At 41.2% G+C, this 144,179-nt stretch overlaps 1 protein-coding gene across 3 annotated transcripts; it reads left to right on the top strand.

Annotated features, from left to right (window-relative positions):
- Window positions 1-31,789: 31,789 nt before the first annotated feature.
- LOC126174936 (CD2-associated protein-like) lies at window positions 31,790-119,532 on the top strand. 3 transcript variants are annotated; one of them, XM_049921404.1, is made up of 12 exons: window positions 31,790-31,931; window positions 32,070-32,144; window positions 32,792-32,846; window positions 32,922-33,058; window positions 35,802-35,985; window positions 52,364-52,480; window positions 79,488-79,675; window positions 88,626-88,785; window positions 102,762-103,066; window positions 106,640-106,949; window positions 118,609-119,003; window positions 119,091-119,532. In XM_049921404.1, the coding sequence occupies exons 3-12, from the start codon at window positions 32,819-32,821 to the stop codon at window positions 119,241-119,243; spliced, it is 1,977 nt and encodes a 658-aa protein (XP_049777361.1). In that variant the 5' UTR covers window positions 31,790-31,931; window positions 32,070-32,144; window positions 32,792-32,818; the 3' UTR covers window positions 119,244-119,532. The 3 variants fall into 3 exon arrangements, with proteins under 3 accessions (XP_049777361.1, XP_049777353.1, XP_049777369.1); XM_049921396.1 differs by having other exon boundaries at window positions 32,070-32,239; XM_049921412.1 differs by lacking the exons at window positions 31,790-31,931; window positions 32,070-32,144 and adding an exon at window positions 32,325-32,588.
- Window positions 119,533-144,179: the final 24,647 nt, after the last annotated feature.

Below are 144,179 nucleotides of genomic sequence, written 5' to 3'. Positions count from 1 at the left end.
TCACAATACAAGTAAAGAAAAAAATCCTAAAATTATTAATTTGTAATTATATTATACAAATAATATTTATTTTGTCATTTGTTATCTGATTTTAAACTTAAAATTAAAACATTCTCGACTGTCTTGGAGGCCCCGGACCCAATATCTTGCCAGTATCATTGCCGATAATACGCAAAAATCGTCGAGATTCTCAATGCCTGGTATGGATTAATCGTCTATATACGTAATTAGGTTTCCATCAAAAATACGATAGCACTTGAGTCGAGCTTTTTCTTTCCTTCGCTATCGGTAATCTTTCCATAGCAGAAAGATAACTTTTAACTGTGGACAATAATAGGGACTCACCACAATCAAGCCCCTATGGTACCCTATGGTACCACACAAACAGCTTATTTGACAGAAATGTCAATGACTCGCCATATTATGTGTACTGTACACTCACATTTACAACACTCAAGTAACATTTGAACATTAACATCAAAAGCTAGAAAGCGAATGTTTACATTTACACAGTAAATGAAATGCAGAATCAAATGCGTCGGTTCTTAATTGGAAAATCTGGCACACTTGGTATTTGTCGATTATACCGCCATCTACCACGAATAGGGAAGAATGGTTTGGCAAAACCATATGAATATTTTGAAGTAAAATCCGAATATGCACTAAAATGGAGGAAGGAGGGGGGCGGCAGTTTGAAAATACAAAGTTGGCCCCTCCCACGCAGGAGGGGTGGTCGGAAGGTGGCCAGTTGTCACACAGACAGATGTCCCCTTTACTAATATTAACTTCTTACCTAGAACATTTTTTTCGTACGATGCGTCATGTTCGAGATATTTATTTGTCTCAAGTTAAAAGAGGCACCCTGTATAGTGTGCCCTTTTAGCCATTTCACTGCTTTTCTCTTCATTCTGGGAAAAGGGACTTTGTCTGGAGTGAAGAAGTGTGTTGTTGTGGAATGAGATGCAGTCTTTTTGACACTTTCCAGCATAATTCTGGTAGTGGTCCATTTTGCTCACGTGATTATATATGTCAGTCTGTGTTCTGCGCTGTAGATAAGAGTGCATGTGGAGCATAAGGATACGTCAGTGGGATGTACTGTGTATAGTTTGGAATTCTTTAGAATTTTCCAACTGACCGCGGTTCACCACCTAGACTCAAACATGCGCAGATAAATGACGGTTATGAATGTTGTTACATATCACTTGCCATTTTGTGCTCTTGCATTTCTCTTCTGTAATGATCCCAGCTTTGTGTCGACCACCTGGACCCTGGTAAAAGTCGGTTACGAATGTTGTTCCATATCGCTTGCCAGTTTGTACTCTTGTATTTCTCTACTGTAATGTTCGCAGCTTTGCGTTCCATTAATTTATAATATAATTCCTTTGGGTTTATCAGTTTGTTATCAGGTGTTGTCACTAACATGTAAGTGTATTCGACGAGAAAGTGCTTTAAGCGGTAGAGTCCGTATGAAATGTTGTTGATGTTATGTCTATTTCATTTAATAAATGTACCATGAGGCAGGGCAGACCTGTTTCTTCGTAGCTGGAGCGTATTGCCGACGTACAAGGCAAGGAGACGCTGGTGAGTTTGAAACAACTAGACCACGAGCTGTGGAGTGCAGAGACGCACAGTGAAAACTTATGTACAAGATAATTTCTTGACTTCTAGTCTATCAGGGCTAACAGAACTTCCAATGGACACATATAGAAGGTTGTTGTTGTTGTTGTGGTCTTCAGTCCTGAGACTGGTTTGATGCAGCTCTCCATGCTACTCTATCCTGTGCAAGCTTCTTCATCTCCCAGTACCTACTGCAACCTACATCCTTCTGAATCTGCTTAGTGTATTCATCTCTTGGTCTCTCCCTATGATTTTTACCCTCCACACTGCCCTCCAATACTAAATTGGTGATCCCTTGATGCCTCAGAACATGTCCTACCAACCGATCCCTTCTTCTGGTCAAGTTGTGCCACAAACTTCTCTTCTCCCCAATCCTATTCAATACTTCACCATTAGTTATGTGATCTACCCATCTAATCTTCAGCATTCTTCTGTAGCACCACATTTCAAAAGCTTCTATTCTCTTCTTGTCCAAACTATTTACCGTCCACGTTTCACTTCCATACATGGCTACACTCCATACAAATACTTTCAGAAATGACTTCCTGACACTTAAATCTATACTCGATGTTAACAAATTTCTCTTCTTCAGAAACGCTTTCCTTGCCATTGCCAGTCTACATTTTATATCCTCTCTACTTCGTCCATCATCAGTTATTTTGCTCCCCAAATAACAAAACTCCTTTACTACTTTAAGTGTCTCATTTCCTAATCTAATACCCTCAGCATCACCCGACTTAATTCGACTACATTCCATTATCCTCGTTTTGCTTTTGTTGATGTTCATCTTATATCCTCCCTTCAAGACACTATCCATTCCGTTCAACTGCTCTTCCAAGTCCTTTGCTGTCTCTGACAGAATTACAATGTCATCGGCGAACCTCAAAGTTTTTATTTCTTCTCCATGGATTTTAATACCTACTCCAAATTTTTCTTTTGTTTCCTTTACTGCTTGCTCAATATAGAGATTGAATAACATCGGGGAGAGGCTACAACCCTGTCTTACTCCCTTCCCAACCACTGCTTCCCTTTCATGTCCCTCAACTCTTATAACTGCCATCTGGTTTCTGTACAAGTTGTAAATAGCCTTTCGCTCCCTGTATTTTATCCCTGCCACCTTCAGAATTTGAAAGAGAGTATTCCAGTCAACATTATCAAAAGCTTTCTCTAAGTCTACAAATGCTAGAAACGTAGGTTTGCCTTTCCTTAATCTTTCTTCTAAGATAAGTCGTAAGGTCAGTATTACCTCACGTGTTCCAGTATTTCTACGGAATCCAAACTGATCTTCCCCGAGGTCAGCTTCTACTAGTTTTTCCATTCGTCTGTAAAGAATTCGTGTTAGTACTTTGCAGCTGTGGCTTATTAAACTGATTGTTCGGTAATTTTCACATCTGTCAACACCTGCTTTCTTTGGGATTGGAATTATTATATTCTTCTTGAAGTCTGAGGGTATTTCGCCTGTTTCATACATCTTGCTCACCAGGTGGTAGAGTTTTGTCAGGACTGGCTCTCCCAAGGCCGTCAGTAGTTCCAATGGAATGTTGTCTACTCCGGGGGCCTTGTTTCGACTCAGGTCTTTCAGTGCTCTGTCAAACTCTTCACGCAGTATCTTATCTCCCATTTCATCTTCATCTACATCCTCTTCCATTTCCATAACATTGTCCTCCAGTGCATCGCTCTTGTATAGACCCTCTATATACTCCTTCCACCTTTCTGCTTTCCCTTCTTTGCTTAGAACTGGGTTTCCATCTGAGCTCTTGATGTTCATACATGTGGTTCTCTTATCTCCAAATGTCTCTTTAATTTTCCTGTAGGCAGTATCTATCTTACCCCTAGTGAGATAAGCCTCTACATCCTTACATTTGTCCTCTAGCCATGTCTGCTTAGCCATTTTGCACTTCCTGTCGATCTCATTTTTGAGACGTTTGTATTCCTTTCTGCCTGCTTCATTTACTGCATTTTTATATTTTCTCCTTTCATCAATTAAATTCAATATTTCTTCTGTTACCCAAGGATTTCTACTAACCCTCTTCTTTTTACCTACTCGATCCTCTGCTGCCTTTACTACTTCATCCCTCAGAGCTACCCATTCTTCTTCTACTTTATTTCTTTCCCCCATTCCTTTCAATTGTTCCCTTATGCTCTCCCTGAAACTCTGTACAACCTCTGGTTCTTTCAGTTTATCCAGGTCCCATCTCCTTAAATTCCCACCTTTTTGCAGTTTCTTCAGTTTTAATCTACAGGTCATAACCAATAGATTATGGTCAGAGTCCACATCTGCCCCTGGAAATGTCTTACAATTTAAAACCTGGTTCCTAAATCTCTGTCTTACCATTATATAATCTATCTGATACCTTTTAGTATCTCCAGGGTTCTTCCATGTATACAACCTTCTATCATGATTCTTAAACCAAGTGTTAGCTATGATTAAGTTATGCTCTGTGCATAATTCTATCAGGTGGCTTCCTCTTTCATTTCTTAGCCCCAATCCATATTCACCTACTACGTTTCCTTCTCTCCCTTTTCCTACACTCGAATTCCAGTCACCCATGACTATTAAATTTTCGTCTCCCTTCACTATCTGAATAATTTCTTTTATTTCATCATACATTTCTTCAATCTCTTCGTCATCTGCAGAGCTAGTTGGCATATAAACTTGTACTACTGTAGTAGGTGTGGGCTTCGTATCTATCCTGGCCACAATAATGCGTTCACTATGCTGTTTGTAGTAGCTTACCCGCATTCCTATTTTCCTATTCATTATTAAACCTACTCCTGCATTACCCCTATATGACTTTGTGTTTATAACCCTGTAGTCACCTGACCAGAAGTCTTGTTCCTCCTGCCACCGAACTTCACTAATTCCCACTATATCTAACTTTAACCTATCCATTTCCCTTTTTAAATTTTCTAACCTACCTGCCCGATTAAGGGATCTGACATTCCACGCTCCGATCCGTAGAACGCCAGTTTTCTTTCTCCTGATAACGACACCCTCTTGAGTAGTCCCCGCCCGGAGATCCGAATGGGGGACTATTTTACCTCCGGAATATTTTAACCAAGAGGGCGCCATCATCATTTAATCATACAGTAAAGCTGCATGCCCTCGGGAAAAATTACGGCCGTAGTTTCCCCTTGCTTTCAGCCGTTCGCAGTACCAGCACAGCAAGGCCGTTTTGGTTAATGTTACAAGGCCAGATCAGTCAATCATCCAGACTGTTGCCTTTGCAACTACTGAAAAGGCTGCTGCCCCTCTTCAGGAACCACACGTTTGTCTGGCCTCTCAACAGATACCCCTCCGTTGTGGTTGTACCTACGGTACGGCTATCTGTATCGCTGAGGCACGCAAGCAAGCAAGCAAGAAGGTAGGAAAGGTAAACGTAATGCTCATTCACTACACTTCACTTATAACGCACGTAAATAATAACATTTAAGTGCTGTCATTGAGCACTATCATTACTACTACTACAAGACCTACCTACTACTACTATTACTATTACATATCTAAACTAAAAGACTTAAAATATATTACTTGAAATGACATAATTTTCACTGTTTGACAGAAACTGTGTCTATTATGTCCACCACGGCAATTTGTATTCTCGTTACTTTCAAGTGCATCTGAAAAGCGTCAAAAGTATAAATAGTAAAAGTATAAATAGTAAAAAGTATGGCATAACAGGATCATATGTACAAAACACAGATTGCATACAGTGTTATTTACCCGTTATCAAACATAATCCATGTGATATATGTCAGTCACATCCTCTAGTAACGTTAACACACCGAAGTGCCGTAGTCCGCATGAACATACCCAGACAAGAAACGACAGCCTGACTGGCCTAGAACAGATGAGAGCAAAAATATACATAATTACAGGCAAGTGGCGAAAAAGTTGACATTTAGAAACTTTTGGATGGCTGTGGTCCCCAATACATAAAAGATAATCGAACTGTTTCTCGTAAAGAAATAATTATAATATTAATTTTTGTTGTAAATCGCTAAAGACGTGTAATGTAATCAGACGAAACATGCTGTTTAAAAAACGACGTCAAATTCAGTCGTGAAACATTAATATTGGTGATCCCTTGACCAACTACCTCTCAGCTCAGCAACGCACCTATACATGGAGCAAACAGTAAAGGAAACTAAGGAGAGATTTGGTAGAGAATTCAAGTTCAGAGAGAAGAAATAAAAATCTAAAGCTTGCCGATGAGAGTGTAAATCCGTCAGATACGTTATAGGACATGGAAATTCACCTGAAGAAAATGGACAGTGTCTTGATAGGAGGTTATAAGATAACGATCAACAAAAGTAAAACAAATCAAATAGGATAAAATCGAATTAAATCAGAGTATGTTAATGTAGTTAGAATAGAAAATGAGGCACTAAGTTGTCGATAAGTTGTGCTGTTTAGCTAGCAAAATAACGGACAATGGGTGAAGAAGAGGTGATATAATATATAAATTGTCAGCATGAAGAAAATCGTTTCTGAAAAAAGAAGTGTGTTAACATCAGCTGTAGCCTTAAGTCTTGGCAGCTTCTTCTGAAGGTATTTGTACGTCGCGTAGCTTTGTACAAAAGCGAAATGTGAACGATAAACAGTTCAGAAAAGAAGAGTAGAAGCTTTTGTAATGTGGTGCTACTGAAGACTGCAGTAAATAAAGTGGGTAGATCGAATACCTAACGAGGAGGTAATGATCTAAATAGGAATAAAAGAAGTTTGTGGCACCACTAGACTAAAAGTAGGGATCGGTTTACAGGAGACATCCTGAGGCTCAAGGAGTTGTCAGTATTGTAACAGGAAAAAGTGTGGGGGTAAAAATTATAGAGGGAGAGCAAGGATTCACTACAGTGAGTAGGCTGAGACAGATGGATAAGGTTTACACAGGATAGACTAGCATGGAGAGCTGCATCAAACCAGTCTCTGGACTGGAGACCACAACATCACAACCAACAACAACAACAACAACCCATTTGCGACGAAAAATGCCGTATAACAAATGTCGCTATTCGTGAGCAATATGCTCATGTGTAAAACCAAACGTAACTCTGGAACGCCTGGTACAATAACAACCAAACTTGGTACTCATATGATCTACCATCCAGAAAAAATAGTTCACTTATGAAACAGCCATGGCACCAATAGGAGTGAAGATGGGGACGAGAATATGCCATATTTAAGAATAACCGTAATTCTGGAATCCTTGGAGCAACTCATTGGGCGCCGGCCTCATATGAGTTACCATAAAGAAAAAAATAGTTCACTTATGAAACAGCCATGGCACCAATAGGAGTGAAGATGGGGACAGGAATACGCCATATTTAAGAATAAGCCTAATTCTGGAATCCTTGGAGCAACTCATTGGGCGGCGGCCGTTGTGGCCGAGCGGTTCTAGGCGCTTCAGTCCGGAACCGTGCTGCTGCTACGGTCGCAGGTTCGAATCCTGCATCGGGCATGGATGTGTGTGATGTCCTTAGGTTAGTTAGGTTTAAGTAGTTCTAAGTCTAGGAGACTGATGACCTCAGATGTTAAGTCCCATAGTGCTCAGAGCCACCTCAACCATTTGAGCAACTCAGTGCGTGCTGTGCAAGGACTTCGCTCTACCCACTGAATAATGTCTTGCACATCATCCGCACTCTGTCCAGTTGCACGTCCAGGTGTGATATGACCGCTGGACCTGCACCAGGCAGTGTAGTGAAAATATGAGTAAATTCCGCATTCTGAGGTCAGAAAATAGTCTATCTTATTCTCTTCATACAGCAGCAGCGTTTCCATTTAAAAACCCATACCCAGCGGATGTAAATATATTGGAAGTTCGTAGCGTTTTAAGTTTAATAAACACAACACATACACATAACAGAAACTTTAGTCGTCAATCGAATATTCTCCTTCACTATTTACAACAGTCTGATACTGGGGTGCCTTTTCGATTTTGCAACTGTAGAGACGACCTAATTTTGAAGTGAAGAACTCGTCGAGCCATGTTCGGAGGGCATTTTCATCAGCAAAGAAAGTTCCTTGAAGGTTTTGCGATAGAGAGCGGAAAAGGTTTAATCTGATTACGCAACGTTAGGTGGGTAGAGTGGGTGCGGAGTGACTTCCCAACCCAACTCCTACATAGTGTTTTTTGTCAGTCTAGCAGAATGCGGGCGAGCGTTAACGTGGGATAGCATCACTTCACACAATCTTCCTGTTCGTTGTTCTTGGGTACCGTCTGCAAGAAATGTCAGCAGTGATGGTTACACCTCGAGGAAGCAATTCACAGTACACCACACTGTCGCTGTTCCATCGGATGCATAACATTATCTTTCGTGGATGTGTGTAGGTCTTTATACGGGGAAACGCTGTTTTTTTTTTTTTTTTGGCTCAACAAATCCTTTACTTTTCTTTTGTCAGCATAAAGACACCATCTTCTGACTGATGACCTCATAAGTTAAGTCCCATAGTGCTCAGAACCAGAACACCATCTTCTCGTCACCAGTAACGATACAGGATGAGAATGTTCGGCGTTGTTCACGAGCCAACTGACGATGAACAAGCAGAGATGCACATCCGGCCACCCGCTGATTTTTGTGATTTTTGCTTAGAGCATGCGGTACATACACACGCGACAGTTCTTCACAAAAATGGTTCAAATGGCTCTAAGCACAAGGTGACTTAACATCTGATGTCATCAGTCCCCTATACTTAGAACTACTTAAACCTAACTAACCTAAGGACATCACACACATACATGCCCGAGGCAGGATTCGAACCTGCGACCGTAGCAGCAACGCGGTTCCGGACTGAAGCGCCTAGAACCGCTCGGTCACAGCGGCCCGCTGTTCATCACATTTGCCAGTTCTCGAGTACACTGACGTGCGTCATTGTGCATTAATTTGTATAAACCATCAAACCACGAAGGTCTTCCTGAATGTGGAGAGTCACTGACGTCAAATCATTCCTCCTAGAAAACCATTTTCTTGCTGCGCTCTGTCCAATGGTGTTATGGCAATGTTCGGCACAAATTTTTCTACCTGCTTCCGTTGCTGCCACCCCTCTACTGAACTCAAACAGAAGGACATGTTGGAAATGGTTCAAATGGCTCTGAGCACTATGGGACTCAACTGCTGTGGTCATAAGTCCCCTAGAACTTAGAACTACTTAAACCTAACTAACCTAAGGACATCACACACATCCATGCCCGAGGCAGGATTCGAACCTGCGACCGTAGTGGTCGTGCGGTTCCAGAGTGTAGCGCCTTTAACCGCTCGGCCACTCCGGCCGGCGGACATGTTGGAAATGTTCCAATTTCTCCACTTGGCACACTATTTTCTAGCGTCCCCAGCCCAGCACCGCCCACTATCTCCAAATGACAAAATGACAATATGTAACTCAAACAGCAGCAGTGAACTACAAATAAAAATTAACAATCGATAAATAAACCCATAGCAAGCGGAATACCAACATGTATCTTATCTATATAAACGATTTTGGAGACAATCTGAGCAGCCGCCTTAGGTTGTTTGCAGATGACGCTGTCGTTTGTAGACTAATAAAGTCATCAGAAGATCAAAACAAACTACAAAACAATTTAGAAGAAATATCGGAATGGTGAGAAAAGTGGCAGTTGGCCCTCAATAACGAAAAGTGTGAGGTCATCCACATGAGTGCTAAAAGGAACTCGTTAAACTTCGGTTACACGATAGATCAGTCTAATCTAAAAGCCGTAAATTTAACTAAATACCTAGGTATTACAATTACGAACAACTTAAATTGGAAGGAACACATAGAAAATATTGTGGGGAAGGCTGACCAAAGACTGCGTTTTATTGGCGGGACACTTAGAAAATGTAACAGACCTACTAAGGAGGCTGCTTACACTATGCTTGTCCGTCCTCTTTTACAATACTGCTGCGCGGTGTGGGATCCTTACCAGATAGGACTGACGGAGTACATCGAAAAAGTTCAAAGAAATGCAGCACATTTTGTATTATCGTGAAATATGGGAGAGAGTCTCATAGAAATGATACAGGATTTGGGCTGGAAAATCATTAAAAGAAAAGCGTTTTTCGTTGTGGCAGAATCTTCTCATGAAATTCCAATCACTAACTTTCTTCTTCGAATGCGAAAATATTTGGTTGACACCGACCTACATAGGGGGGAACGATCACCACGATAAAATAAGGGAAATCAGAGCTTGTACGGAAATATTTAGGTGTTCATTCTTTCCGCGCGCTATACGAGATTGGAATAATAGAGAATTGTGAAGGTGGTTCGATAAATCCCTGTGCCAGGCACTTAAATGTGATTTTCACAGTATCCATGTAGATGTAGATGTAAAACAAAAATGCTACAAAAGGAGGCGGGGAGTATTGTATTGTCGCTAGCGAAACACAAACAGCAGAACGTATCGGTCACTAGAACCTAGTGACTTCGAATGTGGACTAGCCATTCGATATTAACTGAGTAACAAATTCACCAGCGTATTTCAATCCTACTAATGCTACCCAGTTCGGCTGTTGGTGATGTGACTCTGAAGTGGAAACGCGAAGGAACAACCACAGCTAAACCGAAACCACTCTGACCTAATGTACTGACGAACAGAGATCGTCGAGGACCGTGCAGGGTGGTTCTAAAAAATTGAATGAAACCAGTGCCAGGAATCACTTGTGAGTTCCAAACTGCTTACCAGTCCAGCTATCACAAATATTGCGCGTGTGAAGTTAAAAAGAGTGGGGTACGATGACCTAGCAGCTCCTCATAAACCACGCATTTCTGCAGTCAGTGCTAAGCGACGCTTGAGATGGTGTAAAGAGCAACACCACTGAACGGTGGATGGTTGGAAATAAATGATTTGGAATGATGAATCATGCTATACCCTGTGCCGATCTGTTGGAAGCACTTGACTCTGGCATATACCGGAGAACTTTACTTATCATAATGACCAGTTGCTGAGAATTCTTCCAGGTTGTATGGCCGTGGTCCACGGAACTCTTCTGTCCCTGACGTTTCGTCCAAAGCTACGTTGGACATCTTCGGAGGTGCTCCTGGTCGTGCTGACTCTTGCCGACTGACGAGTCGGACGTCGAAGAGCGGCCTAAGTACCGTGGAAAGTGGGCATGGTCTGGATTTCACATGATAGCAGAGATAAACTTTGTCAAAGATAAAATATAACTATCGATCATAGTACCTCAAAGATAAAAACTTTTCATCGATTCTGTAGCGCCACTGTCCATATATCGCTGAGTTCCATGGCTTCTTCTTTTCTGTTAAAATTATCCCCATGTTTATGTATTTCGATGGCTTCTCTATGTATCCGTGGATAATAGTTCGTCATAGTACATAAAACTTCAGTTTCCGAAAATTTCGCTACGTGATCACCTGACTGAAGAGCATGATCCGCCACAACTGACGTGTCTGTTTTCCCTAATCGGCGAAAACTTTTGTGTTCCTTCAACCATGTATTCACACTTCTCTTTATAGTCCCAATGTAGACCTTATCACACTTACACGGAATCTTTTATACACCACTTGCAGACAGAGGGGGACGTTTATACTTAACGGAACGAAGTGCTTGGCGTATTTTCTTAGTTGGTCTGAAAATCGGTCGAGCTTTATGTTTCCTTAAAATGTTGCCGATTTGATCCGTTACTTTTTTGATGAAGGGTAGAGAAACAGTGTTCTTCCACCGCTGTGTCCTATCGTTGTCCTTAGGCCTCCTGTTATTCGGTCGCAAAACTCTATTTATTTCCTTACTAGAGTACCTATTCTTCTCAAAAGACTGCTTTAGATGTTTTAACTCGGCGTCCAGGTGTTCAGACCACGCCCACTTTCCACGGTATTTAGGCCGCTCTACGACGTCCGACTCGTCAGTCGACAAGACTCAGCACAACCAGGAGCACCTCCGAAGATATCCAACGTACACTTGGACGAAACGTCAGGGATAGAAAAGTTCCATGGACCACGTCCATACAACCCGGAAGAATTCTCAGCAGCTGAAACATCTGGTCATGATAGCCTTCATTGTATGATCATGACTAGTGCCAGCAACAAAGTATAGAGTAGTTTGTGTTTTTGTATGGGGGTGTTTTTCATGAGTTGGCTGTGTTCCCCTTATTGCACTTACGAAAATGGAAAATGTGGGAGGATACGAACACATTTTACAGTATTGTGTGCTGTGTAAAATGGAGGAACAGTTCGGAAACGATGACTGAGTCATCATGATAATGCACCTTGTCATAAAACAACACTTGTAAGGTTTGTGGTCAGCAACATTCCTGAAATGAATTGGTGGGCCCAGAGTCCCGACCTGAAACAAATGGTACTCCTCTGGGACGAGTTAGAACGTCTTCGCTCCAGACCCCAGTGAACAACATCACTACTTTCCCTGGTTTCGGCTATTTAGCAGAATGGTGTGCCATTCCTCCACAGACATTCCTGACATCTCATTGAAAGTGTTCCCAGTAGAGTCAAGGCGCAGTAAAGTCGAAGGGTGAACACGCCAGATATTAATGTCCACTAATAGGTGCCGTCTGATCAGATAACGTATGTGCGCCATACTTGAACGATGCAGCATAACTGGTTAACAAATCACAAGCACAGTCATGGTTGAAAACTTCAACAACGTAAATTCAAGCACAGCTTCGGAACATAAACTTAAAAACAAAACTGACAATCAATAAATAAACCCGTACCAACTGAAATACCAACATGAGAAATGAAAACTTGCCTCTGAAACCAATACAATTTGGTTTCAATGATATATGGCACGTATTATGCGAATTAGTCTGTCCTACAACCTTCTGAAATATTTTGTATTCTTCGTAAAACATTCTGAATACTAGTAGGTACTTCAAGATATAACAATAAAAGTGTATATGTTTCTGTTCAACTTCTTTCAAAATATAGTGTGAAGAAACTGTTCATTTAACTAGCGAGTTGGTGAATCATCAGTAAAGATAAATTAATGCAATAAAGTTAAGCGTGCCACATCATGCTATACCCTGTGGCAATCTGTTGGAAGCACTTGGTTTTGGCATATACCGTTTCTCACAGTTCGTAGTGATAGACGGTAAAACATCGAGTAGAACAGAAGTGATAATTGGCGTTCCGCAAGGTAGTGTCATAGGCCCCCTGCTGTTCGTTATTTACATGAATTATCTAGGTGATAATATGAGCAGCCCCCTCAGATTGTTTTCAGATGACGCTGTAATTTACCGTCTAGTAAAATCGTCAGACGATCAATTCCAATTAAAAAATGATCTAGAGAGAATTTCTGTATGGTGCGAAAAGTGGCAATTGGCACTAAACAAAGAAAAGTGCGAGGTCATCCACATGGGTACTAAAAGAAATCCGATAAATTTTGGGTATGCAATAAATCGCACAAATCTAAGGGTTGTCAATTCGACTAAATACCTAGGAATTACAATTACGAGCAACTTAAATTGGAAAGACTACATAGATAATATTGTGGGGAAGACGAAACAAAAGCTGCGCCTTGTTGGCAGAACACTTAAAAGATACGACAAACCCACTAAAGAGACAGCCTACATTACACTTGTCCGTCCTCTGCTGGAATATTGCTGCGCGGTATGGGCTCCTTACCAGGTAGAATTGACGGAGGACATCCAAAAAGTGCAAAGAAGGGCAGCTCGTTTCGTGTTATCGTGCAATAGGGGTGAGAGTGTTAACTGATATGATACGCGAGTTGGGGTGGCAGCCACTGAAACAAAGGCGATTTTCTTTGCGGCGAGATTTACGAAATTTCAAACACCAACTTTCTCTTCCGAATGCGAAAATATTTTGTTGACACTCGCCTACGTAGGGAGAAATGATCATCATAATAAAATAAGAGAAATCAGAGCTCGAACGGAAAGATTTAGGTGTTGCTTTTTCTCACGCGCCATTCGAGAGTGGAATGGTAGAGAAGTAGTAAGAAAATGGTTCGATGAACCCTCTGGCAGGCACTTAAGTGTGAACAGCACAGTAACCATGTAGATGTAGATGTAGATGTAGATCACTGACTGTAGAACTTTCATAAATCATTTAACTCGACGTAGCACTGTTTAGTTCTATCCTGGTGACGGGCCGTTCCCGAAGTCCCTTTTGCACTGGTATTCCAGCACGCTCGCTTTTGACTCTGTGAGAAGACAGGAGCCTAATTTCACCTTATTACGCACTGCCTCGTAGACGAGAATGTTCTGAAACTGCTCTCTGCCTTCTGCCATCAAACTGTCTAATTACCTGAGATTTGAAATAGGACGCTAACTTTGTTGTACGCGGATGGGGAAGGATTCATTCCAGTATTCGCCGGAGATGACTGAATAAAGCCCTCGAAACATAACTTTAGAATTTCTGGTCTGAGATTAGGAGCAGGCTTACCCTGAATACGAGTACACTATCACTTCGACACATCACTCAGTTAACAAGGGTGGCGTTCCCTCTGCTTGTGTAAACTTTGACAGATGCAGTTTTGACGGCGAGTGGATTTATCTGGCACTCTTCTCTGGTAGTACAGTTGGCTGCGACCTCCATGTTTTAGTGGAGGGGAGACGTCAGCTGGTACACGAGTAACGCCCAAGAGAGCTTCTCAGCAGACCGGTTCTCTTTCTACTTTGGACAATGGCGTTTCGGAGCGCCTTTCAGAATGAACCCAGTCACATCCTCTTCTTTGCGGTATGTTCTCACGTTAGCGTAGGTAGTGCGAACACGTGTCCCTGCGTACTCAGATACCGAGCTCTACAATGTGTGCGTTATGCAGGTTCGTTATAATGCTTGAAAATCAGCCGTAAATCGCTCTTATCCTGCATACGATGTACGAAACAGTCTTTCTTACCAAAGTGTCCGACATTTCGCTGTGTCTGCAAACGGAATTTTGGAACGTTACGTCCGCTTCGGCACTATAGCGCTCTTGATCGCGATTGAAGACAACAAGATTAGACTTTAATGAACTGTCGACGTCCAGGTCATTAGAGACGGAGGCCAAGCACATGTTGCCATCCACAGGGGATGTAAATGACTATGACTTGCCTAAGAAAGCCATCCCAGCATTCAGATGAAGAGGTCTAGGAAATAATGGAAAGCGTTAATCATGGCAGCGGTGCAGGGACGTATACCTCGCGCCGCAACAACACGATTCCGGTATCCCAACCAGATCCTACCAAAACAACTCTGACGGGAAAAAAATCGCAACATCAAAAAATAATTAATCCAGAGTAAAGAAATTTCTGGACTATATATTTCTAGCTAACATACGCGGGTTGGAACTTAAATAGTGGCAACTATTTATTCACAACCGATACAAAAGAGTTACATGTTTGCACCTGTTACTGTGCTTCAAAGAAGTCACCAGCGATGTGTAGAACCCGTTGCCAGCGATGTGGAAGGCGTAGTATACTCTTAGCACAGCCTGTTTTGTTGATGGTGCGAATGGGGCGGTCTACTACCTGTCGAACCTCTGGAACAGTTCTGAAGCGAATGCCACGAAGTGGTTCCTTCATCTTCGGAATCAAATCAAAGTCACAAGGACTTAAGTCCGGGGAGTATGGTGGATGGTACAGTGCTTCCCAGTCCCATCGGCCGAACAGAGCGGCCACAAAAATGGTTCAAATGGCTCTGAGCACTATGGGACTCAACATCTTAGGTCATAAGTCCCCTAGAACTTAGAACTACTTAAACCTAAGGACATCACACACACCCATGCCCGAGGCAGGATTCGAACCTGCGACCGTAGCAGTCCCGCGGTTCCGCTAGACCACCGCGCAGAGCGGCCACAGCTTGCGCTGTATGTGCCCACGCATTGTCGTGCAAAACGATGGTCGGGTTGCACAGAAAGTGTCGCCGCATCTTTCGCAAAGCCGGCCGCAGGTGACTTAAGTCCTTGTGACTTTTATTTGATTCCGAAGATGAAGGAAGCACTTCGTGGCATTCGCTTCAGAACTGTCCCAGAGATTCGACAGGCAGTAGACCGCTCCATTCGCACCATCAACAGAACAGGCTCTGCTAGCGGTATACTACGCCTTCCAAATCGCTGGCAACGGGTTGTACACAACGCTGGTGACTACTTTGAAGCACAAAAAAAATATGGCTCTAAACACTATGGAACTTAACATCTGAGGTCATCAGTCCCCTAGACTTAGAACTACCTAAGCCTAACTAACCTAAGGACATCACACTCATCCATGCCCTAGGCAGGATTCGAACCTGCGACCCTTAGCAGCAGCGCGGTTCCGTACTGAAGCTCCTAGAACTGCTCGGCCACACCGACCGGCTTTGAAGCACAATAACAGGTACAAACACGTAACTCTTTTGTATCTGTTGTGAATAAATAGTTGCCACTGTTTAAGTTCAAAAATGGTTCAAATGGCTCTGAGCACTATGGGACTCAACTGCTGAGGTCATTAGTCCCCTAGAACTTAGAACTACTTAAACCTAACTAACCTAAGGACATCACAAACATCCATGCCCGAGGCAGGATTCGAACCTGCGACCGTAGCGGTCTTGCGGTTCCAGACTGCAGCGCCTTTAACCGCACGGCCACTTCGGCCGGCCACTGTTTAAGTTCCAACCCTCGTATTTAAATGATTAACAGTGCAATATCACAGGTTAATGTAAGCGCGAGATAAGCCATTGCAAATGTCAATCGCTGGTACATTATCAACAGGTGTAACTGCCAGAATGTTGAATACAAGCATGCAAACGTGCACGCCTTTTGCTGTACAAGTGCAGGATGTTAGTTTGAGGGACGGGGTTCCATGCCCATTGCTCTTGGTCAGTCAGTACAGGGACAGTTTATGGTGTTTGTGGAGTTGTCGTCCAAAGATGTCCCATGCTCGATTCGAGACAGATCTGCTGATTGAGCAGGCCGAGGGACATGTCGTCACCATGCAGAGCATGATGGGTTACAACAGCGACATATGGGCGAGCGGTATCCTGTTGGAAAACACCCCCTCGAATGGTGTTCATGAATGGCTGTACAACAGGTCGAATCACGAGACTGAAGCACAGATTTGCAGACAGGGTAGATGAGATCCACAAGAGTGCCCTTGATATCGTACGAAATCGCATCCCAGGCCGTAAGTCCGTTCGGGGTAGCCGTGCGGTCAGGGCGGCTTGTCACGGTTTGCGCGGCTTCCCCCGTCGGAGGTTCGAGTCCTCCGTTGGGCATGGGTGTGTGTTGTCCTTAGGGTAAGTTAGTTTAAGATAGATTAAATAGCACGTAAGCCTAGGGGCCGATGACCTCAGCAGTTTGGTCCCATAGTCCTTACCACAAATTTCCAGTTTTCCAGGCCATAGCTCCAGGTGTAGGTCCAGTGTTTCTAGCACGAGGACAGGTTGTTCGCGGGCCCTCAGCTCGCCTTAGGGTAAGTTAGTTTAAGATAGATTAAGTAGCACGTAAGCCTAGGGGCCGATGACCTCAGCAGTTTGGTCCCATAGTCCTTACCACAAATTTCCAGTTTTCCAGGCCATAGCTCCAGGTGTAGGTCCAGTGTTTCTAGCACGAGGACAGGTTGTTTGCGGGCCCTCAGTTCGCCTCCTTCTAACCAACTAACGGCCGTCACCGGCACCGAGGCAGAACCAGCTTTCCTAAGAAATCAGAACAGATCTTCACTCTGCCCTCCAATGAGCTCTCGCTTGACACCACTGAAGTCGCAAATGGCGGTGGTTTGGGGACAGTGGAATGCACGCTACAGGGCGTCTAGCTCAGAGCTGTCCTTGAAGTAACTGATCTGTAACAGTTCGCCGTGTCTCTGTGGTGCCAACTGCTGCGCAAATTGCTGCTGCAGATGCAGTATGACGCGCCAGAGCCGAACACGATGGCCCTCCCTGTTGGTAGTGCCACGTAGCCGTCCGGAGCCCGGTCTTCTTGTGACCGTACATTCCTCATGACCACCGCTGGCAGCAATAGCGTACAGTGGCTACATTTCCGTCAAGTCTATCTGCAATATCGCTAGTACCGCAGAAGGAACATCCAGCTTGTCGTAGCCCCATTGCATGACCTCGTTGAAACTCAGTGAGGAGTTGACAATGGCGACTTTGTCGTCTTAAAGGCGTTCTTGACTCACATCAACTCTCCACGTCCAGTCTCAAAGGTAACAAACGTTCACAGCCGTTAAAGCGTGTATTTTAAAACAAACCTGATTTGCATCGTCACAGTAGCGCTAGTAGTGCCACTCTTACGCGACTGGTGTGAAATTTGAGTAGTCATCATCTTTCAGAGTAGAAACGCGTCTACAAACTTTCGTTATGTCGCACAAGTCTTTTTGGTGTTGCAATTTTTTCCCGTCAGTCTATTATTCAGGTTAGCGTGTAGAATGTATGAGACGTGCCATAGGATTTTGGGAAGAATGTCATCCATACAATCTTGCACATAACAAAGGCAGGTGAATACTAAAGTTCCTGATAACAGCGATGCATTGAAGAACGGAAAAGAAAACTGAAGTTCTGTGAGACGATGATCAGTATAGTGTTAGGGAAGGTAAATGTGAGAAAGGGGCAATTCTGATGCACTTGATAATGGATGCAAGACTTACGAAAAATCGAAATACCTTCATGGGATCTGTGGATCTAGAAAAAGCATTTGACGACATAAAATGCTGAAAGATGTATAAAATTATCAAAAGGTAGGGATAAATTATGAGGAAGGTCGGGTTAGATACAGTACGCACAAGAGGACGATAAGAATGGAGGATTAAGAATGGGGACTGCTACGGTCGCAGGTTCGAATCCTGCCTCGGGCATGGGTGTGTGTGATGTCCTTAGGTTAATTAGGTTTAAGTAGTTCTAAGTTCTAGGGGACTTATGACCTAAGATGTTGAGTCCCATAGTGCTCAGAGCCACTTGAACCATTTTTTTTTTATTAAGAATGCTTTCTCTCGCTGTTCTACTATTACACTTGTACATGGAAGGAACAGTGTCGGGAGATAAAATAAAGATTCGCCGATTACATTACAATCTTCGCTGAAACTGAGGAAGAACAACAGGGCAAGAATATGGATGATAGAAAACCAAGGAAGACTAATTAAAGTACTGAGGAGTAACAAAAGTGCGGTTCTAGGCGCTACAGTCTGCCTCTGGCATGGATGTGTGTGATGTCCTTAGGTTAGTTAGGTTTAATTAGTTCTAAGTTCTAGGCGACTGATGACCTCAGAAGTTAAGTCGCATAGTGCTCAGAGCCATTTGAACCATTTGAGTAACAAAACTGAGATCAGTGACGACCTCAACATCAAAACGGTCAACCACGTAGTGGACGAGGTGAAGGAGGTCTGCTACCTTGGAAGCAAAATGACGCAAAACGAAGCAAAGAGGACGTAAGAAACAGACTAGCGCGAACAAAGAGTACATCCCGCGCTAAAAGAAGTTCGCTGGTATCAAACATAGGACATCTGCATCTGCATCTACATGGATACTCTGCAAATCACATTTAAGTGCCTGGCAGAGGGTTCATCGAACCACCTTCACAATTCTCTATTATTCCAATCTCGTATAGCGCGCGGAAAGAATGAACACCTATATCTTTCCGTACGAGCTCTTATTTTCCTTATTTTATCGTGGTGATCGTTCCTCCCTATGTAGGTCGGTGTCAACAAAATATTTTAACATTCGGAGGAGAAAGTTGGTGATTGGAATTTCGTGATGAGATTCCGTCGCAACGAAAAACGCCTTTCTTTTAATGATTTCCAGCCCAAGTCTTATATCATTTCTGTGACACTCTCTCCCACGTTTCGCGATAATACAAAACGTGCTGCCCTTCTTTGAACTTTTTCGATGTACTCTGTCAGCCCTGTCTGGTAAGGATCCCACGCTGCGCAGCAGTATTCTAAAAGAGGACGGACAAGCGTAGTGTAGGCAGTCTCCTTAGTAGGACTTTTACATTTTCTAAGTGTCCTGCCAATGAAACGCAGCCTTTGGTTAGCCTTCTCCACAACATTTTCTGTGTGTCCTTTCCAATTTAAGTTGTTCGTAATTGTAATACCTAGGTATTTAGTTGAATTTACGGTTTTTAGATTAGACTGATTTATCGTGAAACTGAACTTTAACGAGTTCCTTTTAGCACTCCTGTAGATGACCTCATACTTTTCGTTATTGAGGGTCAACTGCCAATTTTCGCACCATTCAGATATTTTTCCTAAAACGTTTTGCAGTTTGTTTTGATCTTCTGATGACTTTATTAGTCGATGAACGACAGCTTCATCTGCAAACAACCGAAGACGGCTGCTCAGGTTGTCTTCCAAATCGTTTATATAGACAAGGAACAGCAAAGGGCCTATAACACTACTTTGGGGAACGCCTGAAATCATTTCTGTTTTACTCGATGACTTTCCGTCTATTACTACGAACTGTGATCTCTCTGACAGGAAATCGCAGATCCAGTCACATAACTGAGACGATATTCCATAAGCAAGCAATTTCACCACAAACCACTTGTGTGGTACAGTGTCAAAAGCCTTCCGGAAATCCACGAATACGGAATCGATCTGAATTTCCTTGTCAATAGTACTCAACACTTCGTGTGAACAAAGAGCTAGTTGTGTTTCACAGGAACGATGTTTTCTAAACCCATGGCCGGCCGGAGTGGCCGAGCGGTTCTAGGCACAACAGTCTGGAACCGCGCGACCGCTACGGTCGGAGGTTCGAATCCTGACTCGGGCATGGATGTGTGTGATGTCCTTAGGTTATTTAGGTTTAAGTAGTTCTAAGTTCTAGGGGACTGATGACCTCAGAAGTTAAGTCCCATAGTGCTCAGACCCAAACCCATGTTGACTGTGTGTCCTTCGTAGTAATTCATAATGTTCGAACACAATATATGTTCTAAAATCCTGCTGTATATCGACGTTAACGATATGGGCCTGTAATTTCATGGATTACTCCTACTACCCTCCTTGAATATTGGTGTGACCTGTGCAACTTTCCAGTCTTTGGGTACGGATCTTTCGTCGAGCGAACGGTTGTGTATGATTGTTAAGTATGGAGCTAATGCATCAGCATACTCTGAAAGTAACCTAATTGGTATACAGTCTGGATCACAAGACGCTTTTACTAAGTGATTTGAGTTGCTTCATTACTCCGAGGATATTTACTTCTACGTTACTCATGTTGGCAGCTGTTCTCGATTCGAATTCTGGAATATTTACTTCGTCTTCTTTTGTGAAGGCATTTCGGAAGGCTCTGTTCAGTAACTCTGCTTTGGCAGCACTGTCTTCGATAGTATCTCCACTGTTTTCGCGCAGAGAATGGATTGATTGTTTCTTGCCGCTAACATACTTCACATACGACCAGAATCTCTTTGGATTTTCTGCCAGGTTTCGAGACAATGTTTCGCTGTGGAAACTGTTATAGGCGTCTCGCATTGAACTCCGCCTTAAATTTCGAGCCTCTGTAGAGGATCACCAATCTTGATTTAAGAAAAAAATTTCTAAGAATATATATCTGGAGTATTACAAACTGTGGGAAAATCGGAAAAGAAGAGAAGCGAAGCGCTTGAGATGAGACGTTACAGATGGATGATCAAAATTAGGCGGTCTGATAAGATAAGAAACAGGACTCTCTGTAAAACAGCCGATGAATGGAATGGTTGGTTGATTTAGGGGAGGGGACCAAACAGTGAGGTCATCGGTCTCGTCGGAGAAGGAAAGGATGGGAAAGGAAATTGGCCGTGCCTTTTCAAAGGAACCATCCAGGAGTTTGCCTGAAGCGATTTACGGAAATCGCGGAAAACTTGAATCAGGATGGCCGAACGCGGGTTTGAGCCGTCGTCCTCCCGAACGCGAGTCCACTGCGCCACCTCGCTCGGTGGAAGGAATATCATTATCGAGAACACTGACTGGAACAAGGGACAGGATGATAGAACATATGTTAAGACGTCAGGGAGTAACCTACGTGATACTAGAGGGAGCAAGAGATAGCCAAAACTGTAGGGGAAGGAACAGATTGGTTTGTATCCAAGAAGTACTCGAGGACATTGGGTTTGAGTGCTACTCTGAAATGAAGAGAAAAGCGGTGGAGGGGAAGTCGTGTTTGGCAGCATCAAACCAGTCGGAAGACGGAAGAACAAATAAAACATATGAACGTCCTATAAATAAGTATACTAATGTCCAGCAGTCAAAAGTAATGGGAAAAAGAGGAAAATGGGTAGATACAAAGTGAATCAGCACTTTAACAGAGCCGACCGGAGGGGCCGAGTGGTTCTAGCCGCTACAGTTTGGAACCGCGCGACCGCTACGGTCGCAGGTTCGAATCCTGCCTCGGGCATGGATGTGTGTGATGTCCTTAGGTTAGTTAGGTTTAAGTAGTTCTAAGTTCTATGGGACTGATGACCTCAGCAGTTAAGTCCCATAGTGCTCATAGCCATTTGAACCGTTTGAACTTTAACAAACCGTCAGAATTTCTCTACAAATCGAAATTATGCTAAATATCGCACGGAATGAATAAGCTGTGGTTCGAACACATTTCCTGATTTAAAGATAACGAGAAGGAGGGTTGGACTGTCGTTGTGAGCAGAGTGTAACCTCTCGCTTAAGATTACGAAAACGTTTGTACCCTGTTTTTTCTGGGAAGGAACCTTGGACGCCTTGAACCAGATCAGACAGATAACGTAGTTTTCAGTAACCATAAATACTTATGTTGAGGGCTGAATTGTTGTTGCAAGACTCTGAAGACGATTCCAAGGCACAGTAAATGTGTAAGGCCAGTGCAAGGTCTTACCAAAACTAGGCATTTCAAAATAGGACTGAAATTTAGCTTCGAGTGCGCGACAAGCCAGAACAGGCTTAACCAGCGCTGTAATACAAACACTGGCAATCATTTCTACAAATGCACGAAATCTGTAATTGAGCCTAATGTTATAAAAAAATTGGCCAGGTGCGAGTAGAATTAGTGCACTGAGTATTCCGCACAAACTTAATTGTGTAGGCCCTTCCGGGAATCGAGAACCTTAACGATTTCGACGATTTTTTTCCCCTTACCGACACTGATACAAGATCCCAGGGATTCCAAACCTTTCGAGAATGCTTTATTCTCAAGTTTGAAATCGGATGACAAGTGACAAAGTAAATATTTTTTCCTGTGATGTAATTACAAATTAATAATTTTCAATTTTTTTCCTTTGGTTACAATGAAAAAGTATTCTATATGTTTTGAAGAGTGAGTTAGCGGGCGTTAAAATACATATATTACATAGCCACAGGAATATAAGCCTTAATACGTGACATAAATATCAACTTGATACATCAATCCGTTCCTGAGAAAAAGGGTTTTTAACAGACAGAAGGACGGACAACAAGTAATCCCAAAAGGTTCCGTTTTTACCGGACTCTAAAAGTAGCCACAAAGTTGTGAACAGTTAAAACGAATAAAACAAAATATGATTCCTTTCGATGATGTTGCTGTAGAACCCACAAATGAAGATGGCGTAGTACAGTCGATCTAATTGGAGAGCCCTAATCTCTCGTTCAAAGAGTGTCTCTTTGCGAAGAGTTTATAAGAATGCGATTAGAGTTTGTGCTTATATCCTGCATATGTAGTGCAAGAAAGACATTTAGTAGCATTTATGTTCAACGATTACAGATTGTTCGTGGTTTACATGAGAGGCTTTAAATGCGAAGAAATTAGATCTGTTCTAAGGCATGCCTTTGGTCAAACAACGAATGGCAATGTATCTAATGATGACCAAAAGTGTTGCATAAATAAATGAAAATCCTCTTAAAGGTTCTATTGTATGGTACTGTATTGTATGTTAACCGGGGACCTAGAAACGACGGAGAGGCTCCGTCCCCGCCGCAGCCGCAGTGGTCCACAACCCCACGACGACTACCGCAGTCCACTTCACCCCTCCGCCGCCCCACACTGAACCCAAGGTTATTGTGCGGTTCGGCCCACGGTGGACCCCCCAGGGAACGTCTCACACCAGACGAGTGTAACCCCTATGTTTGCGTGGTAGAGTAATGGTGATGTACGCGTACGTGGAGAAGTTGTTTGCGCAGTAATCGCCGACATAGTGTAACTGAGGCGAAATAATGGGAACCATCCCGCATTCGCCGAGGCAGATGGAAAACTGCCTAAAAGCCATCCACAGACTGGCCGATTCACCGGACCTCGACACAAATCCGCCGGGCGGATTCGTGCCGGGGACCAGGCACTCCTTCCCACCCGGAAAGCCGTCTTAAAGGTTACAGAAAAGGAATAATATAAGAACACGAATCCGACTCGATGTACGATCAAACAGGAACGAAGAGAATTTTTGGGTAGCGGAGTGGACAGAGTGGCTGACTGCCGTGCAGAGGACCCGGATTCGATTCCCGGTATTTCCAGGGAGTCTCCTTGATGGAAGGACTGATGATGATGTTTGGTCTGTGGCGCGCAACTGTGCGGTTATCAGCGCCCGTAGAAAGACCCAACCTTTTCACAGTCCAATCTCGCCACGTTCACCAATGATGATGAAATGATGAGGACAACACAAACACCCAGTCCTCGCACAGAGAAAATCCCCAACCCAGCCGGGAACAGTGGAAGGACTGGAACGGGTTGCACTCAGCCTAGTGTCTCCGACTGAGGACCTAGTGGAACGAGTAGTGGCGGCTCCATGACACGAAAGCTGATAACGGCAGGTAGAGCGGTGTGCTGACCAGATACCCCTTCCTTACCGCATCTGATGACGCTTTCGGTGGAGGATGACACGGCAGTCGGTCAGTCGCGATGGGCCCACGAGGGCCTGCGGGCGGAGACTACGTTTAAACTGTCATTAGAGTCGAGCCCCTCTGTCGCTAGATCGTTGCTTCTGCGTTCCTATGAAGCTTGTAACTTCAATGTTCCACAAACTTTTGTAGCTCGGTGAAGCATGCTTCTTTCATGACCGTAACCTTGTAAACTACGACTGCTGACCTAAATCAACCAAATACTTATATGAACCAATCTTTAAATATAGACGAGTCGATTGATTCATATGTTTAATATTTTCCGTACTAAACATCATTTCAATATTTTGTAACTAAATCTTTGCTGACAAACTGCCTATTGGCTTCTGTCTCGGGTTCTTCGGCCGACGTTCATCTGATGATTTTACTGACGTTTCGCCAGCACGAGTGGCTGGCATTGTCAAAGCTTCACCCTCCATTGCCGGTTGTGAACTGGAGCAGAGCTCGCGGCCGCAGACTATATGTACGCGCCAACGTCCGAGGGCTTCTCCGCGGACGTTGGCGCGCCAGGTACGTATAGCCTGCGGCCGCGAGCACGGCTCCAGTTCACCACCGGCAATGGAGGGTGAAGCTTTGACAATGTCAGCCACGCGTGCTATCGAAACGTCAGTAAAATCATCAGATGAACGTCGGCCGAAGAACCTGACACCAGAAGCCAGTAGGTACTTTGTCAACAAGTGGCCACGAAAGCCTTAACAATTTTGTAAAATCTTTGCTGCAGATGATAAATGTGAAGTTAAGTCCTATAGTCTGTACTTGGCACAGGTCTATATGGCTAAAACAGTCACCTACTCGTAGCAGCAGGACGCCTTATCTTACGGCTTCCAGGGCTAACAAAAATTTTATTTTCAATATTTTATACAGTTGCTGACCGAATTTAAAACGCTGTCAGAGTCAACTCTTTAAGAGGTATAATCTTACGTTATAGGTTTAAAACAACTACAGCCATGTTCAGAAAAAATAGAACATCTTAAACGACTAGAAATAGAACGTTCATATTCACAGAACATGTACATTAGTGTGTTCTCTACAGGATGAAAAGTATTTAAACCGACAAACTCTAGGAGGTTGTAGGGGACATCAAAACAAATATTTTTCCCTAATGTCATTTTTTCCTGTGAGGAGTATTAAAACCGGCATAGGAAGATTTCTCTGGCAGTAAATTAATTAAACCAACAAACACTCTGCCTCTGCCAATCCACGTTTCTGCCAACCGTCGGTCCAGGAATCGACGCACACGATGACTGAAATGTGCCGGCACCCCGTCCTGTTGGAACCACGTGCGTTGTCTTGTAGGGAGCGGAACGTTTTCCAGCAATTTTGGCAATGCTCTGGCGAGAAAATTCCAATAGCGCCTGCTATTTAATGGCCTATGTAGCAGATACGGCCCAATTAAACAGTCCCCAACAACACCGGCCCACACATTAACGAAGAACCACACTTGATGAGCGCTAGTAACTGTGACATGTGGGTTACCCTCACTCCAAACACGCGAATTGTGCATGTTGAAGACTCCATCACGCCCGAACGTTGCTTCCTCGGTAAACAACACAGAGGGTGGAAATGTAGGATGCATTTCACACTGTTCCAGGTACCACTGCGAAAACTGTGCTCTGGGTGGATAATCAACTGGCTCCATGTTGTGGACACGCTGTAAGTGAAATGGACGTAACAATTGCTCTCGAAGAACTGTTCTTACATTCGTCTGATTCGTCCCCCATGTTACGTGCAATTGAACGAGTGCTTATTGAAGGATCCCGCTCCACACGCTGCAAGACAGCTTTCTCAAATTGCAGCGTTCTTACCGAGCGACGGCGTCCCTGTCCAGGTAATGTGCTAAACGACCCGGTCTCACGCAAACGTTGGTACACAGCAGCAAAGGTCGTATGATGCGGGATACGGTGATTAGGATATTGTTGTTGATAAACCCGCTGTGCAGCTCTTCCGTTGTGATGCGCTACGTAGTATGCACTAACCGTATCAGTGTACTCACTCCAGGTGTATCGCTCCATTAGTAAACAGAGACAATGCACTGCTACATTGGTGGATAGCAGTTTCCTACAACTGAAGAGCGTAATACGGCCTCCACCGGTTTAAATAATCCTCATAGGAAAAAATGACATTAGGGAAAAATATTTGTTTTGATGTCCCCTACAGCCTCCCAAAGTTTGTCGGTTTAAATACTTTTCACCCTGTAGAAATGATTAGTATTTGAACCATGACGGCCCGCGGATTCAAGGACAACATCGATATCGCGGCGTAACACCACCTATCGGCAAAATGTGCCTGCGGCTGTCGTTGTCGCTCTAAACCGAAGGTAAAGGATCAGTGTGACTTGAGCAGACGTGCACGATGCCTCGCAGGCGTATGAGCGAAATGTACCGTCAAATCAGTAAGTCTGAAAGAGGGCGCATTATCAACATGAGAGAATGTGATGCATCCATCAGCGATACTGCTGCTCTGTGAGACGAAATGTTTCGGAAGTACAACGGGCGTGTGCAGAATGATTCGTGGAAGGCCCTAAAACATGACGAGATGCGTCAGGTCGCACCATCCACACCACCCTCCGAGAAAATCGACACCTCAGCCGAATGGCACTGCAGAACAGACCTGCGTCCTCCTCGGCTCTTGCGCAACAGTGTAACACGCTGTAATGGGTAGTGACAGTCCGCCGCCCTTTATTACAGCACGTGCGCGTCGTCCACTTCACCGCCGCTTACCTTTGACGAATGTGCACAAACACGCTAGACGGCAATGATGTATGGAACGACATCGGTGGGACAGGAATGGCAACAGATAGTGTTTTCGGACGAATCCAGGTTCTGTTTGTTTGAAAATGATGGCGGCAATTTGTTTCACCACAGACAGGGGGAGAGGCATCACAGTGACTGCACTCGTACAAGACATACATCGCAAATTCAAGGTCTTATGGTATGGGTTGCTATTGGGTACAAGTACAAATCACAGTTTGTGCGTGTCCACGGCACTCTGACCAGGGAGGTCTCCCTGAATGACACCATGCGACCCGTAGCCATAGCCTTTCTGCACAGCACCTCAGACACCATTTTTCAGCAAGACAATGCACAGCCACATCTGCATGAACACGTGCCTTCTTAGTGTCACAGAATATCGGCCTTTTGCCCTGGCCCGCTAGATCGCCAGATTGTTGCCAAAACATGTCGGATATGGGGAAACGATGCGTCCAGCGCTGTGACACAGTACTAATCGCTACAAATGAACTTTGGAACCAGGTGAAAGCAACATGGACGGCTGCACCACAGGACGCCATTCGCGCCTAATACGCGTCGATGCCATCACGCATGGAACAAGTTATCAGGGTCCATGGCGGACCCTGTGCCTACTAGCCAACAGGGCATATGCTCAACCGAGGTGACTGAAATGCTAATCATTTCTGCAGAACGTAGTAATGAGCTTGCCCCGTGAATATGAACGTCCTATCTTTAGTCGTTCAAGTTGTTCTATTTTTTTCTGTACATGAGTGTATTAAAATTGGAGACTTCTATAATTAGAGGCAATGTAACACATGGCGCGCAAATTACCCAGACTATAGTGCTCCAGTGTTTGAGAATAAGCCCACTTAACGACTTCCAATGAGCTTTACATATTATTTCACATCTTTTAGAAAAATTTTCTCGCTAACACAACCCACAAAACAATGAAAGAAAAAATCATTTACTACGTTTCGCTGTTCATGCAATAGGTCTTCTACATCAGATATGACATTCTAATTTATTGTTTCTTTACTACTGACTCTATTCGCAACAAATTTTGCTGACATTATCTATATACAGCACTTAATCCGACGTCCTACTTGGATCATTCCAGTGACGGGCAAATAAGGTTGAGAAGACCAGCCTTGCGCATAGTGTTTCAACAAAGCTCGAAGTTAGCAGCATTCCCCCCAGAACTGATCGTGGACCTTCGGTTCTAAATCGAGTGAAAGAAGTGAACCAGAGACTTCGAAGGTTCTGTGACAAATTAGGCTGCGACTTCCTGGACTTGCATCATAGGGCTGAGAATAGTAGAGTCCCCCTAACTGGGTCAGGTGTGCACTACACATGAGAGGCTACTCATGTAACTCATTGTGTGTATGGGTGCACACGAAGTTTTTTTTTAGATTAGGCGACTCTCCGCCCAATCGAGATAACGATGGGTGTAGCAAGTATCAGTGTAAGGTCGAAAGAAACGCTTCCCACAGATGAGAATATTAAAATCCTAATGGTAAACTGCCGAAGCATTCGCAACAAAGTACCAGAGTTTGAGCGCTCATGAAACGCAGTGAAGCCCACATAATACTAGGTAGAGAAAGCTGCTTGAAACGTGAAATTGTTAGCAGTGAGATTATTGGGGAAATTTTAAGCTATATCGACAGAATAGACATATGGGAAATGGAGGTGGTGCATTTGTCGCAGTAGACAAGAAACTCAAATCCACCGAGATAGAAATTGAAGCTGCCTGTGCGATTGTTAGGGCAAGATTCAGTATCAGAAGTGGGGCATAAAATGATAACTGGATCCTTCTACCGCCCTCCACAATCATCTCCCGATGTAACTGAAAACTTTAGAGAAAACGTCAGTTCAGTAGTATTTAAGTTCTCTAATCAAAATGTAACATTGGGAGAGACTTTAATCATCCAACAATTAATTGGGAAAATTACAATTTTGTTAGTGGTGAGCGTGATAAGACATCCTGTGAACCCTTACTAAATGCCTTCTCTGAAAACTACCTAGAAAAGATAGTTAGGAAACCCACTCACGATGGAAATATATTGGATCCAACAACAACAGAGCGACCTGACCTCTTTGAGGATGTCCACGTCGAAACTGGTAGCAGTGACCATAATGCGGTTGTGGCAACAATGATTAACAAAGTACAAAGAACAACTAAAACAAGAAGAAAAATACATATGTTCAGTAAACTAGATAAAAAGTCAGTAGTGTCATATCTAAATGAGGAACTTGAAACTTGCAGCACAGGGCAGGAGCATGTAGAGGAACTATAGCTCAAGTTTAAACGAATAGTTGACCATGCACTGGACAGATATGTACTCAGTAGAACAGTTCATAATGGGAAGGAAACTCAGTGGTATGCAGTCGCTGTAAAGAAACTTCTAAAGAAACAGAGATTACTGCATAATAATTGTAAAATAAAGCCTAGGGCTGTAGACCGTGAGACGCTGAAGGAAACGCGTTTGATTTTCAAGAGAGCAGTGCAAGATAACTACCGTAGCAGAATATGGTCAAATGGTCTTTCGCAGAACGTAAAATAATTGTGGTCATATGTAAAAGCTGTTAGTGGCACCAAAGTTAGCGTCCAGTCCTTATCGAATTAGACAGGAACTGTAATTGAAGGTAGCAAAGCAAAAGCTTACATGCTTAACCACGTTCTCAGATATCTCTTTCCAAAGAAAAACCCAGCAAAATTTCGCCAACTAATCATTGTACCACTCAAAAGACGAACAGACATCGATATGTCGTAGAACCTTAGAACATTTTCTGAGCTCAGACATATTGAGGTATTTTGAACAGAATGGCCTCCAGCATGGATTCTGAAAGCGTCGATGATGTAAAACCCAACTCGTACTTTTCTCTCATGACATACTAAAAGCTCTGGATCAAGCAGTCAGATAGAGATGCATTATTTCTTGATTTCCGAGAAGTATTTGGCTCAGTACCGCACCTACGCGTATTGTCAAAAGCACGATCATATGGGGTACGAAGTGAAATTTATGGCAGGGTTGAGAACGTTTTGGTAGGGAGGACACAGCATCTTATCTTGGATGGAGAGTTATCATCAGGTGTAGAAATAACTTCCGGTGTTCCCCAGGGAAGAGTGTTGGAACCCTTGCTTTCCATGTTATATTTTAATGACCTTGCACGCAATATTAAGAGTAAAATCAGGCTTTTTACAGATGATGCAGTTATCTATAATGAACCACTGTCTGAGAGAAGGTGCGAAATATTCAGTCAGATCTTGATAAGATTTCAAAGTGGTGCAAAGACTGGCAACTTGCTTTAAATGTTCAAAAATGTAAAACTGTGTACTTCACAAAATGAAAAAAACGTAATATCCTATGAGCCACTGTGTATCGATGAGCCACTGTGGGAATCGGTCAAGTCATACAATGCCTGGGTGTAGCGCTTTGTGGGGATATGAAATGGAATCATCACATAGGCTGAGTCGTGGGTAAAGCAGGTCTATTGGTAGAATACTGGGGAAATACAATGTCTACAAAGGAGATTGGTTACAAATCACTCGTGCGACCGGTTCTAGATATTGTTCAAATGTGTGGGACCCACATCAGATAGGACTAACAGGGGATATTGAACGTATACCACGGTAGAAATCTCACGAACTGTTTGTCTGTGAGAATGGTATCTTCAACGAGAGTGTAATATAAATACTGAAGGAACTGAACTGGCAGACTCTTGAAGATAGACATAAATTAACCCAAGAAAGTCCATTAACAAAGCTTCAAGAACCGGTTTTAATGATGGTTCTCGGAATATACTAGAGTCTCCTACGTATTGCTCACATAGGGATCGTGAGGATAAGATTAGAATAATTACTGAATGCACAGAGGCATTGAAACAATCATTCTTACCGCGCTCCATACGTGAATGGGACGGGAAAAAAACCCTAATAACTGGTAGAATAATTACTGCAAGGACAGAGGCATTGAAACAATCATTCTTACCGCGCTCCATACGTGAATGGAACGGGAAAACCCTAATAACTGGTACAATGGGACGACCCTCTGCCATGTATCTCATGGTGGTTTGCAGAGTACAGATGCAAACGTAGATGAATGAACCTGCAAAATTCTATCATTGTACGACTCATAGTTCCTGAGAGATGACGACATAAACATTGAGGCTGGTGATAAACTAGCTGTTCTTAAAACGAAGCGCAAATTACCCAGACTTTACTTATCATGTGTTGATAATGAGAGCACTTAAAAGTTTCACGACTTCAAGTCAAATATTTAACTAAAACATTTGTAGCCTAAAGTAATCAAACGTCTGAACCAGTTTTGTACATGGGAGTTCGATTCTTTAAAGTATGATTAATGAAGTAAGTAACTTTCATCAAACTGTATCATTTCTTATCCAACTGGCAATGAGTTGCGATAAATGACTGACGACAATATGTCTTTCGATAGCGTAGCGCTAAAGAATCTCTGATACATTTTTTTTAAATTTTTGTCTTAATTAAATCGAGGTCGTACCCGGAAAAATAATTACGTTTTCAATCTTTTACTGTGCAATGGATCTGCGGTGCAGTGATCTGCACGAGAGAAGCAGTTCCCATGAACCCAATGAGTACCTCTTCCAGTGTCACTGCAATGTAATCGTTACCATGACAACGGGATCCGCGACTCAGCGCAGGAAAGTCAAAACACATCATTTCACAGAGCCTCCAGTGAGGGCAACTACACTCGGTAGTCTTCATGCTATATTCTTTGGTGGACACTGTGTGTTGTGAATATGGCACACTTGTTTACGTATGATATCATTTGGGCAGGGCCGTCGTGTCAGGTGTGATGTAGTCCTGTCGCACCTACATGGAACGTTTAAAGAGGATTTCCCGCCAGTAATTCATATGCGTCAAAATGGGTTAGTACAATCGATAGATAAGTTACACATCACTGATATATATGTTGCTGTTATCTTAAGCGATAAGGATGGCATCAGAGAGTGGATGCTAAAGTAAACGCAATGAAGAGTAGAAGATACTGTTTTAACTTTTTTTAGGAACATCAAGAATAGAAGCAGTCGTCGAATTTGACTACGTGGCTCAGGAGCCCGATGAACTGACGCTGAGGAAAGGTGATGTTATTACCAACATCAAAACACAACCAGGAGGATGGTGGGAGGGCACTTTAGGAAACAAGAGAGGAATGTTTCCTGACAATTTCGTCAAGGTTGGGAAGCATGTGCAAAATAATTTATTTATGACAATCACTGTTCTGTTTTACTGACTGTGCGCTGTCCAGCGACCCAAATCTTTAGATGATGACAGACACTGATTTCATGTCATTAAATTATTATTTTGCGACCATCTGTGTTAATTGCGAAGTTGCAAGTGGAACTTAAAGCAGCAAGTGATAGTCTCCAGCAAAAGTGTGACTTTAAAACGAATTAGCTCAGCTTGTAACTGTGAAATTATGGGAGATGTTTTTCCTGATACTAACATGTAGTGTTTTGTGGACAAAGTATATTTAAATATCTGCTGTGAGAAACAGGTTATGTTGTTGTAAACAAACATACAGTGTACGCATCAACCAACTAACAAGAAGTAGCACACTTCACACTTTTCATAGCATTTGAGACATACTGCACTATACTTAACATGGGTGCCAATGACACATAGTGACAGTTATTATTAGTCTCTTTCTGTTACTGAAATACTATCATAAACTGCAGAATAAGAACTGTATGTGTTTAACAACATTTACATGAAATATTTATTTCAGGTTGTTTCAGAGCCACCTGACAGCAGAATGTCAAATGATGTCGCTTTGAGGCCAGGTAAGATTTAGTGTAAGACAAAAATTCCACTAGATCCTGGATAGGCAAGGTATAATATTTTTCAATTTGTTCCAGTTAGGGGAAGAAAGTGCAAGGTCCTTTTCAGCTATGCTCCTGTCAACGAAGATGAGTTGGAATTACAGGTTGATGATATTATCCATGTCATTACAGAAGTTGAAGAAGGCTGGTGGAAAGGAAGACTTCGAGATAGGGTGAGTAGATTGTGTATACTGATTACAAAGCATGAATCTGTTTTCTTTGTTGCTTCAGACCTTACCAACTTGTTTATAAGAGGAGGCACTGAACTGTAGGTAAATCTAAAAACAAGATGAGCATTATAGCATTATTTTTCTGAGCATATTTTTTAGGTGGGATGAATATTACACTCTGAGCATTATCATATAGGTGTAATAGTTTTCTCAACAGAGACTAATCTGCCTATAACCAGTGCCAAATCCACATTGTCCTAGAGTTGTTGAGAGAGTTAAGAGGGTTGCAAGTAGTGGAATGTTTGGAATTGAAACAGTAGTAGTATCACTTTTTGAAATCACCACAAAGAATGGGAATTATTGTATGTACCAAGAAGGTGAAGACCATTGTTCAAATGTTGACATAACTCTTCCTGGGAACAAACACGAAAGCTCTTAACAAGAAGCAGCTACACTATGAAGCAAGTTCCTGGATTTTAGAATTTTTGGTAAAAATCCTCAAAAATAGATTTTTAAATATGTACAATGGAGAGCTCATATTTTCTGTTTACACTGTCTGTATTTGTAAAATGTATTCTTCAGATGGGAAAAACACACTGAAAACTACTGCAATAATAATCCAAAATTGGAACACACAGTTAACAGAACAAAATAGACCCAACACAAATACTGTAGACTAAATATGAAATAATTACAATAATGCAGAAATTAAATGCATGATTGAATGTGTACCAATCACCCCCCCCCCCCCCCCCTGGGAGTGCAGATTGACATGGGGCTAACAGAGAAGAAATGTTCACATGCAGTTAACTGTGATGGAGTGGATTTGGGAAGAGGGAAGATGACAAAAACCTTCATTCTACAGTTTTATTTTTGAAACATAAATACAGAAACCTACTTCATATTTGTCTCTTCTATTGTTTGGCAGTATGCTTAAGCTATTTGTATTTTATTGTGAGCCCTGTTGCACTCAAAAGTGCTTTCCGGCTTGAGTACAAAAAGCAAAATACTGTAACTGATTTCTATGTAAGAAAGGAACAGGGGTCACAGAAAAGAAGTGTTCTGTTTGTTGAATAGGCCATAAATGTTACTATTGAGACATGTATTGCTGTTGACCTATTAAACAGTTGAATAAGAGGGGCAGACAAGAAGAATGGTAAGCTAATTCAAAGGTACACTAAAAAGGAATGAGGCAGTTAAAACATACAGTTAAGACAGTCTTAAAAATTTGAATTTCCGTACTGGTGCCGGGAAAGGGAGTGTGTCCTACTTTGACACTATATTCAAGTCTGACAGTTATACAGTTGCTTACTTGTTTCCATTATTTTGTTGTTACTGAAACACTGTAGGTGTATTATCAGTGGTTCTGTTCATCTTGCTTATCAAACAAATGCACTTTTGATTAGTATACTTGAATTAAAATGCAGAACTTAAAAGTTCTATACACATTCACTGTTACAACTCTGAACTTGTTCTGGTGGGGTGTGATTTTAATTTTTAACAACATAAGTAAATTTTTAGTCAGGTATGTTCTTCAGACACAATGTAACTTACTTGCTAAACCTCCAGACATTTTACCTGAGTTAAATTTTTTTTGCCAAACTGATTGCAACATGCCTGAAATGTCTTAAACTGCTGTACAGATTCTTGTTCGGGGTCAGAAAGCTTAGTCAGGGTATTTTAAAAGCTTCATATTTATTTGATTCTCAGAAGTAAAAACATAGATATCACACCTGGAAAATGCTGTGACCTTGCAGTGGCCCAACTTTACCTATCCACCAGCTTGAAAGTGTGTACATGAGCAAATTGTAGATTTTTTTAGGGTAATGTGACAGTGTCACATTCTTGACCTTCCTTGTCAGTTTGTGGGATAAAAAATATTTTACATCTTAGGATATACTAATCTGCTGAAAGTGGAAAGATCTTTAAACTTAACTGGTGCCTAAGGCTTTTTTCTCACTGTACCACATATGGCTTAAAAACAGATGAAGTTATTCATTGCTACAGTCCAGTGGTGGTGAAACATAAAAGTGGAAAGTTGACTCATCATTTAGGATAAAATCCTTGTTTCTCCCGAAGGTGTGTTTATAATTTCTTGTGAAATTGTGAATCTGCATGCTGTAAGATGCAAACATTTTCTGAGTACACACTAAAAAGTTGCCTGGAAAATGCCCAGTTCGAGAGATGCGAATTGCCTCACTTTGTGGGATAGTATACGAAGTTCTCTCTCTCTCTCTCTCTCTCTGTCCCCATCTGCTGGGCATGAACCACCTGACAATTTCCTGTGTCATGTGTACCAGTGGCTCCCAAATATACATTTGTGCCACTCATGAATTGTGTGTTTATGAGAAGGGTTTCTACTATATGTTATATGACATTTCAGTTTTATGATAATGATGGTCTTTGCCTTCCAGTGAAGATAGATAACTACTATGTAATTACCTGGGGCAATAACTAGTTGTGAGCTTTGGTTTTTAGTGCATGATAAAGTGTAGAACTCATTGTCAGTTCATTTATGTAACTGTTATTAACTTCTACAAATATTAGTGGATATGCATAAGAAAAAGTCCTGATTTTTATTGGACTACTTTGTTCTTACTTGTTACATTTTAATTGTGGTCTATTGAGTAGTGCACAATGCAGAGTGGGCTTTGTGAGGAAAAAAGAGAGAAAACAATGTATGTATCAAATGACTTTCATTTCAGTAGCAGTTAGTTTTTAATTATATATAACTTTAATATTTCAGGTAGGAGTATTCCCATCAAATTTTGTAGCTGAAATAGAGGAAAAGACTGTTAGCAGCAGCCCATATATTAGTGCCAGCACTGCATCACCACCAACAGCTACAACAGCAAGTGGGTCTACGACGACAGCAACTACTACAGCTTCGTTGCCGCATGAGATGAAACCTGCTCATAGAGAAGAAGCGAGTATGTATTTGCATATTGTTTCAAAAGGTTAGATAATTGTTGTCAAGTTTGGATAGGAAAAAAGCTTCATCACACAAATGTAAACAGAAAACCAGATACAGATTAGCTTTTGAAATTAGAGTGAGGTTTCTTCATCTGAAAAAGACAGTAAGTTTTTGGAGGATGTGATGCTAATTGGGAATTTAGCAATTTTGTCACTCTGCTAAAGGCTAAATCAGACACAACAAGATAGCACCTATCCCGCACCTTCTACCTTAAAAAAAAAAACTGCAATGCAATGTTAGCAACACCCAACTTTTGAAAATCTAAAGAATTAAAAAGGATAGAGGGTAATCCAAACGTACAAAATTCAGAGTGCTACTGAATTAACTCCCACATTTGGTGGATCTCTAATCCAGAGGGCTGGTTTTTTTTAATTCTTTAATTTAAAAATACAGCTATGGTGTTGTGTGTCTGCTAGGTAATTAGCTTCTTTCTACTGATAATGGTTTCAGGTGGACGAGCAGGGTTGAAATGTTGAACAATAACCATCTTTATTGGGTCACACAGAATATTCCGTATATAGACCTACTTGACTTAGTCAGCCTCCTCAGGAAAAGTCATTGCGGAAAACTCAAGAAATCAGAAACATTGAATTACATTCTGCGAATGGAAACCACTGAATTAACATTAAAACAAAAACAGTCTTGCTGACTACAGACCATTTGAACACCAAATAATAGTGAGGAAGTCAAATACACAACATTCAGAATACAGCATTTTCAACTTCTCGTGGCGTAATGAATAGTCCATTAAATTTCGGGAGTACAGCCACGCAAAAAACATTTCCTCCACTGATATTTCGGCTGCTTATCATTTGGCCATCCTCAGAGTAACAAGACTGATGACAAGATGCCAAGCATGGCCTTATATGCTCCACTGCTACTGCACGTGCCGGTCAGCAGCAAAGAAATACGCTTACTCATGTGCTGCCTGTGTCGAAGGCTTACAGACATTAGATTCACTATTGATGTATGATTGGTGGCAGTGACACCATGATGACTTCTCTGCAGTTTAATTACCCCAAGAGCCGGATTCCATACTTTGTCCAAATTAAAACTGTTATGTCTATTTATTAAATTATTAGCTAATCTAATCTGTATAGCTTCCTTGAAGAAGACAGATTCCCAAAACAGAGGTGGATGTTAAAATATTCACATCACTGTCATTCATGGAATGACCTGTATCCACACAATGTTCGGTCACAGCTGACTTGTCTGGCTGTGTTAAGCGTGTGTATCTTCGATGCTCCACACATCTCATGAACGGTGCGTGTTGTTTGGCCTATGTACAACTTCTCAGAATTTCCACAAGGAATCTGATACACACCCGCTTTATGAAGCAGTAAATCATCCTTCACAGAGCAGAGTAAAGCCACAATCTTTGAGGGGGGGGGGGGGGGATAGGGGGTCGGAAGATCACCTCAACACAGTGTTTCTCAAGAATACGGCCTATCTTTGAGGAAAGAGCATCCATATAGGTTCACAAACTTATTTTTCTGCCAAATATTTAGCTTCCTTATTAAAACCACTGATAGGAAAATGTAGTCACCGCATTCATAATTCTATGGATTTTATTCAGAGACTTAGCAATGACAGGCTAAATAGTACGAATGTGCTTGTTAGTTTTGACGTTGTATCGTTATACACCAAGCTACCTTTAAAGCAGCTACAATCACTTAGTAGTGGAAAGGCTTCAGGTCTAGATGAGATACCTATAAGATTCTATAATTATGTGAAAGAACTTGCTCCACTTATAGTAGGAATTTATCGTAGATCGCTTGAGCAACAAAAGGTACCTAAAGACTGGAAAAAAGTGCAGGTCATTCTTGTTTTAAGGAAGGCCGTAAGACAGATCCACACAATTATACACCTATAGTGTTGATGTCGATGTCTTGTAGAATTATGGAACATGTTTTATGCTCAAGAATTATGACGTTCTTGGAAAATGCTGGGTAGATAGAAAAAGTAATGAACAGGTCTTAAGAGAAGTGAATGAGAACAAAACGCTGCTAAATTATATAGGAAGAAGAAAATCAAAAATGATAAGGCACATAACGAGACACAACCAGTTTCTAAAGAATGTATTTGAAGGAAAAGTTTTAGGGGGAAAAAACCAAGAGGCAGACCAAGAGCAATTTATTTTAATAACGTCAAAGAAGGTATGGGGATAAAATCGTAAGAAGAATTGAAGAGGATGACAATGGAGAGAGGGACATGGCTAAATCGACAAGGCATAGCCTTTAGTTTATGATGCTGGTGGAAAATGAACAGCTCCTCTATAAAAATCAACATGGATTCCACAGACCGAGATCTTGCAGAACTCGGCTCGCTCTGTTCCTCCATGAGATACACAGCGCAGTGCAAAATAGCGCTCAGGCTGGTGCCATGTTCCTTGATTTCAGTAAGGCATTTGACATTGTCCCACATTGCCGTTTAATGAAAAAAATATGAGCTTATGGAGTATTGGAGCAGACCTGTGATCCAATTCAAAACTTTCTTGGTCTTAAAGGAACTAAATCAACAGATGTAAAGGTAATATCTGGAGTACCACAGGGAAGTGTGATAGGACTGTTGCTGTCCACAATATATATATAAATGATCTAGTAGAAAGTGTGGGATGCTCTTTAAGGCTATTCACAGATGATGCAGTTGTTTATATCAAGGTAGCAATACCAGAAGATGGGTAGAATTTGCAGAGTGACCTGCAGAGAATTGATGAATGGTGCAGACTATGGCAGCTGACCCTGAACATCAATAAATGTAACATATTGTGCATTCATAGGAAAAGAAATCCACTACTGTACAGCTACACTTTTGATGACAAACAGCTGGAGACAGCATCTGCCGTAAAATATCTAGGCATCCTTAAATGGAATGACCAAATAAAACATGGTTGGAAAAGCAGACAACAGATTCAGATTCATCAGAAGAATCTTGAGGAAATGAACTCATCCACGAAATAAGTGGCTTATTAGGCACTTGTTTTCCCGATTCTTGAGTATTGTTCATCTATCTGGGCTCCCTATCAGGTATAACTGATAGAGAAGATCCAACGAAGAGCGGTGTGTTTCATCACAGGATCATTTTGCTGGCGAGAGAGCATTACAGAGATGCTAAACAAACTCCATTGACAGGCATTAAAAGATACACATTGTGCATCACGGAGAGATTTACTACTGAAATTTTGGGACAGCACTTCTCGGAAGGAGTCAGACAACATATTACCCCCCCCCCCCCCCACATACGTCTCACATATTGACCACTAGGAGAAAATTTGAGAAATTGGAGCCAATACAGAGGCTTACCAACAATAATTCTTCTCATACACTAGTTGCGAGTGGAACAGGTTTGGAGGGATCAGATAGTGGTTCTGAAAGTACCCTCCACCACACACCATTAGGTGGCTTGTGGAGTATGATGTAGATGTAGAGATGTAAAGGACTTTTTCTCTCTTATCAGCCAACATTTTGATAAGAACATTATGGCCTCATTTGAACACGTGCTTTTATCATCTTATTTTCAGTTTAATTGTGAATTTTATCAGCAGGTTGATGGCATTTCTATGGGAAGCCCCCACTCCCCTCTCATAGCTAATTTATTCATGGAAGACTTCGAGGACAAGGCACTGGACTCGGCAAGATTTAAACCAATGGTCTCCTGGAGGTACGTGGATGACACATTTCTGGTATGGCCAAACGGGATGGATGAATTACATCAATTTCTTGAGCATTTGAATTCTATCCATGCTGGCATCAAATTTACTATGGAAATAGAAAAAGGGTGCCTCCCCATTTTGGATGTTGTTGTTGGCTGTAAAGTTGATGACACATTAGGACATGCCTTATGTCGGAAACCAACACACACAAATCTATATCATCATGCCAGTGCCTGCCATCACCCTTCACAGAACATAGGTGTCCTTGAGACCTTAGTGCATAGTGTGCACTGTATATCCAATAAGGATAATTTGCAAGAAGACCTCACATTTCTCAAGAGCATTTTTAAAGCAAATGGATTTTCTCTGCAACAAATTCATAGAGCTTTCAATGCAAAACCTAGAATACAGGTATTTGATGGGGAAGAAGATAGTAACTCCTTCAGATCAACTGTGTTTTTGCCCTATATGGGTGCTCTTTCCTCGAAGATAGGCTGTATTCTTGAGAAACACTGTTAAGATTATCTTTGGCCCCCCACGAAGATTGCAGCTTTACTCAGCTCTGTAAAGGATGACTTACCGCTTCGTAAAGCGGGTGTGTATCAGGTTCCTTGCAGGAAATTGTGAGAAGTTGTACATAGGTCAAACAACGTGCACCATTCATGAGAGATGTGTGGAGCATCGAAGATACACACGGTTATCACAGCTAGACAAGTCAGCTGTGGCTGAACATTGTGTTGATACAAGGCGTTCCATGAACCACAGTGATGTGAAGATTTTAACATCCACCTCTTCGTTTTGGGATTTTGTCTTCAAGGAAGCTACAGAGATTAGATTAGCTAATAATACCTGTGGATGAAATTTTATCTGTGTGGCTGCATACCCAAAAGTTAATGGACTATTCAGAATGCTCTTCATGGAAACATGCAAGATTTTATTGGAATTTCTTGTCAAAGAATGGGAAAATTGGTGCACCAGAAATTTTAGATTCTCCCGTACAAAATAATTGATGATACAGTTCAATAATGATTTTTTGTTGACAATTCTCATGAATTCCACAGTTGTTTGTACCATTGATTACTGAGTATTTGTTGCAGTGCTTCATATACTGGGCACACATTTGATTGAAGCATATTCAGATCAACCATCTGCCTTTATGAAATGAAACAACTATAAGTGAGGAAGAAAATGATTAATGTAAAGAGATAGGAAATTGTAGATGGCATTAAAGGGAGCTCTGGTTCTGGAAATGCTCCAGATGACACACAGTAAATGTTGGTGTTAAGTGCTGGTTTTGTTTAAGGAATCTTAAACTTTCCTACAGTCAGTAGATTACCAGTTGCTTGTAGTGTTCCAGTACACTGGTATTATTTTCATCAATTTGAAGTTAATAGTATATCTGATATACAAGACATGTTAAGAAAGTAAATGTACTAGATTCTCATACCTTTTTAGAAAAAGTGCACTTGAAAAAATTACAAGAATTTGCTGATACAGTTGTTTATTATTTTTCCACATAATTACCATGTAGTTCAGTGCATATGGTGGGCCATGGCACAAGCTTCTGTGTCCTCCTTGAAGAACTCTGCTGACATCTCTCTCCCCTCCCCCCCCCCCCCCTCCACCTACCTTCAGAATTTTTCTGTGCCTGCTTGTTAGTTGAAAATTTAATTCCGCTCATGTGTATCTTCAGGAAGGTGAAAAGATGATAAACTGAACCTACCAAGTCAGGAGAGTACATGGGGTGGGGAGAAACTGGGTTCAAACGTCTCAACCAAATGAGTAACAAGAGTGCCTTGGTGGTCATGGCAGTATAAGGAGGCGTTTTTGTGCAAGAAGCATATGCCTGTCATCATTCCCCTTGGTTTGTTTTGCATGCTCCTGTAGAATTTTTTTTAAGCGTCTCGCAATATTGTTTTGCATTGAGAACACTTGAGACCATGATTTCTTTGCCAGAATTTGTAGTTTTGAATTTTTCGGCAGATTGGAATTGGTGTTACACAATTGTGACAACAGTCTTCTAACTTGGGCGTATAACGAGCCACCAATGTCTCATCTCCAGTGACAATAGGGCTCAGAAACTCCTTGCCTTCAAATTCAAGTCGCTTAAGAAACCTGCAGGTACTATTGACCTGATTTTTCATGTGCTGCACTGTCGGCTATTTTGGGACCCATCTTGTGCATAGTTTTCAGTATCTCAGCTTTTCTATGAGCATCTTCTATAATAGAGTTCTGGATAACTGGAAACATCACAGGAATTTCAAGCACTGTCAATCAACAGTCTTCATGATCCAATTCCTCAATTTCTTGCACCAACTTGTAAGTCATCCATTCATCTGTTAGTCTTAAGATTTGTTCTGCTTTCAGTAAATTCCCTACACCACTTATGCACTCTTTCTGGTGATAACACCTTTACCATAAACTACTTCAATTCACAAAAAAATTTGTTTGGTATTATTCCTTCTGCAAATAAAGAGTGAATCACAGCAAATGGCTCTCACTTTCTGGAATTTCTTACCGACAGCTTTCACACAGCTGGACACCACAAAACAAGTTTACATTCTACTGTGTTCTTGCGATGCTCACTCTGGCCCAGGGATCCCCCTCTACCTACCAGTTTGTTAAACCTCAAAGAAAACCTCAGCCTCTTACGGTTACAGTACACGTGATTTTCTGAACATGTGTTGTATCTAACAATTTTCTAAATCTCATCCCAACTTCACAGGTATTCGCCTACATTCTAATAATAACCAGTACATCTTTCAATATATGTCAGTTATAACAACAGACAGCAGCACTTGATTGTGCCTTCTGCTGCCCTTCCATTTAAAACAGTGGTTCCTAACCTTTCCAGACAGTTACCCCTGGATGCAGTCGCGTATTAGCTAGAGATCAGATATGAGCTCTGTGTGCACGCTTTAAACTCACCAGTGGGTCCTATGACATCATCTCTGAACTCTGTATCTCCATACATTGGAGACTCAACTTCAGTCTCCACTGCTGCCTGTTTAACTGAAAACTTGTCACTTGCGTCTTGTCAGGTGCAAGTGGGTTGTACCATCATAAAAAGGAGAATGGGGTAAACTAAAGTTTGGGGTACTATCCCCATCAGCATGGCCCCATGACACAGCTATGCAATAAACTTAAAGCATGCTGCAGGTGAAAAATAGGTCCACAATGTGTCTTACAATTGAAATACATGGTTGTAGCTCTATCATAAGTTGCATTGGGAAGTATCTTTTTTTATTTCTTGATGATTAGTTTTGGACGCAAGTGCCCATCTTTAAACCATCCTCAAAAGTGACAGATACGGGCAATAGCTGACGTGCAAAAACTGCCGCTGCAGTAATCAAAGCTGCGCTATGGCCAACTCAAGAACAGTAAAACACACCACATGGGATGGACATTGGAGAGCTACAGTTACGTTATGATTATTATATACCATTATAGTGACTGGTCAGTTGGCAGTGAATACTGTTCTGTTTATACAAACATTTAGGTAAGTGTGGTGATAGATAAATAAAACACACTTACTACAGTCTTCAAAAAGTTAGATAAATAAGTGAGAAGCCACACAACTCACTATCAGCCCATAAATGCAAGTTGTCATGGCCAAAAGAAAACATACATAGTGCATTTTTTGGTTGCTAAGACATAGTGACGTTGCTGTGTGTCCAGTTTCATATGACAGAGCACGTTTTCTCATGGTGGTGGTGATGGTGGAATAAACAATAATACAACCAATTTCTTTCTGTTGGATGATACCTATAGATTTTTTGTTTGAAGCAGGGTCTATAGCAGCTGACACTCTCCAGACATCTCTCACTTTAATGAGATATTGAGTATTTGTTAGGTATGTCACACTTCCACTGCCATAGACGCTCAGTACAAAGCATGAAGAACATGTGTAGTGGATGGACTATGTGGGGATCTATAACCTCCAGTACATCGTGTCACACATTTATGATAACTTTTGAAAAAAAAATTACAATGATTTAAAAGTATTTTAGTTTTATGATTGAAACTCAGGAGAACCCTTATTGTTCCTACCCTATCAGAATATTTCATTTTACCTCTGAGGGTAGTTACCCGAAGTTGGGAGCCATTGTTTTGAAATAGCCTCCCACCCTACAACCTGTCACATGTGAGGACCATATCTCTTTTGATACCTAGTGAGATGACACAGTAGGAAGACAGTGGAAATGCATTTGGGAGGTCAGTTGTTCAAATCCTCATCCAGCCATCCAGCTTTGCATATTCTTAGATAACTCGCTTAAAAATTTAAATGAGACAAGGGGATTTAGATAAGTTAGTAGTATAAAATATATTGTATCCTAAAAACTACAGAAATGACAAATGTTGCAGTTAGCAAATCACAGAAATATATTAATTCACCGACAGCTGTAAATTTAAATGAACTGTTGTTGGAATGGGCATTGTTTAAGATGGCATTGAACATCAGACAGAATGGCATGAATTTCAAAGAGCTGGTAGAACCATTAGTGTTTGTGAGATGAATGAAGAAAGTCCTCTTATGGATTTAATCATAGAATACGCCACTGGTATTCTCCTGTACACATTTGATTGCGAGCGAGGGTTTTGTTGCTTGAACGATATAAGAAAAGAAATCAGCTATTGTCTTTCTTTGGAAAGAGCAAACTTCTGATGATTACTATTGAAAGACTATCTCACAATGACTTCGATTTTGAAAAGGCATTCACTGTGTGTAGTTTCCATAAAAACAGATATATTCTGTTGTGATATGATATAATGTAATACAAAATACACAAATCAGTACCAGCAGTATCATTTATAAAATTTTCTGCTGGCAGTATTTTGCACAAATGTAAATTTAGATTTGTGCCTTTTTGTGACGTTATTTCATGTTCTAGCTTAAACCAGGCTTCCAACCTACATCATACCAGGCAATCAGTTTCAAGATAGGTAACTCTTGGCACAAAAAAAAATTCCCAACCTTGTTTGCATCGAGCAACTTCTTCTGCATCAGAGGGATCACAATGTTCACTTTCCTTACTACAAGGCAAGTTACTGTCACCCAACTATCTACACAGATCTTTTGTCCCTTTTCAACTTATTTCAGTGCCTTGTTGTTTGTGTCCTAGTGTACACAGCTACTGATGAACCTCGCACATTCACACATCTCCCATAACTTACTCCACGTGACATAAAAACTAATTTTATAGACATAACAGTTGTCGGGCACCGGGAGTCCGCTTCCGTCAACTGCTCCATTCTCTTTCCTTCCGCTTTCCTAAAACCTTCTTGACAACTTGGGGTACATCACCACCTTGGCTCCGTCCCCGGATCTGCCTGCTCCGTGACCTTTGTCGATTTCCCAAGGATGGTACCCCTTCACTTGTTTATCGTCGGGCATTTGCTGCTCTATGTGCACAAATGACGGAAGCCACATTTATTTACACCGATGGCTCGAAAACATCGTTAGGTGTAGGGAGTGCCTATGTTGTTGGCGACACCCCAAATCACTTTCGGCTTTCCGACCAGTGTTCGGTCTATACTGCGGAGCTTTACGCTGTTCTCCGGGCTGTCCACTACATCCGCCGCCATCAGCGGATACAGTACGTTATCTGCTCCGATTCTCTCAGCTCTCTCCTCAGTCTCCAAGCTCTTTACCCTGTGCACCCTCTGGTCCACCGGATTCAGGACTGTCTGCGCTTGCTCCACCTGGGGGGCGTCTCGGTGGTGTTCCTCTGGCTCCCGGGACACGTTGGTATCTACGGAAATGAGGTGGCCGATATTGCAGCCAAGCCTGCAGTCTCTCTTCTTCGGCCAGCTATTCCATAGATTCCCGTCGCCGATCTACGGAGCGTTTTATGTTGTCGTGTTGTTCATTTATGGCACGAGCACTGGTCGACACTTCCCCAAAATAAATTGCGGGACGTGAAAACTCTTCCTTGTGCTTGGACTTCTTCCTCCCGAACGCGTCGTTGGGAGGAGGTAATTTTAACTAGACTCCGGATAGGGCACTGTCTTTTTAGCCATAGACATCTTTTAAGCGGCGATCCTCCCCCACTCTGTCCCCACTGCTCTCAGTTGTGGACGGTAAGACACCTTTTAATTGAGTGCCCCTATTTTACTCCATTACGCGCCCGTCTACAGCTGTCGCCTGATATATTGTCAATTTTAGCAGATGACACGCGATCGGCCGATCGCGTTCTAGAGTTCATTCGTGCCAGTGAAATGTCGTCAGTCATTTGAAGTTTTTTTTTGGGACAACCAACCTCCTTCTGTAGTGAATTTTTAAACCTTCCTTCTGCTTTTAGCTTCTCCAATTTTATGACTTTCGTTCCCATTGCTGCTAGTTTCCGTTTTCGTTTTTTTACTGTTTCCTAAGTCACAGACCGGGTGCTAATGACCTTAGCAGTTTTGCGCCCTAAAACCATAACAAAAAAAAAAAAAAACAGTTGTTATGCAACAACTGTTCAGCTTTGTGTTACTGTTAGAGGGGGTGAGCATGAGCATGTGACTCGCTCATTAATTGTGACCTTGGCATCTCCTCAGGAGTGGAATGGCAAGTAACTCATGGCGTGAATACAAGAACTTGTGAGCAAGGCAACTCAGGCATGTTCATAGGGAATGGAAAGTAGGTAAGGTGTGATAAGTACACATTTAATGAATACATTTCACTGTCATACATGTTTAATGAATATGTGCCACTGTCGTACATGTTTAATTAATACACTCCACCGTCATAATATTTTGACCTTTGATATGCTAAGTAAAGTTCCAGTAGACAGTAAATAATTCAGGAGTAAATGAGACCACTTGCCGAATAGTAGAAGTGTTGAGACATCGACAGGAACACAGAAAAGACTGGAAACTATCTAGTTCTCAGAGAAATCCTTTAATGAGAGCATACACACGTGCGTGCACGCGAGTGTATGCACACACACACACACACACACACACACACACACACACACACTCTCTCTCTCTCTCTCTCTCTCTCTCTCTCTCTCTCTCTCTCTCTCTCTCTCTCTCTCTCTCTCTCTCTCTCTCTCTCTCTCTCTCTCTCTCTCTTATATGTGCTAGTCGATGACTCAATACTTCTGCTATTTGGTGAATGGTTTCCTGTATGCCTAAGTTCTTTTGATCGTCGCATTTTCTTCCCCTTTTGCTTACAAACAGTACAGTATCAAAAAAAGCCATACTTCTCATGCATGCCTAGAAGCAAAATTTTTGCATGCTACAATCATAGTCAATGTTACTAAGTTACTTCATGAAGGCTTACTGAACATTTTTTAAGTTGTTGCATACAAATAATGCTTGGCATCACTCTCTTTGCCGCATAATGTAGCCCACTGGTTTGCTTTTGTAGTTCATTCCAGTCATTTTGTAATTTGAATTGCAGACCTTCCGTCAACAGCTTTGGTTTTCCACGGAATCATTTATCCATTGCTTTGGTTTCCTGAGGGTTTATAAATTTGGCTTCTGTAACTTTGTAACTTCGGAGCAGCACTTGGCAAAAATTCTTTGCACTTCCATCTAGGTTGATCCAGAGCACAATGAAGGTGCCATGGATTTTCCTTAGATAGGCTACCTTGCTTTATTCTAGGTCTGCTAACTTTCAGAGTGTTCCACACAACTAAAAGCATCACTTTGTCACAATCTGATATTGAATATAGCATTTATAAGTATTAGTTCTGTCAAATACAGTTCACTGTGTTATTCTCTTACTTACCACTTCAGAATAATGCAACAAATTTTTCAAAACTAGAGCGAAAGGAAAAAGCAGTGACGAAAATATTACACTGATTATTCCCCAAGTGGTCCCAGGCTGAAACTTGGTGGTCAATTGCTTTGGTAAATAAGAAATAGTATTCATATTTTTGGATGAAATCAAAGAAAACCTTTTTAAAAATCCAATATCAAAATTTACTTCCAGCTGCTCCCGCCACCCCCTCAAAAAAAAATAAAAAAAAATTGCAACATCTGGTGATATCCGCAAGCCTTCCCAATTTAGTTTTCTCAGTTTGTATTAAACCAGGATATACCTAAAAGACAATAAGTGTAAACTCATCAATTTTAATAATTTTAGCATGCTACTTTTCAGAAACTTCATGAGGTAACTAGATACCTCGACATTCTCATTTCAAATGGCTGTTAAAGTGAACAAGGAAATCTTCAGAAATATCTGACAACATTGACTTGAGCACATAATTCATTTGCCATGTAATGACACAAATTTGTATTACAATTAAACAACTAGTATCTTGAAATCATCCCAATTGGAACTATCCCACCTTATTCTAGACCTGTCCAGTAGAATGTAAGTTTGTTGACTTTAATAGAATATCCTCTTTCATCGTTGTAGCACTGTGATAAACGGCACCAGATTGTCAGTGTGTTTCATGGGCTCAGTGGGACCTATAGGCATCAATGTGCCTGGTGTCTATCACCAGCTGCTTTCTTACTGCAACTTGTGGCTGCATGCATAGGACGCTACAGTGACAAGCTTACAGGCTAGCCTCAGGGATGAGATACCCACTTCGAGCTGCCATATGGGTCACTTAGTTGACAGTGAGAATGAATGAACATTTCCATGTACTGGTAAAGTATAGTAGCTACGACGTTTGTGCCTAGTTTACCTCCAAACATAACTAAGCAAGAAGATTGCAGATAAGAATTTGTTCTGTAACATTTGCTCATTTTATTCCATCCACATGCTGTATATTTGTGATATTTTCCTGTCATCGTCCATTTCTCTTAACTTCTCTCACCGTCTGTCTGTCCATGTTTCGTTGTGCAACACACAACTTTTTATTTTTACTTTTTACTTTTACCTTAAAATGTATAGCTTTCATTGTTGTTTTCCTCCAACATTTGTGTATTAACATGTCTTTTGTTTTCTATTTTTGTTTCCTCTGTCTCTCTATCCTTACCTTTTCTTTATGGTAGAAAATTCTTTGGTGGAATATAAATAATGGAAAGAATAAAGGCAACATCTCACCATATACACTATGTGATCAAAAGTATCCAGACACCTGGCTGAAAATGACTTAAGTTTGTGCCGCCCTCCATCGGTAATGCTACAATTCAGTATGGTGTTGGCCCACTCGTAGCCTTGATGATAGCTCCCACTCTCACAGGCATATGTTCAATCAGGTGCTGGAAGGTTTCTAGGGCAGTGGCAGCCCATTCTTCACGGAGTGCTGCACTGAGGAGAGGTATCAATAACTGTCTGTGAGGCCAGGCATGAAGTTGGCGTTACAAAACATTCCAAAGGTGTTATATAGGATTCAGGTCAGGACTCGGTGCAGGGCAGTCCATTACAGGGATAATATTGTCGTGTAACCACTGTGCCACAGGCCGTGCATCATGAACAGGTGCTCAGTTGTGTTGAAAGATGCAATTTCCATCCCCGAATTGCTCTTAAACAGTGGGAAGCAAGAAGGTGCTTAAAATATCAATGTGGGCCTGCGCTGTGATACTGCCATGCAAAACAACGGGTGCAAGCCCCCTCCATGAAAAATACGACCACACCATAACACCACTACCTCCAACTTTTGCTGTTGGCATTACACACTGGCAGATGACGTTCACTGGGCATTCGCCATACCCACACCCTGCCATTGGATCGCCATATTGTGTACCATGATTCATCACTCCACACAATGTTTTTCCACTTTTCAGTCATCGAATGTTCACGCTTCTTACACCAAGCGAGACTTCATTCGGCATTTACCGGCATGATAGGTTGCTTATGAGCAGCTGCTAGACCATGAAATCCAAGTTTTCTCACCTCCTGCCTAACTGTCATAGTACTTGCAGTGGATTCTGATGAAGTTTGGAATTCGTGTGTGATGATTTGGATAGATGTTTGCCTATTACACATTACAACCCTCTTCAACTGCTGGCAGTCTCCATCACTCAGCAGATGAGGTCGGCCTGTACACTTTTGTGCTGTACATGTCCCTTCATGTTTCCACTTCACTATCACATTGGAAGCAGGGGACCTAAGAATGTTTAGGTGTGTGAAAATCTCGGGTACAGACGTATGACACGAGTGACACCCAGTCACCTGAACACGTTCAAAGTCCATGAGTTCTGCAGAGCAGCCCATTCTGCTCTCTCACGATGTCTAATGACTACTAAGGTCGCTGATATGGAGTACCTGGCAGTAGGTGGCACCACAATGCACCTAATACAAGAAAGGTATGTTTTTGGCAGTGTCTGGATACTATTGATCACATAGTGTAGTTCAGATGTTGGTTTATCCATAGGCTCATAAGAGACTGAAAACATTGCTAAGATTTCAGATGATACCTTTAACTACTGAAATGCGTGCGTGCATGCACGTGTGCTCGCTACTGCAGCTGCAGTTGAACCGTAGTGAAGATGTCTGTCAGGTGGAGTGGGCAGTGGGGGGGAAAAGAAATGGCAGTGTTGGAGGGATGACTGACTTAAGTCTGTTAAGAGCGGCAGCAAGACAGGAATGTGCACTGGTGTACTCAGTCTGCTGTATTGGGAATGAGAAAGGTTGGAGGTTGGTGTGGGACAGGCACTATGGAGAACGAGGCACAGCTTTACAGAAGTTACAGCAGAGCTGTTACATGACATGACTGCTTTCACAGGTGACCCAGCCTGTGATAGGACGGTACAGGATATTCCTATGAAGAGTCTGGAACAGTGTGTAGGTTAGGTCTTGCACCTGGGTTCTCCATTGGTGGATGGTCCTGTGGCAAGGGGTTGGGTGTAGGTGTGGTGTCAGGATGGACCAGGAAATTTCTTAGACTGAGTGTGCGGAAGAATACCACTTTGCAAGATGTGGGTTACCTGTTCCTTATTTCCAGGCAAAGAAGTAAATGGAATTTCTGGTTTAGAACGTATCTAAGTTGTTCCAATTCATCTGATAATGGGTAATGAAGGGGATGCTGCTTTGCCTGTAGTCTACAGACAGCATATGCTCCAAATTCTCTGACCACCCCCATGAACCAGCTGCAGAACAAACCCCTCTTCATTTTCCAACATTCCTCTTAGACTGCAACAACTTCATTGTTGGTATTTGCTGTTTTCTTGTTGATATATTGGCTAAACATTGTTTACTCTTACAGTTTATGGATCTGAAATCTTATTTTTTAGATGTTGAGAATAATTTTGAAAATACAGAATCAATCACAAATGTTCCAGTGTTCTAATAGTACAACATAGAAGTTGATTATATTCTTCAGTATACTAATAGACGTTCGATCAGGTTTTGTTTGTCAGTGGCTGTTAATACAAATTTCATTGAAACAGAGTTGGAAGCCTTCTAAAAATCTACAATGCCAGTAAGAATGGTAATTCATAGTCACAGTTCTGAGTACAATCATTTCTTCTTATTTCTGTAAATTAACTGTGTAATAAATCTTACTCATAAGCAAAGTGTACCTAAGTTTTTCCCCACTGTCACTTGTGCATCATGAGTCACTACTGGGAATCATGTGTGTTCTGACTACATATACATACTCCATGGTAGCATACATTTTATGTTCATAATGGAATTCACTCCAGTAGATAAACAAGCACAATGTATTTACAAAACATACAACAGCTTTTCCTCCAACACTGTTAACAGGTGGTGTCTTAAATACACCATCAGGACACTGTATCTTATAATTATGTACAGTTCTTTTCTTCATGGTTTTTAGATGATGGTTACTTTTTCTATCACCACATGGTAGCTGTAAGTAATCAAATTGTGAAATATCATTGTATTGAGAAATGAGATGTTACATGAAATCAGTTGAAAATTTTACTATACAGGATGGGGCAATTTACACTGATATCACATATATGTAACATCCCTTTATCTAGAGAATTATTAGGACGTACGTTTCTCCTTTTTACTGTGTGAATGACAGTAACAATATGCAATGGAAAACATAAGGAGCATAATGAGGATTTCTGATGTTGTAAATGAATTTTGAATTCCTCTTTACATTTCATCTTCTGTTGATGACACAAACATGAAGACACCTTAAGAGAGAAGTTGAAATTGGAAGTCGGAAATGAACACGATTAATGACAGAACCACCAGATCTGAAAACTTGTTTCAGACTGTGATTTTTGGGAGCTACAATCTACTGTTACGACTGATGCTTTGTATATAAGTGGACTGTGGAATTTAGGAAGAAGGCAAATCAACATCTCTTAAGTGTTAGATAAAATATTTTGTGATTGTAATAATGATGGTTCTATTTTTGTAGCAAGAATATTCAGATGAGTCAAAAACTAACAGCATTCTCATAAACAACATATATTCTCAAAATGTAATTCTTGATAATTCTAATGTTTTTAAGTCAAATTTCTTTATTGAAGTGTACATAAGATATACATTTCTGCGTACAATGTTTCTCTTTGTGAACTAATGTAGTGCCTGTTTCCTGCCTCTTTATTTCTCCATACAACAGAGCTTTACTCTGCTAAAAAAATTCTTTACTTTCTGTGCTTCTTGTTGTCCTCCATTTCATTCTTCACCACAGTACCATCCTCTTGTACTCAACACCACAGTCTACTATAGTTTAACCTTCCTTGCACTTTTATGTCTCCATACTGTTTGTTTATAATGATTTGAAATCTGATCAATCTTGAAGTAAACATAATACAGGTTTGTGGAATGAGATTGTGACTCTACAAAGGAATTTATTTTTGCTAAACATAGGTGAAAGTGAAGGGGAACTATCAACATCTGTATCTAGTCCGGATTCCAGCCAGCTGCTTGATTCTACTGGGAGATCAGATCAGGACACAGACTCACCTCTTCTGCCACCAAAACCAGGTAATTTCTGATTTGTTTATCATTCTTCTTTGTCTTCTTTTAGAGAACAACTTCAGTGATCAAATGAAATACTTCAAAAAGGCAGTTCGCAATACATTTTGCAGTATCTATGAACGAAATTGGTAGAAAAGTGACACGGCAAGTAAGTTTTGATTTTATCCACAATGGATGTGAAATTTCAAAGTGAAAATGTATTCTTAACCATTCATGACAAAAAAAGCACAATTTTTCATGTATTATGAAAATACATTCCTTCAGTGCCAGAATAATTTGTGACACAGAAGTCTGTACTTCAAGAAAAGCTTGCCCATGAGTAGTGAACGTCAATAGAATAAGTCAGTACATATGCTGACAGCGAGTGTTGTTAGTTTTTCAGCAATAGCAGTTCATATGTACTTTCTCCTCTGGAAAATGGCATCCAGACATAACACATCACAACGTAATTAAGCACCTCATGTTTTTAATCAAGGAATCGCACACTTCCACCAAGGATCAAAGATAACGTACATACTCCCACTCCCCCCCCCCCCCCCTGTAGAAATTACCAGGAATTTGAATTAGAGCACATACAGTAGATCCTAAAGGCACCCACATCAAAAATGTGGTTGATATTTAAGGTAGCTGAACAGATGACTTCAAAACTAGAACAATTCCTTAAAATTTTTAAGCATGTTGTTGCAATTCTTGTAACCTGTTCATTAAGTATACATCCATTTTTCACGTATGCTATGTAATCTTTAATTGTTCCAACATAGATCTGATCTAATTTCCTACCCTCATTTTGCATGTGCAAGATAGATTTTCTTCAGTTTGCAACAAAAGATGCCCAGTTCCATAAATTAGTGTAAAAGTCCTCTTTTAGTAAAACTTGATAAATACACCCAACGCATTGTTACGTCTACAGCGAGTTCTTGTGGTTGCCAGTTTTGGTAACTACAGACCTAAGGTTTTCATTTCAAAAGTTGTTTGCAGCTCGTGGTCTAGTGACTAGCGTTGCTGCTCTGGAGCATGGGGTTCTGCGTTAGATTCCCGGCTGGGTTGGGGATTTTCTCTGCCCAGAGACTGGATGTTTGTGCTGTCATCATCATCATCATTCATGACAGTGGCTAGATAGGATTGTGTAAACATTGGGACTTTGTATGGGTGATGATGGCCGTGCAGTTGAGCACCCCACAAACCAAACATCTCATTACAAAAGTAATTCTCTTCCATGTTGCTTGGTTTTCATTTTCAGTATTGGGACCAAAATCTGCAGATCTTCTGTCATGATATCTGGCATTGCTCTCACCAGGTCTACTGCTACTGTCACAGCAGTTCCCTTAGGGGTTAATTGGTGCATATATCCTTGGTATTTTATAGCCCTCTCTTAGTCGCTTGACACAGTTCACAAGTACTTATTCTCATACTCACATAGGATGCCAGACTGTAGAAAGGGTAGTCCCTCTTAAGACAATAAAGACACTTTTGTACTGCAAAATGGCCATTATTTAGTTGCATGAGCTATATTAGTGTCTCCACCTTACTGGTCAGGAATGCATGATGTCCAGTCTTCTTCCTCTATATTAATCCACCTTAAGAGGAAAAAAAACTGTGCACTACTTAGTAAGTTTTCGGCTTCTTTTCACATGCACTTCTGTGCTTACTCTTTATTAACGAGACTTTGGTGTGTGTTTTGTTTATCAGTTTCATACCTTCCATCCGTCTTGTTTTTAACATACATACATGGTATCCTAGATAGAGCATCAGGTACTGTGATTTCAGTTACTGCTATGTACTTAATTTCAAAGTCAAATTCTATGTTTGTTAGCTCCCATCTTGTTAGCCTGCTCTATTACAACTTCATAGTCATTATAAATGATGATGCCCATTTGTCTGTTCCTACTTTTGGTTTTCCACCAGCCAGATAAGAGCCAAACTTTCCGAATCCAAATAATATTGCCGAACCTTTCTTTTCAGTCATGAAATATTTTCTTTACCTCAACATTAAGATTGCAAAAGCAATTTTTTAGACTTTCTTTGTCGTGTGATTTCTTATAACGGTTATGAAAGCAGTCCAAACTGTCACAGCTTAAGTAGTATTATGGGTACACAACAGTGTGATTCAAATATAACACTGATTTATTTCATCCGAAAGGAATGTTAATCATGGAGTATACAGCACATATCAAGTTATAGATATCAATATCGTCAGAGTATCAACCCACAACATGCTCCCCACCCTGGTCAGCTTCTAGATTGATCATCATTTGAAAGATACCAGAGATTATCCCCCCTGCGGGTCCGGGGTAAGAATAGGCCCGAGGTATTCCTGCCTGTCGTACGAGGCGACTAAAAGGAGTTTCAACCGTTTTGGCCTTCCATGTGATGGTCCCCCTTGGGGTTTGACCTCCATTTTTCAAAATTCTACAGAAGTACGAGCCTTTTGGGGCAGGACACCTTACGTGGTGTACCACTGGTCCTCAGTGCACTAAGACACTGGCACTCAGCATTGCACCGGCGTTGTAACCGTACCCACTATTCCTCAAATTGGGCCTAAACGCCTGATGGGTTGTCAAAGTTATGCCCATAGTGCATTTCCATCTGCACCAGCGATCATGATGGACTTTCCATGGCACCAGAAATCCAGCACGGTAGCCAGCCCGTTGTGGTGGGGTCGTCATTTACCCTCTAGGTTGTAGCCCCCTGACAACACAGGGATCGTACTCCCGATACCTGAGCTGCACCCTCCCCACGTCGGCCAAGGAGTAGATGCCCGTCTCCTTGGGGCATCAGGACTCCCGGCAATGGTCATCCTGCCAGTTGGCCCTTGCTGCGGCTGGGTGGCGCCCGTGGGGAGAGCCCCTGGTCGGAGTGGGTGGTATCGGGGCGGGCGTTTCGCAGATGAAACGTCAACACGTCTCAGGTTGCTCTGCGGCAGAGTCTTTCAAACGAAAAGGTACCGTTTCTAGTTCTGGTTCTCCTGCCCTTTCCCCCTTGGCCACTCCATGGGAGGAGGGACAGGCCCGCCGGCTTGGGGCGAAGTACTTCCCCCGCTATTTGGTCTGTTCTCGAACCAATGGGGGGACATTCGCCACCTCCAAGCCCATGTTCTTTGTTCAGCACATTGAAGACATCTTCGGGGAAATCGAGGCTCTCAGCAAGATGCGTTCAGGGTCCGTTCTTATCAAGACCACCTCCGCCACACAGTCGGCGGCGCTCCAGGCGTGCGACCGCCTAGGGGACATCCCAGTATCCATTGTCCCACATCTGGCTCTAAATAGGACGCAGGGGGTTATTTTTCATCGTGACCTCCTGCTACAATCTGATGAAGAACTCAGGGCCAACCTGGACCGCCGAGGCGTGCATTTCGTCCGGCGAGTCCAGCGCGGCCCCAAAGACCGTCGCATCGACACTGGGGCCTTTATCCTCGCCTTCGAGGGGGACGTTCTCCCAGAGAAGGTAAAGGTGATGTGCTACCGGTGTGACGTGCGACCTTACATCCCGCCTCCTATGCGCTGTTTTAGGTGTTTGCGCTTTGGGCACATGTCGTCACGGTGTGAGGCTGAGCCCCTTTGTGGCGATTGTGGACGTCCTCTTCGTGAGGAACATACATGCACCCCACCACCTCGGTGCAGTAATTGTCCTGGCGTCCACTCGCCTAGATCCTCAGACTGCCCCGCATATCAGAAGGAGAAGAAGATACAAGAAATCAAAACTTTGGATCGGCTCTCTTATTCTGAGGCCAGGAAGAAGTATGACCGCCTCCATCCCGTGCCTTTGACCACTTCGTTTGCCTCAGTTGTGTCCACTCCTTCCGCGGTATCCTCACCCCTATCCTGTCCCCCCTTCGCCTCCTCCGCCCATCAGGGGGCTCTGCCTCCGCCTCCCAAATCCCTCCCTTCCAAATCCTCCTCCCCCGTGGCCCCCACCCCCTCTGCCCCAGGGGCCACCCTTCCTCCTCCTCCTCCTCCTCCCCCCACGCCACCTGAGAAGCGATCCTCTTCTCAGGCGTCCATCGGGGAAACGTCCCGGACCCCAGCTTCCGAGGTCCGGCGTTCCAAAACGGACCCCGTGCGTGAGGACCTCCTTCGGGTCCAGCCCACCATCCCTGTGCCTCCTCGGCCTTCCAAGAAGGCCTCCAAGAAGAAGTCTCTATCCCCCTCTCCACCCCGGCGCGTTTCGTCTGACGCTCCATCCGTGAGTCGCTGCTCCCAGCCGTACTCAGTTTCGCCGGGACGCTCTGCTGCCAGGTGCTCAGCTGGCCTTTCGTCGGCAACTGATGCAGCCCCTCCTACACAACCAGGGACAGCGGCCGCAGCTGGCGACGAGTCGATGGAACCGGATCCGCCTCCCGTCGGTTGTAGCGTTGTTCCCTCGCAACCTGGCCCTCCGCGGCCGTCGAGGTGACCAGTTCTTCCCCCGTCTCGTTCCCCCAACTTTTTGACTAGCGATGGCGTTGTTTCATTGGAACATAAGAGGTATTCGATCTAATCGGGAGGAATTACAAGTGCTCCTCCGCCTGCACTGTCCGCTCGTCCTTGGTCTCCAGGAAACCAAGTTGCGCCCGACTGACCTTATTGCCTTTCCCCACTATACCTCGGAGCGGTATGACCTCACCCCTGTGGACGGTATCCCAGCTCATGGTGGGGTCATGTTGCTCGTGCGGGACGATGTCTATTACCATCCCATCCCATTGACCACCCCACTCCAAGCAATAGCTGTCCGCATTACTCTTTCTGCTTTTACTTTTTCAGTTTGTACCATCTACACTCCACCGTCATCTGCTGTTAGTCGGGCTGACATGATGCACCTGATCGTTCAGCTTCCCCCGCCGTTTTTATTGTTTGGCGACTTCAATGCCCATCATCCCCTTTGGGGCTCTCCTGCATCCTGTCAAAGAGGCTCACTCTTGGCAGATGTCTTCAACCATCTCAATCTTGTCTGCCTCAATACCGGCGCCCCGACTTTCCTCTCGGACTCTACTCATACCTACTCCCACTTGGACCTCTCGATCTGTTCTACCACTCTTGCCCGTCACTTCGAGTGGTATGTCCTTTGACACCTATTCGAGCGACCACTTCCCCTGTGTCGTTCGTCTCCTGCACCACACCCCATCCCCACGTCCTTCGAGCTGGAACATACTGAAAGCTGACTGGGGACTTTACTCCTCCCTGGCGACCTTTCCGGACCACGATTTTCCCAGTTGTGACGGTCAGGTCGAATACCTCACGGCTGTTATCATCAATGCTGCCGAACGTTCCATTCCTCGTACTACTTCTTCTTCACGTAGTGTTTCCGTCCCCTGGTGGAACGAGGCTTGTAGGGACGCTATCCATGCTCGACGACGTGCTTTACGCACCTCTCGCCGCCATCCTACGTTGGCGAATTGTATTGAATACAAACGACTCCGAGCGCAATGCCGTAGAGTCATCAAAGACAGCAAAAAAGCTTGTTGGGCCTCTTTCACCAGCTCCTTTAACAGTTTCACTCCCTCTTCCGTCGTTTGGGGTAGCCTGCGCCGGCTGTCGGGCATTAAGGCCCACTCCTCGGTACCTGGCCTGACCTCAGGTAATGAGATCCTTGTTGATCCTGTGGCTGTCTCCAACGCCTTTGGCCGCTTTTTCGCGGAGGTTTCAAGCTCCGCCCATTACCATCCTGCCTTCCTTCCCAGGAAAGAGGCAGAAGAGGCTCGGCGACCTTCCTTCCACTCGCTGAATCTGGAAACTTATAATGCCCCCTTTACTATGCGGGAACTTGAACGTGTGCTTGCACTGTCCCGGTCCTCTGCTCCGGGGCCAGATGCCATTCACGTTCAGATGCTGGTACACCTTTCTCCGGCGGGCAAAAGCTTCCTTCTTCGTACCTACAATCGCGTCTGGACCGAAGGTCAAGTCCCCATGCGTTGGCGTGATGCCGTTGTTCCTATACCCAAACCCGGGAAGGATAGACACCTTCCTTCTAGTTACCACCCCATTTCTCTTACAAGCTGTGTCTGTAAGGTGATGGAGCGCATGGTTAATGCTCGGTTAGTCTGGATTCTTGAATCTCGACGGCTACTTACTAATGTCCAATGCGGCTTTCGTCGCCGCCGCTCCGCTGTTGACCACCTTGTGACCTTGTCGACATTCATCATGAACAACTTTTTGCGAAGGCGCCAAACGGTAGCCGTGTTCTTCGACTTGGAGAAGGCTTATGATACCTGTTGGAGAGGAGGTATCCTCCGCACTATGCACAGGTGGGGCCTACACGGTCGCCTGCCCCTTTTTATTGATTCCTTTTTAACGGTTCGAAAGTTTAGGGTACGTGTGGGTTCCGTATTGTCCGACGTCTTCCTCCAGGTGAACGGAGTGCCTCAGGGCTCCGTCTTGAGCGTAGCCCTTTTTGCCATCGCGATCAATCCAATTATGGATTGCATTCCACCTAATGTCTCAGGCTCTCTCTTTGTCGATGACTTCGCGATCTACTGCAGTGCCCAGGGAACATGCCTCCTGGAGCGCTGCCTTCAGCGTTGTCTCGACAGCCTCTACTCATGGAGCGTGGCAAATGGCTTCCGGTTCTCTGAAGAGAAGACGGTTTGTATCAACTTTTGGCGATATAAAGCGTTCCTTCCGCAATCCTTACATCTCGGTCCCGTTGTTCTCCCATTCGTGGACACAACTAAGTTTCTAGGGCTCACGTTGGACAGGAAACTGTGTTGGTCTCCCCATGTCTCTTATTTGGCGGCCCGTTGTACACGTTCCCTTAATGTCCTCGGAGTTCTTAGCGGTTCATCTTGGGGAGCGGATCGCACTGTCCTGCTTCGCTTGTATCGGTCCATAGTCCGATCGAAGCTGGATTATGGGAGCCTCGTCTACTCGTCCGCTCGGCCATCCCTCTTACGCCAGCTCAACTCCATCCACCATCGGGGGATACGTCTTGCGACCGGAGCCTTCTACACTAGTCCTGTCGAGAGTCTTTATGCTGAAGCTGCCGAGTTACCTTTGCCCTACCGACGCGATGTACTGCTGTGTCGGTATGCCTGCCGGCTGTTGTCTATGCCCGACCACCCCTCTTACAAGTCCTTCTTCGCCGATTCTCTCGACCGTCAGTACAGGTTGTATGTGTCTGCCCTGCTGCCCCCCGGAGTCCGCTTCCGTTGCCTGCTTCGACAATTGGATTTTGCCCTCCCTACCACCATCAGAGAAGGTGAGAGCCCAACACCACCTTGGCTCCAGGCTCCGGTTCATATTGATCTCGACCTCAGCTCCCTCCCGAAGGAGGGTACTCCGGCTGCAGTGTATTGCTCACGGTTTGTCGAACTTCGTGCTCGACTTGCCGGTCACACCTTTATTTACACCGATGGCTCCAAAACTGACGATGGTGTCGGCTGTGCCTTTGTCGTCGGGGCCGCCACCTTTAAATACCGGCTCCTCGACCAATGTTCCAACTTTACGGCCGAGCTTTTTGCTCTCCATCAGGCCGTTCAGTATGCCCGCCGCCACCGCCATTCATCGTATGTACTCTGCTCTGACTCACTCAGTGCTCTTCAGAGCCTTGGAGCTCCCTATCCGGTCCATCCATTGATTCAACGGATACAGCAGTCCCTCCATTCTTTCGCTGATAATGGTGGTTCTGTCAGCTTTCTGTGGGTTCCCGGCCATGTAGGAGTGCCTGGGAATGAGGCTGCGGATGCTGCAGCCGAGGCTGCAGTCCTCCTGCCTCGGCCAGCCTCCCATTGTGTCCCGTCATCTGACGTTCGTGGGGATGTATGTAAGAGGCTTGTGTCGTTGTGGTGGGATGCTTGGTCATCCCTCCAAGGAAACGAGCTCCGGGCAGTAAAACCGCTCCCAACTGCTTGGACAACATCCTCCCGACCATCTCGGCGCGAGGAGGTCCTTCTGACCAGGTTGCGGATAGGGCATTGCCGGTTTAGCCACAGCTACCTGCTCTCCGGTGACCCAGCCCTGCAGTGCCCTTGTGGTCAGGCATTAACAGTGCGCCATGTTTTATTGTCGTGTCCCCGTTTTAGTCAATTTCGTGTTGCCCTGTCCCTGCCATCTACTTTACCGGATGTTTTAGCTGATGACGCTCGAGCAGCTGCTCGTATTCTGCATTTTATAACTTTAACTGGCTTGTCCAAAGACATTTAACCTTTTTACTTATTTTATCTGCATCTTTATCAGGTCCTTCTGGTGTCCCCCCCCCCCCCCCCCCCCATCCCCTTGAGTTTTACCAGATTCCATGTGCTCTAACAACAGTGACTGGGCGCTAATGACCTCAGCAGTTGAGCGCCCTTAAACCCAACCAAAAAAAAATACCAGAGATTATGGACCCTTCATGGTTTGTAAGGCTACAGTTAATACCTTCCCATGTCTTCTCATATGCAGGATATTGTGTCCACACCTTCCTCCACATGTGGCATGGACGAACATCATCCTGGAGAAGGTTTTAATGGTAAGACTCACTCAGCTGGTAACAAAGCCTTTGTATGTTGAGGGAAGTGAGCCTTCAGTGTCTTGCAAGCTAGGCAGTAGTGTAGACATGTATTGTAGTCTGTCAAGCTCTAAGAATCCAGAATTCTGTTCTCAGTTCAGATAATACTGTTTACTAAAAGGTGGTGCAGGCAAATCGGAGTCGGGCGGTAGGCATCCACCAAGACGAATAAGACCCAAGAAAGTGTTGAAGAGAGCTATCTTAAAATTTTGTGATACAGTGAAGTTGTTGCACAGAGGGTGCAACTTGGTTCGTGCAAGTCTGATGCTGTCAGTTCTTCTAATGTCTCACAGCCTTTCATTAATTGCCGTTCGAAGTGATGTATCCATCCTGTGATTTGCAATAGTTTGTAGCGGTTACAGTACCATGTAAATGTTAAAATATGGAGTGTTGTTTTTACACTGAAGACGAGGTCTATTAAATTCTTCTTTTCCAGCAATTAATGGTCTTTTGCCTGTATAAATCATGGCTACTGTGTTCAGTTCTTTGCTAACCAAGCAGGCCCTCGGAACCATGTAGTATTGTGCTGAAGTTTGTCTGCTTCGATACCTCTAGAGAGCAGATCAGCTGCGTTTTCTGCACTAGGGCAGTATCTCGACTGTGGTGGATATTTCTGAAACAAAATTTCACACAAACGTCTTTCATTAATAAGGGTCATGTTACATCCATTCTAAGGCTACAGTTGAGTTAGTCAGCAGAGCTGCACAACCTGTATTGTGGCTCGCAGTGTTTCAGAAATAATGCAGTAGTCTTGTTCCAAGAAATGTTGCTAGAAGTTCTTCTAGCTGTGGAAGAATTATCTTCTTGATGGAAGCTAGTCTGTTTTTGCTGCAAACTAAGTGGACTGATGTAATGTTTCAAAGTTGTGCATCATATATAAATGACTGTGCCTTATATTTTTCCTGGTACGTTGGAAAATACATAATCTTCAGTGTCTTCAGAGGACGCCAACCTGTGTGTGTGTGTGTGTGTGTGTGTGTGTGTGTGTGTGTGTGTGTGTGTGTGTGTGTTTGTGTGTGTGTGTGTGTGTGTGTGTGTTAGCCTCATTTGCCAAAATCGAGAGGTGAGAGCTCATCCCATTCAGTTCCTCTTCACCGAATTTCCTGAAAAATTATTTTTTCAGTGGGGGACAAAGGTAACAAAAGATCCAGTGGGTCTTAGAATCTAGCAGTGCTTTGAAATACTTTGTACTGAGTGGCAGGTTCAGTGAAATTGTTGATGACATTGCAATGAACAACACTGAACGTGTTAGGCAGTGTGTTCCATTAGACTGCTAGTACCTCTGTGTATGTATTGTTTACAACACTTACTGACTACTGTCCTTCAGTTTGTGGCCCACTTCAGCGTCCCTGTAAGCTTGTAATTCAAATGTATCACTGCATTGTCATCTTCAGCACCTGCTGCAAAATCATCCCTACACACTTTCTGTTCGACAGGTAAAACATTTCAAGGAAAATTCATTTTGTGAATTGTAGCAAGGTCTTTGTGTGGTTTCAAGAAGACACAGGCTGCAGGTAAGTTCAGATCCACCAGGAGACTTTCAACTCTTCAGTGAGTACTTCCTTGGCACACACGAGGCCCCTGCCCTTGCAGTACTCTTTCCTTTTCCGTGCTGCATGTCTATCCTTGTACTGTTCTTTCTCTCCTCCCTTTGAGACCATGTCCTGCGTAAAGTTGGGAAACTGAAACTTGAGAAATTATTGGAAGACTTGGGTGGATTTCATTTTTGCCTTCCTCTCTTTTCTTGTTCTGACTTATCCTGTCCTTCACCTGCTTCAACATTTGAGGGCTCTCCATTTGTCTTTCTTCCAGCCTGTGCATACCTGAAGGCTGGCTCATGTATTTCACATGTTAAGGGCAACTGGGTAATGTGTAACTCTCAGTACACTGGTCGACAGGTAGGAGGCACGCATATGCCCCAGTGAAGGCCAGGCCCAGGGAGGGGTGATTGCCTGACCTGTTACCTTCACAACTGCCGATTTATCCCTGTGTTGGAGTATGGGAGGTGTGACCACTCACCTAAGGTGGGTGTTCTCCCCTCTGTGGTGCTCCAGAAGGAAGGAGTGCTCCATTGGAGATGCTGGCAATCGCGGGGAATTAACCCATGATGAGTACTTCAACACTGTTAACGCAACCTTTGCCTAATAAATATAAATGGAATAGGCCAAAGACACGATGGATCTTCTAGTTACACCCACTACCATGTGGCATCGTGCACAGGAGGTCAGAACTTTCCTACAGTGAACCCATTTGTCATTTAGAAAAGAGTGGATACAGTTGCAGACGCACTAAAAGTCCTGCACTTGTTGACGCAGTGGTGCTTCTTCAGAAAGACATTGGTTTTCAAGCCCAAAAGCTGCTTAAAGCTATGATCCTCCACTCCTCCACGGTTACCCAGTTTGTGAAGAGGCTCATCCAACACTGAATTCTTCACATGGTGTCATATGCTCCCAGCTGCTTGATGGTATGACTGAGGTAGATATATATTATTATCTTTCTGATCAGTGCATTCCACCAGGTTATGAAGAGGGTTTATGCAGAATTAGCACCTATCCGCATCCTTTTCTTAACGTTTGATCGAGTAGAACTCCCATCGAAGATAAAGGCCGGCTCTGAAGTTACTATCAGGTCCTGCATGCCAAAGCTAATTCGTTGCTACCAATGCCAGTATTATAACCATACTCACATGTTCTGTAGAAACAAAGCCAAATGTGGCAAGAAAGTTTATGAGGGAGATTGCCCATCTACTTCTCCCCACTGATCAACTGCACTGGCAGCTGTGCCGCTGTATTCCATGATTGCCCTGTGTACCTTGGTGAATGAGCCAATCAGGAGATCCAGGTGAAGGAAAAGGTGCCCTTCAATGATGCTCAAAAAAGTTAGTTAGTAGAAAGCCTTGGATATCACTATCCAACAGTTACAGTATCGTTGTTGCTGTGTCTTGACTCATGGACCAACCGTAGGTTACTGGCATTTCTGAAGAAACAATGGAATAGGATCCTCCAGCCTCACAAACCTGTAGTTGTATACAGCTGAAATCTGGCACTGGCAGCCCCTATCCTCTAATATGGCTGTCTTCCATAGAACATTTGTTGCATCAACCACCCAGGGCAGACTTCGAGCCGCTATTGCAATCACAGTCACCAGTTGTTTTATGCCTCAAAGAATCAAAATTATGCCCTCAAGACTGCTTTGACTTATTGCACTTCACTCCAGTACATTTCAGCCTTCCATCAGGGGAATGAACTCCAGCACATGGGGAGTCGTGGCACTCATTCGGGATGAGATCCGTAGCCAGACCATTTCATTGACAACTCAGCTACAAGCTGTTGCTGTCCATCTTTATATCTCCCCAATTGTACCTTTTCTTTTTGTAATATCTACATACACCATCATCTGATCTCACCAGGGCAGACATACTGCAGCATACCTCTCAGCTCCCTCAACCCTTTTTGCTACTTGGCGACTTCAGTGCCCACTATCCCATTTGGAGCTCTCTGAGAACCTGCCCGAGAGGCTCTCTCCAGGCAGATATTCTCAATCAACTTGATGTCATTTGTGTCAACACTAGTGAACCCACATTTCTTTCAGATTCTACATACACTTTCTCTCACCAGGACCTTTCGTTCTGCAGTGCACAGCTTGCCAACTTAGAGTGGTCCGTCCACTTGGACACATATTCAAGCGACCATTTCCCATGTGTAATTTGTCTGGTAACTCATGTCCCATCTCTTCAAAAGACCATCTGGCAGCTTTTTAAACATAACTGGAGGCTCTACTCTTCACTGGCAACCTTCAACGAGCAATATTTCCACAGCTGTGATGACACGGTAGAGCACCTTACAAATGTTACCCTTACCGCCAGGGAACGTTCCATTCCCTGAACCTCTTTCGTACCGCGACAAGTCCCAGTTTCCTGATGGGCAGAGGAATGCCACAATGTGGTTCACACTTGAAGACGTGTTCCATGTCTTTGAAGGCTATATCATAAAGAAGAACTGTATTCCTTATAAACAGTTTAAAGTAAAGAGTCATCAAATTATCAGAGATAGCAAAAAAGCTAGATGGATCTTTTACTAATTTTTGTAACCCTTTTACTCCCTGTTCTGTTTGGTGTACCCTTCATCAGCTTTCTGGAAACAAGGTACAGCTCCTGATTCATGGCCTGGCTATAGTTAACTATGTCATTGTGGACCCTATTGAGATTCCAGCACCATGGGTCAATACTTTAGAGATCTCAAACTGTGCCTTCCTGCCTCAGAAACAATATCTTTTTCACTATGAGGGAGCACGAACGTGGTCTCTGATGATGATGATGATGATGATGATGATGATGATGATGATGATGATGATGATGATGATGATCATGATGATGATGATGATGATCATCATCATCCTCTCCCTCCTCTCTGGACAATATTCACATTCAGATGTTGCAGCACCTCTCTTGACAGCAATCACTTCCTTCTTTGTACATGTAATCATATCTAGAGGGATGATGAACTTCCCAGACACTGGCACAAAGCCACTGTAATTCTCATACCCAAGCCTGGAAGGACACTTCCAGCCAGCTACTGCATGATTTCCCTCACAAGCGGTGTCTGAAAGGTGATGGAATGCATGAACAGTGGTTAGTTGGTATGGTGGCTTGAATCTCAGAATTTTCTAACAAACGCACAATGTAGAATTCGTAAGCACTGCTCTGCAAGTGATCATCTCATTGCCGTGACAACCCATATTATGAACAATTTTCTGCGGAAATGCCAGACTGTAGCTGTGTTTTTTGATTTGGGGAAGAATTAAAATAGCTGCTGGAGGACGGGCATTCTCTGTACAGTGTACACGTGGGGCTTCTGAGGCTGCCTGCCCCATTTTATTCAGAAGTTTTTAAAGACCAGATTTTAAAGGTACTTGTGGGTTCAGCTTTGTTGAACACTTTTATTCAGGAGAAAACGAGATGCTTCAAAACTCTGTGTTGAGAGTAGCCCTGTTTGCCATAGCAGCTGATCCTATCGTGGACTTGTCTCCTGCCAGGCATCTCAGGCACTCTTTTCATTGAAGACTTAGAGATCTATTGCAGCTCTCAATGGAACTGTTTACTTGAGTAACGACTTCAACAATGTCTCGACTGTCTTTTCTCATGGAGCATCGCCAATGGATTCCACTTTTCCGCTGAGAAAACTCTTTATTTGAACTTGTGGCGGCATAAGGAGTCCCTTCTACCGTCCTTACATCTCAGTCCTGTTGCTTTTTCGGTGTAAAAACCACAAAATTCTTGGGGCTCATGCCTGATAGGAAACTCTATTGGTCATCCTGTACCTGATCTCTAAATATCCTATGCATTTTAAATGGTACTTCATGGGTGATGCCAGTCTCTTGTCTGATCAAAACTGGACTGCATGCCTTGTTTACTCATCTGCATGACCATCTGTTTTACACCATCTCAACAAAATCAACCATAGAGCCATACATTGGGCTGTTGGGTCTTTCTACACTAGCCCAGTTATGAGTCTCTATGCTGATTCTGCTGAACTACTGCTGTCAACTGATGTGATGCTCTTCTCAGCAGATACACATGCTGTCTGTCCTCTATACCCAACCATATATCATATGTGTCCTTTTTTGATGACTTCCTTGACTGCCAATAAGGGATAATTGCAGCTTTTTTGTTGCCTCCTAAAGTTCGCCTTCATATACTGCTTTGGAAGCTTAATCTTAAGTTACCACCCACGTTCCTGATGGGTGAGAGCTCTTCACTGCCTTCGATTCATGCAGAGGTCTATGTTCATCTGGGACTTACTTCAGTTCCTAAGGACAGTACCCTAGATATGACTTATTGTAGTAAGTTTCTCAAACTTTGCACACAACTTGGAGGCAGCACCTTCATCTACACTCGTGGCTGTAAGACTGACCATGTTGTTGGATGTGCCTTTGTCATTAGCAACAATCATTTTAGATACTGACCTCTAGAACAGTGCTCAATTTTTCCTGCAAAGCTTTTGGCCCTCTGTCAAGCCACCCAGTACATCCAATGACACACTTCTCAATTGTGTATTATGTTCAGATCAATTTAGTGCCCTCCAGAGCCTCTGTGGGCTATATTCATACCACCCCTTAATACAAAAAACCCAAGAATGCCTCCACCCACCTGCTGATGATGGAGCCATTATGATGTTCATGTGGACCCCTGGTCATGTCAAGGCATCAGGGAATGAAGCTGCCAATGTTGCTGCTGCTGCTGCTGCTGCTAAGGCTGTAGTCCAATTACCTAGACCTGTTAGCTATTCTGTCCCTTCAGATGATCTCTGTGTTGCCACACATGGAACATCGTGTCACTCTGAGATGAACACTGATCTCTATATATGGGAATGAACTCTGGGAAATTAAATCCTCCCAATGGCTTGGGCAACTTCATCTCACCCCTCTTATCGCGAGGAGATACTTTTAGCTAGGTTGCATTATTGGACACTGTAATTTCAGTCACAGTAATTTGTGAAGTGGGGAACCCGCACCACTCTGTACTTATTGCAACCAACTATTGAAAGTGTGCCATTTTCTGACCCCATGTCAATTTTATAGCAGTTTACATTTTCATGTATGTTTTCCACCTGAATTATCAGATATTTCAGCAGATACAGCATGAGCCTTTGATCACATTTGACTTTTTATTCGTCATAGTAATGTGGCAAAGGAAATTTAATTTTCAACTGTTTGAGCTACCTCCTCAAAGGGGAAGTGATTGTTCCCAGCTATACCCGTTCTCCACTCGATCAGGCTCTGAGTATTATTTACTTCAAATTCATTCAGTAATTGACCATTTTAAGTTAAGACATGGGCACTTAGGACCACAGTAGTTGTGCACCCTAAAGCAGCAACAAACAAACGAACAAACATAAGTCTATAAGGTAATCAGGTGATACGGTATGTAACCCTTTCACCAGTCATAACACAGTTTCCTTGTTGATATATGACTATTTTTTTATTTTTTCTTTTTAAGAAAAGAAGCTGCTTATGAGACCTGTTTTTCTTGTGAGGAAGTAACTAGAGAAATTTTTGCTTCATATTGGTAATTAAGGCTACCCCAGATATAAACAGAATCTCAGTAATACTGAAATTAGGACCCATATCTAAAGAGCTATTCAGTGAATGTGTATTCTTCTCACGTGGAGAAACCATCAAATACATGCTCCGTTTGATAAGCATTAATTTTGTTTTTCTTTTTTTTTCCTTTTCTTTCTTTCTTTATTGCATGATGGGGCAGATAAAATGTCACTCAGTGTCTTGGCTAGTAGATATGACCTCCACAAGTCCTTTTTTGATGTCAAAAATTTGCAGATCATGATTGTGTTTCAGGTTGCTGTCCTTCGTAAATTTTTTCTCCTGTGAAATAAATGTCTTCGCTATTTGCTGAAGAGTATAAGGCATCATAACATTGGGTATTCCTTCTTTTATCTTTGATGCAGTAGGATGTTCAGAAATAGTACAGTGAGGCCAGTCACTTTGGATTCGGAGTTCCTGTTCCGTCCTCTGTGATCATCATAATCATTTCTAAATTCCAGAAACATTATAGAATATCAACTGTTGGCATCACAGTCTCTAAACTGATGAAATTTGCCATCACACGATTTGCTGTGGTGCTTGACTTAGTCAAACTTAGTCGAAGATACCATTACAATGGATGAGTTAGTCAAATAGGAGGAGGATAATCTCCAGTGATTTTCGAGTACCTATCTTCTCCATTAAGGATCTCTGTGCAAAGATCTTCTGCAGCATCCTGCACGTTTGCTAACTGAAATCTCTGGGTGCACACTCATTTTCTTACATAGAGAGGTACAGTTGCATGTGTGGCAAATGTGTGGGTGCTTTCAAATATAGTTACAGATGATGTGGAATTTGTCCAGATATCCTTTAGAGTGAAATCTACATTGAAGTTGTAGATGGCATTTCAAAAGCACTGACAGATAGGTTGCTATGTTCTATAGTTTCTAAACCCATGTTACCAATAAGGAAGTTGGAAATGAAGCTTTAGTGACTGCTGCTATCCACAAAGTGACATGTAAGTCTGTTTAATACTCCAGTTACCTGAAAATAAGTAAAATATGGTGAACTGACGTGTGATAACTTCTTGAAGATGAAAGTAAAGATAGCAGTCTCAGTACAGCTAGCTTTGTGATGATGGTTTTGTACTTGGACTGCAATACCTTGCCCTTCTTACTTGTATTTGTAGCATTGTGACCTTGGTTTAAATATGTAAGACAACAATTAGATTGCTTTAACTTACATCTTGTTGGTTGTCTTGTCACTGTTCCAATGAGTGCAAGCTTCACAAAAAAAACAGTACACTTGTAATTTTCAGAAGTTTTTAGCTTGCTTTGAATTAATATGAAGTGTTGCTGCAGTGAGAGTGAAGTTAAGCAGATGACAGATGTGCAGTAAGAGCACTTCGAACTACTTCTTCAAAAAAGTTCAGGTCTGGTGTATGGAAATCAGCAAGGCACACCTGTATAATGTGGTTGCTATCTCCGTACCAATTCAATAAAATTTTCTTTCTTTCTTTGTATGTGTTATCTGCCAACAACTTCGGTTTGTCTGACAGATACCATTGAACAGAAACATATTTGTTTACTGTAGAAAGTGATGGGTCCTTACCAATGGCCAATTACAATTGTTCTCCAAAGTGGAATCACATTTTAACATATCTACAAATTGACTTGAGCTTATGGCTGGAAGCTTGACACTGGGATAGCATGGGCCGTGTGGACACTGTAGGCGACGCGATATTCATCTGCAGTATTAAGGCTGAAATCTTGTAATCAGTTTCTTCTGTAAATTTTTGTATAGAGCATTTAATTTTGTCTATATATCCTTCACAGTTTGGCACATTTGCACCATATTTGTTGTCACAGAGAAACTTGAGAATAGCATCATCCAACAAAATAAGTTTCTCTGAAGTGTCTTAAAGATGTTCCTGTTAGGTGTTCAAAATCATCAAATGGGCTTTCTATAGTAAATCTACAAAATCGCGTAGCATTAGAACTCTCCTTAATTTGCTTTCTTTTGAAGTTTGCTAGCTGGTTTTGTAAGTAGTCTGGCACTATGTCTTATTAAAGACTGCTATCACAAAATTTTTACAGGTCTGCTTGTGACTGACTAAGACTTCTGACGGAACATAAATGTAAAATGAATTGTACTTTCCTTAACAAAATAAGTGCTAGGGCCAAATATTTCCAAATTTGCAATACAGAGCAAAGGTCTTGAATCATTCTGTAGACATCATCATCTCTTGTTTCCAGCAGCATAAAGTGAGCTATTAATCACTGAAATATTGCAGGAAATAGTAATATCTACGTGAAGTTTTGGCACCAGAAAATTAGACACATGACACTATTATTTCAGTGTCTATATATAATTTCTTCCAAAAGGCATATATATCATGGAGCATACAGTGTAGACCAAGTCATAGGTAATAAGTCTCGTCAGTGTGTCTGTAATTATTACAAATATCAACACGCAACAAATACAGTACTTTTGAGAGATTAGGCCAGTACAATATTACAGCAGTTACATGCTGCCTTTTAATTTAATGTCTATAAAACCCACTCAACATTTGTCTGACAACTACCATCAACTGCTTCTCTTCAGTAAGCACTTCAAAGAATTGCTCCTAAATTTTTGTTCTCCAACAAATCTTCTGTGTAAGTTGCACAATCCTAAGAATGCACACAATTGTTTTTGGCAGCTCAGCCTCAGAAAAGCATTAACTGCTTGTTATTTCTCGGGATCTAGCTTCATTTTTTGAGATGTGATTTCATGTTCAAAAATATTTTGAAGCAAACATTCTAGCAAGTTAAAATCTTTATCCATGCTACATAGCCATCAATGTATCATCTATGTACCTTCTAATCTCACTCCATAGTTCATCACCCAGCACTGCATCAAGCATTTTTATAAAAATGGTGACTCAAATGTTTAACCCAAATGGCTACACTTGGTATTGTCAACAGTTCCCCTCATACAATGAAACCAATACAATAAAAATGGTGACTCAAATGTTTAACCCAAATGGCTACACTTGGTATTGTCAACAGTTCCCCTCATACAAAAATATGTTGTATATTGCCTTGACTCTTCTGCCAACTGAATCTCTAATAATACCCTGCTATTGTGTCCAAGCTACTACAGCTTTTAGTCCCATCGAATTTTTACAATAACTTGTCTAAGGTTTCTGGCTGATCCCTATGTGGCTCAAAGATTTGATTTGATTTGCTTTACAACATCAGTAACTATCCTGGTTCTGCTGATTTTTCTTCTCTGTCAGAAAAAAAGTGATCATTGTACTGACTGGATCATCATTCAGTTATTCCTTCTAATTATATACACTGTAATCCATTCTCCATGATGGACTTCTTAGCCTGTAACATTGGATACTACTTTGTGTAGAATGGCTTATTAGGTTTAATCTTAAGTCTGAATGAGAAACCTTTTTTTCAAAATGGTTTCATTGAAAGGGCATTTGTATGTTTCATGACTGACTCGTGTATCTTACCTGCTGTTCCTGATTCTATTTGTGTTGCTGTTCCAATTTTCTTCGTGCTTTCTTTGCCTTCATATAATGGTAATTCCCTCCACTAATGTTTGTTTCAATCATCTACAGCTTGATAACATTGTTTTATTTGTGGTGTGCTATTTGAAACACTCCCTATTAATATTACAGTGTTTGTTAGCAATCAAAATAGCAGTCTAGCTTTAATTTTGATGTGATGGAGACCTAACAGATAAGTGCTAATCGGATGTAGCTGCTTTAGGAGTTGTTTCTAATCTGAATGTGGCTGCTCAATAGTGTTCACATGATGGTAAAGGGTTCCACAATAATCAAAGCAAATATATTTTCCACTGTTTGACTTGTGACCAGTATATTTGATGCAAAATGTGAATATATGGCACACTGTAAACCTTTACAAAACACTTCGCAGGAATATCATTTGTCATATATTGGTAATGTTTTGCTGAGGTTGAACCCATGGGGGTGGTGACTCATTTAACCGGTATGACACAACACGTAGCTCAAAGCTCCATTGGATTCAATGGACTTCACACTCTCACTCTCTTGAGACTTCCACTCTTATGGCTAGCTGCAACTAGCAATCCATTTGTCTACCATCAATGTGTGCAAGTTCAAAATGTGTTATCATTGAGTAAGGGATTGTGGACTCCTTACATGTTCCCTTCTCATCATGCAATGTCGGCTAATTTCTTCTGGTAATTTGCTTCAGTTGTCAGATTAAATTGTGTGGTACAACATTCCCCATCTACACGTATTTGTGTTGAGCTCAACTTGAATTTCCACAAACCAGTCCACCAACCATTGGAGGTACACCAAGCCCTGGTACCAGAACAAGTACCTCATATTTCTTCTAGCCTTTTTTCAACGTCTATCTGCATGTGACATCTAATAGGTTTACTGATTCCTCCAAAATTGCCACTCACTCCAATAAACACGTGGGTAGACTAGGTAGTTTTCCATTTTTCTTCAAAAGTAGTTAGTGTTGAAGATTTAAGGCTACACACACAGCTTCTTGAGTCTAGAAATGCATGTGCAACATGAATGCAAATTTTAAAATCTTATTATTGGTGGGTCCACCTTCATTTCTTTAGCCAACAACTCCTCTTAAGCATTGCTACGTGTTTTCTTCTTCATTAGATACATTTCATTCTCAGCAATACCACTGAGGTTCCAGAAGAGGGCTCATCTAGAAGACATCTGGTATTCTGGACCATGCATCATTTTGTTACTCTGATCATGGTTCAGTCTTCCTCATATCAGTTGCTGTCATCAAAACTTCTAATTTTTTTTGTGGTGTCCTTATTCATTTCCAGATGTGTTTGGCATATATCTGTTGTCGCTCCTGCATCATTTATGCCAGTGATTTGCAGGCACTATTCCATTGTTATTCAGCCCATAATATTCCCTTCTGTGTACTCTTCTTTGATGGTTTTACTCCTTCCTTCTGGAGCATAAAGAATTACTTCAGTCACAATTTGGTCGAGAACCTTTCTTGTTTTGTTAAAAGTTTTGATAATGACTCTTACCACCATTTATTTTGTGTGTAATACTAATGTATTTATCACCCAGCATATTACAGTATATTCCAAGTGTCAAGATATCTATTTCATTTGCACTTCCTCTCCAGGAATAACATTTTGCAATTGGTTATAAGGCTGGTTACCAATTGAACTTAATGTGATTACTTCTTTCCTATTCAATCAATGTTTGGCTAGAAATGTGGCTTCAAAATTGGTCTACATGAACTAACCCCCACCCCACCCCCCTTCTGCCCCCCTCCAAACCACCCAATATCTCTCTCTCTCTCTCTCTCTCTCTCTCTCTCTCTCTCTCTATTCCCCCCCTCCCCCTCATCAAATCAAAGTTATATATTCCAAGAGCCATATACTTATTTATGTATTATTCTGACCACCTATTTGGCAGCACGCCTTCAAAGCTGCATAGAAACTCTGTTGCATGAAATGACACTTCCTTTATTGAGAAACACAAATGAACATTCTTCCATTTGACTGAATGCTTCAATATTCATTGATTTCCTACACGGGATGTCATCGCCTGGAAGATTTTTAACATTATTCATCAGTCCAACAAGGTGTATGGAGGCAGTTATCTCTCCAGTGATGAACCGTTAATATTAAGAAGTCGTATATGTCGTAAAATCGAGAGTTCTGAACATGTATTTGTATGGTGTAAAAGTGGTGGTTCTTTAGGTAATGATTGTATTGTTCAAGGAGATATTATGTTCTATTATTGTAATGTTTGAATGTGGTGGTGGTGGTGGTGGTGGTGGGGGTGGGGGGGTTATGTATGGGACAGGTCTTGGATCTAGATCTATTACAAGGGTATGAGTCATGAGGTAAGAGATTGGGAGCAGGGGTTGTTTACGAATGGACGAGTATATTGTGTAGGTTGGGTGGACAGTGGAATACCACTGTGGGAGGGGTGGGAGGGATAGTGCGCTGGACATTTCTCATTTCAGGGTACAACGAGACGTAATTGAAATCCTGGCGGAGAATGTAATTCAGTTGCTCCAGTCTTGGGTGGTACCGAGTTAAGAGGGGAATGCTTCTCTGTGGCTGGACGGTGAGATGTTGGGAGGTGGTGGGAGACTGGAAAGATAAGGCACCCTCCCCCCCCCCCCCCCCCCCCCCGCGCGCGCGCGTCTGCAGTCTCAGGCAACTGAAACCACACTGCATCTGTTCGGAAAGACCATATACCGTTACGGCTTACTGACCACTGACCTCCTCCTCCTGTGGGAATGCACACATACTGCCCGAACTCTTACGGGATTCAGTAAGATTGTCTGCCACGAGTAATGAGTTTAATGGGCAGGGGCACTATGAATGTGGTGTGTGGACATTAAGTTTGGAATGTGGATCTCATGGGGAGTGTGCAAGAGTTAAATCCCTGCAGTCGCACTATCCTCTGCACCCTCGATGGCTCAGATGGATAGAGCATCTGCCGTGTACGCAGGAGATACCGGGTTACATTCCCAGTCGGGGCACACATTTTCAACTGTTCCCGTTGATGTATATCAATGCCTATTGACAGCATAGGGTCTTGATTTAATTATCATTTCATTGAAGCATATGTTTGGCAGCGTGTTCAGCAACAGGGTGGTCCACTTGTTTCTTGGCCACAGTTTGTCGGTGACCATTCATGTGGACAGACAGCTTCTCGGTTGTCATGCCTACATAGAATGCAGCACAATGGTTGCAGGTTAGCTTGTAGACCTCATGAGTGGTTTCACAGGTCGCTGCGCCTCTGATGGGATAGTTGATGTTAGTGACCGGACTGGAGTAGGTGGTGGTGGTGGTGGTGGTGGTGGTGGTGGTGGTGGTGGTGGTGGGGGGGGGGGGGGTATGTATGGGACAGGTCTTGGATCTAGATCTATTACAAGGGTATGAGTCATGAGGTAAGAGATTGGGAGCAGGGGTTGTTTATGAATGGACGAGTATATTGTGTAGGTTGGGTGGACAGTGGAATACCACTGTGGGAGGGGTGGGAGGGATAGTGCGCTGGACATTTCTCATTTCAGGGTACAACGAGAGGTAATTGAAATCCTGGCGGAGAATGTAATTCAGTTGCTCCAGTCTTGGGTGCTACTGAGTTAAGAGGGGAATGCTTCTCTGTGGCTGGACGGTGAGATGTTGGGAGGTGGTGGGAGACTGGAAAGATAAGGCACCCTCCCCACTGCAGCCTCCTCCTTATCCCCAGCCAGTCGCCACTCCCATCATGCACTAGTGCTGCTGCTCGCAGTGTGGTTTCAGTTGGCCAAGACTGCAGTCATGTTCCAGCATCTCCTCTATACAGGGTGTTACAAAAAGGTACGGCCAAACTTTCAGGAAAGGTTCCTCACACACAAATAAAGAAAAGATGTTATGTGTACATGTGTCCGGAAACGCTTAATTTCCATGTTAGAGCTCATTTTAGTTTCGTCAGTATGTACTGTACTTCCTCGATTCACCGCCAGTTGGCCCAATTGAAGGAAGGTAATGTTGACTTCGGTGCTTGTGTTGACATGCGACTCATTGCTCTACAGTACTAGCATCAAGCACATCAGTACGTAGCATCATCAGGTTAGTGTTCGTCACGAACGTGGTTTTCCAATCAGTGCAATGTTTACAAATGCGGAGTTGGCAGATGCCCATTTGATGTATGGATTAGCATGGGGCAATAGCCGTGGCGAGGTACGTTTGTATCGAGACAGATTTCCAGAACGAAGGTGTCCCGACAGGAAGATGTTCCAAGCAATTGATCGGTGTCTTAGGGAGCATGGAACATTCCAGCCTATGACTCACGACTGGGGAAGAAGTAGAACGACGAGGACACCTGCAATGGATGAGGTAGTTCTTCGTGTAGTTGACCATAACCCTAATGTCAGCATCAGAGAAGTTGCTGCTGTACAAGGTAACGTTGACCACGTCACTGTATGGAGAGTGCTACGGGAGAACCAGTTGTTTCCGTACCATGTACAGCGTGTGCAGGCACTATCATCAGCTGATTGGCCTCCGCGGGTACACTCTGCGAATGGTTCATCTAACAATGTGTCATCCTCATTTCAGTGCAAATTTTCTCTTTACGGATGAGGCTTCATTCCAAAGTGATCAAATTGTAAATTTTCACAATCAACATGTGTGGGCTGACGAGAATCCGCACGCAATTGTGCAATCACGTCATCAACACAGATTTTCTGTGAACGTTTGAGCAGGCATTGTTGGTAATGTCTTGATCGGGCCCCATGTTCTTTCACCTACGCTCAATGGAGCACGTTATCATGATGTCATACGGGATACTCTACCTGTGCTGCTAGAACACGTGCCTTTACAAGTACGACACAACATGTGGTTCATGCATGATGGAGCTCCTGCACATTTCAATCAAAGTGTTTGTATGCTTCTCAACAACAGAGTCGGTGACCGATGGATTGGTAGAGGCGGACCAATTTGAAGAGAAGTAATAAAATGAGCTCTAACATGGAAAGTAAGCATTTCCGGACACTTGTCCACATAACATATTCTCTTTCTTTGTGTGTGAGGAATGTTTCCTGAAAGTTTTGCCGTACCTTTTTGTAACACCCTGTATAGTGAGTAGCAGTTTTCCATCTCATATTCATAAAAGAAGTTATCACACATGTACCACTGATCTAGACAATATCCCAAACACTTAAGAGTTCCCTACCGAAAACACCTGATGCTGCAAAGGAAAGTAATGCTAACTATTTTGATGTTTTGAAAGCATTTCCAATTCCTCAGCTGCTGTTTTTGCAGCTTTGTCAACATTATGTGTTGTAGTGATTAAATGTTTCAAAAACAGCTTATTCTGGTTGCTGGATTGGTTCAAGTAGACAGAAGAATCAATTTACTGCCGGTCACTGTTCAGTTCCTGCCACTATTGTTGATCAAGTCAGTTTTTTAGCTGTCATTAACACACTCTCCACTGAAAACTTAAGTCATGGCAAAGTAAGCCAGATGTAAGCTACCTGTTTCTTGAGAATTAATCATAATTTAGAATCAATCTGTTCACTGTTAGAGGAGCACACATCAGTTACTGATATTTAAAAAATAAGTGTCCCAAGCCCCATGAACAAATAAGATTGTGGATAAAATTCCAGAATAAAATAATTAGCCTACTATATCACTAAGAGATTAGAAATTGGAAAAGTACATATGTTAAATTTTACTGTTTTGAGTTTATTCTTTATACACAAGCTGAATATTTCTAATAGGCCAAAGTAACATACAGGCTATTAGTGAATCATAGGTGTTACTCACACACAATTAAGTCCATTACTAGAGAGACAGGCCGAGAGTCATGCTTGGATAGCTCAGTCGGTAGAGCAGTTGCAAATGAAAGTCAAAAGTCCTGGGTACGAGTCCCGGTGTGGCACCAGTCTTAATTGCCCAGGAAGTTTAATGAATGTAGCTGTTTGTCTGGAACAATAACACACAAAATTTGGTGTCCTAAATTCCAATAATGGCTGTCTCTCCTTAGTAACTGATGATACTTCACACTTGATGATACAAAGGGGACATTAACAGAAAACTTTGTTGATATTCATCCCATTATAAATCTTTACATAAAATGTGCTGTTCTTATGTGCATGAACCATATGCTGAACCTATAATACTAACATACATCACTCTCTTCCACTGAGTGAGGTGGTGCAGTGACTTCTGTCAATTTCTTCGTGTTGCTATAAGTCAAAACTTTTATAAGACATGCTTATTTATTTGTGCAGGAACTCATAATACCTCACTGTGCAGTGACCATTGGAGTTTCAGGGAGGAGGAACAGAAATCAGTTGCGAATAATCTGAATTTTATTGTTGATAAATTTCAACTAAAGAAAAGTCATCATTGGTGCTAAAAAAAAATACAAAAGGCAAAAAAAAGCAGTAAAGTAACAGTGCTTAACAACCCATGTCACACAGCCATACAAGGTAAATGTAAAACACACTGTGCTATAAAAAACTGTGTTGTCACATTGACAAAAAATTCAGGCACATGTAGACCACACTGAACACAGAAATACATGTAGAAATTATTGCAAAAGATACAGTCAGCAAAACCAAAGTGGTCAAAGTCTAATACAAAACCGCAACCTGCTGTTCAAGAAAGAATGCAGTGGTGTCACTGGGTCATATCTGAAAATTTACACCCTATATATGAAAATGCCATTAATTATATCAGACAAAACAATTTTACTGTAAACAAATTAGATGACTCAGTTGCCGTTTATTCCATGAGTGTATGCATGTAATATTGTAAAATTTTCATTGAGTTTTAACTGTAAAATAGGTGAATAATTAAAACTCAAGTATTTTCAATTTTAATTGTTAACCCATTTTAGGGTTAAAATTCAATAAAAATATCACCCTATCCTTTGTTGTAGTAAGTGGCCACTAATTTGTGTAATTTATTTCCAATGAAAGGGTCTGATTTTGACGTAATGCCCTTACAGAGAGCATGAATGTTCGGATATGACAAATGAGAGGCCGTTGCAGTCTTTTTTTAAGCAACAGTTTCAGTTCTGTACTAGACTTCAACCACTTTGGTCCACTGTCTGTTACTTTTGTGATGACTGCTATAGGTTTTTCCGTATTCAAATTGTGATCTTAAGCACCTGAAATTCATTTCAATGTGACCACATTGTGTTTCATGGTATGTTGTCTTCTACGTACACCTTGTACAGCTGTGTGACACTGGCTGTAAGCACTGCTGCTTCACTGATTTTTTGTCTTTTGTACTGTTTTCAGCACTTAAGATGACTGTTCTGTACTTAACAATCAATCTGCAATAACATTCAGATTGTTCACGACTGGTCACTGTTATGCCTGTTTACTTGTGTTTCAATATTCTGAGAAGGAAAGATGCTACTCACCATATAGCAGAGGTGGTGAGTCACAGATCGGCACAACAAAACGATTTTCACACTTAAAGCTCTCAGCCAATGGCCTTTGTCAACACTCTCACTCTCTCTCTCTCTCTCTCTCTCTCTCTCTCTCTCTCTCTCTCTCTCTGTGTGTGTGTGTGTGTGTGTGTGTGTGTGTGTGTGTGTGTGTGTGTGTGTGTGTGTGTGTCAGTAAGTCTTTTTCATTTATATTTTCATGATTATGGTTTTACTGCCTTCTGTTTGCTAACTCCCTTTGGATTGTCCTTGCAATATAGTAATGTTTCATTATATTGTTTTTAAATGCTTTTCTTCACTTACTGAATGCAAGATGTAGCTTGTAAGAAGTAAAGTATATAAATTTTAGTGAAAAAAGTGAAGATTACTATTCACCACATTGTTAATGGATTTGGCAGTTGGCGTTCACTTAAACAAGTCAGAAATGTGCCTGTCAACCACTCAGCACTTCCTTCTTATTCCTTTATGTGAATTCTGGAAGAGGACTTCCTACTATCATATAAATACCTATCTGGCATTAGTGCTTACTGCCACAGATTGGAAATGTTCTGAAACATTGTATACATCTTCCTTATGTTTCAGTTAAAGAAATCTGTCGAGTACTCTTTCCTTATGAAGCAGCAAATGATGATGAACTCACTCTGAAGGAAGGTGATTTAATCACACTCTTGAGCCGTGAAGTGCAAGACAAGGGATGGTGGAAAGGAGAGCTTAGAGGTCAGATCGGTGTGTTCCCAGATAATTTTGTTGAAGTCATTCAGCAGGAGGAGGTAACTATTTTTCTGCTTGTTATATTTGGTATAATTTTAAGACCACACAGAGTTTTTATTAAATTTGGTGAAAATGGTATGTATTAACTTTTACTGGTCACAGATAGGAAGGCAACAATTTAATTTCAAGATCTTAATATGTCTCATTTTATTTCTCAAAAAAATTATTTAGCAAATGTCCTAAGCTCTCCTTTTTAAAACTACTTCATTTTGTTAAAAAAAAGCGATGTGTGCTTACTGCAAACAAATCAGAGCATGCACTTCGATCATTAATGCTTTAATACTAAATTATGATGATAGGTTCTCCAAACTTGTAATTCCCAGGACAGTTGATAGAAGAAACAATCTCAGCTGTTGAAAATGATGAATCCTTTCACAGGAAGGAGAAGGGAAATTGTTAAGTTAAATTTACGTGTTTACATATATATATTTTGTTGAATGTGGAGGGAGGGTGCAGGTCAGTCAAATTTCAGGCTAAGAGGGACTCATATTTTTTCATAATTTATTTTCTATAGCAGTGATTTTTATTTTGTTTAGTAAATGTTCCTTGTTGCTTTGTTTTGTGGTGATATTACTTTGTTCCACTATCCCGTTCCTTTGCTTCACAGTTGTGCTGTTCGGCTACTGTTCTTCATTGGATTGGCTTTGTTTTCAGCTGGTTCTCCCTGTGCCCCCACCCCTCCCCCTTCCTCCCTCCCCCCTCCCCAGTGGAAATTGTTTCATGATGGTTTGGTTGTCACTCTCGTTTTCTTTGTTTGAAGATTCCTTTCTTTGAGTATCTTCCTTCTGTTTATAATGACCTATTTTCTTTATTCAGTGATATTTCCATTTTCCAGTTGTATTACGTATGTTGCTTATTGGGGCAGAACTTCCTTTGTTCACCATTCCTTCTTGCTGACAGTGTTACTGTTTAGCAGTTTTCATTCTTTTTTGTCACCACTGTTTTTGTTGAATCTTCAATTTCATCATGCACCATAATTCTCCACCTGTTTCATACTGGGCACCTTCATTTTTTTAATCCTGTACTTCAAGACATGACTCCTGTTACTGAAGATTTATATGGTGTGTGCACCGTAGCCCTTCTGACAACTTGAATTCTGGGAGACTTACCATTGGGGAATCTGAACGTCTGTGGAGGAATGGCAGCCCATTCTTCCTCAAAGATCAAAACCAGAAAAGATATTATGTTGATCAATGGGGTCAGGAACAAAGTCGATAGTCTAACTCGTCCCTAAGGTGTTCCACTGGGTTTGGGTAGGGACTCTGGGCAGGTCAAATAATTTGAGAAATGTTACTGTCAACAAACCATTGCCTCACAGATTCTGCTTTATGATAGGGTGTATTGTCGGGCTGATACAGTCGCTCACTATGCCCAAACTGTTCCTCTGCGGTATGCCCCAGAGAATGCTGTAACACCTGTTAATATCCTTCATTTTTCGTTTCCTTAAGTGCAATAAGGGGACCAGATCATAATAAAAAAACTCTCCCATATTGCACCACCACCACCACCTCCTTCAAACATGGCACTACACATGATGATGGCAGGTAACATTTGCCAGACTTAGTCATATCCAAATCTTTCTGTTGGATTGCGACAGGGTATTGCGTGATCCATCAGTCAGAATCACTTGCCCAGTGGCATCGCTCTTCACACTGTCTCGCTTATGAAGAGCTGCACAACCATTGTTCCTCACTGTTATCAACTCTGTCATTGTGCTAGTTGGTTTAGTGGCACTGTTTTGGAGCTCAAGTGTGAGTCCTTCTACTAAGTTAAACATTTTACAACCACCCTTCTCAATGTTTGACGGTCACTGTCTTTTAGTATGCAAGGTCTGCTTCATCTTGGTTTAGCTGTGGTTCTTACTTTGCATTTTCTCTTCCCTATTACATCACCAACAGCCAGCTTGGGCAGCTTTATAGTGGTTGATAGGCCTAATGGAATTGTTACTCAGGTGACATCAAATGACCTGTCCAAGTTCAGTCAGTGAGCTATCCTGAGTGACCCATCCTGTTGTTACTGCTTATCTACTGATAACACAATATTCCCTGCCTCATTTTGTACTGGCAGGTCCACCTCTCAGGACATCTAGTGGTCAGTTTGCATTACACAGGGATGCCCAGATACTTTTGATCAGATAGTGTATTTTGCTAATGTGCTGTCACCATAGAAGAGCTACAGTCTCACATACTTTTATTCCAAAAGTATGTGGCCTTTTGTACCAGCTCTCTGTAAAAGTATAATATCCAGCTGGCGTAGTCCATATCAATTCAGGCAGACTAGAATGAAATCTTACCTTCATAGTCTCGGATGTTACTAAATTTAGCATATGTTAAAATGAAGGTCTAAGTAAAGAATGTGTGTTTTTTTGTTTTCTCCAAATAAATTTCTGCTCAAAGATACAGCCCTCCAAAGATGACACTGCGCATACCGTTTTAAAGATGCGAATTTTGGAAAAAAATTTTAAATGCAGGACCTCTGGAACGGTTCTAGATATTTTTGGAGGGTTTTCTTATTTGAAAGAAAATTGCTTTATGATTACAAAGAAATGCTCCATTTGGACTTGCCTGTCAAAGTTCTTTTACTATAGCATTCTGAACTTTTTAATAATTTATGGAAAAACTTCTTTCAAAAATGCCAATCCATAATTTTTTTCTGTTGGTTAGTGCCATATAGTTCTGCATTCCCTGAAAAGGAGAGTTTCCACTGCTAGATTGAAAACTTATATAAACAATATAATTTTTTTGCCATTATCACATAACAGGCTCATAAAAATCAAAACCTAGCCTTAGTTAACATAGAGTTTTGAAAGATATGTAAGAGAAGCATTTGTCAAGCATTTTAAATGGTTCCAAACCTGTATGTGCACTCTGTTATGTGCTAAAATTAGTCTGTCAGTGAACTAAAAATGTGTTGCACTGCTTCAGTATCTTCCTTTGATATAGTGTGATGCCTTCCTGTTGAACCAGTAGGACTGGAGCACTTACCGTCCTCAACATTGTGAACAGGAAGTGAGAACTGATGTTAGTGCTGCTGTTCATCTGGAAACCTATATCCAGCAGCTGGTCCATGTGGTAGCATGAAGTTCACTGCAATTTCGTTTAACTCATAACTGGTATCTACAGTCTCTGCAATCCACCAGTTAGTCATACACACATGCCACAAACATCACCCTTCTCAGGTTGTGAATCTTAATATTATCTTGCTGTTTCTGAGGTGTTGGCTGAATGAACAAAATTTCTTCTTTCTTGCTCTTTAAAGTGTGTGCAATATGAGTTCACCAACCACTTTGAGTCCAAAAATGTGCCTTCTGAATTCCTTTCACAGGAGTAATTTCTTTGGACCATTCTTTTTTCTGATCATGGAATTCTTAGATTTCCTCTTTGTGCAAAAGAATGAGGGCTATGAATGAGTACGATTTCACGACTCTCGTAAAATACTCAGAATTCTAAATTGCAGCTGTACTTAGCCTGGAAAGATTGTTTCATGGCATGGTGCTTCAGCAGGCCTCCTACACCATCACAAGGCCCCTTCCTACGACCAGTAGCACTTGTATACCCAGTCAGTTGGCAGAAGCTACTCAATTCAAATAACTGGTGATGATCTTTAAAGTGATTAGGAGCACCATCAGAAATGATGATGATCTTCTCTGCCCGTGTTTGCAGTTGAAGAATTTTGTGCATTGCTAGCAAAGCATGTGCTGAGTCATATCCTGTGTCATCACTTATAACTCCAACACTTGTGGTCATGTTTTGAAAAATGTCACTCCTGCAAAAATTGAAACTTGGTGATTACTCCAATGCTATGCATGTACTTCTTGTGGGAGCATTAGAGACCAGTTCTCAGCAAAATCACAATGAATCACTAAACATTGATCTTCAGCCTACACACACCCTTTCACTTCTGCAATGTGTTGTTGTTGCAATTTCTTCAGATGCTGGTGTTACTGCTTTCACTGACCATTTACCAAGCTCATCAATAAAACTGTCAAAGGCAACAGTTTCCATAATTAGTTTATTTTCCTCCCATGTTGCATATGTAGTTTCTGCAGAGTTATTTGCTATGCCTTCCAGGCCAAGTATCTGTAAAGACAGTCTTCCCTTTCCAGGGCAGTCACCACATTCTTGAAATAAACAAGTATCTCACTTTTAGATCACATACTACTAATGACTACACACGCCCAATCAAGGTGTCATATGTTACATGCTCCAGTAAGTTCTTCATAACTGTCACACAAAGTTCAAAATCCATGCAGTACACATATAAACAGAGATCTCTATGTGGGTGTGGAACTACCCTCTTAGGTTGTAATGCTTACAGTTTTGATCTTCCAGTATGTGAAGTTGTATAGTTGCTCTTATAAATTGCAAAAGTTTCATTAATACTGCAAGTCATGTACCTCTTCACTTTCACAATTTTTTGACCCTCAACTGTTACAGTTATAGTGTCTTTTTTGTTGGCACTCTGGCGAGAACAGTCCCATTTATCTTCCATATAAAATGACTGCACTATTTGAACTTGAGCTGTTTCTGCAGGATGACCATAATAGGGATCTGGCCTTCCAAAGACTCCTTTTACAGATCTCACATTTCTTGATTTGTCTACCATGTACTTTGATACTGATGGAACATGGTTCAATACTGTTTTCTTTGAAAATGTCTCTGGAATAATAGTTAAAACTTGCTCCTTTGCACTGTAGGAAGCACAATATTCAACAGCTGAATTGATATTTGTGAAAAATTCCTTGCAAGAGTGCTTTGGTTCATTTCCTTCTGAAGACGGAATTTCTACTTGGAAGAGTGTGGTCAGTTTTCCTGGAGTGTATTCATCCATAGCTTCAGAAATTTCTCTGTGGTTTCTTGCTGCACAAATCTTATGACTCGACTTCATTGACCACAGTTTCTTAACAGGCCTAAGACCTACCTCTGTAGTTAACCGACTCAGGGTATTTAATTCTTCCTCTGTTGATGCAAAATCTTCATCTACACCACGGGAGGCTTCACCTCGTTCAGATACTATCGTTGTTGTTATTCTCTCAAAACATTTAGAACACACAAACTCATCACTGGAAACGTCTTCACTTTGAAACAGTCTTCAAATGAGAACACTTATTCCCAACCTGAACAAAGTCTGCTTTTTGGTTGGTCTTATCACTCTTTTATGGATATGCAAAAAGTCAGCACACTTCACTCTCCTGTGGCCCCAGTCAGAAAACATTTCAAACAGTCCTTTTTGCAAAACACACTGCAACTGTGTCAACTGGCAAATTCCTCACAAAAACACAGAACTCACTGGATGGGCTCAGATTTCTTAAAGCCTCTTCAGTAAACAAATTAGCACTGAACAACTGCAATACAGAAACCTGCAATGAAAAACCAGAACAAAGAAGCTGACAAACTACTACATACAACAAAGTGTAAGAAATATCTGTAATGATGAAAGTGAAAAGAAATATCTGCAATGATGAAAGTGAAAAGAAATAACTGCAAGAAAGACAATAGAAATAAACATTGTAACAAAGAAATTAGTAAGAAACAACTTCAATGAAGACATACATTACACTTGAAAGATAAAAAAATCATTTTTCAAAATAAAACCTGTCCAATTTAAAAGTAAAAGCTCTCCTTTACAGAGATATAGTACTACATGGCACCAACTCCAACTTAACTGGATTGGCATTTTTGGAAAAAAAATTCTGTAAATTATAAAAAAAAAAAATTCAAAAGGCAACAGTAAAAGAACTCTGACAGACATGTCCAAATGGAGGACACCTTTGTAATCATAAAGCAATTATCTTTAAAATAAAGAAAACTCGAACAAAATATCTAAAACTGTTAGAGATATACAACATTTTTAAAAAATTTCTGAAATTCACATCTTCAGAATGGTGTTTGCAGTGTCATCTTTGGAGGCCTGTATCTAGGGGCAGGAATTTTTTGGGGAAAACAAATGTTTCTTACTTACTCATGAATTTTAACATATGCTAAGTTCAATAACATCAGTTACTATGAGGGTAACCCCCCTGCCTGATGTGATATTGATTATGCCAGCTCCAACCTATCTTTGACTTTATTACTACCTACGTAACAGGTACTCCCTTACCCACCTTATCATTCACCCATAAACTGCCTCCGCAAATCTCCCCTTCTTCCATTAGTTTCAAAGGCTCTTATCTCTGTTTAAAATCTTTCATAGTGCAATGCCTGGATTTGTGTACATACTCAGAACCTTCATCCTTGAAGCCAGTCGTAAAGTCAAACAAAGTGCCACCCACTATCTAACGATAACTTTGATGCCTTTATTAAAAATTTCCTTTCATTCACGTAGAGTATGCTGTTCAGACTTCAGTGCCCATCCGCAGGCAGCCAGGTTCCTACAGGCATAGTTTGGCAAAAAGCTGACATATCGGCAGTTGGAGACCCTGTGCACAGTGTATGCAGCCGTGCTGCCCCATCATTGTGTGAATAGACAGTGGTGGCAAAGTGACTCCCACATACACCGAATGCATACAATAGTGCTGCCTGACAAGTAGGCTGTACTAACAGCACTTGGATGATCTGAAGAGTGCCTGGAGGCACCCGTGCCACATGGGACAGTGCTGGAACAGGCTGACTTAAAGAACAATCTTAAAATACCATGACACCACAGTCTTGAATGAAAAACAATAATGTGACCATGGAATCTTGTCTGGAAAGTACTGACCACAACACCCAAAAAATCTTCCCCCAAAATAATAGTTTGCAGGCATTCAAAGAATTCCACACTTCCAGTGTTGCCTTCTGAGCCTTTCCAAAAACATCTCTAGCATTACTCTAGAGCAGTTCAGTGCCATATAGGGTCTGCAGTTTTTCAAATTTAAGGAGGTAGTTCACTCTTAGCCTTGGTTTGTGTGACTGGAGGTGCCCCACCCAATATTTCCAAACTCACCTAAGGATTTCCTCAGTCCTTCCAGGAGGAGGACCCTATAGTTCTGAAAATTAACTTACATTTATATTGTGCTGTAAGCTGCAATTCCCGATACTGACCAGTTTATCTGTTTCTTAGTGATTTTAAACATGTTGTACACTGACTTCAATTTTTACACAGTGTAAAGTTGGGGTATTTTTCATATTCGTTAATGAAGGCCAATCCATCTCTAACTTTCACCTTTTGAAAGCATGTACATCGCTCCAAATGTTAGTGAAATGAATTTCTTTTTAAATTCTTATTTGCGTTGGTAGGATTTCATGTTTTCATGGTGTGTAAATTTTTGCAGCTCAGTGCAGACAGGCAGTCTTCCAGTTAGCACAACATGTAAACTTGTCATTCTTTTAACATGATGTGTCTTTAAATAATTCTAGCATGATGTGTCTTTAAATAATTTTACTTCAGTTTTTATTTTTGTTTTATATGTATAGCTCATGGCCAGGTTCATCCTTTTCTAATCAGTTCCGTTTTGGCAGCTTGGGTGTCAGGTGTCTTACACATAACTGCCTTGGTGAAGGCTGATTAATGTGTGTGTGTGTGTGTGTGTGTGTGTGTGTGTCATGTCATACTGTTATTTATGGTGATAAGAGTGTGTAAGAATGAAACCCAACACTGTTGCATTACAAAACATAAAGAGGTGTGGCTATAAAATGAGGGGGCTGCTGCTATCACAGAGTAAGTACACATGTGCTGAAGATGAAACACCAATAGCTGCAAAGCCTTCTCAGTCGAATGTAGCACATCTGGTGTCTGCAGACAGATCAGTGTGGCCATGGCCTTCATTTGTATAAGAGCTGTTATTTCGTTTTGCCAGAAAAATTATAAGTGTACTAATAGAGCAACGAATTGTCGTGCAACTGCTACTGAAATAGGTCTTTCACTAAAAACAGTGTATGGTGAAGACTGTTCATCACGTACATGAGTTTGAGTGGTTCAGGCATTTCCAATATGGCTGAGAATACATTGAATATGACTCACAGGACACATTTAAACATCAAAAACAAATGAAAGTATGAAAAAAGTATGTAATATGATTTGATCTGACTTTATTCGATCAATTGCTAAACTGTAGGAATTGTCAAAGAATACAGACGGCAAAAATTACATGACTAACTTAACATCAGAAAAATGAGTGCAAAAGTGCCAAAAATTCTCACCGTCTGAAAAAAAGCAGCTAGTACAAATGTTTGTACTCATATTTTGAATAACATGGAAATATGCCTTGTTTCTTGGAAAGATTGATAACATGTGACAAATCTTGGTTTTTCACTTACGATCCAAAAACTAAGTGCCAACCCATGCACTGTAAGAACCCAGCTTCACCAAAAGCGAAAAAGTTTGAATGGGCAAATCGGGATTCAAAGGGATTCCCCACTTCTACCCCCCACTTCTACCCCCCCACCCCCCTCAAATATTCATGGAATTGTATATCTTCCCTTGGTTCCTAAAAGTCAAACCATTAGTTGACTTTTCTAAGTGAAGGCTCTTGCTCACCATTGTGAGAAAATTATTAGAAAAAATGACCCAAATTGTGGAAGAACAAGTCATAGGTTATGTAGTAATGCATTGCACCAGCTCGTATCATCTGTTAAGAGGTCCCTAGCCAAGTACAGCATCCCAATGTTAAACCACCCAGCTTATTTGCCTGACCTAGCACCATGTGAATTTTATCTATTCCCCAACATCAAATCTGCATTAAAAGGGAGAGATTTATGTCCATTGAATCAGTGAAAGAAAAAGTGGCATGAGTAATAAAGGAACTCACAGAGAAAAACTTCCGCACTGTTTTCATCAATGGAAAAGTTGCATTAAGTGATTTAGGGATAGGGGAGGGCAATATATTGAGTGTGACAGTAACTAAATAGGTATGTTTTTGAACTAACATGTTTTACAGCAGTAGTCCCATTATTTTATTGTCACACCTCATATTTACCTAGTAATTTAAAGCAAATTATCTAATTGTAGTTTGACATTATCTGTATGCAGCAACCAAAGAAAAGTGAACGCCCGCCAGCAAAGACCCAAACAACAACAAACCGAGTTAGAGACAGTATTACAAAACCTGTCATCCCTTCTGGTATAAGCAAGCTGGACTCAACAGAAGCACCACAGAAGAAGCCCCCAGAGGTAGCTGCAGCTCGATCAGGTAAAAAAAAAGTATTTATACGGTAATGGCAAAGTCTACACAAATACAAATGACTGAAGGAGTAAAGATGCTCACTTGCTGTAAATTTGAGGCATTGAGTTGTCAATAGATACTTAAATGTGACTGGAAACATGGCTGACATTTTTTTCAGAAAATGTCCTTCATTGTGAACTAAAACTCAGATTCACACACACTCTCTCACTTCCTAACATTCTCTCTCACTTCCCCTTCCCCTCATGTCAATTATTTTGTTTGGTGTGCCCAGAGAGGCCCTAAGGCCCATTCTGTAGAGCGTAGACACTGGCACTTGCATCATGGCATTTGAGGGGGATACCCTGCCTGTGAAGGTCAAGGTAATGGTGTGACATGAAACCATATGTTCCACCTCCCATTCGTTGATTCCATTGTCTCAAGTTTGGCCGCATGTCCTCGCAAGGCAATGCCACTCCTATCTATGGTGACAGTGGCCGCCCTCTTCATGTGGGGAGCTCTTGCACCCCACTGTCTGTGTAAACTGTTCTGGTCTCCTTTCTCCAAGCTCATTGGAGTGTCCAATGTACATGTAGGAAAAAAGAATTCAGGAAATAAAGACCTTAGACTGTCTCATCTATTTTGAGGCCTGGAAAAAGTTTGACAGTCTTCATCCTGTGCATCTCTTCTCTACCTTTGCCTCCATTACATCTTCCCCTCCTCTTTAACCCAGTCTTGCCCCCCCCCCCCTTCCCTTTCCTCATCCTTGGCGTCTCACCTCCCTTCCCCTCAAAGAAACATTCCTACTCCTCCCCCGACTCTTGCTCCCCCTCCCCTTCCTTCTCCACATCCAGGAAAGAAATCGTTTTTTCTGGCTCCTGCTAAAGATGGGGCTCCCTGTAGGAACTACCCTCCCCAGCGTTCTCGAGGTAGGTCGTCTACAACCTTGGGTCAGATGAGGGACCCATGCTCTGATGGCCCCAAAGCCGCTCCCTGTCTGTCCAATCAAACATTGCTGCCCTTACTGATAAAACCATTTCCCTCCCTCAGAGGGAGGGGGCAGGGGGGGGGGGGGAGGAGCAGCAGCAGCAGCAGCAGCAGCAGCACAGGTCACCAGGTCACAGGACAAGGCTTCCTCGGCTTCCTGGGAGGCTTCACCCCCTCCTCCTCATCCCAAATCAGACCCAGTTTTTATGGATGTCATGCCATCCTCATCGGTGGCAACCACTAACCAGGTGACATGACCGGCCCCCTCAGCTTCTATATGTCTACCCTGGACTGTAGCCACAAGGTAATCCAATGAAAATGCAACAGATATTATCATCACCTACAGGAAATTCAATAACTCATTTCCTCTTTCTCCACACTCTGTCTTGCACCTCAGGAAATGCACTTCCGTGATAACCACTGTCCAACTTTTCGTGGTTATCGAGTGTTCTAGAATGAAATTTTCACTCTACAGCGGAGTATGTGCTGATATGAAACTTCCTGGCAGATTAAAACTGTGCCGGACCGAGACTCGAACTCGGGACCTTTTCCTTTCACGGGCAAGCGCTCTACCGACTGAGCTACCCAAGCGCGACTCACGCTCCATCCTCACAGCTTTAATTCCGCCAGTACCTCGTCTCTCCTACCTGTGAGGATGGGGCATGAGTCATGCTTGGGTAGCTCAGTCTGTAGAGTGCTTGCCCACGAAAGGCAAAGGTCCCGAGTTCGAGTCTCGGTCGGGCACACAGTTTTAATCTGCCAGGAAGTTTCATATCAGTGCACACTCCGCTGCAGAGTGAAAATCTCATTCTGGAAACATCCCCCAGGCTGTGGCTAAGCCATGTCTCCGCAATATCCTTTCTTTCAGGAGTGCTAGTTCTGCATGGCTCACAGGAGAGCTTCTGTAAAGTTTGGAAGGTAGGAGACGAGGTACTATCGAGTGTTCTGTTGGAACGCTGCCAGCCCCGGGATAGCATCTGTAGGGGTCTGCTCAATGGTTCGCACTGATGTCATTAGTGACTGGATCCCCCTTCGTACCAACTTGGAAGCAATAGCAGTAAGAGTGCAAACAAGTCTAGCAATCACCATTTGCAATGTCTACCTCCCTCCTGGTTGGCCACTTCTTTATGTTGACCTGCCTGCCGTAATACTGCTATTTCACCACTGTACCTCCTGCTCAAGCAATTCAGTGCACACCACCATTTGTGTGAGAGTGCCACTTTGATGGGTAGGGGCCTTCTAAATGACCAACTTATTACAGACTTTGGTTTGTGTTTCCTCAATGACAGTTCCCCTACCCGCTTCACTGCCTCTCACAGCACTTTTTCTGCTACTGATCTCATGATCTCCTCACCTGCTCTCGCAACTTCCCTACACTGGTCACCCCATTATGATCTTTGTGACAGTGACCACTTTCTGATGATTCTCTCATTCCCCTGCCACTGATAGGCTCCCACGCTGGGCATTCTGCAGAGCCAGCTGGCTTTTATGTACATCTGCTGTATGCTTTGACATCTCTCTCGCAGATTGCATTGATGCATCTTGCAAGATATCTCTGCCATCTTCTTCATGCTGCCGGCACTGCTATCCCACTATCCACCAGTACCCATTGTCATCAACCGGCATTGTGGTGGGCCAAGGATGTCGCAGTTGCTATCTAGGACCAGTGATGTGTGTTGCAATGATTTAAATGATATCCTTCAAAGACCAGCCTTCTTGCTTTTAAGCATCTCTTTGCTAAGGCTCTCTACGTTATTCATCAGAGTAAGAAGGAATGCTGGGAGTGCTATTTTTCTGTCCTGGGGATGTATGCCTCTTTATCACAGATTTGATCCAAGCTTCATAGCCTTCTGGGCTGCCAGCAATAGTCACATGTCCAGGATCTTACTCTCTAAGGCTCTCTGTGTACTGATCCATTAATCCTTGCAGAACACATCACGACTACCTTTCTCTAGCAGAAGTGCCGAGTTGGACAGACCTGTATCTGTATCAACCCCCACCAAGCTGAACTTTATAATGAACTCTTCACAGGAGGAGAATTTTTGCAGGCTCTTACTTCTTCACATAATATGGCCCCATCTTACAGACCATTTACTCAGATTGGAAACAGCACTCCGACAGACGTTCAGTAACTGTCGGCACCTTGTCGTGGTCTTCTTTCACCTACATTAGGTATATGACATGACTTGGCACCATCACACGTTATTTACCCTCCACAACTGGGGCTTTTGTGGCCCCCTTCCAAATTTTGTTAGAGTTTTTATCCCAACGGCTCTTCTGGGTTCAAGTTGGCTATTCACTCAGCACCACATGGATTCAGGAGAACTGTATCCTATAGGGTTCTATGTGAAGTGCCACACTCTTCCTCTTAGCCATCAGTGGGCTTATAACCTCTGTTGGGCCTGTGGTTATCTCAGTGTTCTGTGTCTATGATGCTTGCCTCAGGAGCATCTGCTGAGTGTCGGGTCCAAGGTGCTATCTGATGGGCCTCTGTGTGGAGCGTCTTCCATGGCTTCCAGTTTTGTCCCTGAAAAATGCAGTTATGCATTTTTGTTGTCGACCCACAGTACACCCTATCCAGAACTTTATTTAGGTGACCAGCTCCTTGATGTTGTAGCACAGTCCTGTTTGTTGGCCCTTAGTTTTGGTAAAAAGCTGCCCCATATAAGCCACCTGAAGACTACATACGTGCAGAAACTTAATGCTCTCCACCTCCTGGTCCACACATCATGGGGTGCAGACCGTACTACTCTTCACTATTTTTACCATGCTCTGGTCTTGTACAGACTAGATTGTGGTAGTCAGGTTTATGACTCAGCGGCTCCTTCAGCTCTGAAAAGACTTGACCCTGTTCACCATTGAAGGGTGCATCTGGCTGTTGGTGCTTCTTGCACTTGTACTGTTGACAATCTCCTCGCAGAAGCATTGATTCCCCCTCTACAAATGCGATGGAGCCAATTCCTGGTTTCTTATGCAATTGCCGTTCACCAATTCCCTGACCATCCCATGTACCCTGTCCTATTTGCAAATGAGGGATTTCTCCCTCCTGATAATGGCCCACTGGTGGGATTGCCGGTTCTCTCTATTGGGATTGCTATCTCCATTTACTGGAATGCACCCCATGTATTCCACCCCCACCCCCCTTCCCTTGGGTTGTGCCTACACCACGGATTAGGACTAACCTATTCCAAGGTCCTAAGATCTTCATCGCCCACATGATTTTCTGGTTTCTTGTACATTCCATTCTTGCGGAGTTCCAGGGTACCACCATCTTCTATATTGATGGTTGTAAGATGATAGACAAGGCAGGATATGCTTTCATGTCTCCTGGGTTAGAAAACCATCTATTGCTGGGATCATGTACTATGTCCATAGCAGAGCTCCTAGCCATCAACAGGACCCTCCAGTTTGTTTCTTAGTCCTCCCTCCAGAGTGTTTTAATATGTACCGACTCAGTGAGCAGCGTGCAGGCTATTGACCACCCTTTGGTCTCTGCTATCCGTGACCTTCTCTCTGCCTTTGGCTGTGCCACTCACCTGGTTGTCTTTCTCTGGGTCACAAGTCATGTGGATATCCCATGGAATGAACTGGCTGGCTGTTCCTTTCATGATTCCAGCTGCCGATATGCAGATCTACATCAAATCTCTCTGCCCAAAAATGGAATGACATTTGATGTGCTGCTTCTCTCAGTAATAAGCTCTACATAATCAGGTTGTCTACGGTGGTTTGGCACTCTTCCTGCCACTCCTCTCGGAAGCAGTCCACAGTCTTATGCTGTCTAAAATTTGGTCATACCAGGCTAACTCATTGTTTCTTCTTCCATAATAAACCACCCACACAATGTGGTTGTGGAGCCAGACTGATGGTATCCCGTATATTGGTGGAATGTCCCCTTCTTATGGCCTTTCATACTCAGTTTGCTCCATGAAAGTGATTTTTATTTTCAGATATAAGGTTTTGCTTTACTCCTGGAACACAAGCAGGGTGGTGTGGTTGGTGCCTCCCTTCATGTTATCTCAGTCTGTCACCCACGACAACTGCCCATTGCTAAGACCACTCTTTTTATCCATCTGTTTTCCCAGTTTTTAGATTTTGGATACCCTTTCATACCTTCTACAACGTGTGTTTTAAGTTCCTCGGTTTATAGTTTGAGTCCTCGACTGCATCCAGCCACTTTTAGCGGACCCTCTCTCTTCCATACTAACTTCATAATCACTGGACTGATGACCTTGCCTTTTAGTCCGATAATCTCTCCTGCTCTCAATTAATTAATTAATTAATTAATTAATCAGTTGGAATCCTCAAATAGTGGATCACTGAACAACAAACAGAAGATAGGCCAATCACTCATAAACAAAACTTCATCATTGGTATAAAAATTAATGTATAATTTGTTCACTTGTGCTGTTGCAAACCCACACCAATATTCATTTCACTGGCTATTGATTACACAGGTAAAATTATATTATTTTGTTAAAAAAAACTTATAGGTACCTGTATATTGCAGTAGATAAGAAAGTTTTGCATGTTAGCATTTGCCAAAAACTTGTTTCAATATTTTGAATCATATGAGATGCAAAAGATGTTACCAATAGTTCACTATTGCTGTAATCCTTTCACGTGGACAGAAGTGGAGACAAAGATACTACTCTGGTTTAAAGAAAATTTTAATAATGTTAGCTGCACTTCTTCATACATTGCAGTGTATGACCTAAAAATACACCATTCATAAACTCGTACCAACTCTCATTTTTCATTGCAAACTATTTGAATTTCAGGCTGTTGGTTTCTTAATTTTGTAATATCTCAATAGCTATGACCATTAACGAAAGGACAGGCAGTTCGCCATGTAGGTGATGAATGATGCTATATGATGCAAAAGAATCAACTTTCTTCACTAGATGGCATTTTTTAAATTATATAAGAAGGGTTGTAGAGCACCTGGTGTGCCTAGACATTCTTCTCCTACTGGTACTGCTGCTCTTTGACTATTCAGCCAAACCAGAAATTTCAGTGTGCACCTCCAATTGCATGTAACTGCATTCAGCCACTCATGGAGTGAGCACAGTAGCTACCATGCCATCAGAGTGATTGTCCACACCTCTAATTTTTCTTTGATTTTTAGTCAGCCACTTAATACTGAGAAACAGTTTAACATGGTATTATAATTCTGTTGGATTATTCTATCTTGTTACTGTTACTTCCATTTTAACATATTGCTAGAAAAGTAAACTTTGTAATAGTGTGTCATATTGTTAGAAAAATATAGTTTGTAAGAATACAGGAAAACCTGTATTTTCTTGCCAAAGAAAAAAAACCAGATATAATCTGGAACCTGAAGGACTTTTTTTCCTGATAAAGGCTGCGGCAGAAATGAGGACACGAATTTCAGGGATTAGATAATAAATAACCATCTACAGACGTATTTGATTTACCATTGAGACACTGTTCATACCACAGACAGGTATTACTTTCAAAAATTCCTCCAAATGTTGATCAGTCATTACACCAGTGTACGATTTTTACAAGTCAGTCATGGGATGTAAAAGTGTAAATTCTCTGAGTTAGTGGAATAAGTGAATAACTAGTGACACTTAAGATGCAAAATTATCAGTAGCGTGACATGTAACCCAGAAATAAACACAGTGATAGCTATTACAAAAGTAAGGTTCTGCATGGGAGAGTGCTATTTTCTATGGTCCATTAAATAAACAAAAAGGAAAAGGTTATTGAAGTGTTTTGTATGGAGTATTTCCTTATATAGTGCCGAAGCATGGACACAAGAGAGGAGAAATGAGTAGGGACTTCTGAAATGAGGATCTGGAAAAGAATGGAAGATGTGAAATGGACAGATACAGTAAGGAATGAGGTTATGTTACAAAGGATAAACAAGAAAAGGCAAATAGTTAAACAATTACAAGGGCAAAAATAAAGTGTGGGACAGAGAATGGGAAGAAAATGCCGAATGGATCACGCTGTAGGAGGCACAGTGACTGGAAAGAGAACAAGAGGTAGACAAAGAGGAACTTTTAACATCAAGATTAGTGCAGCATACGCAGCCACAAAAAGGATGGCAGAAACCAGGACACCTTGGAGAATGCTGAAGTTGCAGTGATGGACTTGCCAAATGGGCAGAACACATCACCATCATATATACCTCAGATGCAATAATTCCTAAAGGTATTAAAATCCTGTGTTGACTGATAGAACCCCATTCAACTATATTTGTGATGGTTCAATGGTTCAGAGTATTTTTTGATGTCAGTGACTCAGAGTATTTTCTGACAAGCTTAGATATCTAGTATATATTCACCTATGAAAGGATAGTGAAGGAAATTACCTCTAGCTGCAGATCCACTTTTTTAATTGTCTCTCATTGTCTTCATTGTCTAGCCTGGTGGTAAAGTGTGCACATGAAAACTAAAAGATTGCAAGATTAAATCCCAGTTGACCCATGGATGTTTCCAGTCTGCCTTTAACTGAGCTTTCACCTGTCAGTGATGTAAACATCCACCAGGAATGGCAAATGGTAAGATTCCCTGTTAAACTGCAGAGCCCCTTTCCCTGAGAGAATTGTTGGATTAGGTTAGGAACACTCAAATCACCGAAGTGGTGTCCAATTAAGACTTGGCATTGGGCTGTTGAGACATTTGAAATTAATATATTATTGTCTTGACTTGTCTAGGTTGCTGGCTTATTTGACATATTTTAATCCCTATTGCCCTACAGAATTATTTGGTTGGGCAGTACCAAATGAGATGGTGCTGTGGTTTAGGTAATGAACACACACTTCTGAGAAGTAGGATTCAAATCCACATCCAGTCATTCAGGTTTATATTTTCTGTTGTTTATGTAAGTAATGAAAGATGAATAATATGATGGTTCTTTTGCAAAGACACAGCACAATTCATTTCCTAGCCTTGCCTTATTGGAACTTTCGGTCTGTATCTATTGACCATGCCATAAGTGAGACATTTATCCCTAACTATGCATCCTTCCTTCAAACATTTCACACTGACAGGGGAGTAAATGTTGAAAATGATGTGTGACCAGGAGAAGAGACTACTTGGAAAGGTAGAGTACCTAAAATTCTGTTAAAAGAATGGGCAAGTGAGTAGGACTTGCACTATGGTACTGCTGTGCAAACATAGTTACGTACAAAGGTGGTGGTGTTGATGATTTTGTGTGGCTCTATGGCCTGGTTCAAATCTTCGTTGGACCTCACTTCTTCAACTTGTGTGTCTTAACCTACCCCAGTTGTCCAACCACGGAAAGTGGATCTTCAGTTAAATGTGGAATCTGACCCGCATATTTCTGACAACTCCTCGCATCGTTGAGAGGTGAAGACTAGTTCAAAACAAAGATTAAAAAATTCGTGGTTGACAGAGACTCAATCCTGAGACTTCTTAGTTTCCAGGCACACGCTTTACCACTAGTCCACCAGGCCTGACATGTACATAGCTTGTTCATTTATAGCTTTTGATGAGTGAGTGTGAGAGTATCAAAATATGTGACATTTATGGCAATATCTTTTGATTGCATTGACTTTTAAGCTTAACAAAGGGACCATAGACCTCAGTATTTGACATAAATTTCAACTTGATACTTCTACCTATTCCTAAGGAAAAGAGGTAACAATCTGACAAACAGGCAGACATGCAGATAACAAAGTGACTATACAGATTCTGTTTTTATTGATAGAGGTACAGAACTCTAAGAAAGTAGTAAAATACATATGGTACAGATCCATTAAGTGAGGCCAATTGGGAGAGTGAAAAATGACCATATAAACAGTACAAGAGACAAGAACAGTAGTCCACCTTGCCCACAGGTGCAGAATTACACCTTTTGTTTGTGATACATGCTACTAACCCACTTATTTTGCCAGTCATGACATAAGTGGCTTCTGTTGCTATAGAAGTTAATAAAGTCCAAGGTAGACCAAACCTCATCTTAAATAATTAAATGGCATCAAACTTACATTTACATGTTGTGTTCTTCAGTGCAATGACATCTAACAGCTACTTACAAACTTCCAGTATTTCATTCACTGTTCTCATAAAGATAACTGACTGAGCTGTACCTGTCAAGTTCAGAGACTCATCCAGATACAAAGAAAGGAACTTCTATATAAATTGATACTTTCTCCTACATATCTTTTGCTAAGTCTTCAGTTTGCCACAGAGAAAGGGACACTGGCTGTGGTTGTGGTCATAGTTATTGTCCCACTATTAAAATGTAGACTTCAATGAAGACACCTTCAGAAAATGATTCAAATTGCCAGCTATCTTACGAGAAATTTTGAAGTTAACTTTTACAGCAGAATCTCTTCCTGAATGATATGCATACTGGAATAGTGCAACACCTTTTATCAAAACATATCAGTTACAAAAGTTCACCAGACTGAAGTCTGAAGCTAATTTTTGTCATTGTTGTTGTTGTTTTGTTATTGCTGCTGCTGTTGTTGTTCTGTTGCAAAATTTAAATGAAGTGGCCACTTAAACTTCATTTGAATGTCTGGGTTTTAGGTTAGAGATTACTCTCTCATGCTTGCAATCAATGTATTCATCTGACTCTCCTTCGTGATTTACTGTGTAATTTTACTGCAAATCTAATTTCTTGGTTTGGTTTACTATCTTACGTCATAACACACTTTTGCATAAGCATAAATATCGGCGAAAAGGTACATTAAAAGCAGTTGGCATTGAAAGACTACTGTTAGAGCGGTTCTCCTGCCATTTTGCAATTCAGCAACAACTGGGGCCTGCAGCAAGGTGGACTACTGTGAGACCTGAGTTTCTGCCAACGTATACTGTGTTCAAATAACTGACAGGAATACAGCTGTGTGACATTGCAGACAACTGCCAATAATTAGATAGATGCACAACTTGTCATTTGCAAGGCAAAATTGTAGCAAGTAAGCTCTGTGCTGCAAGGGATTTTGAAACTTGAGTTTGCAGGGCAATTATGGAAAGATGAGTCATGAAAATTAATGATTAATGGGTAAAGTAGCATGAACTCTGTCAGTGGTTGTCAATTATGTCACCCAGCTGCATCCATGTAAGTTACTTGAACATAGTGTATGCAGGGAGAAACTCGGGTCTGATTGTTTACCTCTATGTGGAGCAAATGTATCATTGCTTGTCGACATTGGATAAACGGTGCCAAAGTAGAGCAAGATTGCAGTGTGCTTCCTCATTTTTTATTTTTCCTGATCAAAATATTTTTTAAACATCTGTAAAAGTTGTACATCATTTTAATTTCCCTTCCACCAGTCACATCAAGCATTGCGCTGACCCAGCTCTTGTGTTTGAAAAGATCCATTACACTTGTTAAAAGCTCAATTTAGTTTCCAAGGAATTGTTTGAGTTCATTTAATGATTGAATTAAAAATATCAGCTCTCTTGGAATATGGTGGACAGTCCATCTTGTCTGCAATCTGGGTGGGAATTTCATTCTGTAACTGCCCGACATTTGGTGAAGCTTGAACAATTCTATGATTCAAGAGTCTAATACTATATCTTGACGTACTGCGACAAATATTAGGGAGAAAGATTTTGACAATGCAGCTATATCTATGCTAGGTAAAGGTTTAAATTTTGCACTGATGACAAGTTTTTGTCAGCGGTTGATTTAATTAGTTTTGTTGAACAGGCTCTTTTTGAACTACCTCATAAAGCTGTAAAGAGGGCTACAAGAGAGTCATGTCATGTGCGGACTGGTGCACATTCACCCAAGCCTAATACAACAGTAGCAAAAAGGGGTGCTTTATGTTTACATCAAGATGATCTGGATATTGTTGTTTTAAGTGAGGGCAAAAGCAATGCTACCATTGTTATGTTGTTCATGTCAGACAGGATTATGTTCAAAAGGTACAGTGCTCACTGTCTGATTCAGCATATCGCAGCATTGCTGCTGACCCCCACAAGAAGTGGAAGAGGGGGGGGAGAGGGAGAGGGAGAGGGACTAACAGCCTTATTAAGAAAAGTTCCTTCTTGCAGGACACTATTAGGAATCTTAATTCTCATTGTGCTGTTCACCCTAGGTTATATTGTCTTCCAAAGATCGACCAGAAAGGGGTTTCTCTTAGGCCAATTGTGAGTAACATTGGTACTTCAGCATTTCATGTAGCAAAACATGTCGCTACTCTGGTCTGAATGAATGATATTCTAGTAAGTTGTTACATGGCGAAAGACAGATGAAATGCACACTGTGCTATCGACCAACCATGGACAATGCGAATGATGATAATCCAAGGTGTTGCCAAAGTCTATCACCTTTTTGCCATACGCAGGTAGTATTTCCACTATGATGTGAATTCCCCCCACCCTTCACCCTACCTTTGGGTTCAGTAAAGGATTATTTTCATTTGCTTAAGGCAGGTGTATTCCTCATAGTTGCAGCATGTCATACGTTGGTTAGACTATCAGCCTTACAGAGGACTGGTGTACTGAGCATAAATGTCGCATACATTCAACACAGCTGAGCAAATCTGCTATTGCAGATCGTTGTCTTGGCACTAGTCATCCTAAGGAATACTGCATCATAGAAATCCTGACATGCACTTTCAGCTATTCGGATAGAGTTGTTCAGGAGTCAGTTCAAACTAAATTAGCAAGTACCTTATAAATAGAGATGGCGGTTTTTGCTTAACCTAAGTATTTAATCCTGCTCTATCCCTTGCTGAAAAATAGTGACAGAGTTAATGTAACCTCACCCTTCTATTACGTACCTTTCAAAGTAGTCTTCTCTTCTGGGTGTGTCATTTTATGCATTTACTCCCATGTTGGAGTGAAATACTTGAAGGGAGGAAGGAAGAATAGTTGGGGTTAAATGTCTTTCTTATGACAAGGTCACTAGAGACATAACTGAAAATAGGACAAGCATAGAGAGAGAATCATGTAGTGTCTTTCCAAAGGAACCATTGTAATGTTCATCTTTAATAGAATTAGGTAAACCTGAGTAACACTGGATAGGGGTGTGAATTCCATTCCTCTTCAGTGTGATTTTAGTACCTTAACCACAGCACAACCTCATTTGGTGCTGCCAAGAAAAAAATGCTGTAGGGCAACAAGGAGTATGCGAAATAAGTCAGCATCCTAGTTTTAAAGTCAAGACAATTATGATACAATAATTTTGTGTGGCTCAATGGCCTGATGCAAGTCAACAATTTAAATTGCAGCAGCTGACTTTCGCTTAAAGACTCAGCTATTGTCAAAAGAATGAGCTCTGACCCATTGTGTGTTACTTGATGTTTCTGATAAGATACTTGTGGCTGTTCGTGGGTATTACTGCTCTCAGGGCCTACTCACTCTCTCTCTCTCTCTCTCTCTCTCTCTCTCTCTCTCTCTCTCTCTCTCTCTCTCTCTCTTACATAGTAAATACATCATGTTCCATACTTGATAACTGTGTGATTATGACTGCCACCCTACCATTATCTGCCAGTAGTGTCATTAGGATGCAGTGTGAAGGTGATGTGGTGAGCATGCAACTTCCCAGTTTTCCATACCTTGGAGCAAGTACTTCTTATTCTAGTAGCTCCTCAGTTAGTATCACATTGCAGAGTGAAATCCAATCCTCCTCCAAGGAAAAATCCCTTGTGATAAAAGAAATGGAACCCAGATGATCCTGTGTGTAGCAGTTGGACACGATTACCACTAATTTAAGAGATCAGATGGTGTTTGCAATAACACCTAAATTTTAACTAACACTGGTACACAAACAAACAAATGAATACTATAATGGGAAAGGCAGTTCTTGACATTCATGTAATGGTTACTATAATTAATATGTTACTTTACTGCAATTCCTAAGTATAGAATATAAATTAACTATTATTAATTGTTGGTTAGGGTATGTACTCTGCTTTTGACTGATAGTATACATCTTGAATCATTCTGTGTTTCATCCATGTTAATTAGTTTTCCTAGTTTTATCTAGCCAGTACAGTACATGAACATCAGTGAGTCTGCTGTTGTGTTCACACCACAGTTGTGGTCAGAAGGCCATGCACAGCATGTCCATTGAAAACCACCATTGTTTGAAAACCACCATTGTGGAATGGTGCACCAAGTTCCACACTGGTCAAAATTTGACGCAAGATTCCCCGTACGTGATTATCACATCTTTGGTTCCTTAAAAGAGGCCTCAAAGGTTTGATTATTCCTATCGACCGAGGATGTGCAGCAGGCAGTTAAGATTTTTTCACACAAAAGGACATAATATTTTACCAAATATACATCTTCAAACTGGTGTGTCGGTGAATTGCTTCATTGCTCACAGTGATTTTGCCTGATTGCCTGGACTGTACAGCTTTGAATGGAAACTTTATAGCCTGGTATATATTGGAAATGGGGAGGGGGGGGGGGGGGGGGGGTGCACAAAGAGATTTAAGCCTATTAAGGATTTTGTATTTGATTCATTTAGGAACCCCTGTAAGAACTGTTGTAAACCCTTATGTTACCAACACATATCCTGCTCATTGATTAATCACATTTTAATACTGCAGTTCAGGAGGTTAGGAAGAAACATAAATTACAGACCCATATTTGATATGGATGTGTGTTCCGTGGATGAGTGAATACATCATTTGAAAGAGAAAGGCTGAATCTAAAATAAGTTTTTGAGTAAACTATAGTTCCTCCCTATGTGGAATTAGAAAGAGTCTGGTAAGAAACTAAATCCAGGTGATATGGGGAAATATCAGTGTGCTAGTGAAGTGTGCTACATGCTGCTTCAGTATATTGAGACACATTAATCGCATAATGTTGCAGCTAGTCTAGATGGTTTACACATTAAACAAATTGATTATTCACTTTCAAAAGCCTGAGAACTACATGTCGTTCCCTTCATAAAAATTTGGTAAACTTACATGTTTCACTAAATCATTGAAGATTTCTTACTAGATTAAGTTCACAATTTTTACTTTGGGAATAACTCAGAAGATTGAAATTGCAATTTTATTTTGAGAAGTATATGTCCTTATGTTGCATTGAACTATATAAAAACTTTTTCCACAGAAGGCAAGATCAGTCCTGTCCCACCAATTCCTGGAAAGAAGCCACAACTCCCGCCACCCATCAAGAAGCCTCAAAGGTTGGGCTCCTTATTTCAGTCCTCACTAAGACAGGAGTCTATTGAACAAAGAACTGTAGACAGAGTTGATGGAGGAAGCTCAAGCAAACCATCTCGTTCAACGCACACTGTCAAAGATGGTGTTCCAGAATTTGACAGCATTGAGCGTAGTGCAATGCTGGTTCATCCAACTGCTTCAAGAGCAAAGGCTCCTCGCCGCAGACTACCCACGTCGTTTGGTAAACAGTCGGTAAGTAGTCCATGCTGTATAAGTTGATGGATGACTGGTTTCATTCCTCCAAATTTTAATACTCTTGATTTGCAATACAGTTGAGTATTATCTAGATAATCAATTTTGGTTCACCAACAACCTTGTTAAGATCATACCTTCACTGTACTGTTTCATCCACAACAAAACTGTTAAAATGAAAAACTTGCCAGTGTATAAAAAATCTGACAGAATATGTTTGTTGACATTTAGAACCAGAAGAAGACTATGGCTATATTTGTTTGCTGATCATATTTAGGATATTTTGAAAAGTAATACTCAATGGAACAGTTTTGTTGTGGTTAAAACTGTTAGATGTCACCAATTACAAAGAAAGTAAGATCTGGAGATGGTTGTTTGTCAATAGAAACAGGTTGTCTAGTAATATTAGATCGTACTGCATTCAAGACTATTAAAAATTTAATAAGTAATATGTGTCACTGTGTCTTCTTTGCCTGACAGTATCCAGTTTTGTAAAACTTTGTATTAAATTTACCAAGTTTATTGCAATGCCTGCACTAACAGTCATTATTACTTACATAATCTGCAGGGTTACCACAGGTCTTGGAAATCGGGGAATATCAAAAACATCAGGGAAATTTTAAAAAACACTGGAAAAATCTCATTTTTGTCTCGGTAAATGAAATGGTTCGTTTACTGAGGTGCCGTGCATTGCTGCTAGCTGGGTGCAGCAGAGTATGTGTACCATTTCCCTACTCCCTCATCACTACTGCTTCTCCCCTCCCTACCACACCCCTCAGCTTGCAGCCAGTGTTGCCACCACATCTTGTCGCTAGCCTAGCAGCTGCCGAGAAGAGGCATGAGGAGGAGTGGTTTGTGTGGATCTGATTCTCAGACACTGTAGACGCAGCAGCCTTAGACAGTGGCCATGTGTGCATGAGTTATCTGTGTGTGTGTGTGTGTGTGTGTGTGTGTGTGTGTGTGTGTGTGTGTGTGTGCGCGCGCGTGTGCGCGCGCTTTATGACAAAAAGTATGGCTGAAAATTTAGTTGAGAGGATTATCGTCTCTTCCACGTGCCTGTTTGTGACTCGGCAATCATCTTTATGGTGAGTTGCTACCTGTCCTCATTATTATTGATTCTCAGAGTATTTGAACAAGTTGTGTGTTGCATGGATTGATCACCACAGTCTCATTTCATCAACATGCTGTATGTGGCTCATGAATAGCTGGCCACAAGAGTAGATTTCTGCAACGGGCCAAAACCGCAGGCCATTTCTGCAAGTATCTGTAATGGATTGGGCCTACCAATCTGAAGCCATTCGGTTTCCACTAATGTGCAGGATCTAGTCTCACCAATCTGCCCACAGGCTGGATCTGTTTGTGTGTGATGTAATGCAGTGGATTTTCATGGTTTATCCATGGATACAGGACTGCAGTGCTCCTCAGCAGGCCAGAGGCCATTGGTGATGGATTTCAGGAATCGCGACTCACTGCAATTATGTTGTGCAGTGTGGCGTTTTATAGGCATTTTGTTTGTTGTAGCACATTTTGGCACTTCCGAAGTATTTGTATGTTAGAAAGTATGCATGATAAGAAGAAAAAAATTCCGTCAAAAACTACACAATACCTGTAAAATAATAGACATAACACAGCAGGTAATAACCAAAAATAATGAACATAGTAGAACCAACATTTTATCGGCCGTCACCTACAGTGGTGGTTTCACAATTCTTCCTTGCCTTATACGCTTATTTCTGGAGGCCTACTTTTTTCTTAGGTTATTTCTGAAATCAGTGAAGGTATTTTAAACATGTCTTGTGACTCCAAGGAAATGTGTATTTTTGTCATCAAATGTTTTGTTTCACTGAAATAAAATATCAGTGATCTTAACGAAACTCAGATACTTTATGGCTTGCTCTCTCCATGTAGAAAAAATTCATTGCAAAAGATGTTGATGTTAGTACTTAAGATTTTTGCTCATATCAGGAAATGCCATCTGCTTGCAAGCTTTTTATGTATTTCCTCATCTGCACTACTATTTCTAGTACCATAGCTGCAAATACAGATTGCCAGCTTATGTCTTAACTTACCCTTGAGATCTCAAAATTTGTCAGGAAAAAATTCTAAAACTTCTTTGGAAATCGGGGAAATATCAGGGAATTTCGCTTGGGGAAGCTTGTAGCAACCCTGATCTAACTACACACAAAAAAACTTGTTTCTGATTTCCCTGTACTCTTCCAAAAAATTGCCTACACAGATTCAGATGCAGTATCTGTTATGATGACGACAAACGAATCGTTGCCAATGTGAATGACAGGTGGCCAATGCTAAATAGAAACACAAATCTCTTCTTTGCATATACAGCAGGTTTGTCAGTAAAGTCTGTAAGGAGCTGGCTGCATGGTCTGGGTTTGCAACGACAAAAATAAATAGAAGTCGTTGGTAGAAAAATAATATATTGTACTTAACTGATGGTACAGGAGTCTTCATAGTCAGGAATATAATTACAAACAGAGCTGTAGAGGCATCACGTAGGTCATACTTCAACTAAGCACCTTGTTAGAGGTTGCTTCCTATCAGCTGAAGGCTATACTACTTTCCCACTTGACGTGCCGAGCAAGAGTGGCCGAGCGCAACCCGCGGAGCGGCGCTAGAGATGCTAGTCTAGATTCGCGGGTCCCGAGTATACTAGTATGGACTGTGATCGATAACTGCAACCCCTAACAAGTGTGATATCGAACATTGATACCACAGAATCTACTATTCATGACAATGCTGTATTTTCACTAAAATTTTAGGGTTAGTGTGGGATGGTAAGATGTAACAAAATTTTCAGTGACAGGTATTTCACAAATTTTGAAGTACTTACTGAAAATAATTGAGTAATAGACTGCACAAAGTAAATTAGCCCATATTTGCATGAGCTGCATGTCAGGGAAGGAGGTGGGTGGATGGTGGGTGGGTGGGGAGGGGGGGGAGGTCCCATTGCAAGCAGTTGAAGTGCAGAGTGCAGTTTAACGGCTGAAGCCTTGTACAAATGATAATTTTGCAGGATTTCCGAGCTGCTACTGTATTAATACATTCTGTTAGTACAACAAATAATTTTACAAAAGTAGTTTAAAATCATCCGTGTCCAATTACATTACTGAAGGGTGGGAAAAACAATCATCACGTAAGCAACTGAAGTGGCTGCCCCTTCAACTCAAAGGGATAACCTTACCCAGCATTCAGGACAATAATATGTTTTAATACTTACTATTCTACGTCACAAATTGATTTCTGATTAAAAGGCTACCGACTAATAAAACTTTTCCAGTTTCCTGTGTAAAACTGGTTCCTATGTATAAAGGTTGTGTGTGTGTGTGTGTGTGTGTGTGTGTGTGTGTGTGTGTGTGTGTGTGTGTGTCGGGGAGAGAGAAAGGAGCCTCAGTAATACATAAGTACCATTCTTGACTATTTGTGTTGTACTAAATTTCTTGGAATGATTTTTATCACACTAGCTCTAAAAACAGGAGTCTTTCACTCTCCAAACATTAAATGTTCATTGTATAATGCTACTAGCAAGTTTCTTCATAAATGTCCGTCACATTTCAGGAACAAGCTCCTGTTGGAATGATGAATGGAAATGCTGACATTGGACACAATGAAATTGAGAACAGCCATGAAGACAGTGATGACAAAGAGGAGAGTGGGTCAAAGAGCTGGGCAAGTGAGAAGAACAAAGTACCTTGGTTAGAAGAACTTATGCAAAATCAAGCAAGAAAGAATGTCCCAGGGCCCAGAAATTTCCTTAGTCCCCGGAGCCCTACCCCAAGCCAGACGAGTCCCAAGGCACTCTCTCACAGTCCTGATCAGATGGAGAAGAAAGTAACACCACCATCTACAAAAGCTAAGGCTGAACAAGGTAATCATCTGAAGATAGGAATAAGATTCTTTATTAAAACCAAGTGCACACACCCAATGAAACCGTTCTAGGTACTCAGAAACATCAAAATTGGTATGAGATCTGGAACTGTTTCAGTCTGTGTGTTCCTTACTTCATAGCAAATAGGATACAACCGTAGTAGTTAAATGGTAGTTACGTAAGTAACATATTTTATAAACTAGCGTCTGATAAAGGACAAAGGCTAGGTTGTTAGAAGTACAGCCTCAGTAATACATAAGTACCATTCTTGACTATTTGTGTTGTACTAAATTTCTTGGAATGATTTTTATCACACAAGCTCTAAAAACAGGAGTCTTTCACTCTCCAAACATTAAATGTTCATTGTATAATATTGTATTATACTGTTGTATTTGAGATTGCATGTGGCAGTGTTGCAGATCTATCTAAATGCATTTATATACCTAAAAACAAAGATGATGTGACTTACCAAATGAAAGTGCTGGCAGGTCGACAGACACACAAACGAACACAAACATACACACAAAATTCAAGCTTTCGCAACAAACTGTTGCCTCATCAGGAAAGAGGGAAGGAGAGGGAAAGACGAAAGGATGAATTTTGTGTGTATGTTTGTGTTCGTTTGTGTGTCTGTCGACCTGCCAGCACTTTCATTTGGTAAGTCACATCATCTTTGTTTTTAGGTATATTTTTCCTTCATGGAATGTTTCCTTCTATTATAACCATATCATAAATGCATTTATAGAAATTTTAATTTTTCACTCTTAAGTTTGATTTATTAATTACTTAGAGAGAATCAGTTGCATCATACTCAATTTTTTTACATTATTTGCCTGCATGTTAATTTTCCACATTAAGAAAATACACTGTATGGTAAAGATAAACTTCATTTTTTGGGAAGGCCAGGCTGCCAGGAAGCTGGACAAATGAAGGTTTGAAGCCAAAATGTTTGTGGTAATTCTTACGGAACACAATGATGTCCACGTACGGTACAATCACGTTTCCAAGTTGTTGATGTCTGAGGTAAACCTGTACAAATTGGCAACCACATTTTTCACCCAACTTACTAACCGCCAGTTTACTCCTACTGATGCACAGGAGCATTAGTTCCACTTTAGTGTGCTGCATGTTTGCCACCTAATAAGAAAGGGCCCACTATCGGTATTTATTTGCTTTCCTCGGGCCATGCACTATCCCCACACCACCAATAATTGTTTGTTTCATTTAAAGGGAGAAGTGTGTACTTTCTGCTCATACACACTATGGCTGCTATACTATTGATGATTGTATATCCAGCTTTTCTTCTTCTTCTTCTGCTTCATAATTTAGTGAGCTGCTTGGAAAGTCTTTCTTTCTACTGGGTCATCCAAAACAAAATCTTAAAACTACCTAAAATGGTGTAACTAAGAACTCAAAAAAAAAGAATTGTTTATTTTGCCTGTCACACATTTACAGATTTAAAAATTCCCTGCAATTGTTTCTTAAAGTTCTCTTCCCTCACAATTCATGAATAGGACTGAGTGAGATAATGTTGAAATGAAATGGTGTAGGTCAATTTTTTCACACAGCGTTCCAATATTCTGGGATTTGTGCAAGTTCATTGAAACTGAAGTTTAAATGACTTCAGAATCAGATTGTCAATGGTTCCATTCTGCAAATCATTTTATACATCATGGGCAGAGGGTGCTCTTCGCACCTCACATCAGGACTACTTCCAACTCATTGTATTCCTCTGTGCATGCTATTAGTAGCTTAATTTTACTACCACAACTGCTGTGGAATAACCACATTGGGGCTGAGGAATACTTGCAAGTTCAAAAAATCACTTCTCAGAATTCTCTAATTAGATTTTTGTAACATATGATATACAGCAGCAAGAGAAATTGGCAGTCACATTTATTAAATTTTATTGTGTTAAAAGTTTTTCTGCTTCAGCTATAAATGTAGGTGCACTGTTGATTGGGAAACACACAGATGAAATTTTCGACCACCTCATTGGAAAATTTTTCTTTGTCTGTACATGCCACCTTTCCTTCATTATGTAAGAGTTTGCCTTAATTGTAGTTGTAAAATGTGTCATTTTGTCTGTGGAGAGGAGTGACACTTATTTTGCAAGACTTTATTGTAGACAAAATCGCATACCATGATAGGACTCATAACAGTTTGACCATACACTGATGAGCCAAAACATTACGACCATCTACTTCAGAGCTTGCTTGTCCATCTTTGGAACAAAATATATCAATGATTCTGCATATTGGGGATCTGATAGTTTGCTGGTAGGTTTGGGGGGTCTGTGATATTAGATGTCTATACACAACTCATGTAATTGCATAAATAACATGCCGCTGATATGTGTATGCGGTGATGGTGCCTGATAGCAACCAGAATAGATTCAAAAGGATTTACATCGGGTAAATTTGGCCACTATAATGCTCCTTAAGCCACTGTCGCCCGGTTCTGGCTCTGATACATTACATTGCTATTGGGGAAGACATCAAGCATGAAGGGATGCAAGTGGGCCACAGCCGTCAGTGTATCTTAGATTACTACCAGAGGTCCCTTGCAAGTGAAGGAGAACGTCTTCCATAGCATAATACTGCTCCCACCAGCCTGTGTCAATGATATACCACACTTTTCAAGTTGCCATTAATCTCAGTCATAGCATTCCTAGTGTATAAAAAATGTGATTTACTCAAAGAGCCAACGTTTTTCCATTGATCGACAGTCAAATCCCGATGGTCCTGTGCTCACTGCAATTGTAATTGACTGTATCCTTGGGTCAACATGTGAGCAATTGGGATGTCTGCTGTGTAGCTCCATGTTCAACAATATACAACGCACAATGAGGTCCCAAACACTTGTGCTTGCACCACCATTGTGCTCTTTCAGCAGTGATGCCACAGGTTCTGTGAAATCTTATACAGCAACCATTTAGCACCTAGTGGTAGTTTCACTGTCCTTTTACCTCTTTCTGTATATACTCATGACAGTAGCATGTGAACATTTGACCAACTTTGCCATTTTCAAGATTCTTGTTACAGATTCTGTGGATTAATAATCTATTCATTATCAAAGTCGCTTATCTCAATGGATTTCCCCTTCTGAAGCTCATACCTTCACTAGTGTCATCCCTCATCCATGTCTGCTCTGCTTACATCATATGCCCGCAAAGCTATCCGGGGGCATCCAGCCTCATGGTGGGCAGTGGTGGTCATGTTATGGCTTACCACTGTACGTTGGTTAACCTTTGTATGTTGTAGGCAGCATTTTACAATCAATGTGTTCATGACATGCATAGTAATTTATATACTGCCTGATGTGCTAATAATTAAGATCGCCAAAAAATACAGTCAAATGTCTACAAAAAGATAACACAGTTCACTTGTAAAATGTACCATTAATAATTAAGAAAAACTTAACTTTAAAATGCTGTAGATTATTCCATGGTGCTTAGTTGTACACAGGGTGGCCCAGAAGTCCTTTAACATTTGAAAATGCACATTATTCATGGAATAATGTAGGTAGAAAGGTAAAAATTGACAAAGCTGGAAATGACATGCAGTTTTATTCAAACAAAAAAGAGTAAAAAACTGGCCAACAGGTGGCGCTAGACAGCAACATGTCAGTGATTACGCATGAGAATTAGGTATAAAATGAGCTGTTTGGAGAGAGGGAGTCAGATCCAGCTTAGCCTGGCTGATACACATGCTGGAAGGTAAAACTTTCATGTAGGATGGTACTCTGCCACCCCATTGCTACACATGCGAAAGATATCTTGTGCACATCATTTGGCAAGGAGCGCATGATGAGCTGCCACGTCTTGGCCTCCCTAGTCCCCAGACTTCAGTCCATGTGATAATTGGTTGTATGGTTACGTGAAGTCGTAAGTCTACTGCGACCCTCTGCTCTCATTAGGGACGCCAGAAAGCAACATCCAATGGCAATTTCCTACCATATCTACTGGTAAGCTGTATAGTACTGTTTAAATCATCATCCCTTGACTACAGGTATTGTTGATGGATGATGGATGACATGTTCAGCAATTGTTATAAAGATCATCATCTTTCCTAAAAATCAGTTTTTCACCATTTATTACTTTTGTATCAGATTAAGTGCCATCTGTAGGTCATTTTGTTCACTTTATTTTGGTTTCAGTGAAACACACCACCATGTTATTTCAAGCACATGCCAGTTTTTACCTCTGTACCTACATTATTCTGTGAAGCAATGAATTTTCAAATGTTAATGTTAGAAACAAACAGTCTTGAGTGCTGATTTTCAGAAACAAAATCAAAGCATTTTTCCCTCGAGTGCAAAGTGGGAAGTTTGGATATCCGAGTCGTCAAAGTGTGAATGAAATGTTCGGCTTCACCGTTCAATTTTGGATAGAATGGTTCCATTCAGATGTTTTGAATTCTGGCAAAATTGTTGATATTATGACAAAAAAATTGTGGACTGTTGTCCAAAATAGTTGTTGGTGGCAAACCTTCGAAGCGAAAAACAGGATGGAGTGCCTTCATAGCTTTCATAGCACACTAGTAACCAAGTGCACTGAAATACAAAAGGATATTTGCTGTATACAGTGATAATGAGCTGTAGTGTGTTCCAGAAAGGACTAGAAAAATCAGTATGAATAAGGTGACAGTTTCTTATTGATAATTGGAAAAAGTATTGATTAATGTTGGAATTTCTGTGCTGTATAATCAGGTACATCTTTCGCCAGATAAAAAACAGCAGCCAATGGCTATGATCAGTCACGAGAAAAAATTTTCTACCCCACGGAAATTGATAAAGAGCTTCATTTTCAAGCTGACCCTAGCTGACTTCAGACTTCGTTCAACATCTGAGACATGACTTCTACAGGGCGTTCTGTGTTGCTAACCTTATGAAAAGAAACTGTTTCTATTCCATGTGATGTTGCATCAGTTGCAAGCACTACTGGTTTTCATAGATCAAAATGCCCGAGGCATAGGTGACTAAACAATACTACTTTCAGTTTCCGAAAGACTGTTCTCATTCTCCAGTCCATGTAAAAGGAACACTATAATGCTGGAGATGATACAAACAAGCAGCTATTTGTGGTGCACATAAATTTGGAGGAGAATGCAATCTCTGTATGGCTTATGAGCTCCATGGGAGTAAATGGCATGTCACGAACATTGGCTTTCAGTATTGAAAAATGAATATTGCTGTAAATTACAGTTGAGTACTGCATCAGCTAAAACTCAAAAAAGATACTCTCTATTTGTGGGATGCTGTTCCATTGTTTATGTTCTGGTGTTTGTCAGGATATAGTATTGTCACCCAAATAATTTGAACGGGGTAGAAATTTCATTGTCACTTGTTCAAGAAAGCTTCAAAACAATGGAAGAGCAAAGGCACTTCAAAGGGAAGATGCTGGTATTGATACAAGCTGATGTGTTCATCACCATAAACTTCCCCATTTCCTCATCCATGGAAGTTGAAGGTAAGCGTTGTATGAATTAGTTTTTGAAAAGAATCGCCCACCTGCTAGGCGATCCATAAGCTCACCACTAAGTGGAAGCTGGAAGCAATCGATCACTGTTTGAGTAGTAATTGTAGCTTTAAAGTTGGCACAAAATTTAATCTTCCCATTTGCTTTTCTTGTGGTCACAAGGGAAGTGGCCCACTGACTGGCAGAAACGGATTTCAAACCTACAATTTGTTCTGATCTGTTGGGTTCAGATGCAACTCCACTTAGAACAGTATGAGATAGTGGATGAGTGTGATAGTACTTAGGTTTTTAAATTGTCCATGAGAATAATGTTTACATGAAAATTCTTATGTCCCAGTGTGGTGTTGGACAAATACCCATATTATTCCACACATCTGATGAATACTGGCATGGGAAAGTTGCAGATCAATGGGAAGCACATTGTCCTGAATATCTAAATCAGATGCATTTATGCTAAAATATTGGGATAGAATGTGACTGAATTATGGTGAATGGAACTGATGTAGTCATATTCCTTTATCTTGATCATAAAGTGCGCATTCCAAGAACAGAGATACCACTGCCATTGTAGGCCACATGGCGCAAGCAAGATTTTTATGGCTGGAGATGTCCCAATTGCTTATGAGTATTTTGATTAACAAGTGTGGCTGAAGCACAAGCATCTTAATTGAAATGATACAAGCCAATAGCAAATCTGCAGAAAGATGAACAGTTTGCCATTTGTCCTGTTACTGTGACTATCTGTTCTGACTTTCGAAAGACTCTCTTTCTGAATTGTGATTGACAAAGCGTTCAGCTGTACTCGTGTTAGAGGAGCACTGGTTAAAGTAAGGCAAGTTTTATGCTGTGTGATTTATCCTCAGTTCCTGTGTAGATTTCTAGGAGAAGTGGTTACAGATTCAGTATGAGAGATCATACATGTTTCCATTTCCTCGAGTTGATATTTCAGGGGGACAGAATTTACTTTTTGTTTCATTTGCATGCAGACTTGCTGTTTGTGTCGTGATTTATGGCAGAGTTGGCATTCCGCATGGTGAAGAAAAAGTGGTCATGCATTACATTAGACTTCACAAGGTTTATTTGTTTGTTTTGAACCAACCGAGGAAGTGGCTGAGCACCTCGTGCTATGTTCTTGCTGTTGCTTGTGTTGGTGAACCCGAGCCATGCAAAACTTGGGCTGTTGCAAGGTATCCACTGTTAGTATTACAACAACATCCATGTTACAGTAAAGTTCAGTGATGTCTTTCTATTTTTGGGCTTAGACTACTTAAGGTATGTCTTTGAGACCAGGACTGTCATGCTTTAGAATCTTGGCCCACATTTCATGAGCAGCAAAGTTTTGAATACCGGCATAACGAAGCATTTGATCTTGAAATGAGGCTCCACATCAGCAATAAAAGTTACGGTTCCTAGTCATGACCTCCAGTTCATTGATCATTCCTTTTGAGAGTGACGATTATTATGAAGCCACACACGAAAAAATTTGAAATGAGGAGCGGCTGCAAGAGTCTTGAGTTTCTAAGAGCACGACCAGTTTGCTAACAGTGTCTCCATACAGTAGGTTTTGGGACTCCAACTGAGAGGAGAACTTCCCACACTACTTAAAAATATATACTCCTACCAACAGCAAAAAAAGTGTCGTGTTACCCTGATACACAATGTGATCAAAAGTATCAGGACACTTGGCTGAAAATCTTTTAAAAGTTCATGGCATCCTCCATCAGTAATGCTGGAATTCAGTATGGTGTTGGCCCACCCTTAGCCTTGATGACACTTTCCACTCTCGCAGGCATACGTTCAATCAGGTGCTGGCAGGTTTCTTGGAGATTGGCAGCCCATTCTCCACAAAAAGCTCCACTGGGGAGTGGTATCAATGTCGGTCGGTGATGCCTGGCATGAAGTCATCGTTCCAAAACATCCCAAAGGTGTTCTATAGGATTCAGTTCAAGCCTCTGTGTAGGCCAGTCCATTACATGTATGATATTGCCATGTAACCACTCCGCCACAGGCTGTGCTTTGTGAACAGGTGCTTGATCATGTTGAAAGATGCAGTCACCATCCTCGAATTGCCCTTCAACAGTGGGAAGCAAGAAGGTGCTTAAAACATCTATGTAGGCCTGTGCTGTGATAATGACATGCAAAACAACAAGGGGTGCAAGCCCCCTCCATGAAAAACACCACCACTCCATAACACCACCGCCTCTGAATTTTACTGTTGCCACTACATACGCCGGAAGATAATGTTCACCGGACATTCGCCATACCCATGCTCTACCATTGGATCGCCACATTGTGTACAGTGATCCGTCACTCCACACAACATTATTCCATTGTTCAATCGTCCAATGTTTACGCTTCTTACACCAAGTGAGACGTCGTGTGTCAGTTACCGGTGTGATGTGTGGATTATGACTAGCCACTCAACCATGAAATCCAAGTTTTCTCACCTCCCGCCTATCTGTCATAGTACTTGCAGTGGATCCTGATGCAGTTTGGAATTTCTGTGTGATGGTCTGGATAGATATCTGCCTATTACACATTGTGACCCTCTTCAACTGTTGACAGTCTCTTAAGTCAACAGTCGAGGTCAGCATGTACACGTTTGTGCTGTGTGTGTCCCTTCAAGTTTACATTTCACTATCACATTGGAAACAGTAGACCTAGGGATGGTTAGAAGTATGGAAGTCTCACGTACAGACATATGACACAAGTGACACTACGTTCGAAGTCCTTGGTTCCTCAGATCACCCCATTCTGCTTTCACGATGTCTAACGACTACTGAGGTCGCTGATATGGAGTACTTAGCAGTATGTGGCAGCATAATGTACCTAATATGAAAAACTTATGTTTTGGGGGGTGTCCGGATACTTTCGATCTCATAGTGTATGTTCTATGGGCCTGTACAGTGAAATGTTGTTGGAGCTGCATGTGGTACTTGATCCATTGAAACTATTACCATAGACTAGTACATTATTGTGTTGGGACTCCAGGGTTGAGTTTAAACTGTTCACCATCAGACACCTTTTCATATCTATGCACAACCAGAGCATGGCATGAGACTTAAATTTTATAGTCACACAGGAGGGGACAGTACTGCTGCTGTTACCCTTATAAGTCTGCCATCTCTCTTCAGCCTTAATCACTTATTGCTGGTGCACAGTTTTATGCACCTTCTAATTTAGGATTCACTTTGGCTATTCTTCATTTATGTTGCAATTCTCACAGACATTGGTGCAGTAATCCAGATTACCCCTCAATAGTGTTCATTATAGAGGAGAGAGAGTACTGATTGCAATGGAAGTAACTAGGAAGTCTTGTATGTGCTGATTGTTGTATTGATTTCATCACTGATTTGGTTTGTTCCCTTTGTAATATTCCCAAAGAGAACAGGATGACATAGCTCAACAGCTGTTGATAAGTTATTTCTGAATCCAACTGCCTTCCAGGAAATAGATGGGAGCACGTAATAAATTTTTATCTGGATTTGGTGGTCAAATGACAGTAGTGAAGTATCCATACCAGTCAACTTTAACCATGAATTGAAAACTACAGCTTTAAAGAATAATAAATAATATTCAGGCAGAATTTATTGGATGGACAATGGCACAATGTTTCCCAAGATCACACAGTAGACAGTAAAATTCTTGAAACACTGTGATTCCAGTTTTCCTTTCTAATCGTAGAGGTAATTACAGCAGAAGCTGAGGGAAAAGATCACTTACATCTGGGATCAAAGTATCTTATGTTGGAAACTGAAAGTTTTCTATTAATACAGAGGGCTAGCTCTAATTAAGACATAAATCTGCACAGCCAACAGTACTGCAAAATTCTTCAGCACATAATGGGCTGTGCGCAAATAATACCAAATTCCAAAAACAAGGCAATGACTGTTTGGTGCATGATTCGGCATGAAATGCATACTCAGTAAAGCAAGTGATACATAACTGGTAACAGCTGCAAGATGGATCATGTTAAATTAAAATCATTAGGCATCAATGTCATGAATACTTTCTAACACTAACAAAAACACAGGGACCATCAAGATTAAATATTGTGTCCCCACGAAGGACTCTCATTTTCTGATGATACAAGTGCACCAATGAATGGCTCGAAAATCCATGAGAGACATGGAGTGGAGAGTAGGAGAACATAATTACAAGTAGTTCCCAGAGTTAGCACCAGCCTGGGATGAGTTAACCAAAAATCTGTTATGCTTGCTTTGCACAGAAAGTGTCTCCATATGTTGCCATGCAGATACAATTATTAGGATAATTTCATTCAATACAGCTCTATGGTAGAGTGTTATGGGCAATTTCATCTGAAATTTAGAAAAATGTGTGTTTCAAATGGAAGTGCACAGCAAGAAATTATTCAAAGTTCTTCCGTTACCAACTTGTAGAGGCTTTTTAAAAGACCTTGGAATTTGTACTCATGGACAATACATTTACTCTCTAATAGTATTTATGACTGTTACCAAGAATGATTTTAGGATAACCTGTGAACTACACAAAAAATTTCTATAACACTGGCCTAGGGTTCAGATCGCAGTTTTATAGTCTGCCAGCAAACTGTGAAAGATATCTGCTTTAGACAGCTTGCAGAAAATTGGAACTACCCAGATATTCAGAAGCAGATAAAAGAATACCATATTAGCTGCTCCTGTTATAATTAATCAACATATTAGGATTCTAGAATGTGAATTACTATTAAGATTTATAAGATTTACGTGATTTATGTTCAGAGTGAGTGAGAGTGAGTGTATGTGTGAGTGAAAGAAGGAGGGTATTCGGATAGAAAACCAACCACTTCTCTTCATTTGTGCGTCTTTTATTTATTGGTATATTAGTGATGATGTATAGCAGTGTGTGCATTCTTTAATAAGTAAGTAAAAATGATAAAATTTTCAAATATCACTATAAACAAGAAGCCATAAAGGGGCTTCATATAATAATGTGGTGTGAAAGCTGATAATGAACCATTAGAAGGAGCTCACCTCAGTGAAGTCAGAGGTTCATAAATAGAATTACTGCAAAATATCATAGTTACGTGAAGATGGACCCATAGGCTCATTAAAGGAGTGTTGTTGAATGAGAGAAACAACAAACAACTGGATTTTTCAGATAATATTGTCTGTCCTCTGATGCTGGGATATCCCATTTTCAACTAATGCTTAAAATAAGTGACAGAGCCTTCCACCAAAACTATTTTTGTAAATTTTGCTACCCACCCCCTTCCCCCATCTTTCTGAACTTCAAAGAAAAAAAAAAACATGGTTTCAAAACTTGGTCTAATACTGTCCACTGCATATATCTACAGCAGATTCCCAAAGCATAGAACTTTTTATTTGCCCATCCAATAGCAGTGAAGTTGCTCCTAGTGAAACCAGTTCAATTTTTCAGAAAAAATTGCAAGCTGTTGATCATATTTGTTTTACTACAAAAAATCCTTCTCAGTTAGGCACTGTAAATTTCTTCTTCTGACTTCATGGCTGTAACTATAAAAAACTGTCTTATAGAGAATTAGTTCTGCCTTTTTTGGCAATTTTTTAACTTAATCAGATGGGGAAAAAAGTGTAATGCTAACTTCGTCATTCGCAAAACAGTGTTTGCACTAGTAGGTACATTAGCAGTACCTTTCAACAACTAACATTATGGTTTGCTCTGTCCATAAATTAATGCATCAGTTTCACTAGAGGTGAGAGTTTTGTGTGGTCCATGCATATATTGGTACAGCAAACCATACAGAAAGGCACAATACATTGTCATAGTTGGTAACTGTAAGTTAAAAGTTATTTATGGTGATACTAATGGAGAATAGTGAACTGTGGTAAAAATTAAGTACAAGAGAAAATTTATAATTAGAAAAGTGGAAGAGTTCTGGTGTTGATTTTTATGTCAGTAATTGAAAATATGAAGATAGAAAACTCCCAGTTTCAAGGTTACCTATTTTATTTCATTATGCCTGAAAACAAGCGCTACTGAACTACACAAATGGATATATACTTCACACGTTCTCAGCTTTTACAATTGTTCTAGATTAAATCATATATATTGATGATTTATTGTGATAGCTGCTATAAAATATATACACAGCTGCCAATGAATGTTCATTTAAAAGACGACTTAGTTACATGAAAACTTCCAACATAATTATTACTTTTTGCTTGTTATGACTTGCAGCTGCCATGAAGAACATCACCACTCAAGAAAAACAAGTGGCAAAATCAAAGAAGCCTTCAACAGAGAATGTAGTTCCAGTGATAATGAGGCACTCATCAACTACTCGCACAGGCTCTTCAGTAGGTGGTTCCTCTGTACAACAGAGGCCCTTCTCAATGAGTGCAGCAAGTTCTGAACTACATTGGTTCACTTCTGAAAGTGCATCTCTAACAAGTTCAAAGTCAACATCATTAAGTCAGAGTATTTCTGGCAGTACTGCATTGCTCTCTGCACAAACAAAAGCTCCTGAACCTAGTAATGTGTTATCGCATGATGTAGAGCAGAGAATAGAGCCCCCTACTACAAGCTCAGATGGCACAATATCTACAAAACAGCTATTTGAACTCAAGGAGAGGGTAAGCAAAAACATTGTACTGTATATCTATGGTTTCTAAAGAACGATGTTTGAAAACAGAATAATCAAACATTTTCTAAACTTCCAGGTAGGAAAGTTGGAGCAGAGTCTAGCAGAGCAGAAGGAATTGTTCACAAAAACAGTAAAAGAGTTTATGGACAAGCTAAATGAAGAAGTAGCACGGAGAAAACAAATTGAACAGGAACTTGATAAACTAATTAATCTGGTAACACAGGTTTAACTATTAAGAATGGTTCTAGGCACACTACTTCCGGTAACACAGTATTTCTTGAGTCAGAGTGCAGTTGTTAGTTTTGTGTAGAAAGATATGGTGCCAACAATATTTGTCGTTCACAGAAAGACAAGACTTATTCATATAAGTATGCATTCCACACACCTGTGAGACCAATGTGGCATTTCATTCCATTCCAAGAAATAAATTCCTTTCTCCATTTAAATTTTTAGAATGTTTCCTGTGCTATTTTGTAAGAAAAGTTATTACCTGAAGTAAGTCCTCATAAATCGCATTGTGCAAGATATACATTTTAGAGGCATAGGTTTTCTTTTTAAAAGACAAAACAACTTTAGAGCACAAACATCCTGCCATAAATTTTTCCCAATATCCCTTTTGAAATGGTGCTAATATATACCTGTATGTGTGTGTATGTGTGATGCAGCATTTAAATGCTGCTGGATGGTGTGAAGACAATTAGTTTTTAATTTATTGTGAAGAAAAGTGATAATTTACTTCTATGGCCATGATCACATACAGAGAATTGTTCCAAAGTAGGCTAGTTTTTCACTGTTGTTGTTACCATGTGGAAAATCCTTTCATGTATTTATCTTGGAAAATTTTTGCTGGTGTTGGGACAGCTTTCCACTTTCTTTATTTAAGCTGTTTTCAAACAAAAAGAACGTCTTCTCTAGTCCTTTTACAGACATAACATTCCAACTCTTTCCTTTTTTCCAACTTTCATTTACAGTTGGTCTATAGAAGCTGTTTCATTGCAGAAACAGTTAAACTATAGGTTTAAGTCCTAACCATAACCTGGATCACTGGTGATAGATTTAGTTAGACGTTGTTGCATAAGAACTACTGTGTTGTACAATATATTGTTATAACTGTATAAAAAGTGTAAATATTGAAATGCAATGATGTAAATGGCTTAAATTTTCAAGGTGTCTGTTTTTATTGTTGAAATGTGATGCAGATGTACTACTGGTGCTTATAACGAGCAATGACCTGAAGCACAAATTCATTGTCAATAAAACTCATGTATTTCATTTTTTTTTTAAAGATGACATTGGCACATTCCTTGGCCAATTTCGAGAGGCATTTGTTCATTTCATGTGGAGAACATATTCCACTACAAATATTAGTTTAATATAAGAGCACAGGATGCAGTATGTGAAATTAAGTTTTATTCTGTTTTACTAGATTAAAAATAATTTGTGTAAAGCCATGTAGTCCATGCTAGTTCAAAGGCCTGGAAAATGGCTATCAATACTGTGTATTGACTGACTGTGTTTATTAGTAGAATGGTTGTCATGAAATTGTGGTGCGAGCACCATTGTCTGTCCGTGGAAAGGTTCCAGAAAACCTAATTTTAATTCTACGAAGGTGAATGCTTCTATGAGGTGCTGAACAGGAAAGCCTGCTTTTGAATTCATGGAAGTTCACGCCGGATTCTGTGACATGTCTTACTTTTATTATTTACTTTTGCATTTTTGGTCTGTATGTGTTTCCAGTATTGTTTCCAATGTTATATCAAAATTATTTTTGAGAATGCTTTCAATGTAATTTTAACAAATCTAACTATAGACTATAAAGGCTGTTATTTTGTATGCCCAGTTATTTATAGCTTACTGCCCATGTAATCTTTTAAAAGACACTCATTGAAGCATGAATATTTAGAATATCATCTAACAAAAGACTACTTCTTCAGAGTAAATAAATGAGAACTATTTACTTAATATCTGTGTAATGCTATGTTACAGCATACTACGTTCCATTATTTTCAGAAATCTTTTGTAAAGGGCTCTTTAGTTCATTAAGTTATTCTTTTTATTGGAAATTTTTGCATTAAATACTCCTGAAAACAATTTCAAAATTTTGTGTTCAGTTGTCCTTTCATTATAGTTCCTAATCCCACTGACCTTTTAACATTTTTTCACTTATCTGTGTCTGTAGGCAGGAAACATTCAAGGTTCCCTGTTGCTCAAACCTTACTTTTTTCCCCCTCTTCCTCTACATTATAGTTGAATGGTGCATGTCACAATTAGGAAGTTACATAATGGCAAATTGTAAGCTATTCTCATTGATCAGTTACAAAAAGTAAATACTATCTACAAAACTATTGGATTATAGTTTAGTAAAAGTGACAGTTACAATTGGGGTGTCTATTGTACTTCACCACTTGTGCCCAATTGTACTAGTATGTATCATATATTTGTAAAATTGTCTTTCAGGATGATTAAATTCAAAATTTTGCACCACTATAGTTTGTACTACAAACAAGGTTAAGAACTGATGCATAAGTCTTAATTGTGTATTCCTTGAATTTTGTTTGTGTAGCAAGTACAGATATGAAATGTTGTTGCTAAACATTACTAGCTACATCTGTACTCTACAAATCACATGATGGACCGTAACAGAGGATACTTCCGGTACCACTATTTAATACCGTCTTCCCTGTTCCATTCACACGTCAGATGTGGGAAGAATGATGGTTGGTAAATCTTGGAAGTTCTAATTCCTCGAATTTTCTCAATGTGGTCATTTCATGAGACATCGGAAGAAGTAACACATTATCCAACTCTTCCGAGAATGCAGTCTCTCAGAATTTCAATAGTAAACTACTACTTGATGCACCGAAGCCTCTATTGTAATGGTTGCACTGTAGTTCATTGAAAACCTTAGTGCTCTCTCATCAACTAGATGATACTGTGACAAAATGCACCATTCTTCCTTAAACCTTCTCTATTCTTTCTGTCATTCCTACCTGGTAAGGGTCCCAGATTGATGAACAATACTCAATCAATCAAACAAGTGAATCAGTTACCTCTTAATATTCTTCCTATTGTTCCTATGAATTTCTCTGGCAACAGTATTTCCTACCAATTGTTTTGCATGGCCACTCCACTTAAGGTGACTCGGGATTGTTACTTCTAGATATTTTCTGGTAGATACGGTTTCCAGGAATCTGTCCCCAATAGTGTAATTATCAGTATTGAGTTTCTTTCATATTTATGTGCAGTATGTGACATTTATTTACATTCAGGATGAACTGCCAGTCCACAGACCATTTATCAGTTTGTGTGCAGTTCACAACTGTCTTCTTAAGTGATCTGCTGGATCATTTATATACTGTATATTGCAAACAGTAATGGTCCTATTACGATTTCTTGGGATTCTCCTGAAAATTCTAGAAGCATAGACTGAGCAGTTTTTTGCAATGTCACTGTTCTTAGAATCCATAGTGATTTTTACAGAAGAGATTTTCATCCTCCAAAGATTCCACAATATATGAGCACAAAACGTGTTCGTGATTCTACAACTGATGGACATAAGCAACATTGCCCAATAGTTCTATGCATCTCCTACAACCATTCGTAAAAACAGGAATATGTGAATTTTTTTCCATTCAGTGTGTACCTTTTGTTGCTCCAATGATCTAAAATAAATTGATGCTAGAAGAGGAACAAGTTCCTTTGAATAATCCAGAAAAATCTTGCAGATCTCTCATCTGGTCCAGATGCTTTTCCCCTATTAAACAATAATAATTGCTTTTTTATTCGGCGATCTTACATCTGCCATTTCAGTGTTTGTGTGATTATTGAAAGGGCGTACTATATTAAGATACGCGGTGAAACAGTTTTAAAGGGCATAATTCATATTTTGGCCTTCTCTGTCATGTTCCATTTTGATGTCAATATGGTCACTGAGTGACTGCATAGATGATTTTGAACTGCTTACTGATTTTACGTAAGACCAAAACTTCTTGGGGTTTGTATTGAGATTGTTCAGCAAACTCTCACTTTCAAAGTCACTGAATTCTTTTCTCATTGCTCTTTGAATGCACAACTTCACTGTGTTAAGCTTTCATTTGCCATCTATTTCACTTTTAAATCTGTGATGAAACACTCTTTGCTTATGTAGCAGCTTTGTAACATGGTTCTTAAACCACAATGGGTCTTTCCCATCCCTTAAGACAGCTTAGAACTAACTTGTCTGAGGCATATTGAACGATGCTTTTTTCATGCTCCATATCTTCGTTCTCAGAACAGAATGTTAGATGTTGACCACTCAGATATTCTGCAGTTTGTATTCTGTCCTACTTTCCTCAGCATTAATTACTACCTGTATTGTAAGGACTGCTATCACAGACTTGTGATTATTGATGCCCTTCTTTACATTAACTGATTCTAAAAGTTCAGAACTGTTTATTGGTAGCTCTAAGATTTTACCCTCATGTGTGTTTCTCTAATTATTTGCTAGAAGTAATTTTTGGACATGATTTTCACAATTACATCACATGAATCTCCATCCCTGGCACCAGTTTGAATGACATGATTCCCATTCTACACCTGGCAAGTTGAAGTAATCCACACGTCACCACAGGATGACTAGGAATATACATACTCTCTCTCTCTCTCTCTCTCTCTGGCCCCTACCCTTGTAACCACCCCCAGTGTACCAGTGTAAAACCTGTCCCATGCACCCTCCCACCACCACCTACTCCAGTCCTGTAACCCAGAAGGTGTACACAATCAAAGGCAGAGCCATGTGTGAAAGCACCCACGTGATTTACCAACTGACCTGCCTACACTGTGAAGCCTTCTATGTGGGAATGACCAGCAACAAACTGTCCATTCGCATGAACGGACACAGGCAGACAGTGTTTGTTGGTAATGAGGATCACCCTGTGGCTAAACATGCCTTTGTGCACGGCCAGCACATCTTGGCACAGTGTTACACCGTCCGGGTTATCTGGATACTTCCCACTGACACCAACCTATCAGAACTCCGGAGATGGGAACTTGCCCTTCAATATATTCTCTCTTCCCGTTACCCACCAGGCCTCAACCTCCGCTAATTTCAAGCTGCCGCCCCTCGTACATCTCTTGTCATTCAACATAATCTTTGCCTCTGTACTTCCGCCTCGACTGACATCTCTGCCCAATCTCTTTGCATTTACATATGTCTGCTTGTGTCTGTATATGTGCGGATAGGTGTGTGTGTGTGTGTGTGTGTGTGTGTGTGTGTGTGTGTGTGTGTGTGTGCGTGCGTGCGCACAAGTGTATACCTGTCCTTTTTTTCCCCCTAAGGTAAGTCTTTCTGCTCCCGGGATTGGAATGACTCCTTACCCTCTCCCTTAAAACCCACATCCTTTCGTCTTTCCCTCTCCTTCCCTCTTTCCTGATGAAGCAACCTTGGGTTGCATAAGCTTGAAATTTGTGTGTGTGTTTTTTTTTATTGTGTCTGTCTACCAGCACTTTCTTGTTTGGTAAGTCACAGCATATATATATCACAGCAGTATATATATCTGGTTTGGACCAGTAGTTAATATTAATTTTAGGACCTTACTGTGGATGATGCTCCAGAATACAAGTATTCTGACCTTTTCTATCTTCTATTGCAAGGAAAGACTTTCTCTGAGAATAATGTGGCTCATCTATTTTACAGTTCGGCAGGCAATCCATCACTGGTCCCAAGGAGGGACGTCTCTAACCTTAAAGATACCCTTGTGCATGCGTTGTGCATGCATTGTGTACTCATCTGCCTTAGTAGCTGCTTCCTGCATCTAGAGCACGCCTGACCAATGGCTAAGGGGGTCCTTCAGTTCTCCGCCCAATAGCATAAGTTGAGAAATTTGCATCGGGTTTTACAGCAGAATCATTTCAGCCTCTTATTTCGACTTTTTACTCTGCTGAAGACCAAAGGACCCAATTAATTCTGGGTACAGTGATACAAATAGTGAGCTACTGCACCCCACATTAAATGCTATCTGCATTCAGCAAACCAGCCAACCACTGGAAAAAACTAATGATGCCATCAGAACCCATACATCATTTGCACTGACTTGAGTCATGATTTTCAGGCCATTGCGCCCAGTCTGTTACACAGCCGCCAGCAGAGCCATCTCTTTACCTCGAGTGAGTCCTCCCGGCAAGCATACAGAGTATACATTGGCATTAATTAATTTCTGACCTGCCTGCTTTTTTGCTGTGTCCATTATCTGGCTATGTGGGAGCTTTCAAGATCTGTATCATACTTGACCTCTGCACTTCTCTGGACTGGGCTGAAAAATCAGCTACTGGCCCAGCAGGAGAGGTATCTCATGCTGACTCAAATGTGTTCTTAACACTTCAGGAGCCAGACAAGCAGCCAGTCCCCCCTTTTGCCCTCTAACCAGCAATATGTGAACCCACCACTGTCAGTCACTCAAGTGAAGACAGACTAGTCAGATGTTGCCTATCACAAAACATTGAGTGTCTGTGGGGTTAAGAGGGGACTCCAAAGATACCAATTTTGAGCCGTAGCCTGAAGCCTGTCAGCTGTGGCCAATGCAGCTTCCAGCTCTTTCCCCGATGGTGGCCAATTCTTCTTGTGCCTGTACACATCAGTCCTTATCCATCTTGTACTTTGTAACAAACTGTATAGAATCTCAAAAATGTGAAGCAGTCAGGACAAATAAGCCTAAACAGAAAAATTATCGTACTGTGGCACTATTGAAGCCAGGATGCACACAAAATATAAATGAGAAGAAGAAACAAACATTAAAATCTGCTCTGCAAAGTTGTCACTATACATCAAGGTCCCAAAATCTTCAAGCATTTGAACAAAAACAAAAGTTCTACTACTGAAAACAGGTGTATCAACAATTACCTTTTCCTGGAACATCAGCTTACACACAAAAGCTAATGCCTGAAAAATGTAAGCAAGCTTATAGAAAACGTTACCAAACACTGATCATCCCAGATAAAAATACAGATAATATTCAGTTAATATTCAGTTATTGACAGAAGCTTTTGGGAAAAGTGCTAAACTAAATTCTATGTACAAAATTGATACTGCTGCAAAAATCTCATGACTACATTTTGAAGCTATCTGTGTGAACACATGCTGGCTTGCTTTTTAGGAAACAGTTGAGAGTACAACAGGAAAGTCTTCAGTGTGTACTTATCTCAGTATTATACAAAATTAGATTATTAGCCTTGAACAATCAACAGATCCTTGCAGCATCATAACATCTGAAACCTCGGTTATTTCACAAACTTTTTTCACACAAGTGACATATCATTCCCCCTCTCCACTCCTTATACATCCACTTGTCAGCTTTCACTACCAATTATCATACACCTGTAAACACATTTTGCACTTGGACATCTCTGCAGCCCCTCGTAGTACGGCACCTTATGCAGCCATATGTGTCGCTTGTTCTTTAAATCTTGACATTTTTGTACTTGATACATTACCAGCAAGCTGACTGATGAGAATCAGACTGATTTTTGTGGTTTCCTATAGTGTCCATTTGTATAGGTTCAAATCAGCCTCATAATTGCGCATCTGTCAAACATTAATAATATTTTTGTCAACTGAAAGTTTTTTAGTTTTGCTTCCTGGATTTTGGGAATTGATTGCTTTCACGATAGTTGCCATCACCATTGTGATGAGCTAATATGAAGTGTCAGTATAAGACATCTAAGTGATGGCACATCAGAAAGCCTGCACAAAAAATCCAAAGTTAGATAACATCTTCATTAACTTCTCTGTGTTAATGAATTTCTAGGACTCTGATTTTCTTACTATAGTGTAGCTTTTATTCCCAAATATGGTGGTGCAAGCAAAGATGTCACAGGGTAAATTATAAGAAAGGAAGGGGCTAGCCAACAAACAAAACTTGTCATTGCATATGAGCAACATGTGAAAAATAAATCTGCCTTCATTACGTAGAGTGTACAGGCAGTATATGAACATTGGTGGAAAAAACTGTGACTGAGGACCATGACTCATATTATTTGTTGCATTTTCTTATTCTATCACATATGTTTGTTTCCTGTAAATTTATTATGAAATTACTTTTGTGCTCTGCATTTCACTTCAGAGAAATAGCACTTTCTCTCAAGCCAATGCATTATTCACTGTCCACCAACGGTCAGTTGGGGGAGAGAGAGAGAGAGATAGATAAAAGCTCTACTCAGTTTTATTGTACCAAGTGAAAATGCCGCATACTAATAGAAGCTACAGACTTACTTGACATCTGAGAACAGCTGTGGAATGTGTTGCTTATTTCAAACAGCAGCGAATTTTTCTAAACAGGAATTCGTGACGATACCTCGATCTATCATTCTGTATTTTAGATGTAGCTACACGCATTTCATACTTCAATAATTATAAATTTGGGCAAAGTAGTTCAGAATTATGTGCATCTGTATGAGAGCGTTTTGAACTTCCGCCTTTAGTCATTATACCAACATTGCATCACATACAGAAACATCGCTTGGACACACGTGAACAATCTGTAAACTGTTTACTTTAAAACGTTATTTTTGTAGCTTTATCTGCTTTTCCTCCTGAAAACGTATTTCCGGAGGCATTTCAGACACCTTAGGAGATGGTATTTGAAAAACCCGTGTCAGTGGAAAAAAATGTAATCATGTATCAGCGGATAAGGTTTTATGTTGGTACTACTGCTACGCAGCTTCTCGCCGCTAGCAGACGACTCAATGCTCAGTCGAATGTATGGCGCCAGTGGGTTCGCAAGCAGGCTGATACAAACACGCGAAGTAAACGGTGTGTGCGGGCGCGTCGTGTTATGACAGCATATAACTTGCGTTTATAACTGTGTGGGAATAGTCAGTTTATATTTTTCAAGGTAAGTATATGGCAGTATTCGACATATCGTGCAGTAGTACGGAGTACTGAATACTATAAAAATTGTGACCCTTGAAAATTTGCCTGTTGAGTCGTCAGACGTATATTTGGATTTTGATGCTCTCACATTTATTGCATAAAGCATGTGATCCATTGTATAAATAAACGTTATTATTCTGATTCAAGTTATGTGCGTCGTTTCCAAATATTTTGGATTTTAATAAAGCAGTAGAAAACTAAATGTCATGACAAATACAAAATGCAGGAAATACATTTGCTCTGAACATCGAAAGAAGAAAATCTTGGACGTGTTTCTACATACTGTTTAGATTTCCTAGAATTCACTATAAAAAAAACCTTAATTTTAATATTGTTTTCCACTGTCGTATTAATGTTTCAGCTTGCGTAAAATAATGAATTTTTTCTCTTATTTTAACGAGAATCGGACGCACATTATATTGACGGGAGAGCCGTGAAACACAGAAAACTTAGAAATATAGTGGAAGATTACGTCCGTATAGAAAAGGCTTTTAAAAACTCATGAAGACAGGAATGAACTGGATGACAACCTGTATATGCACTGTGACGTAGGCATATTTCTGCATCTAACGCTGTCAGCTGATTGTTAGTGGCCTGGCGTCTCAATGTTCTTCATAGAAGGGACAGATCGGGGATAGGATAGAACGTACGGAATTTTTTGCGATAGACTTCAGTTGAGACCGGCACCAACCCCACGCAATGATTTAAGAACGTGAGACTTGTACGCTGTTGTCAGAATTTAATTAGTATCTATTAAGAAGTTGAAATTTTGAGATTACGCGTTATAATGAAACCTGGAGCATTAAATTGCCTTTGACGTGCGCTGTTCAACAATGTGACTCCGGGTTTGTTTCCGGGTACAGGAATCTGCCAGGATGCCAAAACGATGTTTATTCATTTTTTGATGAAAACAACAGTAGGGGATACTGCGTAAAATTGACGGCTGTTTGTACCAGACTTCAACAAATTTTGCACCTGTGTTAGGTGAGAAACCTATGCCTTCCACAGCTACCTTCAGAATTTAGCAGTTAAAGATTCAAAGCAATATTTCGCCAGATGCCTCCATTCCACCAAGAGAGGAAAAATGCGCTAAGTAAAGTTGTCTAAGGAATCCAAATGATGTCATCAGGCAAATATCAAATAGGTCAGTATCACACGAGCCATGTACACTGAGTAAACATAGTCAGCCAAACGATTATTGTATCGGAATCAACATTCTCTAGAACCAGTGTCAAGTCTCGATTTCGTAAGGTTCTAAGTTTCTGTGATTTGTCTAAAACAAACAAGCCGATACTCGACCTGTTCTTGTAGTAAGACTGTGGTAACATCTAAAATGTTCTCAGTATAAACAGAAATTGTGCTTAACAGCTAGATCTGGAGCACTAGAACTTCTAAATTCGCATTTGCGACCAGCAGCAGTAGTCAGTTTAACCAATTGGAGCTTTGCGTAGGTCCATGCGGCGTGCTCGGATGACGCAACTGACCACGGAAGGCAGGGATCCGTCGTTGAGTAGCTATTCAGTCGAATCTCAGTCCAGCACACAATTTTATCTTCTCAAATATAATCTGCATAGAGGAAGGAAATTCATTCCCACAATTCATACACTACTGTGCGGCAAGGCACTACTAAATTTATTTCTCCAGGTGAAACAGAAATTAATAGTGAGGACGTAGCAAAGATGATAACGGTTTTTGACATAGCGGCAATGGTGTTAACTAATTTACTTTTTCAATTACGTTCGCTAAATGTGTCTAGCCGCTATTGAATAGGCGGTGCAGAATTCTCTTCGGCGTAATAATCAGTCGTAGCAATCCAGAACCCACGGTGGCCGTGCAGATAAAATATATCCGTTCGGCCCGTGATTTATCTTTAGTCCCGTGCTGGTGCATTAACCGCTTCCGTTTAATATGAAGCGACACTGTACAGAGTTTTATTTCTGTTCTTCCTTCATATAACTAATATTAGTCTAACAGGTCGTGTGTGACTATAGGAGAGCGGAAAATGTTTTTGAAAAGAATAACTGGATTTCTGCAAGCCCAGTTTCTATCTCACTCCTGATTTTTCATAGCTTCCTTCAAGTAATCACTATCCCAGTATTCCTTCAGTAATTTAGGGAAACCACAGAAAAGTACATTAGGATGACCATACCGCTGTATAAACCCTGCGCTCCTTCTCAATGCGCTGTCTCGCTTTACGTACAGTCGCTGTCCACATTACTTTCATTGCCATGCTTATTCTAGAGATCCTCCGGAAGCTAACAATTTTACTAACAAACGCGTGTACTACGTCTTTTTAGCAGCGTGATTGTGCTTTCTGATATAAAGTACAACGAAACAAAAACACACAATGCATTAAATAGAGAAAAATCATCCAAAAAAATTCCTACATGTAGAAGGACATGCACACCTACGGTAAGTTGTCGGTCAGTTGGATTATACCTGCTTTCAAGATTGTCTGAGGATAAATTGCTGAACCAGAGCAAACGAAATTCATTTAGGTTGGTATAAACTACATTCTGACAAACAATATTTTGGTTTTTGCAAACAGTCTGAAAAGCTGACACGGAAGCGCAGAAGATATTGAACATATCGAATTCTGTAAGTACAAAGTAGAGGAAAGAAATGTACTAGGTCAATTATTATTATTATTATTACTTTTTTTTCATGCGGAAACGAAGCTTGTCTCCAACGTGCCCCTGGCAGTACTACACTCATCACAATTTCCCCAATAATCGCATTGCTTCATATTTCTTATATCTCGTTTCGTTTTCGTACTATTTTAATTGGAGTGAAGGGCGCTATACAGGGTGAGTCACTAACTATTGCCACCTAGAATAAAAAATTATAGTAGCTGAGAAGTCTATGGGACAAATGTTGCATGGGACAACGGGGGTCATAATATGGCATTGGTTTTTTGTTGCTAGGTGAGATCGCGTCAGAGATGTGAAGGGAAACTTTGTTTTTTTTTAGATGAGATGCTACAGTTTGGTTCTTATTTTCTGATAATGGCTATCGAGACGAATCTAGTGATGTGTAACAGTAAGGTCTTTGAAGGTCAAAAAGGTGGCATGAGCATCCCTTTACAGGTGTTCGAAGTGATGATCATTGGTATCAATGCAGTGCTGCAGTCTTATTATCATGGGTTGAGTGGTATTCGGCTCTGAGCACTATGGGACTTAACTGCCGAGGTCATCAGTCCACTAGAACTTAGAACTACTGAAACCTAACCAACCTAAGGACATCACACAACATCCATGCCTGAGGCAGGATTCTAATCTGCGACCGTAGCGGTCGCGCGGTTCCAGACTGTAGCGCCGAGAACCGCTCGGCCACTCTGGCTGGCGATGGTATTCCTTATCACTTCGGCACTTATCGAACACATGCTCTGACAATTCGTATATCGTGCAAATAGTAACTATCCATCCAACGTGCCATTGACATGTAAACACCATTCGACGGTTTCGCATTACAACACTAATAGGAACGGTAAGTCTAGTATCATCGAATCAAGCGAATGTGAATGATGCATTCCTTCGAAGAACAAGTCGATATGCGTCTCATCTACGGAGAATGCCAACGAAATTCAGTGACAGCTAGATACTTACACGCTGAAAGCTTCCCTCAACATACTCACCCTACACGTCATACATTTAAATATGTGTATGATAAATTGAGAACAACTGGATCATTAAAGCATCGGAAACATATCCGGCAAAGGAAAGTTACTAACGAGGAAACGGAAATTGGTACTCTTACCACTGTGGTTCGAGATTTTTGTGTTAGTTCGCGTGACATTAAACTGACAGTTCGGTAATTTTCACATCTGTCAACGCCTGCTTTCTTTGGGATTGGAATTATTATATTCTTCTTGAAGTCTGAGGGTATTTCGCCTGTCTCATACATTTTGCTCACCAGATGGTAGGGTGTCAGGACTGGCTCTCCCAAGGCTGTCAGTAGTTCTAATGGAATGTTGCCTACTCCCGGGGCCTTGTTTCGACTTAGGTCTTTCAGTGCTTTATCAAATTCTTCACGCAGTATCATATCTCCCATTTCATCTTCATCTACATCCTCTTCCATTTCCATAATATTGTCCTCAAGAACATCGCCCTTGTATAGTCCCTCTATATACTCCTTCCACCTTCTGCTTTCCCTTCTTTGCTTAGAACTGTGTTTCCATCTGAGCCCTTGATATTCATACAAGTGGTCCTCTTTTCTCCAAAGGTCTCTTTAATTTTCCTGTAGGCAGTATCTATCTTACCCCTAGTGAGGTAAGCCTCTACATCGTTACATTTGCCCTCTAGCCATGCCTGCTTAGCCATTTTGCACTTCCTGTCAATCTCATTTTTGAGACGTTTGTATTCCTTTTTGCCTGCCTCATTTACTGCATTTTTATATTTTCTCCTTTCATCAGTATTTCTTCTGTCACCCAAGGATTTCTACTAGCCCTCGTCTTTTTACCTACTTGATCCTCTACTGCCTTCACCACTTCATCCCTCAAAGCTATCCATTCTTCTTCTACTGTATTTCTTTCCCCCATTCTTGTCAATTGTTCCTTTATGCTCTTCCTGAAACTCTCTACAACCTCTGGTTCTTTCAGTTTATCCAGGTCCCATCTCCTCAAATTGCCACCTTTTTGCAGTTTCTTCAGTTTTAATCTACAGTTCATAACCAATAGATTGTGGTCAGAGTCCACATCTGCCCCTGGAAATGTCATACAATTTGAAACCTGGTTCCTAAATGTCTGTCTTACCATTATATAATCTATCTGATATCTTCTAGTATCTCCAGCGTTCTTCCATGTATACAACCTTCTTTCATGATTCTTGAACCAAGTGTTAGCTATGATTAAGTTATGCTCTGTGCAAAATTCTACCAGGCGGCTTCCTCTTTCATTTCTTAGCCCCAATCCATATTCACCTACTACGTTTCCTTCTCTCCCTTTTCCTACTCTCGAATTCCAATCACCCATGACTATTAAATTTTCGTCTCCCTTCACTACCTGAATAATTTCTTTTATCTCATCATACATTTCATCAATTTCTTCATCTGCAGAGCTAGTTGGCATATAAACTTGTGCAACTGTTGTAGGCGTGGGCTTCGTGTCTATCTTGGCCACAATAATGCGTTCACTATGTTGTTTGTAATAGCTTACCTGAACTCCTATTTTTTTATTCATTATTAAACCTACTCCTGCATTAACCCTATTTGATTTTGTATTTATAACCCTGCATTCACCTGACCAAAAGTCTTGTTTCTCCTGCCACCGAACTTCGCTAATTCCCACTATATCTAACTTTAACCTATCCATTTCCCTTTTTAATTTTTCTAATCTACCTGCCCGATTAAGGGATCTGTCATTCCACGCTCCGATCCGTAGAACGCCAGTTTTCTTTCTCCTGATAACGACGTCCTCCTGAGTAGTCCCCGCCCGGAGATCCGAATGGGGGACTATTTTACCTCCGGAATATTTTACCCAAGAGGACGCAATCATCATTTATCCATATAGTAAAGCTGCAGGCCCTCGGGAAAAATTACGGCCGTAGTTTCCCCTTGCTTTCAGCCGTTCGCAGTACCAGCACAGCAAGGCCGTTTTGGTTAATGTTACAAGGCCAGATCAGTCAATCATCCAGACTGTTGCCCCTGCAACTACTGAAAAGGCTGCTGCCCCTCTTCAGGAACCATACGTTTGTCTGGCCTCTCAACACATACCCCTCCGTTGTGGTTGCACCTACGGTACGGCCATCTGTGTCGCTGAGGCACGCAAGCCTCCCCACCAACGGCGGCAAGGTCTATGGTTCATTGGGGGGGGGGGGAGGGGGGGAGTACAGAATTAGAGGCCCCTATTTCATCGAAGGAAATCTTATGGTAGGAAGTATAGCGCATTCCTGAAAGAAACATTAGGTCTTTTATTGGAAAAAAATACCTTTAGAAACAAGAAACAGAATGTGGTATCAACACAACGGGTGTCGGACAAATTTTTCGCTGATGGCTAGAAATGAGTAGCAGAGACAATTCCCAAATCGTTGGATTGGACACGGAGGAGATGTGTCGTGGCCGGCTCGTTCGCCAGACTTGACGCCTCTGGATGTTTTCTTTTGGGGATTCGTGAAAGACATTGTTTATAAAGACGTTCCAACCACACCTGAAAATATGCGAGAGAGAATTGTCAGAGCATGTGCTTCGATAAGCGCCTATGTGATAAGGAATACCATTCAATCCATGGTAAGAATATGGCAGCACTGCATTGATACCAATGTTCATCACTTCGAACACCTTCTGTAAATGGACGTTCATGCCACCTTTGTGACCTTCGTTGACTTTCAAAGACCTTACTGTTACACATCATTGGATTCGTCTCGATAGCCGCTATCAGAAAATAAGTACCAAACTATAGCATCCCATTAAAAAAAAAGGGGGTTGATCTTCATATATTTGAAGCGACCGCACCTAGCAACAAAAAACCAACGTCATATTATGGCCCCCGTTGTCCCATGCAATTTTTGTTCCACAAACTTTTCAGCTCCTATCATACTTCCGGAGTTACTCTTGGTGGAAACAGTTAGTGACTCATCTTGTAGCGTTGGTGTCGTTTTTGCAATGTCTGATTTGTAGCAGGGGCGGTGCAACGTGACATTTTGCCTGAAAGCGAGAGTATTTTTTTTTCGGAGACGTTTCAAATCTAGAAAAAACCTTAACGGATGTGATGCTCTACGCTGAACACAGCGTTACGGATGGCCCTCTTGATTCGCAAGTTGTCACCAATCAGTTGAAGATATCTCTGGACAAACAAGACTTCCAACTTCATTTTTTAAGGTTCACATTCTTAAAAGAAGTGGTCTAGAGCTTCCCGATCGTCGTTTGACTGTCACAGAACTTGTTCACGAGTTCGGTATCTCAAGTTGTTTGTCTCTTGAAACTTAAAATGAAAAACTGAACATAAATCAAGCTGTATCAAAAATTGCTTCTGATTTATTGACCCAAGAGTGAACTGTCTTTGAGTGGTTCATCGAACAAGGTGATAATGATGAAACATCTGTGGAATGACTGTTCCTCCTTTGCTGACCCAAGAGTGACTTGTCTCCAAGAAATTCACAAAGTAAGCTGATAATGACGAAACAATCAGTGCAAAATATAATCACAGGAGATGAGTGTTGTGTTTACAGCTACGACATTCAGAAGAAAGTTTAGGCATCGCTGTGGGTTGGCAAAGCAACTCCATGCCCAAAGAAAGCACGAGAGAATCGGTCCAAGGGATGCTTCGGTTGTTTATTTTTTCTTTCCCCTTTTTTTTAATGTGGTAATGGAATTCTGCATTTCGAATATTTGTCCCTTGGTCTTAACCACCAGTCGTCACGAATATGCGTTTTGAGAAGGTTGTACGGAAAAATTCGCGAAAGGAGATTACAGTTGTAGCCAGACATTTCTTGGTTTTTCACCAGGACAGTGCACGTGCCTAGCTTTGTTACCTTTGTGCCAACAATCAGATGACTGTCTTTTATTATGTATTGTATTTTTTGGCCTCTAGCAAACCAGCTATATAGCCAGCTAGGTCCTATATCGTTATTTAATATATTCACAATTACGTATTCATTTGTTGCGTTAACAGTGAAATTTCCATACACCTCACAATATCTCAATTGTATATGATAACTCCAAATAGCACACACACACACTTTTCATTGTTATGCCGAGTATATTAATAATTGACAATATTATTTTACTCGAGTAAGCTTCATCGGTTTCGTCACTGAAAATAAATAAGTAATCGGGCAAGAGATTAACACTGCGCACAAATAACCAAATGCGAAAAAGCGTGATGGTGGTTTCTTCTTCTGTCACCGGTTGCTGGTGTGCACCTGTGGAATCAGTCAAGTAATGCGGCTGACGTGGCTCGGTATCTACACATCCTGGAATTCAGAGATGAATGTCCGTCTCTTGAAAGTGTCATGCGATGTAGAAATTGATTTTTCACTGTCGTACAAGGTTGACACTTTCGAGTGCGCAAATTCCCAGTTTGCTCAGTGGCGCAACGGGAACAGCTGAGCAGCAGATATTTACACAGGGTGTCCCAGGAAGAATTTTCAATATTCAGGGACGTGACTGGAACGGTCATTCGAAGCAACAAAATCCAGTAAAAAGGGGCTCTAAAGCGCGTACCTTAAGAACGATGAGCACTTCATCATCTTCGAAACACTGAAACAAAGCTCTTCTATTGTAACCTATTCGCTTTCCATGTCCTGGGAGGGCCAAAACAAGAAAAAATTGTCTATTGAACATGGAATTTAAAACGCTTACATTAAGAGCTCTGATTCCTTGTTCGGTAGACGAAATATTCCACGGTAGCGAAAATAAACAAGTGCACGTTGCTATTAAGGTATGAGTTTCAGAGCCCATGTTTTTTGCTTCGAATGATCGGTCTTGTTATATCCCTGAATACTGACAATTCCTCCAGCGACACCTGTATATGCCAGTTCTGAGGGCTGATCTTCGCAACAGGTAGAAGTTAAAACTGATTCTGTAGAGATTTTCAATACAATGCTCATCTTACTTTCACATCCTTGTGATTGCTATATTTCGTTGACAAGTTTTAACTCTGAATATCATCAGGGGCCGTAATTAAGGTCTTGGAGGGCATTCGGTAAAGTACTTAAATTAGAGCTCCCTTTATCCTCCGGCATGCCTGTCTCACATCCAACTGAACAAAATGTCGCCCGCCTGTCGTTTATCCCAACTGTAGCACGCTGAGAACAAAGAATTTGAATGAGTCCACTTGAATAGCAAACGGTTGTGAAAAAAACTTGACCTCTTAGCAACAAATAATCCTGTGCTAATAACGAACATCCAAATGGATTACAGCTGTTAGTGAGTACAGGGTTGTCTTAGCAAGACTTAATACCGTAACCCAAATCCTCTATAACCAAACGAAAATATTCCTATTCGAAAAACCAGATAAAAATTCGCTACACGCCTTCCTGAGAGACAATCTCCACTCCTTCCAAATTAACAGTGTAAGAGCAGACCAGATATGGCTTGAATTCAAAGAAATAATATCGACAGCAATTGAGAGATCTATACCACATCAATTAACAAACTAACGGACCTGGTCCCCAATGGTACACAAGACAGGCCGGAACATTGTTGTGACTGATGACCATAGATGTTAAGTCCCATAGTGCTCAGAGCCATTTGAACATTGTTGTAGAAACAATAAAAAAAGGCATGCCAAATTTAAACGAACGCAAAACCTCCAAGGTCGGCAATCTTCTACAGAAACTCGAAATTTAAAGCGGACTTCAATGCGAGATGCTTATAATGCTCTCCAGAACGAAACTTTGCCTTGAAGGCTGTCAGAAAATCCAAAGAGATTGCGATCGTAAGTAAGAGTATGCAAGCGGCAAGAAACAATCAATGCCTTCTCTGCGCGATAGCAATGGAGATGCTATCGAAGACAGTGCTGCCAAAGCAGAGTTACTGAACACAGCCTTCCGAAATGCCTTCAGCAAAGAAGACGAAGGTAAATATTCCAAAATTCGAATCAAGAACAGCTGGCACTAGAAACTTAGAAGTAGATATTCAAATGGCTCTGAGCACTATGGGACTTAACAGCTATGGTCATCAGTCTCCTAGAACTTAGAACTACTTAAACCTAACTAACCTAAGGACATCACACAACATCCAGTCATCACGAGGCAGAGAAAATCCCTGACCCCGCCTGGAATCGAACCCGGGCGCGGAAAGCGAGAACGCTACAGCACGACCACGAGCTGCGGACGCGGAGTAGTGAAGCAACTCAAATCACTTAATAAAAGCAAGTCTTCCAGTCCAGATTGCATACCAATTAGGCTCCTTTCAGAGTAAGCTGTAGCAATCGCTCCATACTTATCACTCATACATAACTGCTCGTAGGCCATCTCTTGTTCCTTCTCTATGTAAACGATTTAGGAGACGATTTGAGCAGCCATCTTAGGTTGTTTGCAGATGATGCTGTCGTTTATTGTCTAGTAATGTCATCAGAAGATCAAAACCAATTGCAAAACTAATTATATAACATATCTGTGTGGTGTGAAAATTGGCAATTGACCCTAAATAACGGAAAGTGCGACGTCATACAGGTGAGTGCTAAAAGGAATCCGTTAAACTTGGGTTACACGACAAATCAATGAAATCTAAAGGCCACAATTTGAAATAAATACCTAGGAATTACAATTACGAACAACTTAAACTGGAAAGAACACACAGAACATTTTGTAGGGAAAGTGGACCACAGGCCGTTGTGGCCGAGCGGTCCTAGACGCTTCAGTCTGCAACCGCGCTGCTGCTACGGTCGCAGGTTCGAATCCTGCCTCGGGCATGGATGTGTGTGATGTCCTTAGGTTAGTTAGGTTCAAGTAGCTCTAAGTCTAGAGGACTGATGACCTCAGATGTTAAGTCCCATAGTGCTCAGAGCCATTTGAACCATTTGAATCTCTTAGAACAAACAACACAAACCGCGATGTGAAACAGTTCTCAACAATACAGGGCCCTCTGCAACGGCCTACGCCGTTGCTTAGCATCAGTTTTAGGCTAACCGAATGGCGAGCAACATGTATTTTTCTGTCCTCATTCATTGAAATCTTAAGAAAACCACGAAGCGCAGCAAGAACAGGCAGCAACAATAGCTATCAGAGGGTATGCCCTCATTCTCTGCCAATTCTTGGCTCTCAAAAGACAAGCATCCGATCGATTACATCCTTCCGCGGACGCATAAAATAACTTCCCACAAGCATGTATGATTAATGAATAAGGAAATTTTGGACACAGCAGTTATATTCAAGGTAATCTTATTTTTCAAACCGGCTATCTAGATTATTTATCATGGTTTGCATTGTGCAGATTGTGTTAGAGAAAAACGCATTGTATAAATTTACTGGAAAATCTGAAAAATTCAAATTACAAATCCCCCCTAAAAAGTTTCCATAACAGGTTCTTCCTGTATTCGCCCATGTATATCACCATGGTGTACTGAAGCACGTTTTCCATGCACATATCGTCAGATGTAATTCATTTTTGTAAGAATCACTAACGCATTAAGAACAGATTTCATGCATTGCACTGCATTTTTATCAAAAAAACTAATTTGTCTTTTAAATCATAAGTGTTTTACTAAAGGAATGGAATGCGATTTGAAACTGTAGTTTCTGCATAGGTAAGAGTTGCATAACTGTATCACTTTTCAGATTTTTTAATTGTAACCCAAACAGGAACTTCGAAATTATTTCAACAATACCATCCTCCAGAATGAGATTTTCACTCTGCAGCGGAGTGTGCGCTGATATGAAACTTCTTGGCAGATTAAAACTGTGTGCCGGACCGAGACTCGAACTCGGGACCTTTGCCTTTCGCGGGCAAGTGCTCTGCCAGGAAGTTTTGTGTCAGCGCACACTACTCTGCAGAGTGAAAATCTCATTCTGGAAACATCCCCCAGGCTCTGGCTAAGCCATGTCTATGCAATATCCTTTCTTCCAGGAGTGCTAGTTCTGTAAGGTTCGCAGAAGAGCTTTTGCGAAGTTTGGAATATAGGAGACGAGATACTGGCAGAACTGAAGCTGTGAGGACGGGTCGTGAGTCGTACTTGGGTAGCTCAGATAGTAGAGCACTTACCCGCTAAAGGCAAAGGTCCCGAGTTCGAGTCTCTGTCCGGCACATAATTTTAATCTGCCAGGAAGTTTCATATCAGCGCACACTCCGCTGCAGAGTGAATATCTCATTCTGGACTGTAGTCATTGTTCATTGCTTACGCTGTGTTTCGTTTCAGTTGTATCTAAGTTACAGCATTATCATTAGTGCGTGATCCCTTACGCCATTGTGTATTCTCCTGGTCCAACGTAAGCAGTTTCATTGTCGACGATCTCACTAAGCGCTCCACACCCGAACGATGAATCGCTAACGGTACCATATGCTTTCCGACCGTGGACTTTGCGATCCATGACGTCAGCATGGTGTTCCCGGCCACAGACATTTTAGCCGTGGGTTTTCCGAGGGTCAAATTAAGCCATAACTGTAGGGACCGAACGAGGTGGCCCAGTGGTTAGCACACTCGACTCGCATTCGGGAGGGCGACGGTTCCATCTCGCGTCCGGCCACCCTGATTTAGGTTTCCCGTGATTTCCCTAGATCACTTCAGGCAAATGCCGGGATGGTTCCTTTGAACGGCCGATTTCCTTCCCCATCCGAGCTTGTGCTCCGTCTTCAATGACCTCTTTGTCGACGGGACGTTAAACACTAATCTCCTCCTCAACTGTTGGGGAGGCTCTGCCGACCGTTTTGTAATGAGAACACATATTACATTATTCTGGCTTAGGACTGGCTACGCAAGTAAAAATTCTTTTTTTTTGTTTTATTTACCTTCTTATTTTTTATTTTTCCTTCTACGATATTATTGCAGCAAGTGATTAAACTTCCTGCCTTATTTTATGTGGCCGGCCGGGGTGGCCGTGCGGTTCTAGGCGCTACAGTCTGGAACCACGGGACTACTTCGGTCCCCGGTTCGAATCCTGCCTCGGGCATGGATGTGTGTGATGTCCTTAGGTTTGTTAGGTTTAATTAGTTCTAAGTTCTAGGGGACTGATGACCTCAGCAGTTAAGTCCCGTAGTGCTTCGAGCCATTTGAACCATTTATTTTATGCATATTCGTTTCTCACTCAATTTTTTGTAAGGAAGGCCGAGATTTTAAACATTTTAAATCCCACTTAACGATATAAGTCTTTAGACTTACCCCCGGAGTAGAACGACACTGCGTCAGATGCATGACAAAACGTTTCCATCTGGTATGCAAGAAATATAAGACAGGTGATATACCCTCAGACTTAAAGAAGACAATAATTTCAATTTGAAAGAAAGCAAGTGCAGACAAGTGTGATTACCGAACTATCCGTTTAATAAGTCATGGTTGCAAAATACTAACACGAGAACGGAAAAACTGGTAGAAGCTGACCTCTGGGAAGATCAGTTATGATTCCATATGAATGTAGGAAGACGCGAGGCACTACTGCCAGCTCGACTTCTCTTAGAAGATAGGTTTAGGAAAGGAAAACCTAAGTTTACAGTATTTCTAAACTAAGAGAAAGCTTTTGACAGTGTTGACTGGAATACTCTTTTTGAAATTTTGAAGGCTAAAATACAGGAAACGAAAGGCTATTTACAAGTTGTACAGGAACCAGAAGGCAGTTTAAGAGTCGAGGGACATGAAACGGAAGGAGTGGTTAAGAAGGGAGTGAGACAGGGTTGTAGCTTAGTCCCGATGTTATTCAGTATGTACACACTGAACAAGCAGTATGGGAAACCGAAGAAAAATTTAGAATAGAAATTAAAGTCCAGGAAGAAGAAATAGAAATGGTTCAAATGGCTCTGATCGCTATGGGACTTAACTTCTGAGGTCATCACTCCTGTAGAACTTAGAACTACTTAAACCTAACTAACCTAAGGACATCACACACACATCCATGCCCGAGGCAGGATCCGAAACTGCAACCGTAGAGGTCTTGCGGTTCCAGACTGTAGCGCTTAGAACCGATCGGCCACCTCGGCCGGCTAAGAAATAGAAGCTTCGATGTTTGCCGAAGACATTGTAATTTTGTCAGACTCATCAAAAGACTTGGAAGAGCAGTTGAAAGGAAAGATAATTTCTTGAGAGGAAGATATAAGATGAACAACAACAAAAGCAAAACAAGAATAATGGAATGTAATCGAATTAATACAAGTGATGCTGACGGAATTAAGGTAGGAACTGAGACGCTTAAAGTAGTAGATGAGTTTTGCCATTTGGGCAGCAAAATAACTGAAGATGGCAGAAGTAGAGAAGATATTAAATGTAGACTGGCAATGGCAAGAAAAGCGTTTCTGAAGAAGGGAAATTTGTTAGTATCAAATATAGATTAAAGTGTTAGGAACTCTTTTTCTGAAAGTATTTTTATGGAGTGTAGCCATGTATGGATTTGAAACATGTGCGATAAACCGTTTATACATGAAAAGAATAGAAGCTTTCAAAATGTGGTACTATAGAAGAATGCTGAACATTAGGTGGGTAGATCGCATAGCTAATGAGAACGAGAAAAAAAATTGTGGCACAACCTGACTAGAAGAAGAGATCCAGTGACAGGACACATTCTGAGGCATCAAGGGATCACCAAATTAGTATTGGAGGAAAGTACGCGGAGTAAGAATCGTAGAGGTAGACGAAGAGATGAATCTAGTAAGCAGATTCAGAAGGACGTAGATAGCAGTAGTTATTCGGAGAAGAAGAGACTTACACAGGATGGAGTAGCATGGATAGCTGCAACAAACCAATCTTCGGACTGAAGACCACAACAACAACAAATCGCCCGAGTCATACTCGTATATTCTTACAACGTCTTTTAACCTTTTGCCTGGATCTCTATCTTTTTCCTCTTTTCTGACGCATCAGGCCAATCATTATTATTTTTTATTTCAAATATGCCAGGGTTCTAGAGTGCCATTATAGCGTCCATTGTTGCTTTACACAGTGTAGCCTTGGGAGTTGTCATAATTTGGCATATTTGCGACGAAGTGTAAACCTTTGTCTCGAATTTTGAAATTCCTCTTTAAAAATTCGGGGATGCTTTTCCGGCAGCTATGCATACGGTTCTTAATCTACACATCTGTTTCGTCGGGTGGGCAAGAATGTATAAGTGGCATAGGCACGAAGTCTGTTTGTGATTAACGTGTAAATAGTTTGCATACTCATTTTCTGTGCAGGTTTTCTGATAAAACCAAGTACGAGAAAAAAATGCTGTGCTTTCAAAACGTGCGGTTTCGTTTCTTTATCGCAATCGGGTTCAACTACAATAGTAGCACATTTAAACAATTACTCAATTTTTTCGTATGGTCAGTTGTGTGTTGCCCTTACACAAACTGATAGTTGAGAAAAACAGTTCGTACTCCTACCATACAGTATTCAAAAAACGAAAGATGATGGTGGCTATATTCTAAACTTTCGTAATTATATTGTGCGCAAAAAATAAAAAACTGGAACAATAAAAGTCTTTTTTATTTATATCTTATATGATTTATTACGTGTTCCATGTCTTCAAAGTGGGTAAAGACCCAATGAGGAGCATCGTAACACAGTTCCCAGGGATTTCTCAGATTAGCACGTATATCCAGTTCCCATACATATTTATCAATTTCAATGCATTGCCGTGTTCGATAGTGTACTGAATTTTTCGTTCACGTTTTAAGTGTATCGTGTCGTCCCTTCCAGTCTGAATTTCGCAAATCCGTGAAATCATCAGTTCGCTCGTATCCTTGCCTGCAATGTCTGCTCACGTCTATTCCCATTCGTTTTACAGATCTAATTAATTTATGTGCGAATCGTAAATTAGGCTGATTTTCAACCTGAGTACAGGAGGTAAATGATTCGTGTATTTCTACCTCTGAAGGATTTACGGAACCAGGTCTTTTTATTTTAACAAAGAGAAATACCTGACGTGACTGGTGGACTTCACTCATTTTCCATTTTAGTTATTCCCAGTCTTTATAGTTTCTTTCTTTCATGCGCCGGAGGCCGTAAATTGTCAGGTGGCCCAGAGCATTGCTCCGGTTGACTCAGTACAGTTAAGGCTCTGGATACCATCTTCTGTTAGGGCTGATGGTTGACTCCTTGCAAAGAAAAGTGTGTTACAGAGCCACTACTGTTCTCGATATGTGAGTTGCTGTCTTCAGTCAATTTTATCCATAACGTTTGCAGTTGAACTCCGAGACTGTTTCTTTCTATTATGCTTAATAATAACCGCTACCAGTCACAATAGAAGGTGACTTTATTTAACGCACGGCCTGTTTCGGGCTTGTGGCCATCTTCAGGTGGTTTACATTCAATGTTTCAAGGCTGAATGTTGGAGATAACTTTCAATAAAAACCAAAGAATGTGATGTTAACTAAATAGACCCAACTGAAACAATCGGAAGTTACTAAGCGACGTGTGTTGTAAATTATCACAGTACTTACATACAGCTGGAGTATCCATGTCGTTTCCGCATTAGATTCACCATTTTTTTTCTAAATATCAGATTTTTTTTCCTGCCTGCAGTCAGAAGATTCATTCGATGCAGCTCTCCATGCTAATTTATCCTGTGTTAGTTTTTTCATCTCCGCATAACTACTGTAACTTACGTCTACTTTCCTTTTCCTTACTTTTTCATGTTTTTTTATTAAAATATTAATAAACTGAGGGAAACCAGAACAGAAGAGGATCGAAGCATTTTA

Source organism: Schistocerca cancellata, chromosome 1 (genome assembly GCF_023864275.1).
Source record: "Schistocerca cancellata isolate TAMUIC-IGC-003103 chromosome 1, iqSchCanc2.1, whole genome shotgun sequence".
NCBI lineage: Eukaryota > Metazoa > Arthropoda > Insecta > Orthoptera > Acrididae > Schistocerca > Schistocerca cancellata.
The sequence above is the reverse complement of the archived record's forward strand: the minus strand, read 5'-3'. Positions and strand labels throughout refer to the sequence as shown.

Bases quoted from the DNA above. Each gene is read 5' to 3' on its own strand.
- LOC126174936 (XM_049921396.1), top strand. The intron at 32,240-32,791 runs GTTGGGAAGCAT...TATTTATTTCAG, and splicing joins TTCCTGACAATTTCGTCAAG to GTTGTTTCAGAGCCACCTGA. The intron at 103,067-106,639 runs GTAAGTAGTCCA...GTCACATTTCAG, and splicing joins CGTCGTTTGGTAAACAGTCG to GAACAAGCTCCTGTTGGAAT.